The sequence below is a fragment of the Diadema setosum genome, chromosome 19, assembly GCF_964275005.1.
Source record: "Diadema setosum chromosome 19, eeDiaSeto1, whole genome shotgun sequence".
NCBI classification, from domain to species: Eukaryota; Metazoa; Echinodermata; class Echinoidea; order Diadematoida; family Diadematidae; genus Diadema; species Diadema setosum.
Window position 1 is genome coordinate 17,782,142 of NC_092703.1, and position 127,732 is coordinate 17,909,873.

The 127,732-nt window shown below is 38.0% G+C and overlaps 4 protein-coding genes across 5 annotated transcripts in view; 1 reads left to right on the plus strand and 3 right to left on the minus strand.

Annotated features, from left to right (window-relative positions):
• The window catches only part of LOC140242540 (tubulin alpha chain-like), a 3,160-nt gene extending 2,500 nt beyond the window's left edge, over nt 1–660 (minus strand). The window contains exon 1 of the mRNA XM_072322278.1: nt 155–660. Within this exon, the coding sequence (XP_072178379.1) occupies nt 155–455 (301 nt within the window). The 5' untranslated portion in view covers nt 456–660. The remainder of the gene's footprint in view (nt 1–154) is intronic.
• Nucleotides 661–6,376: 5,716 nt separating this feature from the next.
• On the plus strand, nt 6,377–13,805 carry LOC140242529 (tubulin alpha-1 chain-like). 2 transcript variants are annotated; one of them, XM_072322266.1, is made up of 3 exons: nt 6,377–6,407; nt 11,084–11,312; nt 11,726–13,805. In XM_072322266.1, the coding sequence occupies exons 1-3, from the start codon at nt 6,405–6,407 to the stop codon at nt 12,856–12,858; spliced, it is 1,365 nt and encodes a 454-aa protein (XP_072178367.1). In that variant the 5' UTR covers nt 6,377–6,404; the 3' UTR covers nt 12,859–13,805. The 2 variants fall into 2 exon arrangements, with proteins under 2 accessions (XP_072178367.1, XP_072178368.1); XM_072322267.1 differs by having other exon boundaries at nt 11,768–13,805.
• Nucleotides 13,806–15,146: 1,341 nt separating this feature from the next.
• Nucleotides 15,147–18,968, minus strand: LOC140243105 (centromere protein V-like). The gene is made up of 4 exons (XM_072322837.1): nt 18,856–18,968; nt 17,055–17,124; nt 16,244–16,358; nt 15,147–15,385 (listed from the first exon to the last, which is right to left on the minus strand). The coding sequence occupies exons 1-4, from the start codon at nt 18,966–18,968 to the stop codon at nt 15,264–15,266; spliced, it is 420 nt and encodes a 139-aa protein (XP_072178938.1). The 3' UTR covers nt 15,147–15,263.
• A 9,387-nt stretch (nt 18,969–28,355) lies between these two features.
• Nucleotides 28,356–87,617, minus strand: LOC140242742 (D-beta-hydroxybutyrate dehydrogenase, mitochondrial-like). The gene is made up of 3 exons (XM_072322501.1): nt 86,652–87,617; nt 30,833–30,985; nt 28,356–28,881 (listed from the first exon to the last, which is right to left on the minus strand). Exons 1-3 carry the CDS (start codon nt 86,986–86,988, stop codon nt 28,421–28,423), a joined length of 951 nt encoding a protein of 316 aa, XP_072178602.1. The 5' UTR covers nt 86,989–87,617; the 3' UTR covers nt 28,356–28,420.
• Nucleotides 87,618–127,732: the final 40,115 nt, after the last annotated feature.

Genomic DNA, 127,732 nt, shown 5'->3' on the forward strand with positions numbered 1-127,732 from the left:
AGATGTCGTAGGCCTATGCATGAACTGAACAAATTGTAGACAAGAGCATATAGGCTTTGTTTAAAGCTAACGTGCTCTTCAATGTGAAAAAATGAAAACAATGGTGCAAATCCTTCCAGAATAAAACAAGCGGTAGAGGATATAGCTGATGTACCTATTACTGTGGGTTCCAGGTCTGCAAAGATAGCTCTCGGGACGTACTGCCCAGACCCTGTCTCACTAAAAAAGGTTGAGAACGACTTGTCGACTTCGGTGTCACTAGCTGGCTCCTGTGCCAGCCGGCCGTCGGGCTGGATGCCATGCTCGATGCAGTAGAGTTCCCAGCAGGAGTTGCCCATCTGCACTCCAGCTTGTCCAATGTGCACCGAGATGCATTCACGCTGTGATATGGAAAGAGATGTTTTGTTTTCCTGTAAATCTATTCTACCCGTTACTTCTTCCTCTCTGGTCTTCATATGATATAAATACAGCCGACACAGGTAATAACATACTTAAAGAAGGTAATGGGTAATTAAGATTACTTTTGATAATTATGAAGACCCGAGAAGCTCAGGGTATCTTGCAGTGCTCTTTTTGACACACTCGTCAGTGTATGTTCTACAAAAGCAGCAAACAGAATGCAAAACTATGACAATCGCTTAGAATATCAAAATTCTAAAACTTGATATATCCAACAAAGACATCCCATTCAAGATTTATGTGAATAGTAGAAGTGCTGCTAGCAAGTTTATGGGATGAAACGGAGGATCGAGGCCAAAATCCAGTACAAGCAAAAATGGTCCCACAAAAAAAAAATCTTTGAAACACACACGCACAATTTAATTCGCAATCTATTTCTTTAAAATCTCAGATGTAAAATAATGGAAGAAAGGTTATCTATTTAGAAGCTACGCTGGAAAACACACACCGAAATAATAAATTATGGAAGTCTAAAATGCCTAGAATTTCTTTTTTTTTTTTAATCGTGATTTACAAGTCATTTATTAACCCGCTTTACTGGAATGATAAAGTTACTATTCACACCTAATATATTAAATGTTTTGATGGTATCTCCATTCTAGTGTTGAAAACGGGAAGGAAGTCGTGGGCTGTTAAAGAATTACCTGTTTCTTGTTCGACATGTCGTCAAATATCAGAACAAGGGACTGGAACCCTTCAATTCAACTATTCGTCCAGCAGTTTTAACAGCGTCCTCATGCGTCAGCTAGTATATTTCAAGGACCTGAAAGGTTCATAACGATAGGAAGTCTTTACGTAAGCACTGATCGAAATGACGAATGACAGTTTCTCAACTTTATATGTGAATCACATCCATATCTAAGTTGATTTTAAACAGAGTAACAGCAAGCAAGCAATTAGTGCAATTAGTAAGAAACCTGTAGGATTTTGAAGTTTTAAATGTTTTTATGAAACACCGATATCAGTTGCAAACTATGCAAACAAGATGGTAAAACTTATCTCCTCAAAAATCTTTAATACTCAGCACACAGAATTTTACAAATGCTCAGTACTTAAGTGAAGTCAAATAGAAATTTATACATGTTTGTAATGATATTGTAAGGTGATGATAGCATACCCTCATCTACTACCAAGAAAGGTTGCACCCAATACTCTTCCGTAGGAAGAAAATTCACAATTTTCTTATTTTACTTTAGATATTTCTAATTGTTTCTTTGACTCTTTTTTTTACCTAAGTATCTTGAACTTGGAGTGGTATTACATTTGATATTGATCATATCTTGCAAATATCACCTGCAACCACGTTATTAAATTATTTCATTGTACCCATAGATATTACAGTTTAAGACTAGTTCTCACTGTTGTCATTAGTAAGGTTCAGCAGGTTATCATAATTCTTATGATTTTTCAATCAACTGTAATCTTCATGCAAATCACTAACAAATTAGAATACATCGATTAAAACTAGAGCTCGTGGCCTTATTCAACTAGATGACTTCGGTAACTGGTATGACAAATCTTTGATTCCTACAATAAAGAAAATTCGTTCGAAAGTATAAAGGTTTCATCTTTTATAGACAATACCACTATTGTCATCTTTCTACGGGCTGTATATCACAACATTTTCGGGAGTTTTCGTTATTTCAACATACGCACAATCCTCGCAGAGATCCGCTGCAGAGTAAGATCTGTTAGCATTACATTGCTCATCCTTACCTTCCGGTGGTGCTTATTGTATCGATTAGTATCTTTAACTCATTTAATTTATGTTGTGTTCAGATTTGTTTTGTTTTGTTGTAACCTTTAAATGTTAATGAATCAATCACAATGATGAGTATATCCATGTAGATAAAAGAATCTGAATTGAATCTGATCTGAATTCAAAAGAATTTGAAGAATCTGAATCTGAATTCAAAAGAATTTGAAGAATCTTAATCTGAATTCAAAAGAATTTGAAGAATCTTAATCTGAATTCAAAAGAATTTGAAGAATCTGAATCTGAATTCAAAAGAATTTGAATTGAATTGAATTGAATTGATATTCGATGTTATGTTTGAGAGATACATTACGACAAAATTTAATGTCACCATTTTTTTAATCATTTGCCATCTAATAATCATTCCACTTGACAATTAGTGAGATTAACTGCTTGTGAATGTAAAGCAGTGCACTCATTTTCACCTTCATGCAAATTCTTGTATGAATGAATTCTCCAAAGTCCTTTCAACATATTGATAGGCTTATATTATTGAGAGGCTATTCTACCGTATGCCTATTCCCTTTACCTTGCATCTATTCGATTAAAGGAAAATAAACAGTGTGTGAAGTAGAGTGATTGAACTGTCCTTGGTAGTAGTAGAAAGGGCAAATTGGTTTACGATGAGCTTTTATCTGTAATATGAAACCATATAATTCAATTGCATAATAATAGCCACAAATGTGTTTATAATTTGCATTTAAGAATGAATGCTATATCTTTGAAAGCGTAAGTACTATTCGTTACAGTGAACCAAACAGGAACAAAAGGAAAACACTTATTCTCCTTCGACGTTCGTGTGCCTTATACATTCTGTAAGTACAGCGCTGGTTGGTACCCTGTTTGAATAATTCTCCCGCAATTTCTATACTCCCTACTTAACTATTGCTCTGACTAGTACTCTTACGAATTTATCAATACTACTGTTGACATTACAAGATATACTGCTGATGCCACTTCTTAGATGTCTTTATTACGCAATATGAATATTCATTTTAATGATGGAAAGAAATGTATGCAAGACATACCGTATCAGCAGGAACACAGGATGGCATCACGGCTGCCGCGATATATATGAGAAGCAGAAAACACGAAATGGACACATGTTCAGTTTTGGGAACTGTGGAAGCATCTGATAAACCAAGGCGCGCCTAGATATATGTCTTTTCTCTCTTTCCATTGTCCGGAGGTGTTGTCAATCACGGTTGTATAGATTTTGACACATGTTATTTGAAACGCCTGTATTACGTTTGTGGCAACAGGTGCGAATACAAATGTATTGCAGGATTTATTAGTTCAATTTTTCTTTCTCAATTCCTTTCACTGGCGTACACCGACCAACACAGTTAAGACCAACTCTCAAATAAAGACATACATTCAAAAACATACTAACATGTACGTATATCTACCATCGTATACATATAAAGGGACATTATATAGATAATAAATGCAAAACCATTTAGGGAGAGCGAGGGTGAGGCTATGGTGTAATCATGCAGTTTGCAGATGACTGCATTCACAAGTATGCACATATTATAATCTTTGTACAACATCATACCTTTTTACAGAGATTATTCACATATAGGAAGCTGTAGGCCTATTTAAGGAAATTATATAGGCCAAATCATCTACTTTGATGTATCCAGTGTTTTAAAACACGTATTGTTTCGTTTGACATTATTATTATGAATGGAATTACATCAAGACTTTTTTTTTCAATAGTGAAGTATATTTGTAAAATCATACCTCAAGAAGACAATCCATAAGCTCTAACTGGGCGCAACAAGGAAAAGACACCTGGGGTTCGTTTCAGAAAGTCTTATGAGAGGCTTTTTGCTCAAAAGATACATTTTTTAGATGACTTCATGAAATAGATTTTACTTCTCTTTGAAATCTCTCATAGCTATTGTTTGAGTGGCTTTGGACATTCTGAGATTTATGTAAAGACTTTTATGTAATGACTTCGTGAATAGGACACCAGGGCCCAAACTTGTTATCAGTGACAATTGCCACTTTTTCTATGACAAAGTTGCTCTCATTTAATCAGATGCAAGGATTTCAGTAGTTCAACAACTATCACAACTTGTCACTGATAACAAGTTCTATGAACGCGGCCCAGATCAATGATCAACTCATGGCCACTTAAGTGTCGGTGAGTGGTACTTAGGAACTGTTGGAAAAGGTCATATGATTTAGGTGTCTTTAATTTCCTTAAGTTTTTTCATATTTCGAAAAAAAGAGAGATTGCATTTCGAAGTTTCAAGAAATATCTGTGGATGTTCGATATATCCTCCACACAAACATTCTTTTCATAGGACAATTATTATTCAAAAGCAACTGTAGGCCTACTTGCGGAATATTATTCAACCTGAACAAAATGAATTGTATTTTGTATACGTTCATTGCAAGATTCATGTAAAATGACAGTGACAAACATTTGAACCAGGATTTTACTTACCATATTATACACCATTAATTGCACCTATACAATGCCTGTACACATATTGATTATTATTGTACTTTCATTTACGTTTACCCTTTCTCACTGGCGGGCACTTGATTTAAAAAAAAAAATCCAGTGCACACGCGCCTATCGAAACGTTCAAGCTTGTTTTGTAAACCACCCTCTTTTCTTTTCCATATTTTCTCATGGGACCATTATTCTGGCCAAGCAAATGCTCATGTTGGTAGCAATCTCCCCGACATCGCTCTTAGACAGGCTTTATCTAGGAAAAACCATGTAGACACATTCATTGTTAAGTTATCATTTTAAACGATACATACTTGTAATATATATGTTGATTTTTTTTTGTATTCGTAATAGTTTTATACTGCTGTACATATACATTTTGACGTTAGATATTGTACGTCTTTAAAGGAACATTTCAGTCGTAAGAGTGAAAATAAATCTTCAAGAGGTTGCATTGGCCACTAGACAGTACAATGAAGCAATACAAATCATGTGTCGAGGAAGTCATAATAATTCTAACAATCTACGAACAAATTTTGATTCGAAAAATATAGACATGTAACAGATTTACCTATTTACTTGTGGTTTACTGAGACTTGTGCCTGAAGAATGTCACAAAAGACCATGTGATAATTGTCAAAAGGTCATATTCAGTTTCAATGATACTGTTTTTCAACTTTCTCAAATTTCATTCTTTGCCTCATTTGTTATTGATGTTTTCGCAGCTATGATGGCTTTTAAGTAGTAGGCATTTATTAATGGTTTAACCAGGCATGCAATTGTCAAGATAGTTGCACGCATTTCGTATATTTCCAGAGAGTCATTATTAAAAACAAAATATGCTGCACTGCAGAAGTTCGATATGATGAAGGTGTACCAGCATATGTATGCCAATAAGGCACTGTTTGTTACAGTAATTTATAGCTGAAAAACATATTTGTATTTTCTGCACTGTTGCAATAGATTTGCATATCTTTGTGAATGGAAATTCCAGTTGAACTCATCCGGATCGTCGAATAGCTCTAGTGAATAGATCGGAAACGTCATGACGTGCATAATAAACAAGGTAGTTTATAGGTGCTTCATGCATTCAGCAGTGTGCAGACATGATGTTCGAATCGTGATTGAACAGTTTCATACATAAACATATCTCGAACGACAATTATGCTCAGACTAATAAGTACCTATATGGATTACTAAATTAATGGGTATAAGAAGAGAGAGTGGGGGAGGGAAAGGGGAGAAGGAGGGAGAAAATGGTGAGAGAAAACAGTAATGACGGTTTTGAAAAATAAACCCCTTTTTTACACCTTCCTGGGAATAAAAAAAAAAAAAAAACCTAAAGCAAAATAAAAAAGGAACCTTTTTACTAATTTTGTTCTTCTGGTTGGTTTTTCCTTTTATTTATTTTTTTTGTGTGTTTATAGAGAGAGCAGGCCAAGTAAGACTTGTGAAATGCAAACACGACGCGATACAAAGTGTAACCATCCGACATGTACGAGAAATAAGTGTATAGCAGACAAAGAAAGAAAATATCTCTTTCATGGTATTCTGATATAAACTGAAGTTACTCTGTCAAAGTCAACAAGTGGGAGTGGTAGATATTACCAGGCGAAAAAACCCCAGCTGAGTGCAAGTGCGTTTCATTTACTTGCAGTATACCTTACCGTCCCCATCGCAGGCCCTGAATTACGATCGCTCCAACCCCAACTAGCCGTAATGGTGAGTGTATAATGGCTTTGAAGCCGTATAGATTTAATCATTAGGGATGTTACTGCTTTTATTTTTTACTCATTTTTCATTTACGTGGCGTTTCACAGATGCGTGATACATATGAACAGAGAGTCTACGTCTCTGATTGTCATTCCTTTCTTCTTAAAATGAAAAGCTTCTATGTCGCATGAAAACTGCATACTTATAACATTCTCTTTCAAGTTCACCTGGTACATTGTGAAAGTGATTGAGAATCAAGTTCTGTAACTCATATGTCCTTTTAAAACCCACAACGCGTGCAATTCAATTGCCGTAAATGAATCGTGAGAAAATGCACAATGGTTGACTGTTTTCAGTTTTAAACCACTTCTTTAAGTTAGATGTATCCATTTTTTTCTTCTGAATCATCATACAAAAGTAACAAAGCACATTACACAATTTAATCGAGTGGGAAACAGGCCTGATAGTCTGAAAGATGGTCTGAAATGCAAACGGCCTGACAATTCAGCAACGTTTGTTTGTTTATCTCGGGATAAATCGGGCTGAAACCCTATGCCCTATAACCTAAACGATGAATTTCATTCACATGCACGTTTCACGCACGTATGTTTACAAGCCTAATCAATACATTTAAGGTATAACGTTTATTGGAATAACATCGTGTTCAGAGGTAGGGGAACTATCAAAAACACATGTATATGCATCAAATGCTGACTCAGCTGGAATGGAGGAATGTCAGATAAACATATTAGATATTCAGACAGGAATGGGGTGTTTGTGTGCAATAGAGATAAACCAATGGGATATACGAACAATAATATAGAACTTAGCTTGCAAGTAAAAATAATCGCTCTTTTTATGGAGCGTGGACGAGAGATTGATGCAGTCATATGTGAAATCGGGACGCAATATTTTGGTATCTGTATGTCTATGAGTAAATCGCCATGACTTAGGTCGAGACACGACCACTATGCTGTTCATCGAGAAAAGGGGTGTTTCATTCAAATTTGATAATACTAAGGTGTGGGTTTGAGTGCAAAGGTAAAAAAGACAGAAAGATAATAACCACCCATGTCTTCAAATGTTAATATTTCTCGTTTGAGCTGATTACCCTCATTATGCCAAACCATACGGTGGTCTCAGGCACGTCGTAAATATACACTAACCCTTTAATGTGTTTAATGACAGCAATTTTGCCACATGTCTCCTCATGGAAAGTCTAGTTCGATGAGCTCTGCTTCGCAAAACTTCTGAGACGATATAGAATAGAGCAATCGTCTTTCTTGAGTTGTTGCGGGTTGAAAATCTCTCGGAAGAACAGACTGGTAGATTATCTTATCGTTTTGTTCCAAATAATTCACAAGCGCATTGTTTGTATGCTTGTTTATTTTTGTTTTGTTTTGTGTATTGTTGTTGCACGAGTCATGTCGAAGTTGTTGCCACGTTTTCTTTCGGCAGAACATGCAGCAATGCACCATTTCAAGGTAATATAACGAATAGCAATGCAAATTCTTTTGTGGAAGTAGATAATACAATTCACACGTACATTTGCCACAACATCTTGACCTGTCTTTGGTGTAAAAATGGAATTTCTGTGAATACGATCACAGCCTTGAAAGATGAATACATTGCACGGTACTCCATGCTGTTTAAACAATAACCCCTCGCCCGCAACAATGAACTGCCACGGATGGCTGGGTTCGTTTGCAGTGTGGTCCCGTTATTTACCAATAGGCGTTTTCACATCAGCCCGATAAAAATCCAAGCTCGAGAAATTTTTCGCGATTGCGAGTTAGCGCGCTATTTCATTTCTTATTCACATCAGCCCGAAGAGAATCAGCCCGAATTTTTATCGAGCTATAAATTCGACAGCTGAGTATGTGCAAGCAGCATAAGTAATGTGTGTGCCCTCTCAAAAATTCCTCGTGATTTGTGTGCAGTTTGCCTCGATCGATCGGGTCACACACGCTAGGCATAATGGGATGCATCGCGCTAATTTCTCGAGTCGTTTTCACATTATCAAATAGCGCGCTACTATCCCCCTATTTCAGAAATTTCCCGAGTTGGACTCGAGAAATTTTCTCGATCAGAGCGATACAATTAGCGCATTAATTTGTGTTCACATTATCAAATAGCGCGCTATTTCGCTATCGGGAAAATTTCCCAAGTCAGAAAATAGCGCGCTCTTTCGAAACATCGGGCTGATGTGAAAACGCCTTCTATAGAGCCAATATCACGTTAAAGAAAAAAGAATAATAAAGATCACTCCATCACGCAGTGTCTATCCATGCCGATATGATAATGCTCATATCGGGCGTATAAAAGAGTTCAAGAGCAAAAACCTTTTGTTTCCTTTGCTTGCGTAACACATACAATATGCTCACGACGGCAGGGTTTGTTTTTGTTTTTGTTTTTTATATGTATAAAGTCCCCGTGTATCAGAAAATATAACTGAAGATGAGTATTGACATGTGGAAGCTAAAGTTTATTGATAGATCATGGTAAATGTGTATACACTCACACATGCAAGGATATCATATCAATGTTGGTGCTAAGGAGTTCAAATTAATTGATCGGAAAGATCAGAATTATGTTATATTTTTTTTTTGTCAAAGCCAAGGGATGCCTGTCAGCGATGATACATGTAGGCTGTGAAAAGCAAATATTTGCTGGCATTTTCGGGTTGGACTTGGCAAAAATCATTACAAATGTAAAGATTATGCGACGTTTTGTTATAAGTAAAACATTAAAAAAAAAACCTAAACAAGTATTGATGACTGTATCTATAGATAAGGTATTCAAAAGCTACGGTAAACCAACATCAAGGAATCATGAACATAATGTGCATAGTGAAGGTCAAGATCTTAATCAACTTTAGAAATACTGCAATTTTTGCGAAATGCAAATTGGTTTTTTGACGGAAGTCTTTCAGTGTAATACCTGTAAGGATGTAGCCGGTTTTTCACATAATGTAGAGACTAATTTCCGAGGTTGGAGAAACATTATTCATAAAATAGGTCCAAAATTATGTGTAGCGATGAAATCAGATGTGAAGACTGAAAGTGAAAAAAAAAATCAAGTCATTTCAGTACACGATGACGTCAAACAAGGAGTCACACCAGGCATATCATGGTTACCTGCTCCAAATAGGCTCTCTGGTCCATCATAAGCAGCCTGAATGTTGAGGTGGAAAGTAGTTAGTGTGTTACACCACAAGTCCTTTATAATGTGCAATTATGTGTGAAAACAGGGAGGTGGGAAGAGGGTATGGACAAAGATTGTGTTAGGCTTGTGTGCACTTTGTCGACTGAACCTATGGGGGGGTGGTCATCCCATGACCTTTACACCCACGAGTCATACAGATTGCGAGCTGGACATTGAAAAATAAAAAGGTCCATGAGTCATGCAGCCTTCGAGTTCGACAAGAGGCAAATAAGTTCCATGTCCCCAACATTAAGCAATTGAGGCCCACGAGCTCGACACTAGTCAAATAAGGCCCATAAGCTCGATACAAGGAAAAAAAGGCCCACAAGACCAACATTGCGTACGTGAAGTCCCGAGCTTGTAGGCTTTTTTTTTCTTTCTTTTTTTTTTTTGCCTAGTGTCAAGATCATGGGCCTTGTTTACCTAGTGTCGAGCTGGTGGACCGTATAGCTCGTAGGCTTATTTTACTTGATTTCGAGCTCATGGGCCTTGTTCACCTAGTGTTTGGGTGTAAGCTGTATAACTACTGGGCCGTGTGACTCGTGGGTTGTTTGACTAGTGGCGGTCGAGCTCGTGACGTGCACCCTAATAGAATTGTTAGACACTTTGTCGGCTCAGGCATATGGAGCTGTCTGTCATGGATGTCCTTTGTAAAGAATCAAAACAACTACAACGGTGACTAGAATTCCCTTAAAAGCAAAATATAATAGATAGAGCCATTTGGACTCAAACTAAAAGACATGTGCCAGTTAAAAAATGAGATATTTCCTCAATTCTATTTCTCACTCGTCAAAGATGAAATTAATTGCATGATCACTGGACTTGATACCACTTCCTAAAAAAAAAAGAGGAAAAATGGAAAGGTTTTGGTAGCGCTTGTGAACGCAGAAGGTTGCAGCAGTAGATTTATGATTACTATTACAAACGTAATGTAGAAAAAAATGATGTTGATAAATTTTGCCTTTACAGCTCTTTCCTATTTCGAACTTTTTAACCTCAGTGCAGCACAAAAAGAACATCTCATCTCCAAAGTTACGTTAACCAAAGACATTGAATGCATCCTCACCACAATGTTCGAGTTGAAATACCTGATGGATCGTTACGAGCCTAAAAGAAATGGGTTACACACTAACCAATATGGAATGTTATCAGAAAGCACAGAGGCCTATATATATAAAAAAAAAACCACCCAATGTGATTCTTTTTACACGGTTATCTGTAGTGTAATACAAACATTTTTTCCACAAGCTGCACCCTTCGCTTTCTTTTACACTTTCTACGTAATACTTTTTTTTTCAGATATGAATAGGATTATGATTATTCCATGAGATGTCGGTTTGATGCTATACCTATATAAATTATTGTCGACTTTGACGTGTTTAATCTTTACTTCAGTTTTTGTCATTTATAGGTCATTATAATAGGCTTACATTGAGGAAACTATATGTCATAACGAACTATTTGGCTGTTACTAATCACAGCGTGAGGTAATCTCTGCCCACATCGGGCAGGCTGGTGTCCAGATGGGCAATGCATGCTGGGAGTTGCTTTGTCTGGAGCACGGCATCCAGCCCGACGGCATGAGGCAGAGTGAGAAGACCCTTACGAGAACTGATATCGACGCATCCTTCAGTACGTTTTTCAGCGAAACCTCGGCGGGCAAGCACGTTCCGAGGGCCCTGTTCCTAGACCTGGAGCCCTCAGTCATAGGTGAGCTCCATGAATATCATATGACTGTTATATTAGACTGTTAGAAGAGCCCAGAATAGAACCAAAAGGTATCGTGTTACAATGTAGAGAGTATGTATAATAGATGGCGTAAAACAAAAGTTGATACAACATCAATTTCGTGGCAGATATATACACAAAGATTGGAATAAACTTACTGCTTATTAAAGTAACACCATCTAAATGACAATGATAAAGTGTCTATATTACTTGCATCGTTGTAGTTATGTCGATGGTATACATTGATATTATGATACGATATGCCATGATATGATATAATTACATGATGACTATCGTAATGCTAATTGCACCAACAATAACAAAGTTTTAACATTTCCTTATTCACAAAATACATAGTAATACCATTAAAGTCACTTGTAAATCTGTCTTCCCAGATGAGATAAAGACATCCAAGTACCAACGGCTTTTTCATCCAGAACAAATGGTAACAGGCAAAGAAGATGCGTCCAACAACTATGCACGTGGCCACTATACGGTCGGGAGAGAGAAAATTGACGAATGCATCGACCGGATCCGGAAATTATCTGAGGCGTGCACCGGTCTCCAGGGCTTTCTCATCTTCCGCAGCTTTGGAGGAGGTACCGGCTCCGGATTCGCCGCACTGTTGGAAGAAAGACTTTCTGTCGACTACGGAAAGAAGGCAAAATTTGAGTTCTCGATCTACCCAGCACCCCAGATCTCGACAGCCGTTGTGGAGCCTTACAATACTGTGCTATCTACACACACCACACTAGAGCACACTGATGTTACATTCATGGTAGACAATGAGGCCATCTACGACCTATGTAGGAAGAATCTTGACATCGAACGGCCTACGTACACCAACCTTAATCGGCTTGTAGCTCAGAGCGTGTCGACCATAACAGCATCACTTCGATTCGAGGGATCGCTGAATGTCGATCTTAACGAATTTCAGACCAATTTGGTACCGTACCCTCGCATCCACTTTCCGCTGACAACAATGGCTCCAGTAATCTCAAAAGAGAAGGCCCACCATGAACAGTTCTCGGTCTCAGAGATCACCTCTTCTTGCTTTGAGGTAGGGCACCAAATGGTGAAATGCGATCCTCGCAACGGAAAATACATGGCGTGTTGTCTGCTTTATCGAGGTGACGTCGTTCCGAAGGACATCAACGCTGCCATAGCAAAGATCAAGACAAAAAGGGTAATCCAATTTGTCGACTGGTGCCCGACCGGCTTCAAGGTCGGCATAAACTTTGAACCACCAGCTGAGGTTCCCGACGGAGATCTTGCGAAGGTGCAAAGAGCTGTCTGTATGCTAAGCAACACCACGGCTATCGTGGAAGCTTGGTCGCGCGTCAACCACAAGTTCGACCTGATGTACGCAAAGCGTGCTTTCGTCCACTGGTTCGTCGGCGAGGGCATGGAGGAGGGAGAGTTCACCGAAGCTCGTGAAGACCTGGCTGCTCTAGAGAGGGATTATGAGGAGGTTGGGGCGGATTCCTCCCTCAACGCCGCAGAGGATGAAGAGGGAGATGAATATTAATTTCTTTATCAGGAAACTAGGTGAGATAGAAGTTAAGAACTTCATGGCATATAAATATTTAATGTGATATACTAAAATTTCATTTTCCATGCGATCAATAACAGACTAAAAGATACTTAGATGGATTGACGCATTCCTTCCACGTTCCGTAAGCCAGACAAACCCAACATATCTTCTCTTTGCAACTGCTTAACAAATTGCATCTACATCGACGTACAACTCGACGCAAGTATTTCATTTATATGAACATATTTTTCTTGAAGCACAAACTATTTCACAATGCAGTCAATATACTTGAAAGGCTGTGATAGGAGGAAATTCCAACAATATGATTTTATAAATCTTAAGTAGGGCTTAGTGTACTCAGAGCCATGACTTTCGTACATAATTGCGTAAACCTAGTCAATCAGTTATTAATGTATTGTTTAGGCCGTGCAAAAACTTACCTGTAATCAATATTCTTTTCATATTTTTTAAACAGTGTTTAAGAAGAAAAGGTTTTAATCAGTAGTGTGTATTGCGTGCTTATATTTATCTTGATGTCTCCTGGCCTAAATTAATTGTGATTCTTTTTGGTTAATAGTGGTAGATAGCCCTGGAAATTAACTCCCGTGATGACAATATTACACCTGCCTCCGACTTGTGTAGCAAAAAGCTGGATAAGGCAAAATATTTTGATGTTCTGTAAAGAATATACCTAACACATTTAAGGAGATAATTTTATATTCTTTGAGGCATTTTGCTCTTCAAATAAAGGATTTTTCATACATTTTTTTGTTATGAATTGCTGTGTTTTAAAGATTATTTAAAGAGATCCCACTTGATGTTCACTAAGTCTCATTTTTTATGTATTCATAACTTGATTGTGGTATATTGAATTGGTGCGGGCAGGAGACATTGTTTTCGTTACAGTGCACGGTCTCGCGATATTACTATGTAGCCATGCATGGATAATTGATGTTATACGCATACTTCATTCTATTCATCATCGTGCATGAATTTCTCTTTCCCCTCTGTCACCGGCCCTTGTGAAATCATTTAATTTCACAGGGAATAATTGCGCATTGTCGTGCATGAAATCTCTATATATATTTTTTAGATCCTGTTTATACATCTGTCTTTATTACATCTTTATATATATATATCTATATATATATATATATATATATATATATATATATATATATATATATGTGTGTGTGTGTGTGTGTGTGTGTGTATTATAGATAAAAATATATTACCTATATATATATATATATATATATATACATATGTGTGTGTGTATTATAAACATAAATATATTACATATGTGTGTGTGTGTGTGTGTGTGTGTGTGTGTGTGTGTGTGTAGGCCCTTTGTATTCTGTACTTTGAATGAAATGAAACTGCACTTTCATTCCTCAATTCATGGCTGAAGAGGAGCAAGTTATATATCTACCTTACTGGATAGCTGTTCATTTTACCACAATCGTTGCAATTTACCTGTTTGATGAGACTTTCACCTACTGGATCCGTAGGCTTCTTAAGAGAGAGAGAGTTGAGAGTTGTTTTCCTACTAGCTGACGTAGTTTGCGCACGTCGATCTGAGATCTACCTTACATCGTAACAGTAAACACTCATATTCTTCTCGTTTTTTCGTTAGCACCTAATAAACATTACATTTGCACCGCTACATGGCTGGTAACCTATACAGTTCTTCTTCTCTAGGGAGAATTATGATTCGGATTGGCGAGATATAAACAGATGTACTGCCATCTCTTATGTCAAGTATGGTGCGAGAAAGTACTTCACTGTGATCATTGGCAATGAGGTGGCTTCATCTGCTTTATATTGCTGCCTCATGATAAAGGTCTCGATCTACAATTGATTCCCGGCATACACACACGTGTCCAAAATGATGATCAACAAATTTTATGAAATACACGAAATATGTAATAAACAGACGTGTTTTCATTTCAGTCTTATTTGCATTTTGTTCTTGTCTGCTCCCATTATTATCCTTATAGAAAATATCAATCTAAAATAGCACGTGATGTTTTAGTCAAGAAGACAGTAAAACAGGTGTAACAGCACTGTGAGAGAGTGCTGCGTAACACAAATAGAGGAACAACAACGACAGATTGAAAATATATTTGATAAAATCGAGGGCAAGAACCAGTGTTACTTCTTTCTTTGTACATGATATATTGCAAGAATACGATGTATGAGTAGGCCCATCACTCTTAGGCGTGATGGAACCAAACCTTGAGGGATAGGAGAGAGTATGCCATCATAAAACCAGATAGTGCGCGATAAAAAGTCATTTGCTGACATGAAGTTGATATTTATTGGATTTCACTCAAACTTTCCTTGATCTCATTCAGTTGGGATAGTCATATTTTGTTTTCTTTGAGATACTCTTCCCTTCACGATTCCAGATTGTGTGAACCTCCAAGAGTTTCAAATGCAGCCTCCCAATTCTGTCCATCAAACGTCTGTAATGTCTGGCCTTCCAGAGTGCCTTCGTCAAGACAGTGGGGACTGATTGCTGGAAAGGGAAACATGTGACATCGCACTTTAATACTGTCAAGCGGTGGTTATCCATCTAGTCATAAAGTGATCATATTGATTAAATATGCAATGGAAAAGCATGAATTCCTAATAAGACTCTTATCATTCAGCCATAGATAATTTGGAAAGTTCATTAAGTACCATGTTTGACACTGCGCACACTTTCAAAGCCATTTCGAGACATTTAAGCAGAGAGTTGACAAAACAACAACAACATTGTTCAAAGCTGTAAGACAGAAGAGAACCTATAGATCATCATGGACACATGTCAAAATATATCTTAATCTACAAGTTACTGAGAGTCGCATCTAAATGTCTGCTGTGGGCCATAGCATAACAGTATACATATAATACTAGTATTTTTACAAATAGACGCAATTTACAAACATTAAATTATCTAAAAGGGTGATTTACTTATAAGTCAATATTGGTTATTTCGAGTAGAAATGATCTAATGGATACACCTATATTGTGGAATTGAATTTTTAGAGGGCTTTGATAGAACAATTATTGTACCCTTAGTGGAAGGACGCAAAAGTTTAAAATGGTAAATAATGAATAAAGCAAATCCCGATAACAATAGATTTACCCTAAGATGAGGGATGTTCCGACCTGATTTCTTTTTCTTCTTTTTTTTTCAGAAACATTGCTGAATATTTACACTAATGGTAACACTGCGAACATGGTTGAATCAGAAGCTGTATCAGTGAAATGGATGGTTGGCATACGCACACCGAACAGAATGGAGGAGATCGTTATCCTCATTTGAATCAAGAAATTACTTCATAAGTAATCTCCATCGTAAAATGTAACTCCGTTTACTCGTTTCTCGTACCCTTTCCTCCTGGGTAGGCCCTAGGTGAGAAGAAACTTTGGACACCGCAGATCTTGCAGAAGACGTGCTTTGCCTGATGAGTGTTGAATGTGTAGCATGTTAATTGATCCACACCCTGAGACATGGTCGGGAAACATAAGCGATTCAACACAAATTCAGCATACAGAAGTAGACAATTTGTGTTAAAAATAGTATAATGTGGTACTAAAGTTGTACTGACCGGTCATATTTCATTATCAAAGCTATTTTATCGCCCTCGGATTTTAAATATTAATTCTAAGGCCAAACTTTACAACTGATAAAGGTGACAAAGTGCATGATGAATATGATGTGGATAATGAGGAATAATGATAGTCACCTAATGATATTCTGATTTTACTGCTAAATATTCATTTGAGATAAGTAATGATTTGCTCTGAATTAGGATTCACGAACCTCTGCTAAAATGGCTTTTACGTTCATGGATTTCACTTGCTGATAAAACTATCATAGATATTAAAAAACGGGTTGGATGCTATTTCATCTATGCGTATACAGTATGTCAGCCGATGAAACCCACGAGAAATTAAAAAAAAAATGCATGAGGGAGCTTTTTTTTTTGGGGGGGGGGGGGCTTGTCAGCTGATTTAACCCGAAAGTGGTCCATTTGTTCTAGTTCCGAATTCACCCAGAAAAATCCTAGGTACGGACCTGAAGACATACATAAATATATATATATATATATATATATATATATATATATATATATATATCATGTATAGATGAGAGAGAGAGAGAGAGAGGGAGATATGATTATGATGTTATGAGGTACCTTAAAGATTCGAAATTGAGAGTCCGGTACGAGAAACTGCTTGTTCTGTTTCATCACGCAAATTGAGCATCTGAAAAGAAAAACCACAAACAAACAAACAGAGGGAGAGCAAAATATAATGCAACCAAATCTTTACTCATAATATGCAAATCCTTGTCACCAATGTATATAGTCCTAGTTTGTATCTATTATATCCCAAGATTATGGTGGTGGAAATAATCTAATTATGATACATTATGAGAAAGAAAGAGAAAGATAGAGAGAGAGAGAGCAGAAAATCATTGGTATGTACTTAATTACATAAGGACGCCACAAAAGCCATCTCATCTGGCAGCTAAACATCTTATTCACGATATTTATAATACCTTTCATTGTTGACGTGTAATGTAAAATTAATGAATTAGCGGCTTCCGGATTGAGAAGGAAAATAGAAGATGTACAAGATCCGAAATGTCTCGCGCTTTCCAATGTCGTCATGTTATTTCCATTATTGCTTTTCGTCGAAGATACATTGTATTAATGCAACAAAGGAAGAGAAGTATCACAAGTGAAAAAGTCTCGGGTTGCATGAAACTGAAAGTAGCACTCAGTGTGAGTGGATATATCCCAGATAAACCCAGTTTAAACCAGTTCAGGTCAGTGTAAGCGAATCCAAACCAATTCATTCCAATCCAAACGAACAGCTTCTTTATCTGTCTGTACCGGTAATATCATATCGGTGGCTTTCACTGCTGGTGTGTTCAAAGGGCTGGATAGTAAGTTGCATGTTTACTTAACTGAATTGTTATATCAGTGCTGTTTGAAGGCGGTTTTTTTTTTCACATAGTAACAAAAGTTTCCAGGATACAGTACTTGGATATCTCAAGGACATGTTGGGTGGTTACGCTCAGCAGCAAAGACAAGAAGTACAAATTGACACTGGAGTTCATTAGGCCTACTTAACCTGTTTGCTGGGAATACAGCCAATGAGAGTATTAGAACAAAAATGTACAGTCAGTTCAACCATTTCTTCTCCTCGTGGCCTGCATATAGGTCACACAGTAAAGTGTGCTGCGGAACAGGCGGGACGAGGGCTGATTTAAAAGACACGGCTCGTAGGGGGCGTGGGTGGTAATGTGTACATTACTCTCCATGTATTGCTCTCTTGTTATTTCGCTTCTGAAGCCGTAAAGAGATCGTCACGAACAAGGCGCCTTCCTTCTCATCTGGTATTTATAGATGCGCGCGCAAACATCCACTGTGAAGAAAAAACTCGTCATTGAGAAGTTCACGCATTAGGAAAGAATGTGCAGTACTGCTTACTGAAAATTAGTTTCCAGGGAATAAAATCAATATTTCAGGTGCATAATTCTGCGTCTCAAATGGATATTCTTCCTGCATTCCCCTCACCTAACCTAAACAGGGATAACACTGTAACAGGGACACAAGTACAAACACCCCACTCACTCACACTAATTACTGTGTGATGCGATGTTACCTGACCACTTGCACCACTCATCCATTGACCCATCATGCGACACTGCATCCCCCTACCCTTACCCCTGGGGGAGAAAAAGAAAAGAAATACACCCTAGATAACGTTTTACCGTCGCAAACCTGTAACATGATGGGTATCAAAAGAAAATGAAGAGAATTGCTTTATTAATCAATAAAACCAGTTTCATCTATGCATGACACACTTTACTGTTGAAGACGTTTTCCCATTTTTTAATTTGCGCTTTCAAAGAAACAACAATTATAGCGTAACAGTTCCGTCATCCGTGTATTGCCTTTCTCCTACCATCTAACGCGTTGAACTTACGTGCAATCCCACACTGCCACCTTGGATGGAGCCCAAACCTCAAACCGGACAGCACCACAATGGCATCCACCGACGTGTCTCACCAAAGATTTCACAGGCTTCTTCTCGGCCATCTCATCCACGATGACTGCAGATAGACAATCTCTGGAACTGACTGGTTTGCTATGCTTGTGTCATACATCCCATATCTGAAATTACAATTAGATGTATCAAGACAGTTTGCATTTGGCCTCAATGGGTGACTTTGAGCTAGCAGCAGACTACTTGCCAGGGCTCATGAACATTGATTCAATTACAGCTTAGCACTATCATGAAGCATGTATTCTAACCAGATATGTTGCAGTTGACAAGAAACTGGCCTCACATCCATATTTGACTGAGATTGGTTTACTTACCGCAGAGGTCTACGTTGTGTTGTTATCCAGACCTAGAGCCTTTGCTTGCCAGAGACTGCCTTCAGATTTAAAGAAAACTATCGAGTTGTGTATGGTGTATAATCGCATGTGATCCGTTCAGTGCACTGACAAGGCAAACAGTTCGGTTGGTTGTTACCCTGTTTTAGTTTAGTGGCCTTGTACCCTCGACAGTACAAAGAGCAATAAGTTTTCGTGCATGGATGCGATTCCTAGTACATGTATCATATTCCCGTACGATCTGTATTTATCTCCTACTCTAAAACTGATCAAGTTGTCAAGGGGCAGGATGAAAGAAGAGGATAAGGTGGTAAAGAATGACATTTTAATGCAAGATACATTGACTGGCAAACAGGATTGCTGAAGCAGCATTTGTTTCAGAGACTGTAAGCGTGTCAGTATCCCAAATGTACAATCGTGCGCCTTTTGTGGCACCGGACCCCCTTTATTCGTGTGACAAAGCAGGAATCATGTACGTGCCCTCTCAGTAAGGGTGCTGTCACACTATGGCAATACGAATATGGGATTGTTCGTTCATTGCAAACTTGGCCCTCAACTTGGTCATCAGCGAATCAACAGCCGAAGCAAGTATGATGCCTGACACAAAATGGCACCCGAACCGCAAACGAAGGCTATACGAAAATGTGAATATTTATTAAGAAGTGTATGAGAAGTACACACGAAGGAAACACAATGGCTACACGAATACTTAACCACCTCTCACGAAGTTGCTGCTTGAGCATGGAGCTACTGTATACACCAGTAGCTCTATGGATTGAGCCTGAGAAACTCTACTGGCGGTCATACGATGGCTAAGAGGATCCGATATTTATGTGAAACCAAATTGAAACATTTCCTTAATCATGTGTCCATCTTTGCTCAAAAACTTATTTAGGAACAGTGTGACGCCTGTCTATTGATGAGGTAAATACGAGACAAAAGATAGTAAAACATTTTTTTTTTCTATGAACGCAAGCTCCTTTTTTTTTTTTTTTTTTTTTCATGTTGCCGGTCTGCAAGCTGCTGGTGAGGTTATTGTTTTAGGGGGAAGGTGAGCACTTTACCGGCTGCAGTTCTTCTTGGATGGTCTTCAAATTTGGCATGAAGGTGCATGATGGTAAAACAAAGACGCCTATCATTTTTGGTGGTGGCGACCTCGCTCGTTCCGTCTTTATACACAAAAAGGTAAAGTTTTAAGAGTTTGCTTGTGTGCGCGATACTGGCAGTGTCTCTCAACCGATTTTTTTTTTCTTCAAATTTGATATGTGAACGCATCATAGTCAAATCTAAACATCTATCTCTGAGTAATGCTGTCCCCAATGTTCCATCTTTTACAAGGTCAAAGGTTACCCTGATCAGGTCAAATTAGCAAAAATGCTTATTTATGCAATACCTTGATTGTTACTCATGGGGTTTTATTCAGGGTTGCTAAGGACGTATATGGGTGGTCATTATACATGTAGGACACATAAGTTTGTGGTGACGGCGCCCTCAGTGTTCCGACTTTTATGCTATGTCATATCTTTTTTACGTACTCAATCAGCCACATTTCTTGTCGGATTTTACTCAATCTTTCTATGGAGGTTCATGAGGGGGAGGGCTGTTCGAGGTAACAATTAATGTTTTCATTGACAGCGCCCACATTGTTCCGACTTTTGTAGGATGCCATGTCATATTTCTTGTACTAGGTGTTACAAAAAACATTTCCCACTATTGATCCTGAAAGGGATCATATAGTTTTGGTTAATACCTAATTTCAGGTTTCTAACATATTTTGGTGAGATAATGAGAAACCTCTTATGAAATATGAAAGAGCATGTAATTCCATGAGGAATTCAACATTATTTTATTTGATGAAAATTGGTTTTGAAATGGCGGAGATATCCAAAACAAAGCGATTCTAACAAAGTGTGGGACCTACACTTTTTTACGACGGCTTTGTTTTACTTTGTTTTTGGATGTTTCAGTCATTCCAAACCCGATTTTCATTAAATAAACTTTGAATTCCTCTTAGAATGGTATGCTCTGTACTATTTCATAAGTGTTTTCTTGGTATCTCGCAAAAAGTTAAAAGCGCAATTCTCATCTCCACCAATACTGTACCATCCCTTTAAAAGTTTGAAAACAATCTATCAGATAACACTGTCATTGATATGAGTAATAGCTGAATTGTGTACAATTTAGTTGGAAGTGATTTGAATGTGAAAGTTTAAATCAGTTTCATTGAATCCATGATTAATTTTAAAGTTAAGTTCCAGATTTTGGCCACATTTTAAAAACCCTCTGTACAAGATTTGAACTTTACACATGAACCAATGATGTGTATGTGAATGTGTGCTTACAATGACCCTAAACAATGGACATAAATACCTCCTGTTCAGAGCTATACTGACAAGGCTTTTGGTCTCTTGCTCCAAGGCACATGAATGCTTTACTAATAATTCATGCTGGATTACCCTGGGCACTGCTACTCTGAATTTATGGTAAAGGGTGAAATGCTTCCACATCAAAAAACTAAGCCCATCTTTCCATGTGCTTGCATACACTACATTAGCTGAGGATGAATAAAGTCTAGATATGAAAGTGGAATTCCTCATGAAAAACATAATAAAGCATTCAACCCTTGTGGCCATTGTCAAGGACCATTGTCTGGATGTTAACCACACACTCCACATCAGTTACGACCCTGTGCAAAAATAAAATTTTGTACAGAGGGTTGAAAATAGAGCAAAATCTGAACCCTAATTTCAAAATAAATTTTGAATTCAATGAAACTGATTTATGCTTTCATTTTCAAATTACCTCAAAATTGTACACTATTCAGCTATTGCACATATCAATGTCAGTGTTATCCGATATAGTTTTTTGAACTATTACGGTGGGATTTTTTTTTTTTTTTTTGTAACACCTAGTATGTGCTGTACCAACCTCATTTCTCGTCGGATTTCATTGTATCCCGCGACAGTTGCCATATTATATCACATTTTGACCTGGAAAAAAAACAAACCCAAAAACATCCAGATGGGATATGGGCGGACGGGTTCGGGGATACTTGTGCTCGAACGGATCCCCCGGCATAGTGCTCTAGTTTTCATTAATTATAATTGTAAACATATTTCGATTTCCCTTGGGCGCTTTAATAGTGTGGGCCAGCATACATAACATCATACACAGGCACAGAAGTGTACATAAACAACAATTAGAAAGTAAGGAATGGATTTCTAAAGGTTGAATCAGTACTCTTTGAACTTGATTCTTTTCTTTCTTTCTTTCTTTCTTTCTTTCTTTCTTTCTTTCTTCTTTCTTTCTTTCTTTCTTTGTCTGTTGCGGCAGATTATATCAAAGTGAGCGTTTGACTTTTTGTACAAGAAATATTTGTGCATCTGCTAAAGATCGTATGTTTCTGGTTGATTTGTGCGATGCAATCGATTTACTCATATGATCAGGAGAAGACGAATAGATTGCATTATGTAACATCATGATGATTGTTCAGAGATTCTACTGGGAGCCATTGCAGAGACTTAGCACTGGAGATATACGGTCTGATTTTTTTTTTTGTAGTGAACGTAAAAAGGCTATAGCTGCAAATTTTAAGTCGTCTGAGTTTAGATACTACTTTCTTTAGCAGGTAAATTGTAGAAGATTGAAAAAAAAAAATCGAATCTAAGCGAGAAGAGATCGAATCAAGTAGCAAAACATCGGTCGTTGCTTAAGGAAGAAGGGGTACCTTTATGTGTGTGTGTATATATATATATATATATATATATATATATATATATATATATATATATATATATATATATAGACTGCGAGAAGGGGTCTCGACCATTTACAGCACCAGTGTAGCTCCTTCATTATTTATATTCAGTGCGAGAAGAAGAGCAATCATGAACGTAGCTAGTGGTCAACGTGCTTGTTTATTGCCGAGCTTTCGGTCTCGTTAGGACCTTCATCAGGGCTGTAACGATACAAAAATGACTCACTCGTATGGCTGCACTAATATATATATATATATATATATATATATATATATATATATATATATATATACTAATATCATAGACTCACGCCAGTTAGATTTATAACTATATAAGCAATCAATTCGTAATTATATAACAGAATCCAATAATGATATACATAATTAATTGCATATTATTGAATACATTTCATATCAAACTCGTGTTATTAAAATTAGAAAAATGTATAGTTTATATATATATATATATATATATATATATATATATATAGTTTATATTCATCCACCCTTTCTCAAGTGTTCTTGATTCTCTTAGAATCAAGAACGCTTGAGAAAGGGCGAATCGCCCGAAAATTATGTATATAATATACATATGTATATGTGTGTGTGTGTGTGTGTGTGCGAGTGTGTGTGCGTGTGAGTGTGTCACATTCCCATAACGCCATATTAGTTTACATGTATAAACAGACAGAAACTATGACAATATGCAAAGTAAAGTTTGTAGAATTACACAAACCACTCCACAGACCCGTTTTATTATAAGAATGTTCATAACCATATACAGTGAGATATATGATAATTTTCATATAATGGACACAGCATATCACAAGAGGAAATATTCCTAAAGTCTATTAGATTACTCGACCTACGTAAAAGCATCGTTACATCCGTTTTCCTCTGGAGTTATGTTATATATATATATATATATATATATATATATATATACATATACGTATACATACATATTGGACAATACGCCTACCAACGGACGATTATTATTTTTTTTTTAATCTGACGGGAAAGGGAAGAAGAGGACACTACAATGATGTAAAGCTGCATGGATATCCTTAACCTTGACGTAGAATCAGGTTCTTATATCAGCTTGCCATATCAGCTGACGTAGTAGCATTGTTTCCATTGACAGTTACTTCTTGCTAAATAGTACCATTCCTATTATATCCTGTACACAATGCGTCTGCATCCATTAGTTTGGTTGCAGCAATTCTTGATCTTATCACGATCCCTTTACATTGAGGTCTACAACGTGGATGTCGGAGAAAGAAATCTGGTTTTAAACCCATTTTTCAACTTCACGTGGCATGTGTTTGTTGTACTTGTTGTACTGCCACATATCCTCTCGTACAATGTTTCCGGTCTGTCCTATCTACGGCACAGCAGGCACATAAGACTCATATGTTGTCCTAGAGCATTCATTCAAATGTTCGTTCTCGACTACCGTTTCGGATATCAAACTGGTGGTAGCAATTGCAACATGCAGCTTTTGCAATAATCTTCCTTCTTCATTGGAATAAGTGACATGGGGAGGGGGGGGGGGGGTACGCAGCAAAGTAGGGGTATATGTCGTTAAAAAACAAAGCTATGTTGAAATCAGCTTGGGTGCAGAGCTCTCACAATATTATGACAGCAGTATTTGAACTCTATGGAAGCACCATCACTTGCTGATTTTTAGTTTTTAGTTTTTTTTGTGTGTGTGTTTTGTTGTTTTGTTTTTAGAGGGAGTATCTTTCCTGAAATACACTTCGGACAGATTTCATCATTCCATGACCTGTTATTCATCATTTTTCAGTGGAACTAAAGAATTAATACATTTTGTGAATATACAAAATAACGCATACCAATTCCTCCGATCAAAAAACACCTCCTATATAAATATATATATATATATATATATATATATATAATATATATATATCTTACCTTCAAGGGGATAGTTTTATTAGAAATATCCATCACGAAGCACAAATGGAAAGTTAGAAATTTGTCTTAGAAAAACATTGTATTTTTATATACTTTTTACACTCAGTTATGCGTTAAACCTCATTCGATACGTGAAAAGCAAATTGTATACATGAACAGAACCACGGATACTGGTTGAACAATAAAATAACGTTCGTATATTACTATTGTTTGTGATTACTTAGCGACATCTAGCTCATTGCATACAGGAATCGTTTGTACTAAACACTATATGGAGGTTTTCCAAATCTTGGATGCAGCAGATTAATTTCCAAGCGCTACTCTGAATCTAAAATTTGTCGTGCAAAACTATACGGTTTTTGTTACATGAATAATCGCATGAAGATAAATCCACATAATCACTTAGCCTTCATGATGTGAAGGATCCATTGAGGTTGCACTGAAGTCAATGATGTATGATATCATTGCCTCATCTTTGTTAGCTACCAATACCACTTATCCCTTATCATTTACATTGTCTTGTAGATATAGTGGTTCCTCAGTAAAGCCCTTCATGACCTTCTTGCATCACATGTTTTAAGTTTGAATTTCAGTACCTGGTTTACTATTTCCTTTTATTTAAACGTTCCTGGCAAATACTTCATACGTAATGAAATCGAAGAAGGCATATCACGAGTTGGAAGAATAGAATAGTAAGCAAGATAATCAGATAACTGAATTGCTAGAGGGCTTTTCAAATATACTAAAAATGTGCAACTCCTAAAGTGAGCTTGTTACGTAAAAAGTAAAACACACACACACACACACACACACACACCTTTTCAAATAATTAGGGGTTCAGTCAGGCCTCTGCTTCCCTAATCTCAGTAATCGCACGGCCTTAAATGCATTATTATTCTCATGTGATTTTTTTTTTTTTTGTTATTCAGATTTTCGAAGACATGCATGTTTATTGAGATAACGGAGCAGTTATATGAACGTAATTTATCTTACACCAAATGTAAAGGGAATTTCCAGGAATAGGTCAGAGGCAGTGTGGAACGTAAAGGGTTACCATTGCAGCAATGAAGACAAAACTTAAAGGATGACAAGTGTTTAAAGTACAGTGGGTTTCAAGCCCTCGGACATTATATTGTTCAGAGCGCGAGGGTACTATTATACCTGTAGTTTTATTCATTCATGTAACCTTAAAGCCCGTTTGGGAGAAAGTAACTGTTCTATTGTTTATTATCATTGTCATTAGATCTACAGGTTTTATTTGGAGCTCAGTGCACTGCACTTGGTAGGCAATCGTGACAGGAGCAACGACAGTGATTTAATTTACTTGTAGTCCTTTATTGCCGGTAATCAGCGAGTCCGCTTATAGGCTAATGATGTGCAATCTCAGCTGATAAATTAATTGATATTGAATTGAGATCACAGGAAGACATATCTGTCATGATATAGCATGAAATGAAACTAAAGAAATACTTCCCTATTCTTTGTCTAACTCGCCAGGTATTTGAGCTGGAAGAAACTGACATAAAAAGCCGCCCTGGGAATTCGAATGGCTTTTCAAATACAAAAAATATGCAAACTCCATTCTTGCCATGGATAATACATTGGAAAGAAGACAAGCTTGTGGGTTTCTCTAGAGGGCATTTCGATTTGGCAAATTAGACTTTAAAGAACTTGAACAATTTAAAATCTACACATGCCGATAAAATGGTAGCACATCTCATGATTCATATAGTATTGCGACAAATAGCAGGGGTTATATCAAGTATCAATTTGCTGGAATAAAGTTACGTCGTACTCCGAGAAGAATAGACGAAGTTCATTTAAACTCGCTGCAAATAAGTAACTTGTTGGTACACTAGTCAGTCGCAGCCAATAAAGCAAAAAAAAAAAAACCACAACAACAACAACAACTACTACGCACTGGCATGTCAGTCAGTAAAATGGTGTCGACTACATACTGTATATCATACATATATCATCTTCTTGTTGAGATTTGATGGTTGGGATTGCATGACTAGAATTCTCTATGGGAAATCTTGCTAAAATCTTTACTCTTCACCTTTCAACCGTGTGTACATCATTTGGGATATCCTATATTTTTCGTCGAAACTCGTAATCATTGAAAAGAAATATGTGACACAGCCGTGTAGCATACTACCATCCCAAAGTAATTCGGTCAAGCTCGGTGAGGAGAGTGAAACCGATTCCGTCCTGTCATTATTTTGTTCATTATAGTACGGTAAAGGAAAACCACGTCTTTGTGTTGATCCCTGGACACGAGGAATACATGAACTTGCAACAAATTATTTACCTTCCTTACTGACCTTTCCCTCTACCCATGTCAGTCGTGACAGAGACACTTTTTGAAAATTTACACTGTGCAGGTTCAGCCTCATCACAAAGCAACCTAATTAATACACTTCTCTTGGTGAAAATTATTGAAGTACCCATCGATCATCGCAAGGTGCTTGTTGATTTCAAATGCTTTCTTAGATTTACTTTCGGCAATTCATCCCTAATCAAAACTATTATGTTAAAGTCATTATTTACCATTTGTAGATGAAACAAAAACTACAGCTTTAGTGCTTTAAAATAGGTCTGAAATGTGAGTTCGGATTAGAAATAATAAATGTAAAACCGTTAAAAATCAGTATAATCACTGTTTACATTGTTAAATATACAAAATGTGAACAATAGTTATAATAAAATTGTCTCTAGAATAAACCGTCAACAGTTATGGTTTATTGAGAAAAATAGTAATATCTCCTTATATTTCAGGTTTAATTGCAAGATTTTTAAATGGTTAGGATGTTTTGTAATACAACTGACCTACACATATGCATCCAATGAGATAACTCGAACATTTTTTAAATCAAAGCTCCCAAGGGTAAACATCTTTAAATCATGAATTATGGAAACGCGACAGCCCCATGTACAGTTTTTACACTACTTGGTAATGTATCGAGAAACGAACTTTACTGTGGCTCACCAGAAATAACAGTAATCATGTACTTAGTGCCAAACCACAACATCACTGCAGCATGCAATTTTCTTCATGTTTATCAGTCTTTCGCGCTATGCACTGTGCATGTCATAACAGTGGGCAGTCACGGTAGCAGTTGATCCGCTTCAAACACTTACCCGCATCAACTTAGAACAGTTTATCAAAGTAAATACTTGCAGTATGATCTTCTCGACGGACGCACAGTTTATTCCACATCTTCACTGGTGACACTAATCTTCAGACGTACAGGGGGAAAACAGTATGTCATCAAAATTTTAGAAAGTGCAGAGGGAGTTTCGGATATTCTCTCTGTTAAGGATGGAAATGATGTGTTTCGTCGTGTTACGATGGTTCTTTGCTTATTTTCAAGGCAAATATTTCCTTTCCTTATTATTCATTGTTAGAGAATTGAAAAATTTATGGAGAACATTCAAAAGATCATCGGAAAATGTATCAAAACAGCAAATCCGAGATCTCCTCAGGTAGGTGTGCTATGAGAAGTGTGCGAAGGTACCAATACATGTCTTTGGGTTCATATCGTATTCGAGGATTCTCGTTAAGCAGAGCGTCGAGGAAACAGTCGACCACAGGTGAACAGTCAGTCGAGCCGAGTGTCTTCGAGAAGCGGACGATGTCGACCATGTCTGTAAAGTACTTGCCGTAGACCTCCTTCTGTTCATCTTTCATATGTTCCCACAGCTCATCGCGCACTCGATCGATGTTGTCGCTCGTGTAGATGTTCGTCGCCGCCATGAAGTTGCCAGGCTCCACAATGCTGACACGCACGCCGAAGCGCCGAAGCTCGTAACGTAGACACTGCGTGAAGGCCTCCACGCCGTGCTTGCTGATGGAATAATGGGCGAAACCGGCCGTGCCCTGACGCGCTAGCACACTACTGATGTTCACTATTCGACCTGAGTAAACGTTCAGACCAATGACAGAAGGAAATCAAGAAGAGGTTAAGGGAGGGTGAGGACCAGAAAAAGATGGATAAGAAGCCCTAATTATGGAATACTGATTGGTGAGGTAACATATGCACAGTTTGACGAATTTCAGTTGCATTCATATTTCCTTTTTATTTGCTACTATAAAGATGTCTTTTTTTAACGATAGGGGATACAAAAGATCAACATGATGTATGAAGACAGGTTATGAGGAGATGTAATCAGTTATGATACAAGTTTTGGAACTACACGTATACGATTACACGGTATCATTATGAAACGTTAAAAAGGAATTCTAGTACACATCAACTCCTTTTTTCCCGAACATCGAGAACTGAAGCATGGTTTCATACACACACGCACACACACACACACACACACAGAGAGAGAGAGAGAGAGAGAGAGAGAGAGAGAAATGATTTGAGACATTTTATGATCTTTCTCCTGTACATTTTGTGCAGACTATATACTGATATACTACCGTATATAGCAGTACGATATTGGCCGGTCTAAAGGAGGCATAAGGATTTATTGTAAGAGTCAAAGGCAATTGTTACGTATGGTCCTATACAGGGCAAGACATTTCTGGTGCTCCCGAGAATTTCCAACCTATATTAACATCATTAGTTATAGATATTATGATATTATGGTATGGCGTATGGATATTTAATGTATTATCTGTCAGAATTTCACCCTGCTCTTTATTTTATCATTTTATAATGCAAACTTTGAGCTGTTGGTGTTAGCAAACTCTTGACCTACCTACAGTCACCATGACGCGTACGCATAATCTGACAAGGAAATTCGTCGTTGCTATGGCAATAGTGGTATGTGGTATGCCAGAAGAAATTTTACAAGGATTATGATGTGAAAGGCCAAAGTATCACCGGATTTTGAAGCATTCTCACAGCAACACCGCTATCCCTGATTAGAATGATCAATATTTTGACTTGGGCAGTAGTACACAAGTATAACAGCATCTCGACACCAAAAATTTTGTCTTCTATGCAATTGGTAAATATATCAGTATATCTATCTACATGTTCAATACAGTATTTGCATAGGGCCTTTATATATATTTCATAAAAATGAAGTCATGAATTTGGCTACCAGAAGAACTGTTGACATTGACTGAGACGTTTGCTGTATAGCTGACTTTAATCACAATTCAAGTAGTTTGGCATGCCTTATTCGAATTAGGAGGTACTTTGCAAAAACAAACAAACAGTGGCAAAGATATGAAAACTGACTTGGTAATTGCCTTGTTGCCATAAAATTAGCAACTGAAAGTGAAATTTTGAGAAAACAGTGACGCGTTTTTCCAGAATAATAACAAAAACTTCAAATTTATTGAATGTATAAACACCTACGCTATGAAGGCTATTCCAGATTTTCAAGCGTATTCATTCGGCACTGTTTGTAATGCCTAATATGTGACTTACAAACAATGGAATGACATTTCTACACAATTATCAATAATGTCGGTCTAGTTAGGTTTTGTTTTTTTTTTCATTCAAATAGCACGTACACATCAGTCTCTGTCTCTCTCCCTTGCTCTTTATGTATATGTATATAAAGACTCCACATAACGTACTTTTTAAAATCCAAATGTAGGGGGGAAAAATCAATCCAGATACGGCTAGCTTTTCGACTATAAGTACTACAAATAGCATCCACTTCAGTCATTTAAAGCCACTTTTGGGTGATCAGCTACTAAATCATTCAAACGTTTTACCATCAAAATTTCTCTTATGAAAAATAAAACAGTTTTTGAGAGGAAGAACATCTGGGGCATTATTATGTCTTGGGTCTTGAATCAGAACACTGAGGGCGCTGTCTCCAAAACGATAGTATGAAAACATCCACAGCAAATGATTATGCACTGTCAGATTTGTGAAATGGAAGGGTATTATGTACATGCCTTTGGCTAGTCTGACCAGCGGGGTGAAGGCGTTTGTAACCCTGACTGTCCCCCACAAATTCACGTCGGCGATCCGCTTGAACATATCAACGCTGCACCACTCTGCCTGTCCGAAGCACGAAATACCAGCATTATTCGCGACTCCCCATAATCCTGAAGAAAGATTAAACGAAGAAAGTAATGATTATGACACGTACAGGAAAGTCAAACTTCTATGAAAATGTACAGAGCCTATTCTAAGTGTGTAACTGTAAATTGAAAACAAAAAGAAAGTCCATACAGGTCGGCTATTAATCAACAGAAATCGCGTAGGCTACGTAGACACTCTGATATATTTCGCATGTAAAGGGAAGATTTGATCAATAGTTCTCGTACACAGGGATTACCTGATAATATGTACTCCAGTCATATTCCTGTAAAAACGGCCGATGTGTTTAGCACTTGCACTTGCAACAACTGTAAATTATGATAATTTGACAATAAGAAAAAGTAACTGATGTGGCAGAAACAAAAACAAAACAGAAATGACCGACAGAAGTGAGCATCAAGGTCTCCCTATATTATAACTCCTCATGCTCTCAAGTATTAATTTTATAGTTGGTGGCTATGCGTCCATTGGAACGAAGATCCATAACTTCATTCCTTTTATTTTTTTTTTTGACACTCTAAAAATTCAGAATAACGGTATTCAATTTCGTCGGGGCTCCATGATACTTTTCCTTATTGCGTGAAAATGATTTCGAAACATGAAACGCTAACGTCAACCATAATGCAGAAGACATCCTTGGAATTCATTTTAACCCTTTCTATGCCAATGGGTCAATATGCACAAATTTCACACAAAAACCTATCAGGAGGTGATTATTATTATTATTATTATTATTATTATTATTATTATTATTATTATTATTGTTATTATTATTATTATTATTATCATTATTATTACTGTTATTATTATCATCATTATTATTACTGTTATTATTATTATCACTATTATTGTTACCATTATTATTCGGCTTTTAGTCACAAATATCAATATTACAATATTCAAAATCAGAACACACAATGGAGAGTTATGGGTGCACCAGGTTGGGCAGCCCAGGGCCCCATGTCATAAAAAGTTGATATGATAACAGCTCTTACTGGAATGGCAGTTGTCATGGTAACAACAAGAATGCAGCTTCCTGATTGGCTGTTGCTATGGGAAGTTGTCATTCAAGCAAGAGTTGACATCCTAACATCTTTTATGAAACAGGGCCCAGGTCTGCCCAACGGCACGCTGATGATTAAAGGCATAATTTACCATTTGCAGATGAAACAAAATCCCAGCATTGGTGCTTTAAAATAGCTAAAATGTGAGTTAGGGATAGAAACAACCACTGTAAAAATTTGAATCCGTATAATCGATGTTAAGTATTGTTAAACACACAAAATGTGAACAATAGTTATAATATGAATGATTCCGGACTAAACCGTCTACAATTATGGTTTATTGAGAAAAATGCTGATATCTCCCTTTATTTTAGGCTTTATTGTGAAAATGTTATATGGTAGGATGTTTTGTGATACAACAGACCTACACATATGCATCAAATGAGATACTTGAGTATCTTGAACATTTTTTAAATCACTGCTTCCAAAGGTAAACTGGACCTTTAAACGTCTGTTGATTCGCTTGCATGTATAATAATGCTAACACAACCAAGAAAGCATGCTACAAATTTGCATCTTAGGATAGACAGGCGAAAACTATGCTGTACGGTGTCAGCTGATGTATTTATGATATGTAATTTGCTGATAATCCTTCATACACGAGAGAAAGTTCCTTCTATCAAGCTAATACTACTTTTATCAGACTTTTCTAGCGGAAGTTTAGATCGAAAACACCATTCTCATTTAAATGTCAGCGAAATCTGGTCCTGACCTCTAACCTCCCACATTACACTTCTCCCTTTTTAAGACAACTAATCACTGAATCCTTTCTATCCTTCTTTACCAAGGTCTGTAACATTATAGGTGTCATTCTTAGCGGATGCCATGGTTGGAAATGACTGTGAGACCCTGTACTGTGTGTCATTGACCTTACTCTTTGATCTGTGAATACAAGTGATCATCTAAATATCATCTCAGCCAACTAAATAACATTTTTACTATATAGACATCCCTCGCTGAAGTGGTGGCTGGACAGCCAACTAAATAACATTTTTACTATATAGACATCCCTCGCTGAAGTGGTGGCTGGAATCGATTTTTTTTTAAAGTTCAGTGCCTGGTGACATTGACCTTGGAATTCGTTATCATCAATATTTACCTATTCAATTTTACTTTTTGCCAAATTTTAAGTCATACTGAGCATTCCTAGCTGACGTTACGGCTGAGAATGTCTTGTTAGCTGAGGTTTCTTGACATCTGACCTTAGACCTTGAGACATTTCAACCAAAAGCTAATGAGCACATCTATACCTAATGTAACATACTTGTGCCAGGTATCGAGAAAATTGATCGAGTGGCGTTTCTTAGATTACCAAAAAAAAAAAAAATGCCTTCTGAGCAGGGACATACAACACTTGTATAATTGCCTGGGATAAGGCTGTGACGTCAGTAGAGGATGAGATACAAACATCACTAAACGAATGCATAAGATTTGCTTTTCCCAGCGCCCTTATACAGACCCACATAATTCACTGCGCAATTTATTCACATTTCCGTGTACTGATTTCGGACGCTGGACGCTGGAGATAAATTCTATGTGCATGTATGTAATTTGATAACGATGAAACGAATGAACACACAAAATCGCACTACTTTCAAGGACACAGCCGTTCTTCGTGATATCAGTGACCTTCAGTGATGATCAGTGGAGTTTCACAAGATAGTGCATCGTACATAGTTGCATCGGTTTTTGTTTTTTGTTTTTTGTTTTTTTTTTTAGCATGAGAGCAATCAATATCATGTCTATGAATGCATGAAATTAATCTCAATATTATGTATCACATGATCATAAACATCGTTGTTGGAGAAAAAAAAAGAAGATGCAACACTACTCGATCCTCAGTTTCAAAGAACACTTATCCGAGCTGGATTTTTAAATGGGTCCCATGGGACTCCCTTAACCCTGCTAAACCACACTGTCTACATTAATGTATTCTCACCACCGCAATAGCGAGGTGTGGCCTTTAAGATATTACTCAAGGCAACTCATGACATTAATAATGCACTTTAGTCTGGCACAAGCGCAAACTACTAGTAAGTAAATAATATGATTTGCCAACACTGACATCATATACATTTTTTTTTTTGATAGATGGAAGTTGTCAAAATAAGCATTGCAATGAATTCAGTGAACTTTCAACGGCATGCTCATAATGCTTACGGTTATACAAAGGATGTATAAGGGAGTTTTGGGTGAAAAGAAGCTTAAACCTGGCTAAACCCTGTTTATAGGAAAATGAATGAATACAAAATGAATGAATAAATGAATAACTCCCTGATATGGTAGACCAACATGGTTACATGCATCAACACATTTACATCCGAAAGCATAGTTATGTCAGTAAGTTGGCATACGTAATTACATGTATACGCAGGTCTACAATAAGACGATGATGCTACTACGAAGCTGCCACTTTTTTCCCCCACCTCACTGTGAAATTATACTATACGTTGTCTTCAGAAACACGCGTTAGTAAATAAGTCGCAGATTGTAGAATTATCAAGTGGGCCCAATCCTTTCGCTACCGGTTTATAAATCAATGCCTGATTACTCGTGCCATGTAATATATTGATCATTGATCAAACCCCCATCAGAGGTAGATATGAACTCACAACTTTTTATAAGGATGGGAATTTCTGGCTTTTAGAAACGGACGAAATTAATGTTTTAGCTAAGTTTTAAGGAAGTGCTTCCGAAAATTCGATGACTCCATTTATGGGAAAAAGTTTGGCTTGATTTCCTTTACATTAATTTCTGTATCATTTTCATGTGACATACTTATAAACGAAATCCATGACGAAATATGCGGACGTGTATGGTAAACGATACAAATCTGTCAAGTAATAGCAAATTCCACAACGCTACTGACCGTTTTCTCTAGTAGGCCTAACGTTGCATGTATAGCAAGGCAGCAAATTTGATACTACTATTAAGCAGAGCCTGACTGCACAAATGACTACAAGGTAAATATACACACACACATATATACAATTTATACACATTCATATCTTATCACCTAACACCTTGCGGCGCATAAGCATATTTAAAGGCAAAATATCATGAGAGAATAAGTCCTTACCAATGAGTTGGTGTGAATATTTAGGCATAAGAATTAGATAGAATGGGTGTAATCATTAATATTTATATATGGAAATGGGTAAGTGTGTATGTTTGTGACAATGACAATGTTTTTTCTTTCTTTATTTTCCCGTGTCACCAAAATATAGGGTATTGGAGAAAATCAAATCAAGGCACAATGTAATAACACAAATTGAGGGGAAAAAATACAATTTGCAACTTATTACATTATTTACAAACCAACAGTAAAGTACAACAGATAATATTCATTCGTTGTAATTGGTGAAAATCTTGAACGAAGTGTGGCTGGTAAACTATATACATTATTTACAAACCAACAGTAAAACAACAATATGTGGTAATCGGTGAAAATCTTAAATGAAGTTTGGTTGATAAATCTATCAAAATGTGCAGACGGGTTTAAAAGGAAAATCTGTAGATTATGTTTTCAAAAATTTCTGCTAGGCAAACGTCTAGTAGCATAATTATGATAATTTCAATCTGTATTATGTTCAAGAGACTGTTACAATATGAGATTGATTTAAAAAAGTGAAAACAAAACGAAACAATCCAAATAATTAACTACTTTAAATATACCGGGTGTCCCAAAAAAAGCGGAACGGTAGATTTTCAGTACCTTGCGTTCTAAAAGTGGTATATTTTTTGACATCATTAGACAGAGCATCTTCCGCAGAAGACAATGATACCAAAATCATTAAATTTTGTTCAGTACTTTTTATTCTATATACGCCAATTTCTGGAAATGCAGTCATTTTCAAATTTTTGCGACTTATGAGATAATAATTAGGGTGCGACGAGCGTTCCATACGGTGAATTGTGTAAACTCGCTGATCCATGTCAACAAAAGATACAGCTTTCACATTGGGCGCACACACACACAGACACACACACACACAGTTTTTTCCTGGCCCGCGCCCAATGTGAAAGCTGTAGGGCTCACACCCGTAAATACAAGGGAATGCCCCAGGCCCCTTCACAAATTCGTACCAAAGATACCAAAATAAATGAAGAAAAAAATTGATTAAAAATCAATGATGTAGTTTTGCAAAAAAATGAATAGCTGTAGATGTTGAGTATGAATTCCTCTACAAATTACATTTTGGTTGGAAGATGAAAGCTTTTCTGGTGGAATTTGAGGGGACTATATTTCATTGGGTACGTGTACGGAAAATGGGTGATTTTTTGAGTGATAAGAACTCGTAGTCTGGCTTTGCGGACCCCTGGACAGAATTTGAACTGAATTGTCCACCCTGAGAATTTGATGGATGAAAGGGTATATCTAACTTATCCAGGTTAGTGAAGCTGAAACACCTCATTTCTCCCAGCTGTTTTACAGAATTTTTTGAAATTTGATTTTTAACACACATCCCTATGGGGAAATATTTATGGGTGTGAGCCCTGTATCGTTTGTTGACATGGATCACCGAGCTTACACAATATTCACCGTATGGATCGCGTGTCGCGCTCAAATTATTATCTCATAAGTCGCAAAAATCCGGCGAAATTTGAAAATGACTGCATTTACAGAAATTGGCGTTGAATAAAGATTACTGAACCAAATTTAATGATTTTGGTATCATTTTCTTCTGCGGAAGATGCTCTTTCTAATGACGTCAAAAGAATATATAACTTTTAGAACGCAAGGTACTGAAAACTCACCGTTCCGCTTTTTTTTTTTTGGGGGGGGGGGACACCCGGTATACACACACACAAAAGAATAATTCAAAAACCAGACGAAGCACAACTGTACAGTATACATACATTTATAAAATAACAGAATTAAGATATCAAAGAATGAACAATACTAAAGTGGAGCTTAATTATTTCTATCGAAAATTTTGCTAGACTGAACAGTTCCTTATTACATACTGTATTGAATAGTTGATGCATCTTCAATGTATTTGGACGGATTCTGTAATACGATTTGATAAACCCTTTTTTCTGCTTGTCTCCATCTTTGGACATTCAAATAAATAATGAAATTCATCCCATATCCGACCCAGGTTACAAAAACTACACAGTCTGTTTTGTCTTTCAATTCCGTTATATCTTCCAGAAACTACAGGTAAACGGTGGTTAAGACACGATTGGAGTTCTATGAGAACATGGCAATTTAGTTAAATTGTGTGGGTTTTCTGTGGTTGTTTATGTGTGTGTGTGTGTGCATAAGGAAATTATGTTTGAAAGTACGAGATGATTTCGCCCCCGTTGAATGGTCATTTGCCATATATGAACTCGGCCACGGGTGTTAAGAAACATGACATGTACACGGACATTTTTCGAGGACATCTTTTGGGCTTCATCATAACGATAACGACTTTGTAAGTTCCTTGTCGGTGACTAAAAATGATTACATGTTGATTGGGAAAGAATGAACAAATTTTCATCCTAGAATTGACAAAGCAACGGTTAATTGGGAACTCCGGCTGATTCTTAGACTTTTACATTGGAACAACAATAAATTGGTAATACTCAGTACAGGGTTTCAGAATTCATAATGATTGGGATAAGGAATAAGAATGTTCTCAAATTGCATAATAAATCATAATGAAGAAGGATGATGACATAGCAGTTTCATCATAAGAATGCATGAGTGAGGTCTAAAAGAAGCAGGAAAAAAAAGAAGAAAGCATAAATAAATTCTGCAAAGGTGACCTTGATAAGCAATCGGTATTGTATTGGAATTGCATTGCTACATTTCTGAAATATGTGAGGCGCTTACTCATGCATTCATATGGTAAGCTCCCACTCATGCATTCTTATGGCGAAACTACTCCCTAGTTCAGTGTACTCAAGTAATTTGTTTTGCGTTTCCAGAGAAGGTCCCTAACGGTTTCTCTGCTCAAGAACCACAATAATTCCACAAATCTAAACGTGGAGGTGTCGATTTATGCACTACGTGATGTGACATTATGAAAATCGCCTGAACTTCACCTTTAAATTAGAGCTGGAAACCGCCTCTGTTTATAGCACCATGATCACTGAATAGGTGATCACCTTATTGAATTGGCAATCTTTTTATGTGTCATCAGCTAAATGTCCCCCTAAACGTGAATTTTTTACTTGAGACAAAAGCCGTGGTCACACCGGCAGAACATCACGAAGTTTAAGTTCGCGAAATTTTGCCAGTGTGACTATAATACAAACTTCTCGCGAAAGTTTATGCAATCTGAGCGCTCGCAACTGAAACTTTAAGAAGTTTGTCACCTGACTAGTCCACCACCTGTTTGCAGGCAGTGCCTCCAAAGAGAGCACTTATTGGAATGTACGTATGTGCATTGTTACGTCACAAGTAACTGTCAGACGGCGCGCAACTTCTTCTTTGTTACGCATGCGCAACTGTGACCAAAGTTCGTGAACTGAAACTTTGAGACTTTCAGCTGCCAGTGTGAACTGACGAGCAAACTTCGCAAAATTTTCTCGAAGTTTAACTTCGCGAATGTTTCTCGAATTTAAACTTCAAAAAGTTTGACAGTGTGACGCGGCTTCTAGCAGCGGGCACACTAAGATTCATGACAGAATCTCCAATAAACGGTCAGCCTGCCGAAATAATACCTTGTCCTTGTTGAGAGGTACGGACCGAGATTCAAGAGGGCGCTGTTGCATGAACCCATGCAGAGCCCTTGGAAATGCTCGGGTCAAACGCTTGAGCATCAGCTGTGTTCCGAACGTCCGAATTAAACAAATTCGTAGGGTAGGTATGTCGAAAATGGTCGAAATAATGTCAATTTCACTTCGTTTCGTGATCCTGTCGTTGTTCCTAGCTGATTTTGCCTACTATCTACTGATCCTTCAACGAAATAAATGCTAGCTAGCTAGCCATTGAAGCTTGCGTATAAATGCGTGTAGCAGGTAAAAAGCAGTCGACAGTTTACTATGTAAGTATGAGACTATATCAATCTGCATAGATTAATTTGAATAAATACGCAATACAGCGTACTAAAACTAGCATTAGCTATAGGGTGGAGGCTCGGTAGTCTAGTGGATTCGACACCTGTCTATTAATCAGAAGATCATTGGTTCGAGTTTAACCCGAGTATGTATATACATCTGTATTTATATATATGTGCCCATGATTTTTTATCATCACTATGGCTACAACTAAAACATCGAATAATTATTGCTTATTCACATCGATGAAGAGCAATTGTCAATCAATTACAAAATTCACTTGAACATCTGCTCACGAGAATGGGTGTACTTTCATCCTCGGCTGGTTCCAACTAGATGGAAAGGTGGACTAAAGAAACCAAGATTATTGCTTTCGACAGTTTACTATGTAAATGTGACACGGATAATGCTATAAGAATAAACAACAACAACAACAAATCATCGACTTTAATAGTCAATTGAAGGTGAGAGGATCATGTTTCAGCATGCCAAGTTATTAGAATCTCCGATACGAGACAAAATATCAACTTTGTTGCGACATGCCAACATCCCGATAACACTCCTAATGAGTGAAATCTAGTCTCGCCCTAGTTGGATGACTTGAAGAAACCTACTGTAAATCAACCAGACGCCGTTACAAATGATGCGTCCACTCAACTTTGTCGTGTATCATACGAACACTATTTATAATAATTTTTCTCGTGTAGGACGATATGAACTCTACGTTATTTTTTCTCCTTTGTCTCTGTTTGAATAGCGAAATATATACGTGCACATACATCAGCACAGTTTGTCTTCAGGTGCTGCGAAACTTTTTTTATGTGTGTCGGGGGTGGAAGCGCACGTGGTTAAGGGTTAATATACGTCTTCTTTCGGTAGGAGTAATTTCGGGCGGATCCCTCGAAAGTTGTAGGTTTCTGTTATTGTTTGGGGATTATTTTGTTATTTTGGCCTTTTTTATTTCCGATTTTTTGACAAAAGTGTGTGTGTGGGGGGGGGGGGGGTGCAGCCCATGGCCCCCTTGGTTTCGCGGCCCCTGTCTTTATAAATTGCATTGGTACCGTCGGAAGTCGAGCCATGGTTCAAGTGATACATGTTGTCCAAAGAATCCAAGTCTCTCGTTTTTGTCATTCTGTAGAGTATCTAATTTTTTGTGAATCTTTGTGGTCAGTGACTGTCTTATGTCAACGTGACATAAATTTTTCAGCTATTCACTGTCACTATCACTTTTGAACACATTTGCTTGTCAGACTCTGGTGACGTATGACTCTGCAACCTCTACAGCTTCTGAAACCATTGATTGGCAATTGGTTGTCAAAGAGTCTCAAGAAAGTTTTGTTAAGTCCGCCAATAGTTTGCAAGCTGATTGTTAGCGGTCGGCAAACGGTCGATCATCAATTAGTTGCCGATAAACTTTTTAAAGAAAATCTTGGGATTTTGGTCACTGATCGGTTGTTTACTATTTCAGTTGTTGCTGGAGATTGGCAACTAGTTATGTGTGATCACAGCTTTAATTCCTTTTGGTGTCCATTAATGCTTGCTAACTTTTTCATCGCCGCTATTTCCTTTAGGTAAAATGAAATTCCATAATGAACATGTTGCATTATTTGTTGTAAGAGCAATAGCAATTAAATGAAAGAAAGATAAATATTAGTCAGAGGGATGAAGGTTCAGGTGTGAGTTTCTTCAATTTGTCTCCCTCTGTTTGTTAACATGATCTATAAATTAACATGTTTGTTAGCACTCAGCAGCTGCGATCTTAACAAATTTATTTTGTAGAGAGAGACAAATTGAAGAAACTCACACCTGAGCAATATTCAGTATTCATGTTTGGCCGTGGTAATTGGGGTTATTAATGCTAGTACTATGATTAATCCTATAATAGGACACCTCGATTCATCCCTGGGAAATGTAATACATTGTAACAAGATTGTAAAGTAGCGTTATATCAACTGGAAGAACGATGCCTATAGAGTCCCTTTAATAAAGGGATTGTACGATGCCCGTATCGCCATCGTGTAATGTATCAGTATCAGCGAAGTAGACATTTCAGTGCATGTACATCAGAACATTTAGTTACACTTCAACTATGCTACCCCTCAGATTCTTTAGGGGTACCAATCAATACAAAAGCATTCTTGCTATGGAATCTTGCATAGGAAGACGGGGAAGTAAGAATTTAAAGGGACTCGTCGTGTTAAGTAGTCTTTTAAGAGGACCCTGATATCGCGAAGACAGCATTTGACTTGTTTTACCTACTTTTTTTTCTTTCTTTTTTTTCTTTTGTGTCTAAAACAAGCTTATACCAGGGTGTTTATGTCTTTCTTTTTCTGTTCTTCACATAATATGTTGCATGTTTGTAACACTGTGTGTATAATGCTTGTATTTTTAACCTGTGTGGACCCCTCTGAAAACTAGCCCAAATAAAGACTGAATCGAATTGCTTTGAAAACTGTGTGTAGGAGCGGTAGGGATTGTTTAACTGTAGATCATACGGTTTTGAACTTTACCTTTGTAGCATGTGTGACATGTTCCATGTGCCTATTGTACTTTTGTTCTAGGCTGCTTTTGAAGTTCTAACATATATTACTATATTCCAAAGCGCATTCATCTCCTTCTCCTGTTCCCGTTACACTCTTGTAGAACTTTAATCTGGTTCACTCAGGTCATACGACCACACTTCAACCTGCTCAACTTAGTCGTATGCGAACCGGCCCCGACGGCTGTCATCAAGCTACTCGTGGATGGCTTCAGCGCGCTGGGATGGAGATCGAGAAGAAATTAAAGGAAGAGGTCACAAATTAAAGGGGGAGATCGCGCTAAACACTAGGCATGGGGAATGTTTAGGTTACATGTAACACAAAGGTAGATTTAGAAAAAAAAAATCTCGACCAATGTTCTTTTTTTAAGCAACTAGTACAATTTGAGGGGCGTTGATTTTTTTAATGTACCTAAATGTATCACTACTGTATCGCCAGAAACGTTTTCCTTAGTATCATAACCGATCTTGTCGAGATTGTGAACCACTGACATCTATACAACACAACCGAGTGCCTCTCAAGAGACATTGCAATTAAAACAACACACAACCCTACCTATGAAAGAAACGGTGTAATCAATACGAAACCCACCTATTATGAACCATTTACTCCCTGATATTCTACAGTCAGCGTTAATAGTTATAGGCCTAATAGTTGAGGTTACGTCTGACGGTGTCTGCGTGCGCATTCAGGCGCTGTTGTACAGTCGTGTTTCATGGAGAGTATAATCATTGCAATGTGTAAGGTTTTCACTCTATCCCCTAATTGTACGGCACCAGAGTATCAATGACAAAGAATTTATCTCCTGACAGTGTTCATTAATGTCTATATCTGGTTTGTCAATTCCTACTGAATTCAAGTTAAACAATGGAGTCCAATGGGTAAGTTTAAATGGACACAGTGTACCTGAGTGAAATCAAGTTCATTTAAGCTAACCATTTTGATCCCAGGAGGTGACTATGCGTTATGCAGTAAGGAAATTACTGCAACATAATTGGGTCCTGAATTATGTAAGTGTAAACAAACTTTCCTGATAAGAAGTGATAACGTATTGTATCATCGGTTGCCAAAGGGTCAAGCTTATAGCTTATTATTGGCGACCGTTCTGTATGGTAATTCATAACACAATGTACTGTAATTATGTCACAAATGTATTTGTAATCAAAATTGTTGAAATTGTAGAAACTGCCTATAATGAGTATCATATTTGTATATATTATGTTTGATTATGTTGACAAAACAAAATTGTAAATGATGCCATACGGAGAATAAATGATAAAAAAAAATCAAATCAAATCAAATCAAATCAAATCAAATCAAATTAAATAATCATTAAAGCCAGGGTTACACCAAAGCCGAATTCTCCCGAATAAATTTGGACCGATTCTGCCCGAATATGGCCTGAATCGGATGGATTCGGTGGACTCGGAACCTATTCGTCTCTGATTCCGGGAGCTCCCCGAATGAGAGACGAATAGGTTCCGACTTGGTCCCGAATCAGAGCAGGTAAACGCAAATCTGGCTATATTCGCGAGGCTATTTGGGTCATTCTGGCCGCTCAATCGACCTATTCGGCTGCTTTTCGGCCGTATTCTATGGCCTATTCGGCTCACTCGCCTGTATTCTGCTCTGTATTCGGGTAATGATTCGGATGGATTCGGGGAGGTATTCGGGGAGGTATTCGGGGCATTCTAGGCAGATTCGGTTCTATTCGTGATATTCGGGTCTTCGGACCGTTACTCCCTTAATGATACGAATAGGCCCGAATCTGCCCAGAATGCCCAGAATGCCTCCCCGAATCCAACCGAATTCCATCCGAATACATCCCGAATGTGGTCCGAATGAAATTTGTCGGGGCCACATTCGGGAGTAGTTTTGAGGGTATTCGGCTGATTTTGAATATTTCAAAACGAGCCGAATCCCTCCACGAATGTTCAAGAATCAATCCCGAATTTTCGTCCATTCGGAGAAGGAGAACAGAATGCTTCCGAATCCATCCGAATACGTGTATTCGGGTGGATTCGCAACTGATTCGGCTCCGGTGTAACCGAGGTTTTAAAGAGCATATGACATTAAACAATTATGCACCTTCGTCATACTTTCTTAATACAGGAAGGCTCGAAGGAGAACAAAATTTGGTGTCATGTAGAGAAAGGAAAAGGGAATATAGACAGACAAGAAAAAGAGGAAGTCTAATCAAAGAAATCAATGCTGTGTCGCCACTATATACACGCATTCATGAAGATATGCAAAAAGTGACTGGTCAAATTACTTTAATCGCATCCCATTGGAGTCTTTTGTTTTTGTTTAATTATAGGTTACATTTATTGCTTCAAAAAGCTGGAGCATCATACCAATTTAGCAACACATAGCTCAGTACTATATATGCATGCTGTATAACAATCAGCACGCAATTTTCCAGCGCCGAGAGATAGTAAGGTAGCAAATAGTAATAGTAAAACGTCGAAAAGATTATGATTTTGGAAAATAGATGGGACGACAGAATTTTCTCTTTTTTATCTCTTTATGGAAATAAGATCGCATAACTGCAGTACACGTATTAATTTGACCGATTAGATGTGTATACAATTCCTTGCTTTTGTGAGATGCATTTATTTGAAAAGCGCCAATAAAGTAACCGAGAGGGCATTTTAAAAAGAAATAAGTAGGGCCTTCATAGATAATATGGTTCTAAATGAACCGAAATATGAATGACGATGAGTTCAAATACGAAACGGGAGAACACATTGAAACTGATTCAATATCCACATAAGAAATAGTTAGCTTGAAAAATAACAGCAGAATTGTGTCTATTCACTTGTATACTCGAGATTAATTATATAACTAGACATGATCTGAATAAGTGGATGAATGGTGAAATTGTGTGTCTGAACAATTGACACATGACTGGACAGCTGCGAGCAAGAGGTATTGTACGAGCAATATGAGCTTTTTAACTATGAGCTAACGACACCTCGTCAAAGATACTATACGTACGATACATGAAATACAATTAAAAAGTATTTACTTTTGATCATTTTGCGCGCCTAGTCAATCTCTATGCGCTGAGTTTCAGTAAAACCACAGTGATTATCGCCTTTTTATTCGTATGATGTGCTAGATGTAGGTTACAGGAGGTCAGGGGGCCTGTTTGACACACTTCTTGGCCTCCATTGCCTGCGGGATGGGACATCATTTTCATCGATGCTTTCTTATTTCTCGTCGAGCAGAGAGAGGCAACGAGAGACAGAGACAGAGAAGAGAGGGAGAGAGGGGGAGGGAGAGGTGGACGGAAGGAGGATGTGTGCTTGAGAGGGAGAAAGCTTGGGAGGGAAGGAGAGAAAAAACACAGTAGGAGAATAGCCGAGAGAGGAAGGTCCGACTGGCAAATCGTGAAAGAGCAAAATAAGCAATGGTTTATAAAATATGCAAATATTATATGAAAAAAAATGCTAATGACCCCTATAATGCATTGTTAGGAGAGATAAAACATGAAACAAATGAAATAAGAAAGAAGTTGAAGAGGCTGTGAGGAAAAGAAAGGGTGAGAAAAAGAGGAGAGTAAGTGAATTTAAGTAGATATAAAGAGAACGTGATGAACAAAGCCGCAACGAAATGACAAGTCACCAAGGGACATTGTCCCACTTCAAACCAAGTACATGACATTCCATCTCCGTGATAATATTTGGAGGTGAATCGCCGCGGAGAAACATGACCGGGAATACCATTCAATAATCATCTCATGCAGGCCAGAGGGCGTGAGATGGCATGACCTCGTGTCCAGTCACAAAAAGCCTTTCGCTCTTCGCGAACATCATCAGCATAACATGAACACGTGAATTTCCGAGAAGGCTAAAATGTCATCTACCTACATAGCTAGAGTAAAGGCAAACAGATTCAGCGTCAAACGACACAGCTGCCGCACCTGTATAATATGCAGCGATTGTCACGCCATAGGCTATTTACAAGTCATTCACCCTGGTTTCCTTGCCATATACATATGCATTGTGATGACACTGGCATCGAGTTCGTAAAATGAAGAAAAATATTTCGCCTGACTCCTATTGCGTGTTCATCGCCTCTTCGGCCGATGTAGGCCTACGTGTAATTGTAATCAATTCTCTGATTGTCATTGATTTCAGATCATTAATTTCATAATCAGTCTGAAATTATTTTCCTGAGTAATTGTAGTCGATGAGAAACAACTAAATAGTCACAGATTTAAGGCACATGTCATGGTGTACAAAAGTACAGAAAAAACGGTAGGAGCAGGAAGGGTGCAACCGAAGACCAAAACCTACTACTATGGGTTCTTTATTCCAAAAGATTCATTGTGTCACACTCACATAATGATACTACCAGTCAGAATAATCTTTTCTCGGACTGGTTCTTTGTTTGATAAGACTTGCCATTAACATCGCTATACTCGCCGTGAACGCACAAGTGGGGTCGCCGGGGTTCGAGAGGCATTTCGATGTGTGTGGAGAAATCCAGTAAGGCTGATTAAATTCAACTTTGAATTAGGGCAAGGGACGAGATGGGCAATGACCGATAAATCCTGTTTTACACTGTGTGAGGTGGGGAAATCACTGGTTCTTCACTCCCCAGTTTCCAACATTATTCCTCGTGCTCTCAAGACAGGAAAACAGAATGACTATTCCATATTAAACAACTGGGGAAGAAAGTCACAGGTAGTAAAGCAAGTAAAAAAACGAAAGTTGTTCTTTCTTCAGTTCGGTGTTTCCCAGTTCTGTGTATATTATGTTTCTCTTTCCTTTCCGTGATTCAATATGAACATTTTCACAAAAGAGTTTCGGCAAAAAAAAAAAAAATTACAATTATCATAAAAATTCAAATCTATGTAATGTTCTATTCATTTGATTTGAATGCTGATTTGACGATTTTATATGACCGCTAAGGAAGCAGTGGATGCATATGACAAGTAAGCAAGCAACCACGTGACCGACGGTTTTCAGCCCCCTTCGGAGAACTGGACGTATTGATTACCATTGATATATGATTGAAACTGAATTTGAAGGACTAACGCAGATATATGGCGAGCGTCAGTGAAAACACGTGAGAGTATTTTTTTAGGTTCACAAACACCCAAATGAAGCTATGATGTTCCATATAAAAATGAACTATCTATCTATGATGTCATTCGACTATTAGCACGATCTATATCATCACATCTACCTATAATGTTATACTTATTATTACCGTACAATATCTTAATCAAAATATTTAATACAAAAATGAAATCTCGATATCAGTACTCATAATATGACAAAAAGTTCAGATAGTACAATAAGAAAACAACTAAAAAAGAAAAGCAGGGCGGTCCTAGTGATGCTGCATTGGACATTTCATTCCATCATTATTTTCCCCAATAACCCCGACATTACACCCCTTACCCTGTTAAATCGAAACTGTGGAATCGGAATCCTTGTTTATATAGACTTTCGTGTCGTGAGAACAAACGTATAACGGAAATGCATACCAGTTGTACTATCAATCCACAATAGAGAAAAAAAAAAGAGAAAAGAGCAGAACTCACTTGTTCGCAGAACGTCAAAAACGTCTTCAGAATCTACTCCATAATTTTCGGCACAAATGTCATCCTGTGTACTTGATGTGATTGAGTGTGAAGAAGCAACCTTCAAAGAAAAATCTGATAACCAAATATCCTGAACGGTTTGAGAAAAAGAAAAGCTCAACATGATCTCATGATGGCTGAAAATAAAGAGCAAGAGCACGAGAGGACAAAAAAAAAAATGCACTGAAGAATGCAGCTCCATAGTTTCTCGCTCGCTCGCTAGCTTGTATGCATGTAGGTCATTCTAAGGGTGTTGACACGTAGGGTGGACGTCGTGTTGATGTCGTGGGTCGAATTGTCGTGATTGCGGATAAAAAGTACATGAAGTTTACCGGACAATGGTTTGTGGAATGTAGTGCTTATCAATGGACGTACAGTATGATCAGGCGTTGACGTAAATGATGACACTTGCCACTAGATAGTACCGGATGTAGAGGTAGATTCAGACGACAGAGCATGGTTACAAGGATATTGAGTCAAAGGAGTGAGATTGCTGGCACTGACGAAAGAGCAGCACGTCCGAGCCACTTGAACCTTGTCTGTCAGTTGACCTGCAACTCTATCGAAGTCCACGTGCGATTGCCCAGCATCCTTAAAACTCATCAATTAAACGACGCCATTAGGATAGATGCAAAGAAGGAATTTTTCCACATGCAATGAGAAATACTTCGACGACATGAAAGTCAGCGGATGAACGAAACTCCATATTAGGCAATCATGCATTCCGTATGTATTAAACAGTATTGATATCTTTGTCTTTGAATCAGAAAACGGGATAACACGTTTGATTTTGCCAATATTTCTTTGTTACTGTCTCCTCTTCGATAATGAGTGATTTATTGATAAAAACGATGGATGTATGCTTCCATAGACCAAATCACACATTCATATCCGGTACACGTAACCTACTGCTGAACTGTCTTGAGGAAGTTCAGTACAATTGACCAATAGCTGTTGAGTTTGTTTCCAATTAATGCTTTATATTCAAACTGAAATACAAGATCTTTGCGTAATGAGATGTCGACACTCGCCAGACTAACAAGGCCTTGTCAACAGAGGCTAAGTATGAATAGATTAAACCACATAACTCGCACTTCATCAGAAGAGGATGGCGGTAAGGTAATTATTGGAAGGTATAGGCCTATGTCGAAACCGTGCTATTATTCGTGGTACTTTGTATAGCCATGAATAGGAGATGAGAGAAAAGTCTTGTGGCTCTGTCATCTTTTAACTACAAAATCTTGATAGTTCCAAAAGACCTGACGTGTTCGGGACAAATCACACTAAAGTACTCTCAAGATGTCTCAAATTAAGACATGTATAGGCTTGATTAGCACAATCCGAAAATAAGTTCTTCATAGGTGACGGGAATGAGATCGAGTAAGATTGAAAAACATTCACAACTCCTCGGCTACAATGTGACTGTTACACCCTACTACCAGCCAAGAAACACCTTATCATCTTTGTCTTTGGACTACATGAGATAGTTTGACACATCAATCAATGCTAACAAGAACATACTATACACCGATGCGAACTTTCATTAAGTGTAGATAAGGTCGATAACGACACTTCTTCGTGTCATTCATAATTAAAGGCCTGTCACACCTTTCCGGGCATGCATTGCGTGTGACTTGCGAAGAACGATTTTTGTTATCCGCACATGACAGTACCTAGCACGTATCTTGCCCGTAGTTGCCCGGAGTTGCGCACGCAAGTCCTATTTACCCGCAGTCAAGTTTAGGCCCTGTCACACCTTTCCGGGCAAGCTACGCGGGCTTGCTGCGTGTGGGGTTTTTTCCAACATTCATGACATTTTTGGGGGGATCTGGGCGAGTTTCGCATGCGTCTTTAATACCTGTTGGACCCGTGCTACTTACATTGTACTTACTGTATTCCGTGTGAATTGCGTGTCATGCGTATGGGGTCAGCGTGAGGGCTGACAACTCGATGAAGGAATCCCTCTGAAGGAGTTTGATATAGCAGAGGTCCCATGTCATTAGGGAGCTTTAGATTTTCGCGACGGGGACGTTCAGAGGAAATACAAAAAAAAAAAAAAAAACCTGCTCTGAGCATGCGCAAAATCGCTTATCAAAAGCGATCTATTTATAGCTCGCGTCTTCTGAGTTTTCAGCTGCACGTTCTGGACAATTTTTACGGCTGCTCAATTCACGACGCAGAGAGCTGCTATTTGATGCACTGATCATAATTATGGGGGCGCCATTTTATTTTTTATAAGGTGCGTTCTCTCTAAAGCTACTTTTCAGGACGACGCAGGGAATGAGGAGAACGTCCAACGCAATCGTCGTCTTAAACGTCCGCGTCACAAATCTAAAGCTCCCTATTATCTTGGCCGCAGCCGACTCTCAACTAACCAGTAGAGAGGCAGTAACTGACCCTCAGCATACACACAATTTGCTCGTTTAGCTCGCTCCAAGCAGCAGAAGTGACCAGCTTCACGGATGTTGGTATAGTATCGACACAATTTCTTGTCAGCAAAACACCCGTATTATGCTCGTAGAATGCCCGCAAATGACGCGCGTGTCCGGTGCACGTGGACTGATCCACTGGCTACCTACGTACTTCAAGCGGGTTAACTGCCTGTGACTTCCGGTAGTTACGGGCCTCCTACTGGTGTTCTGTGTGGACCTCTGCTGGGAATCCCCCGCAACTCATCCGGAACAAGTTTTGAGCATGTGCGGGCAAATCGGACTTGCATGCGCACCTCCTGACAACTACAGGCGAGATACGTATGATATGCTAGGTACTGTCGGATGCGTGCCATCTGCGGGGGCTTCCAGGTAGCAAAAATTGTCCCCCGCAAAGGCATAAGCAAGGTTTGCCCGAAAAAGTGTGACAGGCCCTTTGAGCATGGTCAAAACCTGCTCGCGGGGACTGCCCGCACAGAGGTCCAAACAGAACACCAGTAGGAGTCTCGTAGCGGCCGCACCTGACAGGTAACACGCAGTTGTAACGCAGGTAATTCGCAGTGCCCGTATGTCGTCCGTACATAGATCGTTAGCACGCGTCCAGCAGGTAAGACGCACGCGAAACTAGCCCAAATACTTGTCTGCCAGCAGAAAATTATCCTGCGTGCCGGAAAATCCCTACACGCATCAAGTCCGCGAAGCTTGCCGGGAAAGGTGTGCAGACTGCTCAATGACGGTTCAAAGAAAACTTCCAGTCAGCACTGTGGAGCATTGGGTTAAAGCATGAGCGTATAATAGACTCAGCAAAATATCACAAAGTATTGACCATGTTTTTGTGATGTTGTGGCGGGTCTAGGCTAACACGCTTGTACCACGAGCAGTAGTTGTGATATCTTGCAATTTGACACTTATCATGGGAATAAAACGCACTCGGGCTGTTGAAGACCATATTATTCGGAATCTAAAAGCCTCAAAGGAGTCTCCTAAATAGTGTCATACAGCGAAACAAATTTGAGGAGAATGAGAACTGTCGTCTTCGGTTTGTCTCAAACGCCATTTCGCAAATTGGGAAAAGGGGAAACATGTTTGGAAAGTTGCAGATTGAAGACCAGAAAAGCTGCAGAAAAGGTATTCTATGAAATCTTATACACCGTGTATCGGCCTCAAGTCGTCCTAAATGTTGAAAACTCTTGTCAAGTGCAATTCGTCTGATTTGACACCTCGACACGCTCCGCCCTTTACCTTTGACCCACGAGTCGTCAACCTGTCGAGGCAGTACCCCCAGTCGGGATTTGATGTAACACCTGATTCTTTTTTACGACAACTACATGAGATAAAAGTGGCCCTGTCGCCAAGACAAAAGGCAAAGTCTTAACCCTTGACAAAATCTCACGCATGTAATACACTCAGTGGGAAGGAAAGAGTGAAATGAAATAGTAGAAATTTACCAAGTTTGACATATATCAGAATAAAGCAAAACAAAGGGAAACATCAAACATCAATAGAGAACGAGAGAGAGAGGGGGGGGGGTGTGGAGAGTCAGAAAAGATAGCCAGAAGGAGTGATGGGAATCAAATACATTACTTAACAAGTTAGAAAAAATAACCTGAATCATTTTTCATCCCAGGGTTTATCAAATTTATCGGTAGTGACCACAAGTACTTTAATATAAATTGTTGATTTCAATCCCATCCCATCCCATCCCAATCTCCATTTATCTCAGTAGCTGCAACATATTTTCCACTTCCCAAGAAAGGAAATAGAAGAATAGTTCGATAATGGATTTTTTAACGTAATTGATTTGGCCTTTTCTACGGTACACGAGATGACTTTTTCACTCATACCTCAGCAAAGTTATACTTTATCCATCTTGGAGGATTGTATTTCTTTCTTGCTTCTTCATGTGTGATTCCACGTGATAACCATACATACACTGCGTAAGAAAGAATCAGCATATTGTAGTAGATTACGAAGTTGTAATCATTGCTCTGCAAAAAACATGAAAGTGCATTACCGGTAACAAAAAGTACTTTTATTTATCGGGGGGGGGGGGGGGTAAAGGGTGGGGGTCTTACCATGAATTACTGTTGGTTATCGGGTCACTACCAACGTGACCAAAGGATTGTCGAAATGTAAACCACAAGTACTTTAATATAAATTTTTGATTTCAATCCCTGGTGTATGAATCGCCTGTGTTAACCAGGTCTCCATAGTGTGCACTGTAACTGATGCGACAGAATTGCGAAGCAGAAGTAAAGCACAATAAATCCTTTAACTGGAAGTCACCAACTTTGGAAGTCATAAAGTACAAAATCATATTGGTCGGATATTGCTCGGATATTACTGAACTATATGTCGTAATTCATTAATTTGATTCGACTACTATTTTTCAGAACAATCTACACTTTTCACAATTCACCTTTATCGATAACACGGTATGCTTACACAGTAGGCTATCACATTATAAGGTCATGAGACAAGGAAATATAAATATTATATATACACATATGTATAATATTCTTTTACAAAAGTTAAGAAAATGGAGGAAAGCTTTTAGCACAATAGGACCAATGGCAATTTGAGCTGTAACGCTTTGAACAGCTGTACCGTATGTCCCAAAAAAAAAAATACAACGGGACCCTCCGTAATGATAACTTTAAAAATAGTGAATCAATCCGAATACAACTTCAGAGTACGAAACCATAACTCATTGCCCACATCTTACAGAAAACCCCATTCGATTTGCTTCAGTGGTCAAAGAAAAATGAGGAATTTTGTAGAGCATGTCAGGAGTCTCTTCCCTCCAAGTGCTGTCTATTGTGTTCACACACAAGAGCATCCAAGTGCTAAACTTGGAAGAATCAGACTCATGACATGCTTTACAACAATCCACATTTCTCTGTGACTGCTTAACCAAATTGAATGGGGTTTTCTGCAAAATAGAGCTAAGATGTTATATTTTAAGACCCTGAAGTAGCATTTAGACGATTTAATCAATTTGGGTGTTATCAATGCGAAAATGTGATTGCATTTTTTTTTGGGGGGGGGACATATATCATCAGATACAACTCGCAAAATATATACAGTTGAGTGTAATATCGTTGAAATTTTATGTGCAAAACATGACAAAAACTTCGATGACATCAAGCTCACTTGACGGTCATGCATGATATTCGGGCTTCAATGTGTCAATTTCAATTTTGATTTCAATTTATTTCTGTATTTCTTGAATATGTAAAATGTCAAGAAAATAGAATTAATCAATACAAGCGTACCAACATTACAAAATACAAATTCGGTGAAACTTTACTTGAATGTTCAACTGTCTCAATAGATATAAAGGTCTGTTTGAATTAGTGTTAGACTATGTTCAAAGTTTCTATGAAAGTATTTCCGCGCATAGATTCAAAAATTGTTTTCCAGTGTAAAAGGCAAACTCTTTTTAAGTGTGCCGTAGATCATGTTTCTCGTAAAGGGTATGTCAGAGAGGTACCAGTTGGGCAATTAGACAGAAAAATATCTCATTACTGGTATGCATCGAATTAACAGAAAAGACAATCTTTATAGGTGGTTACAGGGCATGTGTATCAGCAACGTTTTAATATTTGTCCATATAAGGACAAAAATTTAAGCGTTAGATATACACGTTCAGTGACTTTTTATATATGAAAGTTACTGAATTTGAATTTGTGCGCTTAGAAACACCCGTATAATACCCCATATAAATGCAATTACTATTACCATTATTATTATTATTATTATTATTATTATTATTATTATTATTATTATTATTATTATTATTATTACCATTATTATTATTATTATCTTCATCATCATCATTATGAATTGTTTAAGAAAGCCTGGCGTCAACTTGTATCTGCATAATCAATCTTTGGAAAATAAGGTGTATTGTGCAACTTTAGCATATGTTTGCCTGTACGTGTTGAATTTGCTTTTACTCTTGTGCATCCGCATTTATGCGTTATTGCTCATGTCAAGTGTGCTTGTGCACAGTAGACAACCGTTCTCTCAAAAGTATACAAAACGAAGTGACCACACACTGCTGAGTGGTCATCCTCGGACGTTCGCCTCAAGACAGTAGATAGGCCGCGTGGAAGGTGAATGACCGAGTGGACACTGATCGTTTCCACGTCTAACGGACATTATCCTCGAATGATGATCGGTACCATATCAAAATGCCAACAACGATATATATACGACGAGGCATTGTACCAAGTCGAGTCCCTCGTCATACCTCACGACCCTCACCGATTATAATCCAAGCCCTCCCTCGGTTACATTATCTTGATCGACATAATCGATGAATAATTAGATTGTTATTATATAATCATCATTGGAATTTTAAAAAAATCATAATTTATTACATCATTGGTTGTTTTATTTTCCTTCATTTGGCTAGTCATGGCATCATTTGAATCATCTCTATCATTATTGTCACTACCACTACTATCATCATCATTGGAATTGACTTTAACTTGGATAACCGGAAACAACACAGGAGTAAAATAGCTGTTAACAAATCTTGTTCATTTCGTAGCCAAAAGAGAAGAGATTTTATTTGAATTTAAATGTAGGGGCTTCAATAGATCTGACATATTGCGTGGGTATATGGTATAGGCGTGTCAGGTATTTTTACAAGACGTAAACACATTCACGAGTGATTTTCATGATTGACCTATGGCACAGAGGTGTTGGAATTGTTTGGTGCAACATGCATGTTTGTGTATGGTAGTGACAGGTCCCAACAGCAGGACCATTCATGCCCTGTACATACACACTCAATAATTCAGCCTGTAGGTACATAGGGTAATCCAAGGACTTTCACTACAGACTTTAATGACCAAACTAAGGGTCAGTAACCCCTTTTGCCCATAGAGTGTTACACATTATACACCCGTGGTCAGAAGCTTTCTTTTCTGCAATGATATAATCTGACTAGCTAGCAGACGTCCATATCTCTCTCTTTCTCTCTTTCCAATGTATGATTACACCAAGTCAGTTATCTGTCTGTCTACATTGCTCCATTTATCTCAGTAGCTGCATCATATTTTCCACTTCCCAAGAAAGGAAATAGAAGAATAGTTCGATAATGGATTTTTTAACGTAATTGATTTGGCCTTTTCTACGGTACACGAGATGACTTTTTCACTCATACCTCAGCAAAGTTATACTTTATCCATCTTGGAGGATTGTATTTCTTTCTTGCTTCTTCATGTGTGATTCCACGTGATAACCATACATACACTGCGTAAGAAAGAATCAGCATATTGTAGTAGATTACGAAGTTGTAATCATTGCTCCGCAAAAATCATGAAAGTGCATTACCGGTAACAAAAAGTACTTTTGTCACCGCTGATATGAGTGAGGGTCAGATATCACGAATCGAATTCTACTGATGATAACGACTTAAATTCAAGCAAGGAAATGTTTGATGGCGACTGGTACGCCTCCGCCATATCGTATTATTCTCTCAATAGGTCTACAGTACATATTGCCAATGTGAGACCATAATATTACATGATTATTGCAAATAATCATTTTCTGGTAATTACAGACCAATTTTCGTGACGGCGCTTAAGGTGCAATCACACATCGCCGGTTTAGATGGCGGTTCATGGCGGTTCAGCAAATCGCCGTGCTCCGCCAAAGACCGTGTTTACACCGTACACAAACCGTGGTCATCCGTCACCCATCCGCCATGAACCCCGAGAACCGCGGGGAACCGCCAGAAAAATTAAACATGTTTAATTTTTCGTGGCGGTCTTGGCGGTTTGAAATGGACCGTGTTCACATCGCCGTTCATCGTGTTATGAACGGCATTCTCCGTGTTTGCACCGCAGGATCCGTGATAATACCGTGTTAACACCGCCACAATTTTCAAGCGAAAAGAAACAATGAACTTAAAAGAGAATAATGGCTCCGGCGACACTTCGTGGCGGAGCAGTAAAAAATGGAGATAAACGCAAAGATGAACCCATAATGCAAGATCGGGCAAATATATTGAATGCTACAGTTTCCTTACTTCTTTAACACATATACAGTAACAAATAAAGTTTAATGTTCAAAAAGTTGTTAGGTATGTTGAATAGTACATCATTTACATAAAAAGGTAAGTTCATAATTTTATCAAAGCTTAACAGCTTTTAAGATGGCCAGCAACGTGTTACACACAGAAGACTTATAATGTAAATATGTTAGGTTCTGCTTTCGTGATTATGTATGCCATTTTTGTAAGACATGTTGATACAGATATAGTGAAACTTAAGTGAATAGAGGGAAAAGCAATGTTGAAACTAGAAAAAAACACCATTATTATGTTACATGAACCTGTAAGTAAGGAGGAAACTATGCACATAATACTATAATATGCTTCTTTGATAATGTATAATGTACATAATATGTCTTTTTTTATTGACTGCTGTTAAAGATATCATTATTATATCATCATCATTACCGGTCTTTGATATAGCGCATAATACATTTGGCAAGGTCTCTATGCGCTTTAGAGGGGGAACAAAAAGATAAACAGGAAAAGGTAATTTCAGAAACAGTAACATGTTGCATAAATCATCATCTACAATCACTATGTTACTATTTTAACAGTTAAGTATTTAAAAACATTTTGGACTTATTGATGGAATTTGCATGTTCTATCACTTGGGATGCTGTTCCACAGTTCTGGGGCGGCATAAACCACGTTTGCCATCTATAGTAGTTTGTCGTAATGGATTGAGGATATCACATACAGATTCCCCTTACGATTTAGGAACTCTCCTAGGCTCATATTTCACAAGAAGCTCTGAAAGATAAGAAGGAGCAATTTTGTGAAAACATGGATAAACAAGCAACAAGATCTTAAATTCAACACGCCAAATAATTATGTGAAAACTTATTTAAGAAAGAAAAAAAAAAGAGAGATGTTGAAACCAGCAAGTACTTGTACATCACTTGATAAATAAACCTACAAATGAACAGGAAACTTTGGAAACTATTTTGGATTCTGCTTTGATAGGTATGTCTTTTTAATGACAGTTAATACGGATATTTTAAGAATTAAAAGAGAAAGAGAAAAGTCACATTGAAACTTGAAGGTAATTGGTTGTTGCATCACTAATATCAATCTGTAAAACACAGGTGGTTACAACGTTTCATAATTTCTTTGAAATTGTGTTTACCTAACAAAGCAAAACGCTCATCGTTGAAACCCATTGAGGACAAGTGAAAGGGCTCTGATTGCATCCAACTACATTGGCTTGGTATGGACTCCTCCACCTTCCGGGACGATACGTGTTACTACCGCGTCAATCCGCGTTTGCTCCGTGTTCAAAACGTGTTGAGAACGTAGTCAAAGTGCTTTCCGCCATCACTGGGACACGGTTCACGGCGGTTTGAGAACCGCCATGAACCGCCATCTAAACCGGCGATGTGTGATCGCACCTTTAGGACCACTTTCTAAATATGGGAACGGACGGAATCTTTTCCTCCACAATCACTGTGTAATGTATAATGAACTTGACCTTTGACCTTCAGGGTGCGCGCCCAAAGTTCATAGGCACAGCTTCGTCCACTTATTCATTCTGTATGTTAAGTTTCATTTAGATACTGCATTTGTTCCTAAGTTACGTCGTCCACAAAATCGATAACGGAAAGACGGATGGACGGCAAACGGGAAAACATAATGCCTACGGCGACAATTCGTGGAGAAGCATTAAAAAAGCTAGCCAGATTATTTACCTTGATATTTCTATAACTACTGACTGAATAAGAAACTCGCCCAATCGTAATGCTGGCAATAATTATATTAAATCCCATTGTTTCTAATTTTCAGATGCCACGTCCTTGTTTATGCTCTTTCGTTAATCATTTCAAATGAATTTTCCATTGCCGACGTGACATTAAAGGGATGGCACAGTTTCAGTTGAGATGTAGCTTCAGGTTTCCAAGTCTTGTTTTGTTTTTTGATGATTTCTTAGGTAATAAGAAACATCTTATGAAAAATGAAAGAGCATATAATTTTAAGAGGAGTGCACAAGTTTATTTCACAGAGAAAATTGGTTTTGAAATGGCCTACATATCCAAAACAAAGCAATCTGAATAAAATGTGGAACATACCTTTTATTGCGATAGCTTTGTTTTACTTCGTTTTTGATATCTCAGCCATTTCAAAACTGATTTTCATCAAATAAACTGAATTCCTCTTAGAATTGTATGCTCTTTAACATTTTATAAAGTGGTTTCTATAGTATCTCGTAAAAAAGTTAAAAGTTGTATCCTCACCTCAACATATAATATACCATCCCTTTAATTAATTGGATATTCTGTTAAATGTTTTTCTTAAATCGCGACATTAATACGTTTAAATTGGCAAATGCAAGCAAGGTGCAAGAGTTGTGTCATGATGCCTAGCAGGCATATCCCGTTGCAGTGTAGTAGGCCTATGATGTATTACTCTTTTTACGGGGGGGGGGGCGGTGGGTATGTGTGCGTGTGTGCTTTTTCTTTCGCAGGAAAATGAATAATGGGATAAATCACAACTCTAAACGCGCTGGCTTAAAGGAACAACGAGTGCGTACATGGTTATGGTGTGAAAATACGTGCTGGCGCTTTAATAAAAATGATTTACTACCTCAAAAACCTTAATGTATGTTACTTGACATCAGTCCTTTAATGACTTGAGGATCTAAATATTGTTTGAGACAAAATATATACCTCTCCTAGGTATAACTAGGTGAGAAGTCCCGACTGACAACAGTTTAATCCTTCTCAAGATACGTCAATTGCTTATTTCAGTATTTGCACCAGACTACCACATTCCAATGCCATGTTATGTTGCCAGTGACCATTCACCAAACTGCATGACCATGCAAGGTGCCAGAACTTCCCCTCTTCCAATTGAGACTGTCCCCCTTGTAAGTAAATCTAGTATTAATTAGCCAGTAGTAACCGTTCTTCGTTATCTTTTTATTTTCTTGGTTGGACCACAACATAAAGAAAAACATTCAAAATAAAATCATTTAATAAAACATTAAAATGATAAGAATAAACCATGATAGCCACGTGAAAATGGCAGATATGACAAAGTTCTTAAAATACCACGTACTGAGATCAAGAAAACAGCAAGAAAAATATAAAAAAGCGAAATATTTAGATAAAACAGTAAACAATCATAAAACATGGTAGTCATGCGAACATTGGCAGGTATTATCAAGGTCTTCAGATATAACATAATGTGATAACTTAACTGGAATATTCAACATTGAATAATTGAAAAAAATATAAACATATAAAAAAGAAAGATTGATTATTATTATTTAAGGCAGGGGTATAGTTCTATAATAAAAAACTAGAAAAAATGGTATTGAGGAAAAAAAAAGGCCGTTGTCCTAGTCAAGCGATTTGATTATTGATCACGGTCTCCTCCACCTGTATTTTATGTATTATTCACATGATTACATATTTGTAATCAGAATTCTTGTTTGTATTTTCATATCCTTGATATTGTCATACTTATTTTTTTTTTCAAGTGGAGAAATAAAACTTGCTGAAACGGAAATTGAAGAAAAAGAACAGATAAGTCGAATTTGGCTGTAAAATAAACTGAGTTTAGCCATGAAGACTAGCGGCGATCTGACAACCCTGGTCGCTGCATCTAGCTGAAATGTGTACAGTTCAGAAGCGCTGAGCGGAGGGTTATTCTCCCGTATGCTGGATGAGAAAAACACATAAAACAATGTACGTGTACACACTCACAAACTTTGGGTGGCTCGAACGGGCCTCAAATACATATCATTTCTGAAAAAGTAGTGGCCCAACATCCGTCTCGTGTTCCTGTCTAGTGTTCCCCGGGCGATCGGGCCACAGCTCTACACGGCCAAAGCCATCTCTTAGGCTATGGTCACAACCCCCAAAACCAACCTGCTCGGCGGCCGAGGTTTTAGCCAATTTCACTCGGGCACCGACCGGCTGCCGCCCGGACACCGCTGTTTTGTAGGGCATCGCTCGGTCGCCGCTGGGGTTTTACCGAGGAATTTTAGGCATCGCTTGCCCACTTATCACTCGCCGCCCAATGGCGGAAATCAGTGATGAAGATGCTGGTAATTTCAGAAAATTCACGTTGAAGAGGAACTCATTCTCTCTTTACCAGTTAGCTATTCCCTGCTGGTGCTGGTCACTGAGTCCCACAGAGTCTTTCTTCTTCCTCTTGGGGTGGGAAGTGGACCCTGATGACGATGCTTGTATGGCGGGTGTGAAGAAGAGAGTAGTATCACCTTCATCTTCTTGACTAGAAGTAGCGAACTCTTCTTTTTCATCCGATCAAGGGTGTATATATCTGTTAGTAGAGCGGTTAAGCCCTCAAAATCATGTGAATTGTGCAAAATTTGACCAAAGTATGAAACTTTCACCAGTGTTAGTACATACCATAAGATTCATTTTAAGATCGGGAAGTAAGTCTGATTTGACCTCTGCTTACCTCCAGAGGTCAATGAACTTTAAATATCAGAATATTGATGTTTGGAGGCATTTGTGAATGATAGGCTTAGATCTTGGTTACGCTGCACTAAATATGCATTTGTACTACAAATCGTCTGATTCCACAGGACATTGACAGGTTTCTACCTTTGACCTCTGATGACCTTTAGAGGTTAATGACCTCAAAATACCATAATATTGATCTGTGATGTTATTAGTTAATGATAAACATGGTTAAGATGTGCAAAACAAGCATATCTGTTTTGCAATGAAACTGTCTTCATATTCCAAAGAGCAAAGACAGATTTCTAACTCTGACCTCTGGTGACCCTTTAGAGGTCAATGACCTCAAAATATCATAATATTGATCTGTAGTGTCATTAGTTAATGATAAACATGGTTAAGATATACAAAACAAGCATACCTGTTTTACAAGAAATTCATTATTCCAAAGAGCACAGATAGGGCTCTACCTTTGACCTCAGGTGACCTTTAGAGGATGTACAAAACAATTGTAGCCCAGATGGCTACTAGCACATGTTTATGATAAAGAAAGAATAGAATAGAATAGAATAGAATAGAATAGAATAGAATAGAGAGTAAAAGAAAACAGAACACTGCAGTCGTTTTCCTAGACACCCTGTGAGGTCAATATATGCTCAGTCTTTTCCCGTTCTTGGAATTTATGAAACCGTTTATCTTCCTTCCAGCTATTTCCTTTCTTTTTCTTTTTTTCTTTTTTTTTTTTTGGTCAAAACCACCTCTTCCAAGAAAAGTCTATGGTCATAGGAATTTATAAGTTTGATGTTGGCTACTTTCCCCGCTAGTGGTCAGCACTCTCCATCCCCAAAGCCCCCCGCCAAATTACGGAGAATGACGTGATGACGTGTTTTTGCCCTCTGATCCCCAAACATAAATGACCCTCTGAGCTGGAAGGTGGCCCTCCTGTCAGAATTTATCCCTCTATTTTAGCATTTATTGTTTAGTGGAGTGATATCCAAGAAACAATAAAGTCTTTACCAGCGGTTACAGAGAACAAGTCAATGAAGAAACTAAAAGACAGTGGGCGAGTTAATCAGAAAATGAGATGAATCATAGAAAATTGAGTTTTCACAGAAAGGAATAGGAGGAGCAAATTGAACATTTGACCAGTAAGGAATTAATTTCTAGTGAACGCCACACCCCAATATAAGATTGAGCCAATGAAATGCTTTAGGGAAAGGAAGTTTGTTAGTAAATTAGTTATAAAAAAAAAAACATGTCTCAGCCGAGAAATCATTTAGAGTGGCAAGCACAGTGGGAGCGGCTTCACGCTATGTAGTGAAGCAAAGGCTGCAGAGTTTTGAGGATTTTGAGAGAATTTTGAGGAACTTTGAGAATAGTTGGAGACCACAGAGATAAAGTCAGGAGTTCCACTTTCTTGGTACATCATGCCCCCCCCCCCCCCTCCAAGTCAACCAACTAATCTTTATCGACGCTGAATGCACCATCGACCTACGCTGTGAATGTGATGAGGATCTGACTGTCATGACTGAACCGGCGAGCAGCAGGACAGTAGGAAAAACTATGAGTCACGATAACACAAAACTTTAGTTTACGCCAATTTGGAGTGCAATTACAAACTCCAAATAGTCAACTGGTGTCATCGGAGATGGAGATGTTGATGCGCCCTGTCAGACTGATACAAAGTGGAGAGTGATGGTGACGAAGAGAATAGGCCTACTGAGAGCGTGACCACAGACCGCTCAACGGACGGCCCAGTCACACTGACGAGATCGACAATGACATGCAGACGAGGACCTCATTCGTCGACCGAGAGTGATCATTTAAGAGGAATGACTTTCATTTACGTTTGAAGACATTTCAAGAGATGTAGTAGTCTGATATGTTAAGGGGCAAATCATTCTACTGTTTGCAGTCTTGTAAACATACTTGTATCTTTAGCGAGAACTGTTCGAGTACGTGGACAGTGATAAGTAGGCCCCTATAAATCACTCTGTCGAGTAAATTATATATGAACCAAATGGCTTCTTTTGAACATGTATTGTGTTGAAAAGTTCTTGGTAATTCTTTTCCAGGCAAAATGTGTACATGAAAATTCCGATGTTAAAAGCATGTGATGGGAAATGTAAACAGTACGTGCGAATGCTTCTATGTTTCCTGCTAAACTTGTTTGTTAGTGGGGAAAAGAAAAGAGAAGAGAAGTCTCGCTCTACCACGTCTTCATACCACAACGCCTACGGATATCTTTGTTTCACATTGTTAGTGGAGAAAAGAAAAGAAAAGAAAAGAGAAGTCTCGCTTCATGAGAGATGTTCAGATTCCGCTCGACACCACAACGCCTACGGATGTCTAGGAAGAAGGTGGGTTTGAATGTCTTATAGGGCCGATAGAGCACCAACAGTAAGTGCAGATTAATTGGCACGCTATCTTTTGAAGAGAAACAATACTTTGTTTCACACAAGATGAAAAAGCAGAAAGACAACTGATAATCATCCGCTCATGTAAAATCAAGCAGAAGTTTTTCAAAACATTTCAAGAGGCATCTTGGTGAGTTACAGTCTGTTAAACATGCCAATATACTGTGAAAAACAAATTGAAGGCCACCTTCAATAGGCCACCTGCAATACAGCCCCGCATTTTCCGACATCACAAAAACTTTCATCAACACGTTCCATAGTTATATACTCGTGATGGAGAGGGAAAATAGTCAACAACAACATTGCAAGATTGATGCATTTCTTCCAAGACAACAGACAGGGACAGATTCCACGTAGAATACAGAACATCTACTTTGATTTTTCCATTCATTTTCCCATATCGTTACACACAATCATTACACACGTATACTTGATATGGTATTCAGCTCACTGTGTGCAGACTGAGCACGACCCGATAATTCAGAACCTCTGCCTGAGAAAGGCTTGTAGCCTATCCCGCGAGTCAAAAAGAAGCTTTCTTATCATCTCGTGCATCCTGTACTCTATGTGCAATGCACTCATCATAGAGACAAGCTTGCCTTCACCCAAACTGTTTAGATATTGCCATTGGAAGACTCTGATGATCGCATACAGTGGCTGTGCACCTATAAGAACGCTGATCTGACCTCAGGATGTCTATCCAGTTTAGTCGTGGAGGAGATCTGTGTGCCGATCGCGTGCTTCACTGAAGACGCAGATGCTGCCCTGTCTTGAAAGAGATCGAGGGTATAGATCTAGACCAATTTCAGCAGGTTACACTGAATCATCACTTGCTGGCAGAGAGTCTTAACCGGATCATGCAGGTGATATTACCCGCTGCCAGCGTACCCTGATTCACACATTGGATGCAAACTGGATGGCGGCATATTGGAAACAACCAATATTTGGGCATGGGGGCACAACTCTTGGCCAGGCCCAAGTGTTAAGGAGTATCGAGCATAAAGAAGACAATTAGAGTAAATAGTAGTTCCACTCCTATTTGGAATTGAGGTTCCTAAACAGGTCATTGAAAAAATGCCCAAAATTTCCTGACGTAATGACCCAAACTTAATTGGATGACAATAGCAAGTTGCAAGACACAGGGTTGCTTCATGTGGAATGCATGTTATGCCTCACAGTATGTCGCTTTCCAGATGGTCCTTGACGTCACTGTATGCTCCAGGACCATGAGTCATTCACCGAAACCATACAGCCCACGTGCTTGACACTGACCAACACAGGCCCGCCAGCTCGAAACTAGGTAGCATTGCCCAAGAGCTTGACACTTAGGCAAACCAGGCCCATAAGAGTCCGACACATGGGGGGAGGGGGAGGTCCACAAGACCTACACTGAATAGATTAAGCTTTCTGATGTAATACATATATTAATCTCGTGGGCCTTGTTTTCCTCGAGTGTCGAGCTCGCAGACCGCACAGCTTGTGGGCCTATTATATTTGATGTCGAGCTCATTGACCTTGTTCATCTACTAGTGTAGTATTTAGGTCACGGGATGTATGACTCGTGGGCTGCGTAACTCATGGGCTGTACGACTCGGGTTGTTTGACTCGTGACGTACATCTGATGAGGTGGGCCTGTTGTTTTCTGGTTAGCATCTGTCACCCTTTCATCCAGTTCAAGGGACTTTGCCATATGCCTGTTCACAAACTATTAAGCATCAACCCAAAATATGGTACTCCTCTCCCCCACCTTCCATGTTTAAGCGTACAAATTTTGTCCAGTGCGAATTGGATAATGTTGCACATAATTTCATTCAGTTGTAACACAAATGAATTTTTAGGACATCGTTATGTTTATCCTCAACCAATTGCACCAAATATCAAAATTCTGATAATTTGAGGTCAATAATTGACCTCTGGAGGTCATTAGAGGTCAAAGGTAGAAACCTGTCAAGGATCTATGGAACATGAAGACAATTCCGCTGTAACAAAAATTAGTTTTTAGTACATCATTACCATATTATTTAACATTAATCAATGACGCAAAATATCAATTTTTATCAATTTTGAGGTCATTGACCTCTGGAGGTCATCAGAGGTCAAAGGTAGAAACCTGTCAGGGTTCTATGGAACATGAAGACAATTCCACTGTAAAAAAAAAAAAAAAAAAAAAAGTACATCATTACCATATTTAACATTAAAAGGTGTGTACAGTTCTGGTCGAGGTGAGGATTTAGCTTTTAGCGTTTTGCGAGATATTCAGAAACCACTCTATGAGATGTCAAAGAGCATGCAGCTCTAAGGGGTATCAAAAGATTATTCGATGAAAATCGGTTTTGAAATGGCTGAGATATCCAAAAACAAGGTGAAACAAAGAGATCCTAATAAAATTGTGGCATGTCGCCTTTTATCATTAGTACTTGTTTGGATATCTCAGCCATTTGAAAACCAATTTTCATCAAATAAACGTTGAATCCTTCTTAAAATTACATGCTCTTTCATATTTCATAAGAGGCTTTTCATTCTCTCACTTAGGAATGTTCAAAACATGAATCCCCACCTCAACCAGTACTGTACAGTCCCTTTAATCAATGACGCAAAATATCAAATTTTATCAAATTTTGAGGTCATTGACCCTTGGAGGTCATCAGAGGTTAATTCAGACTTGCCTCCCGATCTTAAAATGAATCTTATAACATGTACTAACACTGGTGAAAGTTTCATGCTTTAGTCAAATTTTGCACAATTTTTCGGCTTATCTGCTCTACTATGTGGGGTATTAGTAGTCTTACACTCCTGAAAGTTTTGCTGCCCTTTCTCCCTCTCTTTGGCGGAATACTAGCAAAATGTAATAGCAGATATCCAATGTCAACTTTTTTTATCAACGCGTGATGTCAGTATCAGTGGCTCTTTGGTCTCCACAACCTAGCACACGGTGTTTCGGCATTCTATACCATGAATGCTCCGCATAAAATGCAGCTCCTTAGTGTATCTCCTTGATCATGATAGGTTTTGGACCAAAAAAAAAAAATTGAAAACGGCTATGTAGCACGGCGCTATCACGGTCATTATGGTGTTCTGTACATCTTGAACGGCGTTGAGAACGTGAATGAACATGGACTATTTCAAACCGCCAAGATCGCAAAAAAAAAATAAATAAATAAAAAGACATTTTGTTGCTTGCTCGTTCGCAAACAACAAAAAACATTTTGTTGTTTGTTTGCTTGCTTTTTATTATGACAAGGGATTGAATACTGTGTCAACATGTTGTCCTGGAGCATGGCGGATTGCCCAATTGCCATGAACCTGCGGCTGAACCGCCGATAGGTGAATTGCCAGGAATGACATTTCGCATATCACAGCCCTTTTTGGTAGACTACAGTGTACTTCAAGGGTCTACTTCTCGCCTGTCAATTTCTAAAGAACTCCCTGACATTGCGTAACGCCAATATTTGTTACTCGATTTTGATTTTGTGCTAAACACTTCGCAACATTTTTTTTTTCAGAACTCAGCCGACATGGCTCAAAGTTTTTAGAAAGTTATTTCCAAGTAGTTATAAAGATATCTGCCACCCGTTTAACAAAACGCATTAAACCTGTGCCATATTGCTCATCTGAGTATTACAATAACCACTATTTGCCACAAAAGGACGATACCAAGCTGCTATACTATATAGACTGCACTCTCATTCAATATCATAACGCGGTTATTTCTATTATATTTTTTAGCTCACGATGATTGATAATCGACAGGCGGCGGCCAAGGTCAATAACGTAATTCCTGAGAAACAAGACAACCGAGATTGTTTTTATTTTTAATAAAATGTACATTCGACACAAGACCATCAAGATTAAGACAACATTATGTTAGACCAATACACATCAGTTTAAGGAAATTCAACTTGTATTGACAAGTTCAACGTGAGATTGCTGAATCCAACTGCAACTAACTGCATTCATGATCTCCGTCTTCCCTCGTGACATTGAGAGTGAAGGAAAAACAAATGCAAAGTGACATCGCATGTGTGGGCGCCTAGCAGGGGTAGCAAAAATACATGACATCAGAAACTTTCAGACGGCCAGAAGGAAAGAGTTAGATTTTGGTGCCATTTCCTTTTCAGACGGCCTGAGGGAAAGAGTACAATTTTGGCGCCATTTCCTCCCTCATTTTGACAGCCAAGGTCAAAGTCAGGGCTATATTAGATAGAATGGGTTGGCGCCAGGCATGGACAGCAAGAAATCGGGACCTCAACAGCTTTCAGACAGCCAAGGGAAAAGAAGAAATGAGGTTTTGTTACGATGGGGGAGGGGTCACCTTTGGGTGTCAACGTTACGCAATTTCAATTTCAATTTTTTTCAATTTCAATTTATTTTCGTATTTCTCGATGGAAAATACATGGTATATTATAACAAAATATAATACAGAATGTCCAGCTTGGATATATACATGACGAAATAGGAATACAAAAGTAATACATAACGGTCGATGTGTCATTTTCAATCAAAGTAAAGGATGCGAAGAGAAATACGATGGAACCTACTAAATAGCAAAGCTTGTTGAGTGTAGGTCCCAACAAAAGCCTAGTAAGGGGAACAGGATGAGGAGCACGGGTACAATTAAGACCAAAAGTAAGGATAAATAAAAGAGAATGACTATTACTCGAGGCTCAGAAGATTCTTCTCACATGTATTTATGTGTGTGATAAAATGAGAACAAGTAACCACATGCTGCACACTATAGCAGTTGCTCTAAAAGCAATTTTGACATGGGAGTGATAATGACGTGAATACTTAAGTACTATATAATTTTAGGGTTTAAACATTCCGGCTTCCATAGACACGGGGAAGGATTTGAAAAATGGAGAACATGAGTCAATTGCAATTCCCTTATGTGATATACCAATTGAATGGAGTTGCCATGGATGAGAGCCATGTGACAACTTCAGATGGCCCAAGAAAAGGATCCTTATTGTTGGCGCCATGTTTTTACCATTGCTTTGGAATCAAGCTCGGTGTTACAGCTTAACTAAATGGATACCCGTGGGTGCCAAGCTACGGCTCTGATAAATTATCGATTATGTGTAAAGAAATTTTTTGCATCGAAAACTAGTTACACATAAATATTCACAACTGAAAATGAAATCAACTGATTTAGAATATGAAGAAACACAATATACCAACAGTTGCATTCACACATATATACTCTACATGTATACATGCACACTAACCTACTATAGTGATAACATATACCAAATTTCAAATCAAATACTCATAAACTATATGCGTCAACAATATATCAATATACTTCCATGTGATATGATCCCATGACGACATACTGTTCAAACATTAAAAAAAGGGGGCTTTGCACGTCAAAGAAAAAAACTATACCAATCCCACGCGCAAAACTTTGAAACCATCGCTCAAAAATATTGGGGGAGTCAGCCAAATCAGCTAGCAATTTGTAAAATTTTCACCGAAAGAGAGAAGACAAAATGAGAAAAAATGCTGCCATCAAACATCGTTCAACAATATTTGAAATTCTAACTAAAACTACTTATACTTTTATATATATATTTTTTAAATTAGAAATGCCGCTACCGTAGCAACACACTGGTATATTGTAAGCCCTGTATTTCCATATTATTACAGCGGCCACGTATTATGCCAAGCCGAAAGTTAAATACTAAAAAACTGACAAAGTTAGCTCACACCATGTAATTTTTTGGATGACTTATAAACTCCAACGTTGCCGTCATCACCAACGCCGTACCCGCCGACGTCGACAAAAACACATTTTTACCTCATTCTGGTAGTTTTCTATTCAATTCGAAATCCCTTCATACACACACACATACACGCACACACACACACACAAACAAACAAACAAAAGTCTTTCACAGTCGACGCCACATCCACCAGACAGCTCAATGGAGTGGAAACAACACTGCCCGCCACTTGACGTCCGCTACAAGAGGAAGAGCAGGCAGTCGCGTGTACTATACAAATATCATAGAACTCTCAACACATGTCATTTAACTTGTCCATAAATTTTGTCATTGACGTGTCATGATAACTGTGACAAATGTTGTGTCAAACATAATTAGACAGCGTATAGGGATGCCATGAATGCAGTTTTCACTTTTCTGACTGGAGGAGTTTTTCCAACACGCAACAATGAGTTAAGTTATGGTTAACAATATTTCAGTACATGTATCAGAATTTACATTGACTTAAACAGGCATCATTTTTTTCCCTCTGTCTCGAAGAAACTTAACACAAAGCCTTAATAGGCCTACTATTAAAACCAGGATCTAATCCGTGGATTTCACTGGCGTGCAAATGAATAGAAACAATATTTTTTTCTTTCTTAAAAATTGCTTATTCTTTTTTGTTAACTAACAGTACTCTATCTATTTGTCAACATGATAATCTTTATTGAACGTGGTTCCATTCTAGTAGTGATAGCCAATAGTGGTAGCTATTATTTCTCCTTTTTTGACTTTAGGGTGGGGCATGGAATAACAGTGTTACACACTAACAGGTGAGTATGCTGCACTGAAATGAGTAAGAATAACAGGTAGTACCTCCTCAATACATCACCTTCGTAGTTGACAGAGACAAGGAGTTGAATAACAGATTACTATGTAAGGTAAGTCTCTAAAACATTAGACATGACCGTGGTTTTTTTTTCCTGATAATCCAGCACGTGGTCTTCAAGTTTTTCGTGTCACATGATCTGTTTACCATCTAATGGAATCCATCGAGTCCACACAGATATCAATCGGACTCCTTGTAGGTAAAGTACTTTTGACAAGGCTAGACTCGTCGGAAGCAGAACTTGCGGAACTCTGACGACAACCTCAACTTCATTCACATTTTAATCAACGATTACAGGCAGAGGTGACCAGTTGCTCATTCGAACATCATTACACTACTAAGGTAGTGCTTACGTTGATGGGGCGCTTAGAATTGACAATGTCTCCGAAGTAAAAGAGCATGCCAGCCTCCTGTACTTGATTTGATTCTTCTCATCCTTATTACGCTTTCAATGTCCTGGGATGTTTCAGGTCGTTAGCGTCAATCGGCGTGTGTCGCCAAGAGAAATCGGTTTGCTGAGGTGGTGCTTAAGGTGGTCCGTCGCCAGCTAAACCAGCCCTAATTTGTTGCGATAGCGTTCCAATGTGCCTGATACCATGGTTACATTACTGTTCGTGTCTTTGTAAAAATGGCGAACTAACGAGCAGTGACAATAGATCCATCGTGGGTCGTCCATCTGTGTTCAAAGAGGCGGTTTTAATCGACGTGAACAGGCCAAGTAAACATTGCAGCCCCACACATTGACTGTGATCGATGACTTTGCTCATAGGCAGGTCTTTAAGCTGCGTTGATTTGCATCATGTCTGCAACATGACGCTCTGTATATAGGGGCCAAACGTATAGCGTTATTGTAGCGACAGTTAGTCTTTCTTTTGCTATCAAAAGTACCTGGCAAAAATGCATACCCTATAAAATCACATCTACCACGTGTGTGTGTGCGCGCGCGCGTGTGCTTGTCAGAATTAAATCGTATGCCAAGTGTGCAAACGTATAAAGGGTTTCCGCAATGTTCGTGCGATACTTGCTGGTTCAAACTTCTCCAGTAGCGTTGCCTGATTACTTGTGACAGATTTTTCTGAGGGGCCTTCGTTTTGATCAACGAAAGAGACTTTTCCCACCTCCCTGAAACTGCGGGCTCGGGGCAGGAGGTGGAGACAAACTGGATTGTCAAAATGAATTAATGATGGACGACAAGTAGCCTAAATTGCACTGAGCTTGGGGACACAACTACATAGTCGACATACCTCTTGGTAACATTGATTGTTTGTCTTGTAGTTTAAAGTTCACTTGTCACCGTCTATCGTTCTTTCTTTTTCTTTTGTTGTTTCTCTCCTTTCAATGAGCAGAACGAACATCTTCAACACAAAGACTTGTCATATTTTTCAAGCATTACATCCTGCAAAAAGAAATACCACAGCAAAAGTTCTATGGTTAGTGTTTGTAAGGCATATTTCATTCAATTATGTCAAACTCGAGACAGACTTTGGGGACTTTCAGAAATGTTGTATGGTACTACCTCACCAGAGTCACATGCTGAAGTGAGTTGTAGAGGTCCCTAGTCGTTCGACGTCTTTCGTCGTGCTTTCTTTTTTATGTAATGTTTCCATCGTCTTGAACATGTAATGACAGATTTTGACGAAAGGCGATAGAATCATCTCGAGGCTGTTCACTCCACGAATGTATAATACACACCCGGTAACGATCCCTATAATTGGACAGTAAAGTCTGTCGAATGTACTTGTAAAACACTTTGGTGATAAGAGTCTTTATTTCAATGGCTATGATGACATCAACGAAGGTAATGCAAATACAGTACAGAACATCATGACCATACCTCTAAAACTTGTATAACATAATTATTATGTTTGAATTGGATACTGATGAGAAGCATTGCCCCGAATCCAAAGAAAAAAGTGATTTCTCAGCTGTAGGTATAGTAATTATAGATATTCTGTATCAATAGAAATCAATAATATTTACTTTGCTCATTCTTTAAATCATAATCAATGTCCCTCTATGGGAAGTCTTTTTCACAGAAACACAAACAATTATATAGGAAAGTTGCAGCATCATGTAAGGTTTTACCCGTGGTTCTGAATAGGTAATTCGGATTCACATTCCTCAGCCGTTCTTAATGTCATCTTCATTTAAAAAAAAAATCGCATATTTGCTCATAAAATATTTCACAGCATCTATATCTTTCAAGCATACATTAGACACAATTGGTACCTACAAGGGGATTCTACACATCACTTCTGTTAAAATTCTGAGAATTCTCCTCTAAAGAGTACGTAAAACTGTTTACATCAGAAAGAAGAAAATGAAGCAAAAGTTCATTTTTGTCAGGAATATGAGAATAATGAACGGATGAATCCATTTTTCGTTTCTTTCAATTCTTCAGTTCCATTGCAGAACATCATGGCGATTTTCCTCTGTTGATTTTCAATTATAGGCATTGACTCACTTAGGCAAAAAGAACACATTCGTGAAATATGTATGGGAAAGACTGACTAAAATGCCTATGAGGAAGAGCTAAGTAGTATACAACGGATACCATATAATAGGAGTCGACAGCATACATGTAGCCAGAGGCTTGTTATTTTCGACGTTAGCCCTGTATGGGATCCCTAACTTGTGGCATATCAGGAACGATCTTGATTTAACATTGAGTGGTTTCTTTAACTACACCTTGTTAGGTGAACATATCAGCAGATTGGTCACGGAAAAAATACAGATACAATACCTAAATGAGGTGTTTTCAACTATAAATAACATGAATTCAAACATTTTCGCAGTGTATTTGACTAGGCAAAATATTGTAGCAACAGACGTAACGATGTGGGAGTCTTCCGGAAACCCATGAGGTTACAACTTGAATTTACGTCGTATCACACACTACTGAAAAATAATACAGCACCAAGAAATTCATGATACATAGTCTGACAAAACATAGTGAGCCTAGTTTTTAATTTCATAATATAATGGACATTAGATGAGATTCAGAGCTCAATGACGCTACAAAAAGTTTGCGAAAAGAGCCTCATATTTCTGTACATTCTTGATCACTTCATCCCATATAACCACTTTATAATGGGATCAGTACCCTGGTAAGTCTATACCTTTGATTTTGTCTAAATTTGAATGCACAATCACTCATGTAAAACAATCAGACACACAAACACACTCACTGACTATTAACAATTCATGAGAAAAAAAAATAACAGTCATGATACATTCACACCGTGGTTAACTTCTACCCCTTTCTGTTTCACACAAAGGAGATGGTTGTGTTTGTGCTGTTAGAGAGCGCAAGAATTATCTACTGCCACATGTGCCTGATGTGGGAAACGCTTCAAACACAGGGAAAGGAAACCATCCACCGCAGAAAGAACTGGAACGATTTCTTGTTGACAGGTAAACTAACGTTCATTTCTCCCTTAGATTTACCAGGATGCCTTTTTTATCAACATACTGCACATCTATGCGGTGAAAAATGGTTCAAACTTCACACAATCAATGATCATTCCAATTTTACAGAGGATTTATACTAATCTCACTCCTTTATTAAAACTCGTGAAACGTTAAAAACATGTATATCTTATTAGGTCCAATTTGATAAAACGTATACTCGCAGTACATCATTCTCTTTGTTTGATAGTATAGTAGTGAATATTATTAATATTATTAGGTGATCGGAGTATCCTCTTGGATCACCTTCTGTATCTGTACGGATTCTTTCTTCTTTCTTTATTTCTCCCCAAAAGTTGTGCAGAGGTTAACTCGAAAAGTTCTTCGACTATCAATTTCAAACTTAAACCATTTATGTATCATGTCCAAAAGACGACATACGTAATAAAATCATTGTGATCAGTCGACCGTGACGTCACTATGACGTCATTATCTGAAATCACATTCTCATTCATATCTCGTTAATGGAAAGGAATTTCTCAATGAAATTTGCGTCTCATATAGTTCAAGTCAAGCTCTTTTTACTCATATTCTCAAAATTCATGTTTACACTTAAAGCGTACGCGTACGCACACGTTGAAATGTTGACATGCTCCAATCGAGCTCAAAATTTTTTGCACACGTTTCAGATCATTTGGAGCATTTTTCAAAAAAAAATGAAAAAAATGGACGGACGCGTGCGCGCGCGCGCGCATATACGCACGCACAGCTCATATGCAATAGAAATTTCATGTTTTTTTCACATTGATCGGATGTCTGAAATGTAAAGGAATAATTCTACCAAGTTTCAAGTTAATCCGACTCAATATGACGTCATACGGACCCGTCAAAGTTGAAATTCCGCGCGCGCGTCAATGTCGATAGACAGTGCACCTATGCCAAAAAACCGCCAATTTTTAATCCGATTTTAATCGTCAGGATGGACGGTGACCCCCCATTTTCTTTATATATTCTGAAAGCTGATGAGTTGTACATGTCATTTCATGGGTTGGCGATGCTGGAAAAATGATTAAAAGATATCAAATTTCTTAATAAGATAAAAAAAGTAAATTTTCAAAATGACGTCATCAAATTTCAAGTTCACTCGAGCGTATCTCACTTATCCTTTGCCAATTTTCACCCAGATTTCAGTATGTTGTAGCTTATTAAATGCTTTTTCATTAATGTGTATCAAAATTTTGATTGGATGACGTCATCACCTCGTGAAAATGGATTGAAAGTAACCTTGTCAAATTTGACCAGTTTACGTGTTATCTCTATGGGAGTGCAGTTTTTCTGGAAATGAAAATTGACATGACTATCTTTTTCGAGCACTAGCTCACTTATCCTTCGGTGAATTTCTCCCAAATTTTAATATGTTGTAGCAGAGACTTTGGGCTATCGTGAATGTACCCTCCATTTTTTCATACGACGTCGGAATTACGTCAAAAAACTTGGTTAAAGGTGGCACTTGGCTTCGATGTAGCGTCATTTTGCTTAATACACAGAGCCTATGGGGGATGAAATAGGTCAGTGCATAGCGCATCGGACTTTTAATCTAAAGGTCCCGGGTTCGAGCCTCACCCCTGTTTTTTTGTGTTTTTTTTTAACACTTTTTTCTTCTTTTCTTTAGTTAGTCTTATTCTCCCTTCCTAACTTTAACTTTTTCTGATTTTTTTATACTTCTCTTTCAAATTTCTATACAATACTTTAACCTTTTCTTTATTTTTCTTTCTTTCTTACACTTTCTGTGAAATAGATCAACAGCAACATTTCTGTCAACCCCATATTTTGCATATGTTTAGTTCATGTCACGAACATCATTTCTTAAGATAACAACTTATTCCTCTGACACCATCTTGGGTCGGTAAATTAGGGTCAAAAGTGTTTAATCCCGTATCTTTGTAAATATACGTCCTTTCTTTCCCACATTTTGCACACGTAAGGAACAAGAATCATTTCACAAAATAACAACTTTTTGCTCAAAGGTCAAATATACTTCATTCTGTAATCTCATTAGTGTATATGGTATCACCGTCATATTTTGCACACGCATGGACCTCGATAGATGGATCATTTTGTAAAATAACGACGCTTTGGTCGGACGCCATTTTGGCTGTGCAAATGGGGTATTATCTCTATGGGAGTACATTTTTCCTGGAAATGAAAAATGACATGACTGTCTTTATCGAGCACTAGCTAACTTATCTTTCCGTGAATTTCTCCCAGATTTTAATATGTTGTAGATGAAACTTTGGGCTATCGTTCGTGTGATCCATATTCTTATTGGAAGTCGGGATTACGTCCAAAGACCTGGTTGAAATTGACGCTTAGCTTCAATGTCGGGAGATATGTCTTTCTTTCGGTGGCTTTCTTTGCAATAGCTCAAAAAAAAAAAAACACGCCCTTTCACCCCCACATTTTGCACATGCTTAGTCCATGTCATGCACATCATTTCATAAAATAACAATTAATTCATCAGACACCGTCCTTTGTAGGTACACTAGTATCAAAGGTCATAAATGTTTCTTCGTCCTGTATCTTGGTAACTACTATATCTTTGACATATTTTGCACACGTATAGACCATGTCGCATGAATCATTTCATAGATTAGTAAACTTTTGCTCAGATGCCATCTTGGAATAGATCGGATCACCTAATTTGTCAGTGTTGACAAATTCAAATCTAGTTTTCACCTTCCTTTTGTGCCTCGTAACAGAAAACTTAGAGAGAACCAGAGCATTATATGATATATTCGCATCAATTCTGATGAGATGTCTTAGGTAAATGAACTTCAGAGCTCTTCAACGAAATATGCACATTCAGGATGGAATGATGGGATTATGCTTGAATTTGTTGGAAATAGAGTGAACTGACAGGAGACAAAAGAGATCTTTGAAAGTTTCTGAGCGACGTCGGACTGTGAAAATAAAGTGGTGAGGGAAGCTCACCTATAAAGCGGTTGATTGTAAAAATCAGAAGTAATGACGGGTTTGTAAACTAATGATGGCACCCATTTCTTTACCTTGCTAATATGGGTCTTTCCATTCGATCAAAAGTTATAGGTCATTAACCTTGTAAATGGAAGGATAGGTATAGCCGCATCATTCTACGCTTTTTCCTTCGTTGTTAGCGTTCGGCAAGACTAGTTTCCTGCACAGCGCGATGACAGTTGTCTGGGGAATTTGGTAGGAAAAGGAGTTATCGCTTGTAAGAGAGGCGAACCTCCCAACCATGTACAAGGACAAGAGACGTGAAATATAGATCTATTTAACATCGAGTGGTCTCAATTTCAAGAACAATACGGAACAATAATGATCATAATTTGCACAAACCTGCGCAATGTGTTAAACTAAATCAAGCTTGAATGTGCTATACAAATGCAAATAAACAAAGAACTAGAAATGTCGCTATGGCGACTGCTGGTATGCCTTCGCCATAATGCATGGTTCTCCCAATAGGTCTAGAGTCCGTCTTGCCAATGTGTGATGACAGCTTAACATAATTGGTAAAATATCAAAATGACAGGTTTGTCACAAATGTGTTGAATGTTCACTTTCCTTGAACTAGATTTAATTGGATGAATGGCTATACTGTCTACGAGTGTAGGTGTTTGGGGATTTGAGGATTTTTACTTGACTTTGACTCTCTTATAAGTTTATGCATTGAGTAATTTTCAAGGTATGGAGAAAAAGTGTAATTTCAGTATTAGATAGTAAAATTATAGCATTTCAACCTGCCTTTGACCCTTGACCTTTGACCTATGACTCTAAAATTCCCAGGAAAATCACTGTCAGGTAGAACATGCATAAATATGTACTAAGTTTCATAATGATATCTTGGGTCACTTTCGAGATATGGAGGAAGAAATGAAAGTTAGCACTTTCACTTGACCTTTGACCTTTGAGCTTTTGGTAAAAAAGTTCCAAGATAATCTCTGTTCGGTAATACATGTATATATTAAGTTTTAACAAAAGTGCTGCAGACATTGCATAAATATGAAGGGATATAGTGAAATTTTGAGGAGTTGACCTTTACCTCTGACCCCTGATATTTGACCCATAACCCCAAATTCCCTAGATAATCACTGTCAGTCAGTACATGCATATATACTCAGTTCCATGAAGATACCTCGAACCATTTGCGAGATATGGAAAGAAAAAGTGATATTTTTACATTGCACTTGACCTTTGACCTTTAACTTCATGACCCGAAACTCTCTCTGGAGAATCTTCATTTGGTAGTACATGCATACACTAAGTTTCAAGGAAATACCTTCAGGTATTGCATAGATATGGGGAAAATGATAAAATTTTGAACATTTGACCTTGACCTTTTGCACTTTGACCTTGAGCATGTGTCCCCAAAAGTTGACAGGCACAACTTCGCCCACTCATACATATACAGTACATGTCAAGTTTCATAACGATACTTCAAACGGTTTTTTAGTTACGCTGTCCAGAAAATTGATTACGGACGGACGGACGGACAACCCGAAAACATAATGCCTCCGGCGACACTTCGTGGCGGAGGCATAAAAACAGCAACAAACAACTACCAACTAAAGGTGATTGGGTAAAGTATAAAACAGGGATAAATAAGGAACATATTCATGCGACTTCTTTCCCTCTTGAGGGACTGGGGCCATTGACTTATGCACTTGTCAAACTGATCACCAAGCTTGCATTGCCTTCACTATCATGACTATAGCGGTTTGACGCGAGAGTTTATTCACTTACTTCATTAACACACAAGGTGTTCCAGTGCGACCAACGTACTGATCCCCTGTATTGCAAGTGGTAAGAGGTTGAAATAAGTAAATACAGAGAGGGGGTCTTCATCGAATAATGAATATTGTTAGAAATTAGTGACTGATGCGTGAAATGTAGACTCTCTGAATCTGAATATACGGGAGTAGGCCTACTGTGTTTCGTCGATATCTAAACTCCTTCATTATCCTGACCGTAGAGATAATTGTGTTGTCAAAAACACTGAAAATTACCCTTCCCCTTTTTTTATAATGACATCTATTACACACTTGCTTAACCACACACAAGCACCTGAAAGAGAGTCAGATATGATCTTTGTGTGGTATCATAACTCAATCATGGATTTTAAACGGGTTTAGAACAGTTTAAATATAGCAGACATTTCCTTTCCCGACGTTCTATTGTTGGGGGGGGGGGGAGAATAAATTTGAATCGTTGCATTTACAACCCTAAGTCCCATGATTTCGCAATAGCGTCGGTGCTGGCCAAAACACTTCCCTGTATATTGCACGTGACTATCATTATCAGATAATACATATTTCTATTGCTGTGTGATGCCATGCTTGTTTTATTGGCTTTCCAATTGGAGTCATCGAAAAAGTCCTGCTGATAATGAGGGCTTAAATCGTATAAAACCAACTGACAAACACTACGTTGTAGAGATTGTGTTCAGAGAGAAGTATCTTTCCAGTAGTACAAAACTTGGTCCATGCATCTTCTCAACTCGAGCACATGAGGACAAAATAGGCACCCACTGTCAATACACACCCCTCTGTAGTCCGGAGACAAAAATTGTCTATTGTGATAGGAGGATGTTTTGTGCAAGCGAGTACCCTTGCCAAAAAGCTCCAGGGTTCATGACCGCGGGTACGACCAGATCTCTCTCATTATCGCAACAAAAACGGTACTTTCTACAAACGTCAAGGTGCGGACGTTCTACGAGTAGCCTGGGATTCAGACTGTAAATGGTTTCATTCCCTTTGGGAAAATGGCTAAAAGTAAAACGGTAATAATAATTCATTAACCATACGTACCATTGTTCATAAATCAATTCGATGCATCATTTGTCATATCTTGTAAGTTTATTTCAAGTTTTCCGCGCCCTTTTATCATTACATATTCCATACTAATTTGCCTGATCAAATTTGAGAATTTCTTTCAGTAGACAAGACACGTTTCAAATGTAAATAATTCGAAACAATCCAACAGCCAACACTAGTTTGTTGTCCTTTTTTAGGGAAGAAGAGCCTGAATGAATACTATCACTGTCCAGTCTATACACCTCACTTCTATCAAGTCGTAAGCAAGATTTGAAAACAAAATTAGGAAGCAAGCAGGTCAATAATGCAAGAATACAACTAGGTCATCATTTCGCGTATCCTTCCGGTTAACCCCGTGCCAAATTGACACAATAATGAAAAAAAAAAAAGAATCCCTGTTTTGATGTTCTTGTCAAAGTTTTCACGACCAAAGGAATGGACAGCTCAAAGAAAGACAGACGCGTGAGCCACAACATTGTTAGTAAATTGCATGTGAAAAAACCCAACTCCAAACAAAATAGAAACGTTCATTAGTGATTAAAAAAGTTGTCCTTGATATTCAAGTTTGATGGGAACATAAAGCATTAAGTTAACGGGGCACTGACCAAAAGTCATAATGTAACAAGTGTAAAGTGCACAATGTGACACAGCGCTTACTAATGCCCCATTCCACACAGCTTTTCTTCTTCTTCTTCTTCTGCTCCTTCTCCTTCTTCTTCTTCTTCTTCTGCTCCTTCTCCTTCTCCTTCTTCTTCTTCTTCTTCTGCTCCTTCTCCTTCTTCTTCTTCTGCTCCTTCTCCTTCTCCTTCTTCTTCTTCTTCTTCTTCTGCTCCTTCTCCTTCTTCTTCTTCTCCTTCATCTTCTTCTTCTTCGTCCGGTCACCCACTGAAATGTATTGTATCACAGTCCGATCGATGCTTTTATTGCAACTGTTTGACAAATTGCCATACATTGACATAAATAACTCTGAAATAAACCTGAAATTTAGCGATCTGGTGCACACTCTTAGTGAAATAATATATCTAGATTTTTTTCCAAAAAAAAGCAACAAAAATAAATATTCAGGGAAATGTGAATGGCTAAATAGCGTTATCTCAGCTCTTTATATTCTGCGCGTGCGTCTTCACTGTGTACGTCAAGTTCCTTGAGGTGGGGGAGAAGCCATTTGTAGAATTGAAATAAAACGATCAGACGCACAATTCGTCTTTGGAATCTTCGGAAAATTGTCAATCCCCAAAGTATAGCCATAGTTTATGCATGGAGGGGAGGCTAGCTAGCAGGAGGAGGGTATGGGATGAGATATTATCCAACCCTTCCCATAGAATTGAAATGAAAATATCTCGTATACATAGTTGGAATTAATGGAATATTTGGAAAATTGTCAAACATAAAGGTGTAAATCTATGGAGGGAAACCCAGCGAAGTAAGGTTAGGACGAAATTAGAAGGGAGGATCGATCTCCCTCTCCCATGAGGGAACTCACCTGGATTTTTGGAATTGAAGTGACAGATTTGGTGCACAGTTCTGATTAAATATATTAAATTTTGTCAATCTCAAAAGTCTATGGCAGGGGAGGATGTGGAAGGAGGTATCATCCTTCATACACTGCAAAAACATCGGTGTTAGATTTAACACCACAGGTGTTAAATCTAACACCGATCAAACTTCAATAAAGGACCACACCCACAGGTGTTAAAAATGCACTGTGATGGTGTTGAAAAGTGTTCACCTGACACTTCGTGGTGTTAATTTGACACTGTACCTGGTGTTATTTTGACAATGTACTGGTGTTAATTCAAAAATGACACCACGTGGTGTTGATTTGATATTTGCTGGTGTTAATATCAATGGTTTAACACCCGTCCAGCTTCAATAAGGGACCACACCAGCTGGTGTTACTTTGGTGTAAATTTATTTTCACATTTTTTCAAAAATCTAGTATTTTAATGTAAAATTCTTGATCGTCTTGTTTAAATTAAAAATCAACAAGAACTGCAGTTACTAAGAAACTCTTCAAAAAACAGTTTAAAATTTGGAAATGACACCCGTAGGTGTTAATTTAACACCATAAATGAGCACCGAAAATTTAACACCAGCTCGGTGTTCACTATTTAACACCGGACTTTTTGCAGAGTAGGCGAGATTAATTTTGCGTGTTTAGAATTGAAATTAATTAATTCATTCATTCATTTATTATTCATCTCGAACAAAAACATGTAAATGATATCCGTATAAGATATTGGCATTAAAAATATGATAAGCTCAACGATCTGGTGCACACTTTGGATGAAATACTTGGACAGTTTTCTATAGAAAAAGCAGGAATTTTACGTATCTCGGGAATTTTTGATTGTTTGTTGTGTTTTTATTTTTGGGGGCGGCAAAATGATATGTTTTACCCCCCCCCCCTCCCTTATCAACACCCCTTCACTCATGTGTACACAAACAAGGTGTGGTAATTAAATTTGTATACTTCCCGAGAATGTTGTTGCTCTCTAAGAGTCATTACACAAATTCATAAAATTAATGTAGTAAGGAAAGATCTACCGTCTACTCATAAAAATTAAATGGACGACATTGATACACAGTAGACGGCGTATCCCATTTTTTAGGCTTAACGCCGAGCTCCGTCTGTAAATGAACTTATAAAATCGAGCAAAGTTAACGAAACAATATAATCATTTCTTTTCAATAAATCATGGAAATAAGCTGATAAATGAGAATTTAATATTTCGCATGTCATTGGGATGTCATATCATCTGAGACGTACGGCTCTTTTCCTAAAGATGATCATTTCTGGCTTCATAATTCTGCAACAATTTCCTTCAAAGAAGACTATTACTCTTTGTAAACTCAGAAAAGAAATTGGGCAAAGAACTTTGGGTGCCATTTAAAAAAGGGGGGAAGACTTGCGAAGAGATCACCTCATCACGTTTATCACGTCCTGGTTAACAGTAAAAACGAGGGCCACTTTTTCTAAGAGATATGATCATGACACTTAAAAATTTCAAAATTTTCTTGCATTTCCTCCGATTTTATCAAAATTATGACTGTTCAGTTTGTTCGACTATTGAACTATGTCAAAATAAGTGCGAACATGTAATGGAATCAATATTTTATCTAATCATTCGCTTCGTGCGCAACATGTGTGTTTGGATTTGGTAGACTTAAACGTTACCACCAGTAACGTCGTACTGAAACAGTGCAGTTAAAGTTGTCTTGCACTTGCACTCGCGGGCATTGCCCCTTTGTGTGCGTGTGTGTGAGTGTGCGTTCGAGTGTTTGTTTGTGTGATATCTGAACTTTTTTGACACAATCACTTACCCGAAATGCTGATATAAAATATATCAGTGTTTACTCTGCCATGCTCCGAAAGACATAACAAGTTCTTAGAGACGCAGATATTATACGCGTTGCGATACGAGGGTATAGAGCTGCTGGGTGGAATTTAGTTTCACTAGCATCGGAGAAAAGATATGAAGTTGAGCGGTGGAAAACATTCTTCCGAACGGTATGTAACTCTTCCACACAATTGCAGTGAAGCACTGAAAATATGTCCTTATCTATGACCATTAAATGCTGTGAGAATGACATGACGTGAAACTTCGTTTGGAATGTTCACAGCTCAATCTGAGGTAATGTTTACATCAGTGTTTAACATGAAAATAACCAGAATGCAGAGTGTCATAGTTTCGGCAAACTCGAGCACACGAGCTCCACAAAGTTACTTCTGTCTGCTATACATGCGGATGGGACACTGTCACAAAGATACAAGTTTCTTAACCAGTCCTCTTATCTCCATGTTTTCGTACTCATTTAATTTTTCCTGATTTTAATTACTTTTCTTTGAAGACTTTCCGTTTATCTTAATTTTTACTGATTTTAGAGTGGACAAACACAAAAACAATCAACAATGATATGGGACAAAACAGTGCATGAAATTAGAATGAACACTTTATACATAAATAACATTACAGGAATACAGTCAGAGTACTATAGTACCTACAAACGGCCGGATAGACTGAGGCTTCACCTATAGTTTGCGACCGTTTAGACAAACGTCACAACATAAACACAAAGCTAAACTGGGAATACATGTGTTTGCTACTAATATTCCTTTTTTCTGAACCTGAAAGATATGAAACAATGATCATGTCATGTAAAGAATTATCACACAAGTTGAATTTATAAGTGATGCATCTCACATGCCTGGCATCACGCTAATTAGCCTGGATCTATAACCGCTGTAACAATGACCTACTTAGTGCACTTTGCATGTGCGCCTACTTAAGAAATGCCATACTGAGTCAACAACGCCAGTCAAAAGTTCATATTTGCCTTCGTCGATATGTTTTTCAAAGACGAGACATTATACTAGTATATGGATCGTACTCGATATGCATTTTCCTCCATTCCCCCCCCCCCCACCCGTCTCTCTCATTCTTCCTCTCCCCCCCCCCCCTCTCTCTCCTTTATCTGCGTCAGTCTGACTCTCTCTCTCTCTCTCTTCTCTATCTATCTATCTGTTGCTCTGATAATGATAAAAATCATCTCAAAGTCATAACATTTCTGTTCAGTTTTCAACTTAGACAGGACGTGCTCAGCTACAGTAGCTGGTTTGTCATATTTTGCACATCTTAAATCTAGTTTTCTTGTATAGCCATTTAGTATTTTCTTGGGGTTTTTTGGGGGGGTGGGGGCTTGTTTTATTTAGTCTGCTTTGTTTTGTTGGGTGTGTGCGTTTGCGTGTGTTTGTTTGTTTGTTTGTTCTTCATTCGAGGTGTGGGAAAGAAATATGAGGAAAGAATTGGTCGTGTTATTACGAGTAAATCTGAAAATTAAGAATTATGTATCCATATGGAAGATTAGGGTCGGTTGAATTCTGCAGTTATGGCCAATTCTTTTAATTCTTCGATAGCAACCGCTATACACTAACATTAATGACGACTATAGGTTTAAATCAAAAGAACTTCACGCAACACATCCCATGAAGCTAGTCTAAGCCCTATTTCCAGATACAATTCGTTTCACTCCCATTGCAGCAATGCATGACGTATCTGGTATAGTTCATTCCCTTCAGATGGAAACTTCACTATGAGCAGAAAATCATAAATATCATCGAATAAAATCGTCAAGTGAGCTTTCAATGGAGAGTGAGGGTATTCGAAATGTTCTACTTTCATTATAATAGGTCACTAAGCTCTAATTAGCGAAGGAGGTGCAAGAGCTGTTGTGGCAATGTCTACAGTTCGTATATATAGGTATTATACCTAAACATTGTGTCTATTATCTCTCAACATTGGGATAATGAGATTCCACGACAACTTACAAAGGAGAAAAATAGTTTTCCTGGAAGCACTATGTAAAAGAAAGTTTATTTGGAAAGGCTCTAGGCGACGCAAACATAGAAAGTTATGGTGACATTATACACTATCATTGATGCACCTTGATAAATGAAATTTTGATTTGATGAAAACAAGTTTAACAAAGATATAATAATCGAAGAAGCGTAGGTTAACGATGATTTAAAGGAGGGGAAATGAACCCCCTCAATTTTCTTCCTGAAGTTATCCTTTGATTTCGATGCGTTTTTACTGTTCTTTAATGTATTTCATACTTGTTATTCAAATCTCACTCAATTGTCTTTCTTGAAGTCATATATAATGTGATATAATCTGTTTTGGTGTAGCATTTTTCTAAAATTGTTTCTTTCCATTTTAATGTTGCGATTGCATGCCCAGTATTTATTTTCAATTGTTTTATTCATTCTTTGGATTTGCTCTTGAATTTTTGTTATTTGTTTATGATTTTAGCCCCATGTAAACGAGTATTTATGCAATCCGTACCAGTTAAACATATCTTATTATTTTTTTCTCGCAACTCATGATATCTGAAATTCTGAATCAGCTTTCCAACCCATTCCATATTTCAAAATATTTCTTAAAAACTGTTTACAAATTGTACCTGATTTTATCCATTGAATTATTATACTTTGATTTTGATACAATTATTATATACCTCACCTTGAGTTTTCCTTGACATATCACTTGCCAGGAATTTTAGTTTTCTTAAGTTGTCATAGATCCATCCAAGCATTCTGCACAAGTCTCCAGTTTCTTTTTTATTCGTTTACTACGTATTTCTATCTAAATTTATCAAAGTAATTATTTTACAACAATCTGGTCTTTTTTTTCACTGCATAGATATGATTGAGGATTTTATTTCCAAACACTCCATTTTATATTTAAACATATTTTGATTTGTTCATTGTTATATCTAATTGCCTTTAAGACTTTTCCATTATCCATTTTTCTCTCTCTCTCTCTCTCATTTTACTGTATGTGTTTCCACCTGCATGTTTGTATAAACGTTGGTTTCATTTTGTACGTGTCCATTAAACTGTATATTGTATTCATTGTATGTGGACCCCATGGAAGAACAGCGCTGCCATGTTGGCAACGCTGAATATGGGCAAGCCACCTGTTTTATTGTTTTTTTTTATACGGAAATAAATACCATACCATACCAACCCCACAGCAATGGACAAAACCCCAATATATTTACGATTACAATAATTTCTAACTCGTATGTAAACGTAAGCGCCTATAGCGCCTTGCAATATTCTAAACTACACTATTATATAAAACATAAGAGTATATCTATATATGCGCATATGTTAGTTATATACAGATGGTGAATTTTATAACAAGATTCGGATGGATCGAATTGGTACCACGTAACAATGTATTCCCTTATAGCTCATGGTCGTGAACTCTATACTTTCTGATTCTTACATGTGGTAATCCTGTGACAGTGTGCTTAGTCTGAGCAGGGGAAATTAGATCTACAGTGTATTCAGATTTGGATGAAATCTGTATGCGGTAAGTGATATTCTTTCGGAGGCAACACAAGCTTAAAGGTCCAGTTTACCTTTGGGAGCAGTGATTTCAAAAATTTTCAAGATATCATATTTGATGCATATGTGTAGGTCTGTTGTATCATAAAACATCCTTCCATATGAAATATTTGCAATAAAACCTAAAATATAAGGAGATATCAGGGTTTTTCTCAATAAACCGTAACTGTATACGGTTTAGTCTGGAAAATTTTTTATTATAACTATTGTTCACATTTTGTGTATTTAACAACACTTAACATCGATTATACGGATTCAAATTTTGACAGTGGTTGTTTCTATCCCTAACTCACATTTTAGAACTATTTCATAGCACTAATGCTTTCATCTGCAAATGGTAAATTATGCCTTTAATTCTCGTTGAATGCTCCAATATGATGGTGTAAGTCAAACACACAATTATAGGTTATACGCTAGACCTCGGTTCTTCTTTTTTAATTCCTCATTTATTTTCTTACTTTCACAACCCCTCCCTTTCATCTAAACCCTCTTTTATTCTCTGAGGAAAAAGAGGGATGGAGGCGAGGGCAAGTTAACAAATTGGAAATTTGAAAACGAAATACAGGTATTAGATTCAAGTTTGATAGCGTTTTTAATCAGTACAGTCTGTAAAGATGTTTATTATAGATATACCTTTATATTACAAATTTGTGTATATCTCACCTCCACCATTTATTTGTACAATGTTTCGGTCACTATGCTATGTTTCCTCTCTTTTACCCATGGAAAGCAATTCCCTGTATTATCAGACATTAAAGTATTGAATCTTGAATATCATTTTTGTCCAGCATCTGGTCCCAGCCTAGGCCATATTTATAACCTAGGCAAATGAATGGTATAAATACACATTAGTTACAAGAGCAAATGGTACATGACTCTTACATGAACTATTCTTGGCAAATTCATATGGCCTCGTGCAATTCTATTTCACCTCGCTCGGCGAGCACTTTGGCTGATTACGCATTTGTTGCGCATCATTAAGTACACTACGTTCAAGATCATGTACTATCTATTCATAAAATGTCTTAATATTGTGCAGGTCACGAACGTCACGTCACAGTCGCTTCAGAGAATATATAAATTTGAAATCCTTCTCGTTTTCGTCCTTCCCACAATATATTCTTGCAAGTTTACCGAGTTTTCTCATGATTTTAGATGTAGATGGCTATGGGATCTATCAAAGTAACTCTTCATCCGTAAGTGTATTCGTCCAGTTAATTAAGAAATTCTTCTGGTTTGCGGTGAGTGTTTCAAGGTCTGCCCATTTTCCTTTCAGACACGGACAATAAAGTTTTATCTTGCGAAAGAAATTATCTATTAATAACTTGATTATCTATCAACTTTTACCGGACGTTTCAAGGAAAGTCTACTGACCTTTCTTCGGGTCTGGCAGATTTTTCTTCACGTATTCTACGGCTTCCTGTACATCTGAGTCCTTCGTCACGTCCATAGGGATCACATGAAGTCGTTGCGATCCCTCCTTTCGAAGCTTTGCGGCCCCTTCTTTTTCAGGGTAAAGAACGCCTGCGAACACCACCATGCCCTCCTGGTCGAACCGTTTAGCCATGGCGTGGCCAAAACCTGTGTCACAGCCCGTGACGACCACGGCCCGGCCCACGGGGCTCAGAAGCCGCTTAGGCCGGATGTGGCGGATGACCAGAGCAGTAACAATGACAATGGATATGACAGAGAAGATAATGAGGTAGCACATCCTTGTTGATGATGAGGTGAGTCAGAGAAATTAGTAAAAATGTCCTGCTTTGACACGGCGGGGTTTATTTCCTCTTTTTTTTTTCTTCTGACACAAGTGTAAATATACTTTAAAAAGCGGACGGAGGCTCCGATCTTCCTATTGCTGCAGGATGAATGTAGTGAATAAAAGAAATTGTTCCTATTTTGGCATTGCTTTTGTTCGGACAAGTTGTAGTTTGATACGTTAAATATGCCGGACGGTCGATTTACATTCAAGGAAGGGACAGAGCTTTGGCGCGTGCCGTGGCCGCACCTCTGACACGCGATCCGTTGAACACGATACGACTGCCACGGGGCACGATATTAGAACACTGCACTAACACAGCATGGTGAGTCGGATTCAATAATCCAAATACCATCAACATAAGACAGCGAGCTAGATGGACAAACTTGGCCGACTCCTCACATACCCGGTTTCCTGACTGACCTCGGGGAAGTTCGCACAGACCTTTCAGTTTCTTCTACGACAGGAAACTGACTCCTTCTCCAGCACCGGTGCGAGAATTTATAGGCAAAACCATCACGGGCAGCTCCATGTAAGGGCAACACACCTCGCATTTTAACCAGACTTACGCTCGCACATATAGCTCGTCTCATTCTGCGCTGCGTGCTTGGCCAAATAACGGGGCTAAACTTGTTGGCTGCCGAGCTCGCAGCTGCAGCGCAATCCAGCTACTCTTGACGAGCTGTTGAGCGAACTTTGCTCCACTCAACCGTGAATCGGTCCGTCAGCAATCTACCCCACCAACTAAGATAGATAGAGAAATAGAGGGAGGAAGAGGGTATTACGCATTGCAAAATATGAATATGAAAAGAGACCCTAAAGCGCATTGATACCAATGGCTCAATAACCTGGCAAACTGAGGGACAAGAATACCAAGTTTCTTGATCTCGTATGCTTGAGCTTGAATAGATCAGATTTCTAAAGAGCTCACACTGCGACGTGTAACAAATTGAAGGTATCTCACACACCAGTGACTTGCTTTCTCCTGTGTGCTTGGCGGAGCGTGGCAGGGGCCAATGACCGATCGTGCTGCCTGCCAGGCTTTTGCAATTGGCTTCTCATCTGCAGTCTGTCGTTATGGTAACGGAGAACCGCGTTGAACAGAAAGTGGGCGTGTACAGAGAAAAGTTTTGCTGCACATTGAGTGCATTGCATATCAATTTCTTCATCAACATGTGAGATATAAACGTAGAAGTTCAAATCTAGATTCAGCGTATTTTGTTGTTGTTGTTGTTGTTGTTGTTGTTTGTAGCCGAAAAGAAAAAAGAAACACGAACGAATTCATGTCCTCCAAATTCACGAGTGCATTCTCTTGAGTTCATGTTATAATACATAAAAGTGTAAATGGCAAGAGATAAGAAAAGGGACATAAAGAGGGACCAACAACAATATTGGAGTAATACTTCACACTGAGGGATTAACAGTGACACTGTAGTACAATTCGGGAGTCTGCAGCAAAACAAAACAAAAATTGCGAGCAATGACAGAAGGAACAAAATATGAGTTAAGGTAATGAGTTCACTCCGTCATGACCTATCGGTCTATCGGACTATGATGAAAATGAAGAAAGAATTAGATACAAAATAATTCTATACTATTCATACTTTTTCGTGATTAAATTTGAAAATGGAAAATTACTTGAACGTGTCAAGCAATCATACGATAATGTCGAGTTTAAGAGGCAAAATGAGACGCTGACATAAGCATAAGGCCTGGGGGAGCATTTCATCAAGCGTTTTGTCACATATTTTTCTAACAAATCGCTCTAAACTATTGGAATTCTTGCATCTGATTGGCAAATTTGTCAGAAAAAAAAAATCTGAAAAAACGCTTGATGAAATGCCCCCCAGAACCAGTGTGTCCCTTGCAACTATGCAAGCAGTCGCACCGCGATGAAAATATGTTTGCAATCCGGAAAATTATGGGGGAATTATAGGGGGAAAAATGTAGGAGTCCTAAATTCATGAAATCAGTGTGAAACCTCGATGACCATACACTGCTCCGTTCGTCTTTGCCACAGACAGTGAGACAGACAGTCGCAGACAGTCTATACTTTTCATTGTACTGACTCTGCACCCACTTGTGGTAACTGTTGCATTCGACTTGCTATACCCTGGGCATCAGTATCAACTTCTGATTGTGGTTGAATGAGGCAGTGCAAATTCAAATCGCATCTCACTTTCCTATCCGGCTGCGGCAGCCCATATTGGCCAAACATGCCAATGTGACGGAGCAATTATTGCCGTAAATATCTTTTCTTCACTGGGTCACCTGTTGTCATATGATATCAAGTGCCATTAAGACATCACTTTGATGTATTTAGGTAATGGTATGTGTTCATGTTTATTTGTGTCTGTTGGGACTAATATTCCTGATACATGATCGTATGGCAGCAATTGAATTGGTCGGTCTCGCTTTGCTCCATTATGTTTGAATTGATCAGTATACATTACGTGCGATGTCACAGACAGCAGCCTCGCAGCACATCTAAGTGTACAACCTCCTGGAGACACGCGTGATTAACCAAGGATAGAAGGTCGAACAAAAGTTTATCAAAATCATTTCATAACATTCCGAGCCATGGTCGTGATTCTTTTTTTTTAATTCTAAGCAATAAAATTTGTCAGCAAAGTTGTACTTCTGTGGTATTGTTTGCAAGAGATGTTTTTCTTTGACTGTACTAACTGTATTTCACGTCTCTCGTTCCTATATCAAAAAGTTCATGACTTCAATCCGAATTCATCGACTTTATGTCATCATGAGAAAGACATTTACATTGTGAAAGCATTGGATGCTAGAATGATAGCTACTTCTTCTTCGTGGCTTAAAAACCTGATAATACATTTAATTTGACAATCAGTTTTCATTCTTCGCTACTTTTCTAATATGGGTTGTGTTTCTACCACTATACTACTACTAAGGATAATAATACAGTGCTTATATGGCGCATATCACTACCGTAGTGTCTCTATGCACTTTAAGGGAGAGGAATGAAATTGGGAAAAGGATGTTCTGTTACACTGTATCTCACAGACTCCCATTACTTTGAGCTGCAGTTCTCTGAGCCTGTTATGCAATTCTTGACCTATCCCGTGGAAGCAATGTTAGGGCCATCCTGACTAGGGCCATCTAGTACTGAACCCGATTTCATCTCAAGTTGCAATAATGCTTACAAGCACCAGTGTGTTGATCCTGATATGACATAAATTTTAAACTAGGGTTGTCCAATCTTTTAATGATCGTAAAATCTCACGGGACTGTTTGAAAAGTGTAACATCTTCATTCCGCGCTGACACCTCCTTGTCCTCCTTGTTTGATCTATAATTGCTGTTATGTATGTAGTCAAACTGATATCAGTTCACGGGGTCGGTCGACAAGTAACTTTGTTATGACCAGTTTGAGTGGTTAAAAGGCATGTCGAGACCTTCCAAATGTCTTGAAACTTTCAAAACTATATACGATTCAGTTGTAAGCTGTGAACCGATGGACAAAGGAGAAAACATAAGCTGACTGATTCCAAGACACAATCCATTACATCATGTGTGTTCACATAAAAGTTAAACAGTTAAGTTGATAATGTGATGCTGGTTTCTTCTATAAATTGCAATAAATCTATAATTCTTAAAAGAAATATGATGCCGATTTAATTCCAGATCAAAATGAAGCATCGCAGCTATTAGACCTCTACTTACAAGGACGGCAGCAGAAAGCATCATTCATTCACTCATAACATCAAGACTGGTTTTTTGTAACAGTCTTCTAGCTGGCCTTCCATCTGCAACCTTGAACAGACTTCAAGCAGTACAGAATGCAGCAGCACGCTTGCTCACCGGGCTGAGGAAGTATGATCACATCACCCCTGTCCTGGCTGAGCTGTATTGGCTTCCCATCAAGAACAGAATTGATTTCAAGATCTTACTGCTCACTTTTAAGGCCATTCATGGTCTGGCCCCAGGATACCTGTCTTCCCTAATCGAGCGACGGCAGCCTCGCCCTGGCCTTCGTTCATTTGGCCTTACTCTCCAGGTGCCCATCACACATCTCAAGGGATACGGAGACCGGGCATTTTCCTTTATTGCCCCTCGCCTATGGAACTCCCTCCCATCTTTCCTTCGTGAAATCGACAAACTGGATCACTTCAAAGCCTCACTCAAAACTCACATTTTTCACCGGACATTCAATTGCTAACTGTCTTGGAGGAGTCTGCGCCTTTGAATGTTTCTATAACAGATATATGGCGCCATACAAATGCTGTGGATCGTCATCATCAAAACAAAATAAGAAAGACAAGAAAACTTTAAAGTAGGCACAAAGTTCAAACTAAAAAAAAAATCAGATTCCATGGACTTAGCCACACCTCTATTCCCATTTGTGAAAATTTGGCCGTTGTTGCAAACACTTATCAGGAGGCACGCAGCATTTTTTTGACATGGAAGGAATCAGGGTCTGGGTGGAGTCCAGGGGCTACCCCAGGCACCGAACTAGCCCCTGGACTCCACCTGGAAGGAGGGGCGGGGAAATGTGGGCGGAACCTCCATATAATGTTGAGATGTTATGCTTTCTTTGTTTTCAAGAGATATTATGATGTTGTTATTGTAGCCAAAAATGTTTGGAGTTTTCTTCCTGAACTAAACGTAAGTGTTCGAGCAGCGCTGAAAAGTGTGCACCCTAAAACGGATGTATTTGAACCCATGACTTCAAATCAAGCAATGTCGGGTACTGGTTCTTGCGGTGTAATGTTGTGTGTACCAAACAGCTGGCTCATCGCGGAATCAAAGGAAGTCCCATCAGCTTTCATAGCGTTTGTGTAAAGTCTTCGCCAACCAATCTTGTTCTTTTCATCATCCACGGATTAGAAAAATACCAAGGAGAATACACATTTTTTTTTCTTTAACCAATCATACAGATTGTTAAAAGTCAACTCACACACCTATCTTCCAATCGAGAAAGGGAAAATCGCGACGCATAACAATGTAGCAAACGAACAAAAATACGACGTATTTACAGAGTCTTATACTCCTGTGAAAGGTCGAGTACTTCAGACACAGCAACAAGCTCTATGTCGTGTGTGGCACGGAACTTTAACTGACTGTTTTAAGAAAATGAAAATATGCGAAGAAATCCTCGTGTAAAGAGATGGTCAATAATATCACACATCCATTTTTTTTGTGGTAAAGCAGGATTATTGCATAGATCCTACAGATGAAAACCACATAGTACCCAGCTAAATTCTAATTTCTGTTTTGAGGCAGAGGTTTAGGGGGTACATGAGCGAAATCAGTAAGAACAAACTACTTGATGAACCACAGAAATGCAAGTTAACCTAAAAAAACAACTTAAAGGTAGTATTTTCATTAGATGAATAAAAAATGCAGTAGAAAATCGTGATGTTGGAAAAGTAATGTAATTTAACTCTTGGCAGAACAGAACTCCCTAAATCAAGGGGACAGTAACCTTATTTCCACGCCAACAATCGATACGGATGAGGCTAAATAAATTGAGAGACAAACGTATGAGACAGACGTCCAATGCAAGGTCCGACACCATGATGAATACGGAGTATAATTATTTGTCATACAAACCATAGTTTGAAGCAAGCTTCAGGCCAATTTAAGCTGAAAGGTGACTTGACACTACTTGCAGTACATTATTTGCATTATTCAAGCGTCTTTAAATCACTTTATGGGCATGATCATTTTGAAGCAGCAAAACACCGTCTTCACCGATAATCTCCGAATATTTTGATATTCAAACTATGAAATGCTTATTTGTTAAAATCAAAAGTAACAGTAAATCGGAAAGCGAATGGCGGAGTATTTTTCAACAGACAATAGTTCACGGGGATGTTCTCGAACGGACACAGCTCTAGAGTAAGTTTATCGTTAACTTTGATCCAGGTGAACCCCCACTAGTTCATTCACCTCGTCACCGAGCTATTTGTTACATGTCGGTTATAGTGAAATATGTGCCCCCTAGAACTTTTCGCTTTGATATCAGATTGCGATTTATTGACTCGTGCGTTCCGGTCGGTAATAACAAACTGTAAATATATCACACGCATCAGCGATAACTGAGCATCTTCGGTTATGACCGGTGAACGGCCGGCCTACGAGAGTCAATTATTTATCTGAAAATTGTTATCTGAATGTCTAAAAGAAAACTGTCGTGCGTTGGGTTGCAGTAGGCACGTATTCTGTACAGCAAAGCATGGATGAAATTAGGTGGATGTATCAGCCTGCGTGCCAAGTGATCTGAAACTATTCAAACAAATTACCTACTTGGAATTCAATACAAAATGATATTACACCTTGTTTGATTTAAACAGCAGATAACGAAGACGTGCTACAGAAAGTTCAACATAGCATGAAATAAAACATGTTTAATTCGTATAATTTTTCGAGCATTAAGAAAGAGCACTTGTCTTACCTCTTCCATTGGGCAAGGAATGCTTTCTTTCTTTACGTGGCTTTTCTTCAAATCCTTTTTTTTTTAATCTAGTTGTGCTATCGTGCGTAATTATATTGTTGAAACCTTCCCATCCAGCGTTGACAGGGTAGGTATTTAACAAAAACTTTCAATGGTTTGTCCAAACTTCACGGATAGACCTATCTATTATCATTTTTCTTCACTGAATTCATATACATGTCTAAGTTCAGAGGTAATTAAATTCTCCTTTTCATTACGAAAAGCAGTGTACTCGGCTGCAAACAATGGCAAAGCGTATTTCGAAGTAAATTCAGTTACAAGACGCGTAAAAAAGAGTTCTGTTGAAATTATTATGTGTGTATGTGTGTGTGTGTGTGTGTTTGCTATCATAGTGTGTGCACCGTAAAACGTGAGAATTAGTTCGAGGTCAGAACACGTAATGTGTAATAGATCATTCAGAACTTTTGGATGTTATTCGCGAAACAATAAGTAAACAAACAAGAAACAAAACGGAACAAAACAACACACGACCAAATGCACAGACACTGAGATTGCGACTACAGTACACAACCCCGCCACAGCTGAAGTTTATAAGGGTATCCTTCATGGAAAGGGTAGGGTATGATACCAAACAATTAAGTCTCAAACTCGTTAATATTTAGAAGCTGCGTGTAATACTGGGGATTGAAATAGAATTGTAGGGCAATAACTATATCGCTCAATTAAATATTTCATTTAACAGTTAACAGGTACTGGATACTTTGTCATATCAGTATGTATTTTGTCTCAAATCAATTGTCAAAATCCAGAAAGCTTTCTGGCTTAGGTGTCGTAACAAATAACCCCTATCCTCTTTTCGCACTCCGCATACCAAATTGCAGCGTTTCTTTTGATACACATGGGTGCCTTCTTTCCATGATAAATGTACGAAACTGCGCTCGCCACTAACTTAGATTCTAGGGAAGGAGAGATGGTTTATATCCCCTCACCACTTTCTGATCAAGGCGTTCCCTAGGTAACCTATACTTTTCGAGGAAACAAATCAATCAAGATAGTAATATATATATGAAATACTGGTAATGATTGGGGAAATCATCATCACTAACCGTATTATTCTTATTGCTGTCATTATCGGGATGGGGTGGGGTGGGAGAAAAAAAAAGGCACACGAAATTAGTTTGTAATCTCATTACCATTATGTAGTTGAAATGAAAAGGACGACATGTCCCTGCTCACTTGTAAAATCTGTTCATTAAAAGACACAATGTACACAATCGATGGCTTGTACTGACAACCTCTTAACGCAATTCTCTTTAAGGTAGCTTTTTATTTGCGCTGAGCATTGGACAAGTAATCTTGATGCTTATTTTTTTTAAATCTACAGTGCAGCAGATATTACTTCCTTCATGCATAATGATCGAAAAGAAAAGACGACTGGCTCTGCTTTTTATGATACTATTTTTTTTTCTATTAAGAAAGAATACTTGAAAGTTTTAATTCCTGACTACAGAGCATGCAATACATTTTCAACGGAGTGCGTCATTGCCTCGCTAACGCGTGCCTCGGTAAATTTTCAGATGTTTAATACAAGTTTGACAGGAAAAGCGCTTGTGATACCATTTTTCTAATGTCTCTCGCCTTTTTGCAAGATCAAAGTCAACATTCCCTTGTGCATTTGAAAAAGAGCAAAAGAGGAAAAAGGTGAGCCGTTGGATGAAACATGAAGGAAATCGTTGACTCAAACCATATTACAATTTTCTTCTGCTTTTTTTTTCATTTTCTTTGTTTCCTTTTCCCTGTAATGCTCTCTTTTTTATATTTGCTTCATCATCATTGCTGCAGCGCTGCATGTGGCGCGGAAGCCATTGACCCGGCATGTACCGAACCAACCAGCCGAAACTCCGGTATACCCGCCAGCCCCACAATGCCCCCTCCTCAGGGAACCTGTTAGGCTCTGGTAGTACATCACTCGGCAGCACGCTCTACTAACAGGTATTTTTCCGCCGCTGTACACCCTTCACTTCCCCCTTGCCACTCTCTTGCGAATGTGAGCAGCTGACACGTTGCTGGAGATCTTTCTGATCCTCATGTACTGCATATTCACCTTTCTGAGGTAATGAGATGCAATGCAGTAATCATACAGCAAATATCTGAAGCACAACCGGGAGCGCGACCGAAAACACATGATTAAGCATCTCCATCTAGCTACAACAGTGACTAAAGGGACACTGAATTACAATGAATTATATTTTATGAGGAGTTTCTATCAACAATCTGATGATACAATAATGTACGAAATTAGGAAGCAGTACTATCCGATGCTGACTGAAATAGCCTGCTGTATGGTCTTTCTTTCCCCGATGCAAGAACCCCTCCCCCTCATTCCTCGTCGACAAAAAAAAAACAAAAAAATGATTAAAAACTGTAATGATGTTTATACACAATAGTTGTCACACTTTTTACGGTCAATAAGAGGGGCCGGATCAAAATGGGAAAAAATGGACTACAATAGAAATTGCATTGTAAGGAAAATTGACACAGGAGATGGATGCTTATTTTGTTAATGTCCTCCGACTCACAAACATACCACGCAGGTAGTTGGGTAATGAATTGGCACTTTTATTTGCAGTATTTCTCATCCTGCAGTTATAGTCATAATCATTTTGAGATAACACAATGTGAGAAAAACGGTAAGCCGCTTTACGTTAAATTCGCTTAATTTATTCATTGCGACAGCAGACAAATTCGAAATTCTCCACCACAACAAGAAAACTTGGTACTGACAAAATGTCTTACAATCTACAAACCTATAGAAGATATTCAAAGGAAAGTTTTAATTGAGTAGCTGTTAAAAAATGGTTAGGTTCAACTGACACTTGACACGAACTATCAGGGTGTCGATTCATCGACAACGAATAAACTAGTTCGCCCCTTTTGGGCATCACATTTTTCATATTTGATTGGCTTACTTACTGTGGGTTAATTTATGTCACTGGTTGTACTTCCGGTATCAAAATGCTTTGGCTTTAACTATCTAGCTCAATCCCTTACTACTTTCCTGCGTGATCATCGATTTTCCTCTTTTCTACAGCAGAAATATACTATTCTTTGCGATATATTCCATAATCATTCAACAACAACAAAACAAAATCATAAAACCAGTGACATCTGACCCTGACAGTCTGTTTGTCCATCAGCCACATGTCTCGAACAAAGCCTGCAATGTTCTGTGAGTTTGCCTTGTCTTTGATTTTTGCAACACAAAAATCTTATCTGTTCGGATTAGTGTGCACTGGAAAAGTTACCAACTTGAACTCTCGCAGCCATGGATATTTGGTAAAATACCAACTGTAAATGCCTCGCAAAACTACCTCGTATAGGTAATAATTGGTAATATTTTCCTCTTTTTCCATTCACCAAAACATTGCTTTCATAATTAAGACATTACTTTTGTCAGAGTTACTTTCGTCCGTATTGCATGTAGAAATTCTGTCTCATTTGTTTGTTTGTTTGTTTTTTCTCACGGCGTTTTGGCTTGTAGGTGCCACGACTCAACCCAATCACCACATCATGACAAGCACAATGTTCCGCTCCATTCTATGTAGATCGCATCCAAACCAGCACAACATTTTGCAAAACAGCACGATCGGGAAGCCATGTCTTGGTATGAGAGCGATTACTTGCCTCGGACCCTTTATTGGCATTAGCCTTGTTCAAGGCGCATCAAAGTAGGCAACTGGTTAAAAATAATGTATCCAGTGATGATTGAATAGCCTGTAAAGCGCAAAGAAATTCTTAAGCCTGAAATGCGCCATATCAAAACCAGGTGTCATTATTATCATTTCCAAAAGCTAGAACAACGCTCATTATATCTACTAAAAGCCGAGGGCACGTGTGCATTTACCGGAAATTGTTTTTACTGCTAGAGCCGCCATGGGTGAACATTTTGCTGCTCTCGTTTAAAAATACTCAAATTATGATGCTATTTCCTCAAAAAATGAAGTGGAAAATAAAAAGTCAGGTAACATGTATTGCTCCATGTCATCTTTTATGATATTTGGGACATTGTAACGCATGTTGCTAACTGGAAATCTTCAATTTGTTCTCATATTATGTTACCATCCTCTTTAAGAACTGTGTGCAGCATTTTGAGTAAATATTATGGGATTATGAAACTTAAAAAACGACCGCTTATTTCATTTTCTTCTTTTTATTATTATTGTTATTATTATTATTATTATTATTATTATTATTATTATTATTATTATTATCATTATTATTATTATCATTATCATTATTATCATTATTACTATTACTATTATTATTTTGCTACAGACAACAAAGTACTGTTTATCAATGTAGCTTGTGGCCTTCCGCCACCACGCAGGACACCACGTGGCACACTAGGAATGACGTTAATGCCTGTTTTTAACATAGAGAGCAGAAAGAGTGTCCGAACCTGTACACTGATGACACATACGGTTGATAGCTAACTCGGTTATTGGTTATTCTGCTCAATTTGTCATTCCATTCTAAAGGATCATCAAGTACCAGTCTACAGAGAGAGAATAAATCAAGAAATGACATGAATCTAAAGCCCCGCTCGTTGAACAATAACGGACAAAATTAAATTCACTTTTTTTTTCTCTATTGCTATACACATTACTTTCAATTCCATTATTTGTTCCTATGAACATCACATGTTCTTTGAATTGACGCTAATTTAAAAAGAGTAAAAAGACAAGGGCATAAGAGAGTGGAAACGGTGATTTGATGAATGACTCATCAAGTAATTTGACAACAGCCTGTTTTCCAAACCCCATCGCTCCCTCATAAAGATTTATCTGATACGATTTCGTAAAGCTATGAGATTGTTCCCAAATGACAACGTGAGAAAAGAACGAAGAAAAGCACAAAAAAAATCTGCTCTCAGTTTGTCAGGGTGATGGAAATGTAAACAGCTCTTATATATCGATAACCCTGCTTACCGACATGATCAAAACGGGAGATATTCGGCAGTTAACGCAACTTTAGTTTCGAGAGACAGAGGAAACGTTCACAAGGCTTCGGTAAAGCTCCTGTCACACTTACTGGACAGGCCCACAGTGTACCGTACAAGAAACGGGCGATATTTTGCTCCGTTGTTCAAATCGTCAATCCGTTGGACAAAGTGTAAAGTTTCCGTTTTAGAGGAGCGTACATGCACGGTCTAGGGGCCGAACAAAACGAACAAACAACGCACCGGGGCGATTGCATACAGGACAGTGGTGCGTGGGCAAACCCATGAGAGTACGAGAGTACGAACCGCATGCCCAAGAACAAAACGCTCGAGGAACAAATGGGTAATGCATGATACGTACATCGAACGTCAGAGAACCGTGCGTATGCGTTTGATATGCTGTATATAGCCATTTCATCCGTTCCATCTCTTGCAACAACGGACTCTAGAGGATGCCTGTAGCGGATATAAAGCGTGGAAAACAACAAAGTACAGTACAGGAGAAAACATACAACTATCGGACAAGGGTCAGATCGCGCTATCCGTTATTGGCGAGGCCAAAAAAAAAAAAAAAAAAAAAACTCTGTACATGCACAAAGTTTTTTTTTTTTTTTTTTTTGGCCGCTCTGACGGAAATCACCAGAACATAAACGCCCATTCAAAGGATAAAACAGACATGAAACGCATTTTTAACGGATATCCTGAAAAAAAAAAAAAAAAAAAAAAGATGTCACAAAACTTCAACGGTTGCAAAATTCTGCCGCCCGGTTGTTAACTTTTACTCATAAGTTTGAATCCATATCACCAATTCTCCGTTCTTTACATTTGTTGCGTGTACAAAAAAGGATTATTTTCACGATTTTTTTATTTGTAAATCATTCAGTTCATTCTCTCCCCCCCCCCCCGTATACCTACGTGACTCTATTCCCAAATACAATCCGACACGAAGTTTACGTTCATCATCAGATACATTGTTTATATACTCAAAACACCCATGCAGAGTAAAACATGGATGGGGTGATCGTGCTCTCTCCGTTATGGGACCAGTTGTGGAATCAGTTACCTATTCAGTTAAGGCAACTATCATCTACAGAAACATTCAATTCCGAACTTAATATGTATCTGTTCCTCTCACACTGAGGACTACATTGCAGTCTATAATGTCCCGAACAATCGTATTCTTTGCAACTCATTGACAAATTGTCTTACATCGACGTAAATAAGCACTGAATTGATCAGTGTTTTAGTAGTAGCCATGATAAAAAATCATGGGCGTACATACTCGAGCAGGATTCGAACCTACGACCTCCTGATCACCGGACAGGCGTCATCTCCACTAGACCACCGAGCTTTCGCCCGACAGCAAGTGTTGGTTCTAATCCTTATAGTATGCAGCGGGTACTACGTAATTATTCAAATTCATGAAATACCTCCGTCGAGATGTTTTCATTGCAACTGATTGACAAATTGCCCTACATCGACGCAAATAAACACTGAATTGATCAGTGTTTAGTAGTACTAGTAGCCATGATAAAAAATCATGGGCGTACATACTAGAGCAGGATTCGAACCTACGACCTCCTGATCACCGGACAGGCGTCATCTCCATGTTTGAACATGTTTGAACATATCTATCTTTTCATATTTTGAAACGCCATGAGAACCGAAAGGTGGACCTGTGCGCTATACAAGTAGCCACTATTATTATTATTATTGTTATTATTATTATTATTATTATTATTATTATTATTACCATTATTATTATTATATTAATGGATGCAAACATTTCCATCATTTGTTTTCAAGAGAGCCTGGCAAATTTAATCCCTCATCTGACTTCAAGACTGTCGGGCAAGTTTATTCCCTCATTTGAATGCAATACATCCGGGCAAGTTTAATCCCTCATTTGACTTCAAGAGACTCGGGCAAGTTTATTCCCTCATTTGACTTCAAGGCAGTCGGGCAAGTTCATTCCCTCATTTTACTTCAAGAGAGCACTTCAAGTTTATTCCCTCATTTGAATTCAACACAGACTCTCAAGTTTATTCCCTCATTTGACTTTAAGACAGACTGCCAAGTTTACTCCCTCATTTCATTTCAAAAGAGTTGGGCATATTGAGTCCCTGCTTTAACTTCGAGACAGTTGGGCAAGTTTATTGCCTCATTTGACTTCAAGAGTGTTGGGCAAGTTTATGCCCTCGTTTGACTTCAAGACATTCGGCATTTGAGAATGTAGAATTTGTCGTTGGTAAGTTCTAGATCTCTCCAAAGAATTTGATTTTATGAGACATGTCATTCTCAGAAAGACTTAGATATTATGGCTTTTAAGAAATTATTCTAGAATGGTTCAGGAATTATGTTAAGACTCTTGTGCAGTAGATCAGTGTTTCTTGGGGAATAAGCTAAGCCCATCAAATGTAAATATAAGACATCTCGTTTTTAAAAAAGGGGCAATTGATGGGAGCAATGTTGATATGTATTGCAGGTACATTCAACAATGAAGATGATAATTCGACTTGAAAAAAAAAATCAAACTATTTTCATGTTCATGTTGTAAGATTCCAAGGCCTGAAGTAAATATGATTATAACAATTTGTACATTCTGATACTCATTTAAGTATCACTTATACTGTGATCTTGCCTCATCTCGTGTGTTGCAATATAATACGGAGAATTGTGCAAAACATGAATTCAACCGTTTTCATATCAACCAGAAGAGTGTTGTTAGGAGTACCAACTCAAAGTCCCTGTCCCTGTCATACCATTAATCTTTATTGTAGAATTAACTTCAAATGGTATCAGTGAATATTTCGCTGGTATGTTCATGTTTTCGTATAACAGCAATATATTTCTCCAATGTGTTGGTAATTCTTTTATTGACAACAAATCTAAAGATGTACTCGATGTTAGACGAATTAAGAATTTCTACATTCCTATCTATAGATTTGATATTTCGAGCCGCCACAAAAGGTCAACTTTTATGGGAAGCCTAATATGAAACATGCAAAGGACACAAGTCTTTCATCTTTACAAAAAAAAAGTAAAAATAAAAATGAAAGAAACATCATCCACTCGACCGTTTAACTTTACATATTACATGCTCTAAACTTTCCTCTTGCATACTCTCTCTTTGAACGTCCTTTGTATTTTTTGTGTTACTTTTTCAAGTTAACCCTCTTAATTTGGTACTGCTTAGAATTAACAATAGACAGGCATGCAGGAACCTGTTGATTCTACCGTTCTCTGAGATGTTTTAGTATCTACATGTTTGTTATATCTTTTCCTCCGTTTATTTGTCACTTTTTACTTTGTTTATCCTCTTCATCAGACTAAGTGTGGAAATTTATAGATGAATTTGCAACTAAACAGTCGAAATCATTGGTATCACTCTATGAAGACGAAGAAGTATAAGACCATATAGAGTGATATACCACAGCCCACAGCCCTAATCCGTGTTTCCTCATGATGACAAGACCACCTGTGTTTCTAAAAATTTCTGTGTTTCGACTTCCACCATATATGTGTTTCGATTTAAACCAGTTAAACGTTGATAATGACGTACAGGTATTTGTATTCGTTGGCATTACAACTTGATAAATTCTCTTTTCACCGATATCCACTTTAATCGTCATCAAAATCAAGCAAAGTGTGTGAAAATTAATTTAGTTTTTATTTCTTCAATCGGTTCCGTTGACAATACACGGTTCAGACGTCAATGGCAATGACTGATCACTCAAGGTACATTTCGTCACTCACGAAGAAAACAAGAAGCGTAACTCGCTTAAGAACCCCCATTTATGTCGCCCAGAATAAGAAAGTGGCGTTCTTCCTCCAAATTCTCCCTAACGTCGCAAAGCGGAGATTCACCCCATGGCTCGCTTTAATAGAATTTCCGCTTTTGATTAGATATTTGGTGAAAGACTATCTTTGAAGCAGGCCGTATTATAGAAACAACGAAATAACGACGCGATCATAGGTGGGATGTAGGCGCTATATGTTGTATACATCAGTCTTAAATACAGGACCTACTTGGAAGACAGCCCGTGAACATGTAAATCGGTTGATTGATGACATAAACATGAGATGAAACTGTATACATCCACATGGGAGATGAGAGACAAAATTATTTCTTGGATACGCTTGATTTCAGTGTCTTTTATCAAATGCACATTTTGTTATGTAAACAAAACCAGGTGGTACATGTCCATTTGATAATCAAGCATAGAGTAAGTATACCAGTAGTAGGTTCTTGCAGTGTAATCCTTTGTGTTCTAAATAATTCACTTATCTCGGAATCCAAAGAATCCCCATTTTATTTTCTTCAGCTGTATAGCTTGTAGTAGAACACGATTTGCTGGTCACTATTTCTATGCCAAGGAACAAATCATCGGAACGTGATGTAATTTCCTTGAGAATACACTGTCCATATACAGAAAGAAGATATCTCAACTATATGGATTGCATTACAAGAGATACTGGGCATGAGTTCGCCGACATGCAAACACTGATGATGGCAGAGATATTACTTGGCGGGGCATTGTGTACTCGATCACGGATGCGTCCGTCAAGTATAGTGGTAGCCAATAGGTTCATCTTTGAAAGATTAGTAATCACTTCGAATGAGGAACGGCGCAGTGTTTTCAAAAGTGTGGGGGCCCACTTCCGGGTTTCATGAGCTAACAAAGTGATGACACCTTATGTATTCCTTTGTATGGTGCACAAAAAGTGTGGGGGCCCAAGCCCCCACGGCCCCCAAGGCTGCGCCGGCCCTGCGAATGTACTAAATATGGCCATTTAATTGCAAAAGAATGTCACTACATTTCAAATTTGATTTAAACGATTTTAATGCTTTTGCAGCATTTGGCTGCTTGGTTATTAATGTGTTTTTTTTTAAGTAATGATAGTATGTCGTATTTGGCAATACATCTTCCTTGGGATTGTTCCCTTAAGAAAAAAAAAGAACGGAATATCGTCGCTTTGATTATTTACAAATGTATGTTGAGAGGATTCAGAAATATATTCTTATAATCTGATTATTGATACTCGTGTGCATATTAAGCATGTTCAAAGAAAGAATATTATTTTGTATATCTAATTGAATGGTACATGCAATTCCCCACACATTTCAATGCCGCAAGCTATGCAATCAAGAACTACTAAATGGAATGTGATATAGCGAGAATTTCCAGGATACTTCGGACAGCGACGTTTTATTTGCGCTACAAAAAAAAAAAAAAAAATGTCATTTCTGAGAAAAAAAAAGTGAGGTGATGCGTGTGTCATGCTTGAACTTCTCACACAGACTTCTTTCAGCTTTTACATGTTTAAATAAAAAATAAAGTATTATAGCGCAAATTTGTTTCCAAAATAATGCTAAAATCGGGTTTTCCCACATACTGTGTAAGAAGTAAAAATGTCAGATATGAAAAAGGAATCGTCGTGGAGCGATTTGCCTTAAAACCCATCTATCATATGAGAAAGTTTAAAAAGACGAGCAAGAATCAACCACAACAGCAAAAGAATATCTGAACAAGAAAGAAAGATAGAAAGAGAGGGAGCAGTCAGAAACGGAAGAGACCGTAAAAATGGATACCCTGAAAATGGCCTGACAGCGAGTTATCTCATTGCTCCCTGAGGGAGTGAGGATTCTTCTCCTAATTTCCTGCCCACTTAACTTCGACCAGAAGACTCTGTGCAAGTCCCTGTTGCTTCACTGACCTCCTGTAACCTTACCCCTTCCCCTGGCAGAGGTCACCACACTCCCACTGTGTCTGATGATAAATAGAGCTGGCAGGACAGATAAGATGGCCCGCTTAAATGTCACTCCATGGAGCGTGCTCCTCCAGTGTGCAAGGACTAGACACAAAAGGATGGGATGCACTGGGAGACGCGTCTTACACGCTTTTGAGGGCATGGCCGGTCGTTTGTCACCATTCCAAACTTTTGTTTGCTCTTTGTCAAACCTTTTCGATTTAGGACACGTACATCGCGATCTGTCACTTGTTAAGCTATGTCATCACGATTATCAACGTGTTTCATTCTTTCACGTGATGAGTAGAGCTATGGGTCATTTTAATCATCCATTCTGTCCTAATGTTCTCTTTTCCAACACCCAGTTTCTTTAATAGTCATCTATATTGTTTGTACGAGATTCAAATAGCATAAACAATGATATGAGCTGAGTATGTGCCAAGTATTGTCCAGCAGCTGTCGAAATCCGTTTATTCTGAAATGTATTTCCAAAATGAAAATCAAATGTGCCGAGTTTCCGGTAAGGCAGGGCGCCTTTAGTGTTGAACAGTTCGAAGGATTTCACAGCATCGAACATTTGCTTTTTCAAGATGAATACAGAGGCAGGGCTCCACGCTAACTTTTCCCTCTTTCTTGCCCTTCAGGTCACTATATTTCTCACTTTTCATATATGTACTTGCCCGAAACTAAAACAAAGAAAAATAAAAGTCATTCTTCCTCACTGATCTCAACTACCAAGCCTTTCTATGACTTTTGGAATTAGTTATTTTGAATTGTGGTTGCAAGAGCCGGTGATTTATTGTTGATTAAAATATTTTGGCTACAAAGAGAGACAGAAGAGACGGGCGGGCATTATAACGAGTTTTACGAGCATCACCAAACAGTATCAAAATACTTTTATTTACTTTTTTTCTTCTGATTTTAGAACGAATATGTCGAAGAGAAGGTAGACCCTGGTTCTAATGTCAATAATTATTTTGATAATGAAGTTATTTGATAATCCTTGAGCAAGGTGTTTATTTTTGTCAAATGATATTACGAAAATACAGAAAAGATTATAATGACCTTCAATCAAATCACGTGAGAGGGCAGAGGTGTAGAGGGGAAAACATAATTACATGGACACTTTCTGTGATCACCAGACAGACAACAAACATAAAGTGAATGATGTGGTCTCAACTCGTATTACTATGTCTATAAAACTGGTAACAGTCAACAACCATGATCGTCGATTTCATATTTTCTCTCACTGTCTTTTTTTTTTCCCAATCACCTGATCATTATTTGTCGGTATCTGAGCTGAGTCACCATGTGATTGCCCTGCACACATGTTTCCAGGCTGGCATTGAGACAGCCGATATCTAATGCTGCTCTGCAGTGAATACTCGAATGATTTGCGACGAATGCGAGTGTCGGAAAAGTTCAACATTTGGAAAATTACTTATCCCAGTGAATGTGGCCTGACAATGGAACCGTAAATCACTCTTGCGCAGTTTGTGCGTAGTTCAATTCAATTCAATTTCAATTTCAGTTTATTGAAAACCAGACATAGTCACAGTAATGAATGAACATGAAGCAAACGGATATGAGTCCCCAAGAAGCAGAGCTTGTGAGTGGGGCCCATTATGAATGGACCTCTCGATCCCAGCTGACCAGCAAAGAGACCCACAACACGTAAACATGCAATTTATATAAAAAAACACACACACACACACACACACACACACATCTTAGTTCTTATATTGTAGGCTTATGTGTGAATGCCGTGTGTGCCATTGTTTTTTGTGGCGTCATACTGTCCCGAAATTGACACAAGATGGCAATACGAATGCTATGAGATCTTCAATTTTCGCGAACTTGGCCCCGAACATGGTCAAAAGCAGATCATAAGCCGAAGCAAGTACGTACAATGTCTACTGAAGGTCACACAATGGCACTCGAGCCACATACAGTACATTGTACTGCGAAGGCTACGCAAAGATATGAATTATCACGAAGTTTACTCGAAGAACACACAATGGAAACAAAGAAACGAAGATTTTGCCACCGTTTGCCGAGCGATGAGTTACTGCTGGAGCCCGAGAAACTCCACTGGCGTCCATACGATGGTTTGAGATGCCCTGGCTCGATGTTTATACAAATCTGAATATTTCCTTTATCGTGTGCCCACCTTTGCTCACCATTTACACTTGCTTGGAAAAATCGCGATTTTTCTAAGCAACTACACCCAAACGCCCTCGAAACATCGCCAGAAAAATCGCCAGCCGGAGTGCGATTTTTTGAAACATCGCGATGTTTGAGGCGAAGTTTAGCGAGTGTAAACCCAAGCTGCAGAAATATCGCGATTTTTCATCACGTGACTTTCGGTATTGGATTGCACCGGGAGTTTACGCGCGCTCCCGATCCCTCTTTGGAACCGATGACCAGAGTACACGGACATCCTGTACAGGTAAACGGCCGATCCTCGGCTCGTGGTCTCTCACCTCCCTGATGAAACTACTGTATATTGTATATGAAAACTAGTAACAAACCTGAAGTTCTCCAACCACGTATCATCACCCCATAACGACTTAACAAAATAATGTTCTCTCAGAAATGCGTTGATTTTGGGAGTGCCCATACTGCTCTCGGCATACGTTGACTTTGTGGAATACAGGAGTAGCCGACGTAACAAGTGTCGGTAAAACAATGGTGAGTTCTTGCTGTCGCCTGATGAAATACTAAGAAACGAGCCTACTTCTCACTTTCGTCATATCGACGAAATTTCATGATCCTCCTGAATGCTACTTTCATCAACTTTCCCATACTAAGCTGAAGTTTTACACACCTGCTACGTATGTGATCTAATATAGCAAGCTATATAAGGGCTTTTTACACTTGTAAATTTTTGCTTAGCCCCGGACTATCGGTGGGGCTAAGGGGGGGCCTTAGCCCCACCGATAGTACGGGACTATCCTTAGCCCACTTTCTGTTTACACTCGTTTTTGCCAAAGTGGGCTAGCCCCACCGATAGTACGGTACTATCTGGCCCTGCAAAATAGCAGGGGTTAGCACCGCAATTGCGGTGCTAGCACCGCAATTGCGGTGCCAAGCAAGTGAGTGTAAACAGAACGAAAAAATAATCCTGGGCTAAGCGACGGAGACGAAGTGCGACCCTCACTGACCAATCAGAAACGAGGTAATCAAGTGCTGCCGGTGCGTGCGTGTACGTGTACAGTACACAGCGTAATTATGAATATTCATGTGGTTTGGAAAGTCCGGGGCTAAGAAAGACGAGTGTAAAAAGGTCAGTTTTCTCCTTAGCCCCGGACAAGAGATAGTACGGGACTAATTGGCGAGTGTAAAAAGCTGAAAAAATTGGTACGGGACTAACGATAGTCCTGGGTCAGAGAAAGTCCGGGGTTAAGAAACACAAGTGTAAAAAGCCCTATAGTTTTACCGTAAGTTTAAACTCTCAAGAAACACAAATTTATGTGTGCATTGGACTGATAAAATGCCCTGGCTCAACGTTCCAACCAGCTAACTAGTTGTGAGCAAAATAGACTGCACTGCAGTGAATACGAATAGCCCGCGCTTCCACTCGTCTACCGTGTTGAAGAGAGGTAAATTACACATGCGCACTTCCGACCAAAGAATCGCGATGTTTCGTGAAGCTCACAGCTAGTAACTTTGTTACTTTAGAACCTATTTGTTTAATACAAAGTATTAAAAAATGATAATCGTCTTTGTTTGATATCATAAATCATTTTTTTTTAAGTTTAGACCTCCCTCTACCCCACTGCTGAACCTTCCCTTTAAGTAACTACATAGTAATTAATTTTGCTTACTGCCAAGAAAGCCTTGATTCACAGATTGAGTGACGGCTGACAACTGTATATACATGTATATATTTTGTACACTATTTGTAAATATGTTCTATATCGTTATAGTATGATACTATGTTTACATTGCATGTTATGTACGTTTAAGCCTTTATATGCCCCCACGGGGCAAAAAGGTGTTATTTTCAATAAAGTTCAAAGTTCAAAGTTCAAAGTTCAAACTTCGCATGCTTTTGCGCAAGTGTAAACGGTGGAACCAAAATTTCGCGATTTTAAAAATCGCGCTGTTAGTAGGTGTAAATGCTGCTAGACGCCTCAGAACTACGGCCAGTCCACATACACAAACGGAGAAGACAGGTCTTCAGATCTGGGGGTATGATTTGCTGCCCAAAGAGCCGATCACAATATTTGTTCAAATAACGACACACACACACACACACACACACACACACACACACACACACGCACACATGGGCATACGTATGTATAGGAAAAGTGTCAGTCCAGTTTCTGGGGGAGGGGAAATAATCATATTCAATATTTTGTGGGGAACACTCTAGCTGCAATGAGAGTGAAAAGCTCGAACGGGCGGAGGGTCCGGGACTAGGGAAATTTTGCATTATTTTTTAGCACTGAAATTCAGTGATCAGGTGCACACTTTGGGGAATATTTGGGAAATCTTTAGTTGACCAAAGAGGAGGGTGTAGAGTTTTTGCATTTTTCAAACTTGAAATAAAAAATCAACGATTTGGTGCGCACTTTGGGGGTGGGGAGGTTTGGAATATTGTCAATCGAAATATAAGTAAGATGAACATTCATAAGGCAATGTAAATAGCTAATGTATTTGTCACACAGTTTTCCGCGTCATAACTCAGTCTACGGAGATGGAAAGATAAGAGAGGATCTCCCTTCCACACAAGGGAGCTTTTGCAGTTTTAGAACTGAAATTCAACGATCTGGTGCTTACTTTTTGGAGAATATTTGGAAAATTCTCAATAAAAAAAAAGAATATTTCAACAACATTACGAATGGTTTGTGGTATCTGTAATCACTTCTTTTTTCTAGTTTGTGTTTTCATTGTGTATAGTTTATGGAGCTGGAACAAAGGGGAGGCTGTGGAGTTTTTGTTTGTTTTAAAACATATTTAACGATCTGGTGCATACTTTTCAGGGAATAAATGGAAAACGTTCAATCCCAATTAAGAAAACTGAATATTCAATGCCGGGTGTATGTGAACACACACACACATACACACACACGACGGAGCTTTTGCATAAATAGAACAAGAACTGAAATTCAATGACCTGGATCGCATTTTGGGGAATATTAAGAAAATTTCAAATAAAAAGGTTGAAAAACAACTAATGAGTCCATTCAGACATGAATGACTGGATCAAATTTCTGCATTTGCCTCTTTCCATTGGGTAAATAGTTTATGGTGGTGGAACTAGCGGGGGAAGGTGTGGGGTGGAGTCCCCCCTCCTCGAGGAAGTATTTAATTTTTAGAAGTGAACTTCATCGATCTGGTGCACTCTTTTGGTGGGATTTTGAGAAAGTTTTCAATCAAAATACGGTAAGAAGAATAAATATTTAGTGATATGGTAACCGGACGGTTCAGTGTTGTGCAATGCTGTTTAAAGCGCAAAAGCTGACACGCCCTTCAATGACAAAGGCGCTCGCTTACTATGTGTGCTAGTTTCAAGATTACAAGACAAGAAATAATACAGATAGCAGTGATAACAATAACAGTAAGACTTTATGCGTTCACTCCATCCCCCTTGCATACGTCTATTGATAAATATTTAATGACATCGTCCCATTACAGGCAGAAGAAAATTGTATTTAGGGATCAGACGTATGGAAATAAAGACGAGGTGACAATGACGAAAATGACGATAAGGATAATAATAATAATAATAATAATGATAATTATTATAATAATATCAGTGATAATCATAATCACGATAAAAAGAATACGACTAATAAAAAAAAATACATATATATATATTTTTTTTTCCCCGAAACCTGGGGGCGGGATGATTATACGTGTCATCCCCCACCTTGTGAGCTGGGGAGGGGAATGCATATTCCCACCCCCACCCCGCTGTCTACACCCCTGACATACACGAAGAATACGCGACTTTATAGCGAACAAAACGAATGTTCCCATGGGGGCGAAAAGTTTCCGGGGGATTTGATAACTGTCTTGAGTAAAAGTTAAATTTGTTCTCTTCTCATTTTGTCTTTCTCCCTCTTTCATTTCTCTGTAAATGTTTGTTGGTTTGTGAAGGCACGCTTGTGTACAGGTGTGTGTGTGATGTGTATGTTTATGTGTGGTGTGTGTGTGTGTGTGTTTGTGTGTGTGTTTTCCTATGACCTATACCCTCACAAGCATCAGCTTTTCTGTAGGACACATTATCTTAATTTTTCAAATATAAATATGGCACACTAACGATTATGACAGACTGATTTAGGTGCATTCTTTATTATCCGGTTTTATATCCGGGTATTGTATCTCAAATCTTTATCACTATGGTATGTGTAAATGACTGAATGTTACGATTGTAACTTGTGGAAAATTTAATGAATGAAATGAAATGAAATGAAACTAGAGGGGCCGTCAGAGGCGACAGACCCACGCCTTTAGCGGCGCTACAGAGTAGTTGCACTACTATACTATGGGCTCAAAACTGCAAGGTTACATAGAATTTGCAGGGGTCAATTGATCATCACCAAAATCTAATTGATTCTTCCCTGTCACTATCCGAACATTCACTTCTACCAAAACACTCTACAATGAAAAAGAGTGCAAAGCGATGATCTTGACATATGGTGCTGTGTCCAAATTTCACCTAGAAGACTTCAAATTTTGCCCAGTGAGATAGTGCACTATGAAATGGAAGCATACACACTGCAGTGTGACTGGGACGGAGCAAAAAATTTTTGTGATTGAGGAATGTTCCTCCAACGAAAAAAAAAAAGAAATAAATTAATGAAAAATCACCAAATACAGGCCTTTTTGAGAGCGAACTTTCACAAAATTTTCACAAATTCAGAAGGACTAGTCCCTCAAATAAACGTAAATTTCGTCCGTCGTCTAGGAGTTCTGTTTTTGTTGGTAGCGGAAAATGTGCAAAGTAAGAAACGGGAAAATGTTCGGAGTGGTCACCCCATCATACTATACTATGTCGAACACATGTTGGGTGTCACCCTGACATTCTAACATAGGGCAGACTCAGAGTCGCTGCGGCATCATCAAGATGACACTCCTTGCAAAGATTTGGCTGAGAAGCTCTACTTTCTCTTTTGCAGTAGTGTCGACTTGGTCCATCTGCATTGGCTACCTTTCCACATAAGGTGACCTTACTCTATCATTCCCTGCTACTAAAAGGCCCCTATCTGTTACCTCTTTTTAGGTTCTAATCATGACGTCACTTTTTCTTTTTTTCTGCCTTGTTGTATACCCCTCTTGCTTCTTTGAATTTCTGACTGTTTTCTTCTGTATTTTTTTTCTCATTTGCTTGTACAGACGCCTTTTTCGATTAGCGGCTCTCCGGCAGTGATCGTTAAACCATGCCATGTCTCCTGTCTTTCTCACAACTTGCTAGGGATGAAAACGTCCATTGCTGTGTGAATAATGCATATATGACATTGCTGCATGCAGTCTCTGCGTCGGTTTTGAGGGCCTGGTTCCAGTTTGTAGAAGAAAAATGACCACGCATTCCCTAGTAGTCAGCTTTGTCATTATCGCCATACCTTCCTTCTTATGGTTACAGTTCGTTATTCCGATAGCTCGTTAATCCGAAAATGAAATAAGGTTCGTTATTCCGAAAATGAAATAAGGGTCGTTATTCCGAAGTTTCGTTACGGACCCTATTTTATTTTCGGATCAACGAACCTTCGGAATAACGAACCCTACTTCATTTTCGGACTAACGAACCTTCGGAATAACGCCACAAATGTTCGGATTAACGAACCCTTTTTCATTTTCGGATGAACGTACCTCTATTAAAGTATAGGGAATTTGTGTGTTTCGGTTTAATGAACCTTCGGATTAACGAACCTTCGGAATAACGAACCTTCGGAATAACGAACAGCACCTCTTCTGGTAAGGCTTCTCTCTTAAGACTGGTACCTTGAACTTGACAAGAACTGGGTTATGATCTAATATACCTAGTGTGGCTAGTATTTCTGCGGAGATAACCATATAGGTCGGGACAAGGTCCAGGATTCTCTAAGGGGTTCATTTACAGATTGGCGTAGTCCTAGGGAATTGGTCATTTCCTGTGTGCGTCTATACCAGCAGTATCGGCGGTGCGGCTGCTGGGCCATTCTGTGCGATGCCCATTGAAATCTACGAGGAGGATCACAGACTGGGCATGACATTCTGTTAGTTTGGAGAAAGTGACAGAGTCAAGATAATTGTTAATGTCACCGTTGGCCTTTGGAGGTCTGTAGGTCTACATTGTTGCACAGGGGGTCTTCTGTGCTTGCAGTGACACTGTGGACCACATAAGTTCAAAATCTGCAGGATCTTGATCTGGCCGGGATCAGGGCATTAGACGGCAACCCATCCATCAGTTGTACTGAAAGGCCTCTGCGGCAGCAAAATGAGTAGGCCCTAATGGTAGCCAGAGATGGCGATGCAGACGGCTCCATCCTTTAGACCTACTGTAAAATTTTCTGTAAATTTTATTCAACACTCGAAATATTGGATTTAACATTTTATAAAGGGTTGGAGGAGTGACATTTAAAATGTTGGATTACCATTTCATGTGGAGTGGACCGTACACACAAAATACTCGCGAACTTATTAGAAGAGCAATGTGACCTCTTTGAGTATGGTTTCAAGAAATTTAAACAACTGACAGAAAGTGATATTACGTGTCTTTTAAAAATGTGTCAGAACATGGATTACAGTGTCTGCCAAGTTATAAGACAGTAATAAAAAACAACAGAAACATATCTCTTGAAAATATGAAAATAATATGACAACTAAATGGTTCTTCAAAGTGCTTTTAATCTTGTTAGCCTGTTTTTTGTTTTTGTTTTTGTTTTGTTTTTGTTTTGTTTTTTGTTTTTACAAATCGCGATGAGCGAGATAAGTCTCTTGTCATGTTCAAAAACATGAACTATGTAGAGCTCCCGCTTTAATAGTTGATGGATATGTACCAAATATTTAACAGCTCTACAAATACGTAAAGAAAAAATTATTCAGATTTTTTAATCCCTTCATTTGTTCACGCGTCTCCTTGCTCTTTTTCTTGATTGTAACAGGACTTCATGAAAAACGTAGTTCCAACTAGCTCTGTCATGACGATGCGCAAGGTTGTCCCAACAAAACGTTATCTAATCAGTCATTCTCCTCCCTAGCTCCCCTGCCTCCCCCACCCCCACCATCTCCTTCCCTCTGTCTCTTCATTTGTTTTCAGATTGCACAGCTACGTGTAGCCTACTTCTTAACCGTATCACAAAGGTAAACGCAAAGGAAAGAATGAAAATCAGCATGCCAAAACAAATATCGGCAATATCCTGCATGGTACCAACTGCTGCCGAAAAAAACAGCAACAGTGATAATTCTTTTAGTATGAGTACATTGCAGATACTGCATATTGCAGCCATTACTGCAATATAATTTCTTGACGATGTATTGTTATCAACAATGTATTGTGCCGTTTTTGCTCTGTTTTGTTTTGCTGTTTCTTTATGTGTGGGAGACTGGGAATGACTACACAAGGGTACTTCTTCACGCGTACTCCCTGCACCCCTATGAGTTAAGTAAGAAGTGATTGGCGTCAGTAAGTACCCCTGACCTCTCTCCGTCGACCATCAGGGCAGCGAACTCGAGGTAACGCCCGCTGCTAGGCGCGGGACGGAGGTAAACACTGAACGCGGTTCGGTGAAAAGGTCCGACAAATATAGACTTTGAGTGCTATCGTCTGCTTGTCGAAATCTGGAACGTCACCTTTATCCTTCTGTCGCTTCACCTCGGTATCTATATGACCTACTTGAACTTGCCGGGCCATCTTTTTCCCTTAATGTGTCCTTACCCCTTTCCCTCCATCCCCCCCCCCCCTCCCCCGCATGTTTGGTCTTTCTTTTTTTTTTTTCTTTCTCTCTCTCCCTCTCTCTAATACTAGTATTCGTCACTGAGGAGGATGGAATCACAACTTCCCTTGCAATTATTGATTAGAAAGGGTCCTTGATATGCTCGCCAGACACAGTTCAGTATTTGCAAATTTGCCAATGGTGAAAAAAAAAATGTGTATGTATGCACATGTACGATAATAAACCAGGCAAGGCAAAGTGGGTACATCTTTAATTGGAAATATTCACTATTGGTCTTGTTATTTTTCGATCGTTTGGTTAAGAAAATTTGAAATACACTTGTAATCACCCTTTTTTCAGACGTTACCTTGACGTGCTGCATATTCATGAAACAGAGTTTGTTTGTTTTTTTAATTCAGTGGACACACAAAACTGTCAATACCTGTCTTCATACAAGTCTATTAATTATATCTACATTTATTACAAGTGCTATTTTATGGAACCGATGCAAAGCGCAAACTAGTGCTGAAATTGTTTACCTAAAAGAACAAACTTAAGGTCTGATTTTCTTTGCAGAACCCCTTCCTGAAAAAAAAAAGGCAAACACGCAAACATAAAACACCTTTACTGCTCTACAACAGTTCTTTACAGAATCGTCCACTCAGAACATAATAATATCCTCCTCTCTCTCTCTCTCTCTCTCTTTCTCATCCCTTCACACGCATTAAAATTAGTTCTACTTAGAATTAAAATTATCTGTAAATTGCCATGCAACGGAGGTGTATCCCCGGTTCGTTTAACTTACATTGCATAGGAAATTATGATGGGCCTGCATACCAAAGAAAAACAATCCAAATGTGTGCAAGTAGAGTGTATAATAATAATAATAATAATAATAATAATAATAATAATAATAATACAGGGTACTCATAATGCGCCAGTTCCACATAGTTAACGTGCTCAAGGCGCAGTAGAAGAAGTAAGTTATGAAATACAAAAATCCTTACACAAACATGCACATGAAAATGAACGACACAATAATGATAATGAAAAAATATACATCATAATATACAATTCTACTGGAAAATGGTCGTGAACAAATGAGTCTTGAGGGCAACTTTAAAGAAGTCAACATTCGAAATGTGTCGGATAGCTTGAGGCAACTGATTCCACAGGTAAGGTCCAGCATGTGCAAATGACCGATCCCCCATGATTTCTTCGTTTTTGGAACAACAAGCAATCTACAATCGGATGACCTTAAACATCTGGAAGGATTATAAAATGTCAGTAGATTAACATTGTACTCTGGGGCAAATCCGTGTATGCAATGAAAAACAAATAGTAATAGTTTAAATACAATGCGAGATTCAACAGGTAACCAATGCAATGAGGACAAAACAGGGGTAATGTGAGTATTTCTCCTGGTAAGGGTAACAATGCGGGCTGCTGAATTTTGCAATTTTTGTAACCGTGAAAGTTGAGATTGTGGTAGCTGAAATAGGAGTGCATTACCAAAGTCAAGTCGGGATGATATACGAGCATGAACTATTTTTTCTGTGGCTGAACGAGTTAAATACTTGCGAATAATGCCCAAATTGCGTAACTGATATCTCACGGATTTACAGACAGCAGAGATCTGAACAGACATGGACATTGTAGAATCAAATAATACTCCAGCAACGGAAATATGACCTTTGATCCTATTAAAGATGGAACACTCGGGGTAGATCACCAAAAGCAACAAGAGCCAAGATTTGACCATCATATACCTGAGTACAAATTTCAACAATAATTGTCACGAAACACCACCTGTATGGCGCAGACAAGGCACCGTCCCACCAAAATCCAAAATATGACCTTTGACCGTAAAGTAGAAAGCATATCACTGGGAATAACATTACCAGCAACAACCCAATCTAAATTCACCATGAAAAGAAAACATCATTAGGAAATTTGGATAGTAGACCACACACAAGAAATATTAACATGGTGGCGGATTTTGACCCAATAAAAGGCGGAAAATGCTGGCAGCAGACTCAAAACAATGTCATGTATAAGACAGTTCCATATTTGACAATGATACACCTCTGTACAAAAATTGAACGAAATCCGTAAAGAAATGTGGCTAGCATACTGCAGATGAAAGATCCTTAAAATCAATCATTCTCTGAATAAAGACGGAACAAGCGAGGACGCCCCCTCCAAATAACTACTTGATTACTGGATTTTTAAATACATGTAAACGCTTCCATATCGCCTCTGAATGAAATCTGTCAAGAAACGCAGCCTAAACAGGCCCCACACAAGACACCAACCAAAATATGACCTTTGACCCTATAAAAGACGGAACACTGAGAGCAGCATCACCAAAAACAATAACGGGTGAAGTTTCATCATAATGCATCTCCATATGAATTGGAGAGCAGACATAAGAAATTTTGTATAACATAGCGATGAACTTTGACCCTGTAAGGCGGAACATTAGTGGCAGCATCATTTGTCGGGGTTCAGATTTTACCATAACATCTTTACAAAATTAAAGGTGCTGTTTACCTTGGGAGCAATGATTTTAGAAATGTTCAGGATATCACATTTGATGCATCAGTTGTATCACAAAACACCCTACCATATGAGAATTTTGCGAGAAAGCCTGAAATATAAGGAGGTATCAATATTTTTATTAATAAGCCATAACTGTATACGGTTTAGTCTAGGCATATTTTTATTATAACTATTGTTCACATTTTGTATATCTAATAATACTTAACACTGATTATACTGATTAAAATTTTCATATTGGTTGTTTCTATCCATAACTCACATTTTAGAACTATTTTGAAGCACTACAGCTGGGTTTTTGTTTCATCTGCAAATGGTAAATAATGCCCTTAAAACGGGATCCGTTAGGAAATGTTACTCGTAGAGTACACAAAATCACGATAAAAAGCAACCATTTTGTGTTTAAAGCAAGAGATCTTTGTGAATTGCACCAGTTCGTCGCGAGTCAGCCCGATTTCATTGCCTACGCGATCTTCGTCCACTGTCAGATCTCCTTGCGATCTCACGGCGACTTACTCTGGGAAATGCCTTAGCCCCGATTTCCACGCATGCGTCATTGTTTAAAAATACCGCCTGGAATTTGTCACTCTTGCTTGCTTTAAGGTTACATGCAACTTTGACCTGAAACAAAATCTGGACAAAAAAGACAAAGAAGTGAAAGTCCTGGAAGATAAGACAGCCAAGCTTGAACAAAACAACACACGCTTGGAAAACTATCTGAACAATCAGGAGCAGTATTCCAGGAGGTCATGTATCCGCATCTTCGGCCTGCAAGAGAGAAAAGGGGAGAATACTGACATGTTAGCTGCTGACATCATCAGGTCAAAGCTGGGCGTGACATTGGATCCGATGAAGGACATCGATCGCTCTCATCGCACAGGATCAGTGCGAGACGCAACATCACCCTCAACGATGGTCCACCCTTCGGAAGGAGCATCCAACCGTGAAGCTCATCCCCGCCCAATCATCGTCAAGCTGTCCAGCTACAGAAAAAGGAGGGAAATCATCGCCAATCGCAGAAAGCTGAAAGGAACAGGAGTTGTGATTGTGGAAGACCTGACCCTGAAAAATCAAAAACTTCTCTCGATGGCTCGATATGCAAAAAACGTCAAATCTGCCTGGTCTTCAGACGGACGTATAATAGCTCTTGTCGCTGCATCTGGGGGAAAAACATAACAAAGCTGATCACCTGCGAAGAGGACCTGAAGAAACTGCATTAGGGTATTTCACAGAAATGTAACAGTGATTTTTCTTTTCTTTTTTTTTTCTGATGAGCCTCCTGTTATTGATTTTCCTGGTAAACTTTAATATATGATCAACCCAGTGCTCCTACCAAGCTTATCATTGTCATTTCTGAGATCACAATTTGGTTGATAGTTTGTAGTGTTTGTTTAAAATAACAGTTTTTAATGTGTCAATATTTTGTTTTTAGTGTACTTTCTCTTCATTAAATTTTTCAACTTTGTTCTATTGGAAACTCAGTTAGTCATGATACATGTATGTTCATCTATGCACTATTACACTGTACGAAATTTTGCCTTTAAAAAATGTAGAAAGTCTTACTTTCAGTACCCAAAAAGTGTAAAAAGTCTTATTCTCAATAACCCCCAATCACCTCAAAATGGATAATGCCGATGCAATGAGTAATAATGACTTGTTAAATACTGACCTTGATGTTCCTGAATTTAATCTAAAGTTTGGGGATGTATATTTAGATTCATTTTCCTTGGTTCATTTTAATTGCAGAAGTTTACCATCCAATTTTGAAAATATGAATGTCTGTCTCAGTAGTATTAGTCATAGATTTAAAGTTATAGGAGTAACAGAAATATGGTTGAATTCATCCTCATCAATAGATATGTATTCCCTTGATGGTTATATTTTTTTTTATAATAATAGGAAAAATAAGAGAGGTGGTGGAACAGGTGTGTATACACATGAGTCGTTGAAATGTTTTGTAAGAAATGATTTAACAGCTTTTTCTGAGTCATATGAAAGTATTTTTGTAGAAATTCCTAGTAATGTTCTTTGTAAAAAAAAAAAAAAAAAAAATGTTATAGGTGTTGTATACCGCCCACCATAGCAAAATATTGATGTTTTTATTACAGATTTTGCAATTCTTTTGGATAAGATAGACTTAAATTTATGCATTTGTTTTATTTTGGGTGATTTCAATGTCGATTTAACAAAATTGAATGTTAATTGTAAGGTCAATTCATTTTTAGATTTGTTAAGTTTTCATATGCAACCAGTTATTAATAGTTCTACACGTATTACCCAAGCATCTGCTTCTTTGTTAGATAATATCCTTACAAATGTAACTATCTCTATACAATCAGGTATTCTTGTAAATGATATCAGTGATCATTTACCGATTTTTGCCATTTTATCAGGCCCTACTTATCTCAATAATGTGTTGCCATGTAAAAATCAGAGACGTTTGATTAATGAATCTAACTTACGGATATTTTTTATGAAGATGATTAATATACCGTGGGAAAATGTTTTTGTTGAAGATGATGTAAATGATAATTATGATTTTCTTTTGCAAATATTTCAAGAAAATTATGAAGGATGTTTTCCAAAGAAATTATTTTGTCCAAAGAATAGAAATAAAAAAAAACATGGTTAACAAAAGATTTACTAAAGCTTTGTCATAAATAAAATCACAATTGTATAAGAAATATCTTTTGAATCCCACTTCGTATCGAAAGGAAATGTATAGAAAATGTCGGAATTATGTAACTATGAAGATACGACAAGCTAAAAGAGATTATTCTAATAGGAAATTTGATAAAGTAAAAGGTAATATGAAAAGTATTTGGAAATTGATTAATAGTATTTTGTATAAAACAAAGAAAAATACAGTTATTAAGTCTCGTCATTTCGGTAATGAAAAAGTTACCAACAGTCAAGATATATGAACACATTTAATGAATATTTTGTTAATATTGGTTCAAAATTGCAAGATTTAAAAATTGATGTAAATGAGAATAAGTTTTTTCAAGATTATCTGAAAATGCCAAATGATAATACTCTTTTTTTGAAGCCAATAACAAATGATGAAATAATAACTATGATTAATAATATGAAGAACAACACCAGCTCTGGTATTGATGATATTGATATCAAGGTGGTAAAATGTGTTATTTCATTGATTTGTGTTCCATTATGTATTATTTTTAATGAATGTTTGCGAACTGGTACTTTCCCTGAAAAAATGAAAACTGCACGAGTCACACCAATACATAAAAAAGGGAAATTAACTGATGTGAATAATTATCGTCCGAAATCAGTATTGCCTATATTTTCGAAAATATTAGAAAAATGTATTCATAATAGGTTAATAGAATTTTTGAATAAACATAATATACTCATTAGAAATCAGTATGGTTTTAGGCAGAGATATTCAACAGAAACGGCAATATTACAACTGATTAATAAGATAAATCAGGCTATAGATGATAAAGAATATGTGTTAACTGTATTTATTGATTTAACCAAAGCATTTGATGTTATAGATCATTTCATTTTGTTAAAAAAATCATGTTATTATGGTGTAAGGGGCACTCCATTAAAATCATTTAAAAGTTATCTCTCAAATCGTAAACAACTAACAAATATTAATGGTGTCCCATCTAAACTTAAAGAAATAAAATGTGGAGTCTTGGGCCTCTTCTTTTTTTTTTTTATTGTATATAAATGATTTGCCGCATTCAACATATGATGTAGATTATATATCATTTGCAGATGACACAAGTGTATTTTGTAAAGGCACAGAACCAAAGACATTATTTCATAATATGAATGTTCAACTTGATTGTATAAGTAATTGGTTGTCGGTAAACGAATTGATTTTGAATGTTGATAAGATCAATTATATATTATTTGGAACAAGAACTAAAATTGACAGTAATTTGAAATTGATGTATAGAGGTGAGGAAATTAAACGAGTATATGATATAAAATTTTTAGGTGTTTTTATTGATGATAAATTGTCCTGGAATTCTCATGTGAATCATACATGTTCAACAATATTGAAAAGTATTGGTGTTTTGTACAAATTATAATTTCTTCCACAGAATATTTTAAAGATGTTGTATTATTCGTTTGTTTCAGCTCACATAAAATATTGTAGTATTGTTTGGGGTTTTACTACAAAGAAAAAATATTGATCGTATTCATAAATTACAGAAACGCAGTATTCGTTTGATAACCCACTCTTCATATTTAGCTCCCAGTAAGCCATTATTTCTTAAGATGAAAATTTTACCTGTTCAAGAATTTATTTCTTTGGAAAGTATGATTTTTATGTTTAAAGTTTCCAACAACGTTCTTTCTGAAGTATTTCACAACCAATTCACTTTGAATTGTTCCACTCACAAATATAATACCAGGAATGCCCAAAATATTCACACACCACTAAACCGGATTTCAAAAACTCAATCCTCCATATTTTACCATGGCCCTATTCTTTGGAATACTCTTCCTCCAACAGTCAAGTAGTAAGACTTTACGTCAATTTAAAAGGCTTTATAAAAAAATATATATTTTTGATGAAATGTATCTGAAACTGTAAGTATAAGTATGCATTGTTTCCACCTCTGCCTCTTTTCTTCTCTTTTCATTGTATCTTCCACCTTTGTTTTATCAATTGAATTTGTATGATAATTGTTTAGTTGAAATGTATTAATAATTGTTTGTAGGGGATCATTTCCAACAAGCCTCGTGTGTCTTTTCTATGATCCCTCCATTCAAAATGTATAAATGTACCAAGGCAATTGTGTTTTGATATTTGTAAATGTTATGTTTTGATATGGAAATAAATGAATGAATGAACTTAATTAGAGGATATACGTACAACCTTGTGTTTTTTTCCTAATACCTTCCCATAGATCCTGTTGACCCAACTGTATAGTTTTAGGAACGTCTATAAATCGCACTAACCACCACTGTCATCATCGCTATCACAGCAACCGTAAAATTGTCTACATTATGTGGTTTGTTTGTTCTCCTTTGATTATATTTAAGAATTTGCCATATTCCCGAATAAACTGTTCTGACTTTCCTTTGGTCACACGTTGTATTCGAGCTCAATCTTATTCTTTACACACGGTTTATACTGGGACCTACTCTTTAGGTTAAATGACATGCATTTATTTATTCAATCATTCATTTATTTATTTATTTATTTATTTATTCATTGATTGATCGATTGATTGATTGATTGATTGATTGATTGATTTATATTTCTTGTCAAGGTAGCTCATTCACCAATAAGTAGTGGTCTTCCATGGAGCCTGAATGATATTGATGAACATAATGTACATTAAATATAGCAAAACGTATATACAGAAAATAATATATTATACATTGCAAAGTAACATTAAAGAAATAGTGTATATTGATTATGCCACAAGAGTTCACCAGAATGCCGATATATTAATTACATCACTATTGTGCAGGAATGTTAGCTAGCACAGAATAAATTTGGTGTTTTACTTACAAATAACAACTTTGTTTAAACAATCTCTTAAATGAATATAATATGGAAGAAGCTGATCTCATTGAATGACGTGTACCTAACTTGTTCCAGAAGATACGATTGGGCTACACTTGTGACAATCAGAGCGACATCTTGGCACACGTAGACTTCCACTCTCTGTTAGCCTTGTGTGATGTTCATATACATCAGTAGGCTTAACTAAGTGTACATGAAGGTAAGAAGGTGCCAAGTTATGAACGCATTTAGATATCATCGTAACGCGACTCAACGCGAAACGTATGCATGTCTAGTGTCATGCATTTAAGACTTTTGATAAATCAGCCGACGGTGTGTCGTATCAATGTTTTGTCCAATATTATTTGTGTGGCCCTTTTTTTTTTTGATTTTTTTTGTAGCTTAGTTGTATGGGATTGAAATCTGTTCGACCAAACGACAGAACAGTAATAATAATAATAATAATAGTGGCCTCTTATAATGCGCTGAAGTCCATCAAGAATGATGCTCATGGCGCTCTTACATAACCAGCACAAACAGTACATGATACAACCACAAAATATTCAAATACGATAACTTATCAGAGCAAATGAAATACAAACAAAAAAAAAATAAAATACAAAATGCTTTACTATACATAACAAAATTAATCTCAGAACATAAAAACCCATCATGTACGAAATATGCAGTAATGTATACAAAACAACTCAAATTATAACAATCATGCTTCATTCACAATTGAGAATTAAACAGATGTGTTTTAAGGAGTTGCTGAAAGGAACTGGTTGAGGAAGCCTGACGAAGAAAAAGGTGAAGATTGTTCCAGAGAGAAGGACCGGCGTGGGAAAAGCCTCTCCCCAAGAGTGAGAGGATCGAGGAACCTGGAGAAGTGAAGTACCAGCTGAATGGAGTCTACGAGGGGGTTGATATGAATGTATGGATCTCTGGAGGTAGAGTGGCGAGGATTCACGGACTGTGTGGTAAGAGAACTTTGAAGATGATGCGCTTTTCGACTTGTAACCAGTGAAGGGACTGAAGAACGGGAGCTATGTGACAGGATTTTTTAGTGAGGGTGACAAGTCGAGCTGCAGAGTTTTGGAGGCATTGAAGTTTGGAAAGCTGTCGTTGGGAAAGGCCGAGGAGGAGAGAGTTACAAAAGTCAAGGCGAGAAGAGATGAGGGCGTGGACAAGCTGTTCTGTTGCACTCCTGGTCAGATAACTGCGAATGAAGCTAAGGTAATCAAATCGTGGTAACACTATACTGTAATATGGGGAAAAAAAAAACTTCACCCTCTTTATCATGTAAACACTTTTCTCGGTAAGTTTACATACATTTTCGATTTGTTTAGACCATTTCATATCTTCATCCACTAAAACTCCCAATCATTTGGTGGATTGAACTCTTTTAATCAAACTGCCATTTAATGAAATTCTGAAATTTTCAATTTCCCGAGATTAGCACGGGAATCGAGAATCACGACAGAAGTTTTGTCAGTGTTAAGGACGAGACGATTTTTCTTGATCCTCGACATAACTTTGTTTGGTGCAACAGTTAATTTTTCTTCAAAAACTGCTGCATCACTAGCATTGCCAGTAAAGGTCGTATCGTCAGCGTACATATCTATGACACCTTCTGAAGTACACTCGGGTAGACTATTGACATGAAATGAAAATAAAAGGGGACCAAGAATTGACCCTTGTGGTACACCTAATTAATTGATAGTTGAAGGATGGGACTTGGCATCATTTTATTTTGTTACACAACAGGTGATTTTTTTTTTTTTAATTGAGAATCATAAAAATAAATTGAATTGAAATGAAATATTATTTCCCATCTACGTCGGCATTCCTCACAAATATTTTTTTTCTTTTCTATTCACTAATGTCATTACTCCCTGCAACAAACTTTCAATCCCGTCACCCAACCCTAATTGCTAACCATGATAATACTGTGCAGTAGGCTAATGCGTCGTTCCTACTATCACGACTGAAATCGTAGTCCTAATCGTGCAGCAATCGTGATGATCTTATCTGATTGTATCAGATCATATCAGATTTCAAGATCGTGGCATTCTTGTTAATTGTAGAGAAATCTTTTGGACGGTTCAACAATTTTCTACGATCAACATGATAAATTTTTGATCGTGCTCACCGCATCAGATTGTCTTGGATCGCAGCAAAACGCAGCAAATCTCATCTAATCGTGCTCCTGAATCGTGTTGATCAGGATCAACTTATTCACTTCAATTCCGCTCATATTTTGCACATTTGCCCTTATTTTACTCGCAAACTCTATATTTTGTACGTGGTAACCTGCATCTTTAGATTATCATTTCCAAATTATAAATTTTATGAATTGTATGGGCATTTAATTAGAATTATTTGTGAGGTATACATAATTATTCTTTATAGTTTCGTGAGATTAAAGTTGTATTATAAATTGATATATTTTCATACATATTACTATCATCCTATTGTATACCATTATACATATATATATATATTTAAATGGAGAAACTTTTAAACGAAAACCAAAAAAAAAAAAATGAGAAAAAATAATTGGCAATGGTATGTCTTCAGGTATTGACTAACAAGACTAACGTCACTATAAAAATAAGAATAACTTCATGAATCGTACATGAATCGGCACAGATCAAAGACAAATGGTTACTTTTTAAAATATACTTTTTTTATTAATAGTATTTTTTGGTTGGCTCTGAAGTATTCCGTTTCTTGTGTGTGGGTCTCTGAAGTATTCTGTTTCTTGTGTGTGTACATAAATAAATATATATATATATATATATATATATATATATATATATTGTTGTTGATTAGGTAATCCACGTGTTGGCAAGATAAAAAGATAAGTAACAAAACTGGAACAAAGTTCATGCTGTATCACCAACGGTTTATTTCTGCACACAAATTTTCGAGCGTCTCGCCGCCCTTTCTCAAGTGTTGATATCAACACTTGAGAAAGGGCGGCGAGACGCTCGAAAATTTGTGAGCAGAAATAAACCGTTGGTGATACAGCATGAACTTTGTTCCAGTTTTGTTACTTATATATATATATATATATATCATGATTAAGTGCTGTCTTTTATCATCCATTGTTTGACCCCTTCACAATTGTGACACTTTTCATCTTTTTTTCATAGTTGGTTAGGCATTACTTTAGAGTAAAATGGCTATGATCATCCCTCATTAAACTGCAAAATCCATTTAGTTTATTGAAAGGATTGACATCAGACAGCACAATGTCGAGTGAGTATAAGAAGGAGTAGTTGTGTCTTGGTTGAGTGAGCATGCACGCTTTAAAGATGGAGCAAAGATGGAGCAAGAAATGCAGAAATGTACTGTTAATATTGAATAGGGGTGGGTGGCACAATGGTTCATGAAATAACGCCAATGAAACATTTGCCAGAAGCAGAATGTTTCGCAAACCTCACAAAAATAACTTTTGTGACTCTTTAAAAGTGACCATTGTCGTGAATGTAAGGTCACTCGTACATTACTACATATAAAGATCACTCTCATTTTTACACAGAAGTTAGTTAAGAAGTGTAGCCAGTATCCCTGCCAAAATTTTGCATAAAACTTTTTTGTTGTTGTTTAACGAGTGGCACTATTTCGATTAGGGTGAGTTAAATTAAACTTTCAATACCTACCCCACGAGATAGACATTTTAAAATAAAAAGGCATATGATATACACACTATGCGAATATGAATTAAACACACAAGCAATGCTATCAATTCGACTAACTTTCTTAAATTCAGGGTATATTTAACATAATTATCATGTTAGCATTCAAAAAGATCCAAACCTGCTTTTAGATTACATTTCATCATATTTTTACATGTATTTCAGAGGAAGGCGTTTGTCTTGATTTTTTTCTTTCTGGAGAAGAGGCGACAATGATCTGATCATTATTATTCATATATTCTTTTAGGGGGGTGAGGATTTGAATAATCTGTCAATTTTTTTTTTAAGTTAATTTTGAAGAGGGACTACCTTGGGTTGTAGCTGGTCTGGGTGCTGCCCGCCTTCTTCCTCTTTGATAACGTAATCGTCATTCGCAATACAACAAACGTCACGTTGCCATCACTCAACCTGTCAACCCTTGCCATCATCAGTGGTTGTGGATTGAAATCACTCTGCAGAAGTTAGGGAAACAATGAAATCCATTGTCAGCTGGACTATGATAATCCCATTTGGGACCAATCGCAGCTCAAATGAGGGTCGTTTTACATCCCGATCGTGGAGGATATTGTACCTTATCTCAACAGACCGCATTGGTTCGCGGTAGTCGTATTGGAACATATCAGAACGTAGCTGCACGCACCAGATCGGGGATCCCCATCGCATTGATCGTGTTACGGCGGTACCAATCGTGGACTCAATCACGACAATCTTATCGGCTCATACTGAACGAGAGACTAGATCGTGACAGGTCGTATTGGTTGAAATAGACCAATCGTGGTCATATCGCATCCAAGTGCACCAACACCGACCAATATCGACTCGCATCACCTCGTATCCAAACGTGAAATTTCATATGAGTTAACAAAATTTTCACTATCAGTTACGAAAGGCCAATCGTGGCGTTCGTAACGGATCGCACGATAGTGGAAACGCCGCTTCACACAAATAACATCAACAATTACTTCAGGTCCTGTGCGATGACCAACATGCCATCGAGGCCGACATGCCATCGAGGCAGATCTGGCGTGCTAGCGAGCGCGCCCGACCGCACTCGCAAGTAAAATTTTGGTTTACTAGCGGTTTACCGAATCGACTGTTTTTGAACAACCCTCCGGCAAGTACACCGTTAACCATGTTCTTCTACCAAAAAAAAAAAAAAAAAAAAAAAAAAAAAAAAAAAAAAAAAATCGGGAAGAAGTGCTAGAACAGTGTCTGCAATATGTTTTATTTTGTATTGTTTCGTTTTGTTTCTTGTTTTTAGTTTTGGGTTTGTTTGTTTTTTTCGAAACCCAGGCTGTTCGGCTGTGTCACAAAACACTCACAAATTGAGATACACAGCTCTTTCGAAAATCTTCAATACAATTGGAATAAATGATAAGGGTCAGCAGTTATTCGTATCATTTACGGTAGTGACACTAGCTTTCTTCCATTCACCAGGAATGAACCCGGTACGCAATGAGACGCTGAACAGGTGAGATGAATTACATGTAGATCGCCGGATATTATAGGAGCTGCTGCTTCCAGTAGTTTGGGATGTATTTCATCAAGACTGGTGGATCTAGAGGTCTGTAACTTTTGTAGATTCTTGTATGCAAATGATGAATCGATTTCATTAAAAGGAATTTATCTACACTGCTATTTTACGTAAGGGCAATCCAACACAATTTACAGGCAGATTCTACATGTACTATGTAACTTCATGAGTATTTGATCACTGTTTAATTATAACATAACATGTAAATGTACTCATGCATTCTGATAGATGTGATTGGAAGAAGGATATTTTTAACTGAATTAAATTGAATTGAATTGAATAGAATTGAATAGAATTGAATTCCTCTCAAATCTATTTTCTGGCACAAGCACACAGCTTTTCATTTCTTCTACACCC

Excerpts from the sequence above, each read along its gene's own strand:
- LOC140242742 (XM_072322501.1), bottom strand. The coding sequence starts at position 86,988 with ATGTGCTACCTCATTATCTTCTCTGTCATATCCATTGTCATTGTTACT. Across the intron at positions 30,986-86,651 it reads TCTGCCAGACCCGAAGAAAG|GATTATGGGGAGTCGCGAAT; the intron begins GTCAGTAGACTT and ends ATCTTTCTTCAG. Across the intron at positions 28,882-30,832 it reads GCTGGTCAGACTAGCCAAAG|GTCGAATAGTGAACATCAGT; the intron begins GCATGTACATAA and ends ACGTTTACTCAG.
- LOC140243105 (XM_072322837.1), bottom strand. The coding sequence starts at position 18,968 with ATGGCCGAGAAGAAGCCTGTGAAATCTTTGGTGAGACACGTCGGTGGA. Across the intron at positions 16,359-17,054 it reads CTCAATTTCGAATCTTTAAG|GGTGTGGATCAATTAACATG; the intron begins GTACCTCATAAC and ends ACCATGTCTCAG. Across the intron at positions 15,386-16,243 it reads GGCCTACCCAGGAGGAAAGG|CAATCAGTCCCCACTGTCTT; the intron begins GTACGAGAAACG and ends TTCCCTTTCCAG.
- LOC140242529 (XM_072322266.1), top strand. Across the intron at positions 11,313-11,725 it reads CCTGGAGCCCTCAGTCATAG|ATGAGATAAAGACATCCAAG; the intron begins GTGAGCTCCATG and ends CTGTCTTCCCAG.